This window comes from Tamandua tetradactyla, chromosome 3 (assembly GCF_023851605.1).
Source record: "Tamandua tetradactyla isolate mTamTet1 chromosome 3, mTamTet1.pri, whole genome shotgun sequence".
In the NCBI taxonomy this organism is placed as follows: domain Eukaryota; kingdom Metazoa; phylum Chordata; class Mammalia; order Pilosa; family Myrmecophagidae; genus Tamandua; species Tamandua tetradactyla.
The window spans coordinates 143,323,470-143,445,365 of record NC_135329.1 but is presented as its reverse complement, the minus strand read 5'-3'; the positions used below and the strand labels follow the sequence as shown (position 1 = coordinate 143,445,365).

Here is a 121,896-nt window from a genome sequence, read left to right as displayed (position 1 = left end):
GTGAAGTGATGGACAAGAAAACAGGCTTAGAGAGGTGAAGCCATTTAGCCAAATGCATAGTTACTGAGTTTTAGCACAAACTGACTCTAATTCCAAAGCGCTTAGACCTAGAAATACAAATTTGAGAAGCACCTTGTTTGAAAGGGTGTATCTACCAACCAAACATCAGTTAAGATTTGTTAGTCAATAGCTTTCTCTTGGTTGATATATTTCCTACTAAAGCACAAAATCTTGACATTAGATTAGCCTTTAAGTGCGTCTGTTTCATGATTTCAGTTGTGTTTCTGAAACACTGATATTATTTCAACATTTGTTTTACAGCAGGGAGGATGAAGGTCAGAAGAGACGGACTCACCTAAAAAGAGAAGCAGAAAAATTCAGGGGCCGTCTTTTTTTTGTATCACACCATATCCCTTAACTGATTCTCAGCACAAAACACAACAGTCCTTTTTCTCAACTGATAGAAATACTACTCAAGTAGCTCCTCAATTTTAGGAGGACTGAGCTGAGCCACTGGAAGGTGAAGGGGTTCTTTAAATCCATCTAGCAATCCTTAATATACTTTAAAATTCAGGATTGTATCAAACATTAAATGAGGCTTGTTAGTAAGGGCTTGGTCATTTCATCAAGTTTCTTACTCAATTGGAATTCATTGTATCAGGATTTGACTTGTTTCTGGGATGAATATTTTGGGTACAAGGGAAAAGTAAGGATATGCTATTCCAGATCGAAGTTGGATAAAAGCTATTCCTGCAGGACTAATCTCTATGTCTGATAGCCACATGTCCCTAAAGACCAAAGCTCCACCTGCTACTGATCATCTTTCCACAATGAGCACATGTCATTTCCAAGGGGATTGATGCTAGGGAAGAGGATAAGGGGAAAGCGTAAGGTACAACAGTTTAACAATGTTGTTCTTGAAATTTTATGGAAATGACTAATTCCAGTTCTGCTATTATGTAGCTGTCTAGTCTGGAATCAAGTTGTTTTGTCATTATTTTACCTCCTTTTTTTCTAAGGGTCCAGATATAAGGGTCCATGTTTTATAAGTAACTAATATAACAAAAGAACAGCTGAGTATAGGTTGGAAATTCAGAGTGGACCACTTTTTCCCTCCTTAACATAATTTGTAATTTTACCACAGAATATAATGAGAAAACTTTCCTTGGAAAAGTATCATTGACTAAGGCCAATTAACATTTTCTCCTCAGTTCACTGCTTTGTCTAAACATCTGAGGTTGATGTGATTGATTTCTTAGAATTAAAAAAAAAAATTTGTTGAATACAAGCAACTTGTTAGAAGACAAGCTTTTGTTTCACTGCAGATGACTACATAGAATGGTCCCTCTCCATTCTTGTATTCTTAAAAAAAAACACCTTATTTGTGTAGTACTTTATAATTTACAAAGGTCTTCACATGCACATTATTTCATGTACTCTAGCAGAAAGCAATATTTCCCTTAGTTCACAGATGCCAAAACTGATCCTTTTCCGAGGTTATATTACTGGTAAAAGGGGTGGGGGGAAGGAATCAGGAATAGGATTGGGGTCTTTTGAGCCAAATGTTCTTTCTCCCATATGCCAGTCTGCCCTTAAGTGTAAGAAATTTTGTCCCAAAACATTTCCATTACTTTTTTTTTTTATCTAGTACAAAAATTCACAAAAGGTAAAATTACTTGCCATCAAAGACTTACCAGTGGTAGACTTGATTTTTTGAGTCACAGTGTCAAGTCTCTGCATGTTCAATGCTACGGACGAGTGTTCTACACCCCATACAATCACTGCTCCACAGCTTTCTGGCCAAATCAAGTACATTAAAAGAGAGGCAGGATAATACACTACCAGAGATTTGAATAAGTGACCTCACAAAATGAAATAGACCTTTCCAAAAGCTTACCTGAGTGCAAGCTGTTCCATCCTCTGACTGGGAAGCGGTAATGGAATATTAAGAAGCCAAAACGGAGATTCCTGCTATGAAACTAACAACACAAAATACTGTAATTTTATAAAAGTTTATAAAGATTGCTGATTGGCTATGTTGAAACTATCAGTGGCTAGAAGTTACATACTGAAAACTTAAATACCTGAAATCTATTCAAACTTTAAGAAGTTGGAGAATTGTTAACATGGAAGACATAAAGAGAATCTTAAAATCCAACAGAAGGTCTGAGAACATTGGCCTATTGTGAAGTGCATTACAATGTGATGACTATTCAGTCATCCAGTTCGCATTCTGGTCAGGATTGTTGGATCTTTCTCTAAAATAGACTCCATAAGCTGTTTCTTATATATAAAAATGATTTGAAAAATATAATATTCCCAGTACAAGCAAATTACTACCTTTCTGGGGCAATAAGACTGAAGAAATTGGTTAAAATACTGTTTATTATTTGAATGCTCCACTTCAAAAGATGTACTGAACGTGAATGAATGTTCTTTTACTCTGGCCTTGGTAAAAGTACCTTGTCAATTCCTTGGTAAGACAAGAAGCCCATAGAATCTGTAAACCAGATCTCTAAAATAATTTCCCAGAAATTTTTGATGAGTCAAAAGTAAGGTTTCTCCTAGGGTGGATTTTTCCCAAACCTGTAAAATCCCTAGTTGCCTAGTAATTAATTAGCAAAATATTGGCAGCACACTTAAGAACTCTTTTTTTGCCTCTATGTAGTGTGAATGCAAAAATAAATCTCAAAACATCCCAATGGGAATCCCATCACTAATCCTCAAAAGCCACAAAGCCCATGGCTTTTTAACCTAGACTTATGACCAAAATTCAAGCTCACCACCACCTTGAATGCCATGTCATGTTTGAAACAATTTGGGTTCTCACAGCCCTTGAGCACCTGGAACTATACATGGACCTCCATTATCTGTGACACATACCTAATTATACAACTTTTTATATTCAGGAAATATCACAATGTCAGTGGATTGAAATACTGGGGTTCAGGATGAAAGATGTTTAGAAATGTACTGTGCAATAGAAAGGAAAGAGGAAAAATCATATGCTTCACACCAGATTTTCATTCAAGTCCTTCCTTCATATGGGTTCAAGTGATAGAGATTATAGTCTATCACTACTAGTAAAAAACAGAATGAATCAATATTCTTGTAACATTGAAAGACTTGGACCGATTATCCTAAATGACTTTCTTTTCGTTTGTCCCCCCTAAGTTTCAAATCACCCATTCCTTCAAGATGCAGTTTCAGCATTATTGCAACATTTTATATGAAGATATTTTCTGAACTTTGTACGGAACTGGACCTGTAAACAGGAAGATAGCCTCTACCAATGATGTCTGGTTTAAATGACATGCCACAATCTCCTCAATGGGTTGAGTCCATTATTTTAAAATGATTGCTTCAAAGCTTTTATTGCAGGTTAATTATCGTCTGTAAAATTGAGTATTCTTCATTAACATAAACAAGATTAACAATAGTTTTACCTTTCCATTCCAAAAGAAATCAAACAACAAATACAAAATGAGAACTTAGCTAGAATGCTATGCTTGTTTTGTACTCAAAAAAAAATCTATGATAAATACAGTTACATTTCTGTACCTAGACATTTTTCAAATTTATAAGGTTTTCATCATTTCTAAAAGTAAAAAGAGCTGCAATACACTTTTCCAGTCATCTTAATCTTGTCAGAAGATACTACATCAATACTGACAGTCTCAGTATTTTATCTTTTGCTACTGTAACAATGACATTAAAGGTAATTACCTACATTATATCCATGTGTTCCTAAAGATGTAGACTAAAGGTGAATTGAGTAAAGGACCACATCATATTTTTTGGAGGTGAGGTGGAGAAGTTATTCCCAAAAAGTAAAAACTCCTTGGTGGTAAGTATCTACAAAATACTTATCAATTTTATTCTTTTCTTTCATGATTGAATACAACTTGAGTCCAATAAGCATCTAATTCCACATCTCTTGATTTCCACCTTACTCATAATGATGTTTTAACATATATCTCCTTTTTCCTTTTTTACAAACTGAGGGCAAAATATAATATTACAATGATTACATGAATATATCTATACAAAGACAGCATAATCCCGCTAAAATTGAACTTTTGACTCACAGACATTGCTACCATGAGATAACGTACAATGTTAGCCAGCTGACATAGAGTTTATCTTTGGTATATAATACAAATTATGGGATGTCAATTTATGAAAATTGAATATACGAGAGTGGATAAAACTGCCTTAAGTAATTAGAATTAATAATTTAAGAGCAGGAAAGAAACTCAGAAGTCACCTAATCCAAACTTAATTCTTAGATAAAGAGAATGAGGTACAGATGGAAAAACTCAGCTGGAATCACACTTCTCATGAGTGCCAGAGCTAGAGCTCAACTTGGGTCTAGTATTCCTGGTCAGTTATTCCTTACATTATACAACAGTCAAAATTTAGAGGCTTTGTCATTATTTGTAATTTCTTTCCCATCTAATCTTTGTTAGACTTAACAAAAACAACATTCAAATCCTTATTTCTAAGCTTTCTCCCTAGTTCTTGTTCTACTGAGTAAAAAGCAATGAAACTTTAGAATGATAAAAGGCTGATATCAAGGAAATGGACAATGTTAAGTGGATAAAATAAAACTCTTATTACAGCCCTGTCCTCTAAGTCTGAGGATAATTTCAATACTAATTCTTGATACTTGCCACCTACCTTTCAGACTTGTATATTGTGGTTACAAGGTTCAAATCTCAAGATGTGGAGTTGATTCAATGATACGGTATGGGCTCATTTGACCACTCTTTCTTCGTGGCTACTGCACCCATGAAATCAATTCCTCTCAAAGGATGTTTTTCTCTCAGAGGACTCACACACATAGCCATCGTAATCAGTGAAAATAATAAGCAGTTTTCTATTTATTCTTTAAAATATATCTTAGATGGAAAGAAAATAAGGTGATAAAGCAGAAATTAACCTAGGGGAATTTTTTTTCTCTGAAAAATTATTTAAACAACAGTTTATAATGCATTGGGAGATCTACAGTATATCCTGTATAGTGTATTTAAGGCACAGAGCTTTATAGGATCTGAATGGCTGAGTTTAAGAAGGAAATGAAAAAAAAAAGATTTTTAAAAAGACAGAAAATTTCAAATTGCGAGGAGAAAATCAAAATGAAAATTTGCAAAGTTAAATGCACATTTGTTTTTATTTATAGACAGCTACCACATGAATTATAAAGAAGTAAAGGGATGTTAGGATGGAATCTGTGTAGATGTGTATATGCTATGGCTAAGAATAAACAAGGTTCCTACATATTATGGTTAGTAAGAACATTATCAGTATAACAGGGGTATTATTATTTAAAAATATGTAGAACTTATATAATCTGTGCTTTAGAAATAACTATACAGTGTTGTAAGTTGAAAGTAATTCAAAAGAATAACTAATACTAAAGATACACCTGTATAAGAATTCAGAAAAGGTTGCATTCTGTAAAGTCAGTTAGCTGTATTAAAAATGACAAAAGTTCAAAACAAGATGTATGTTATATAAAAAGAAGCATTATAAGACTTGCTTGCTGCATTAAATCCACAGTTTGATTCATGAAAGTTCCTTTTAATTATCATTTAGACAGAAGGCATGCAAATAGTCTTAGGAACTACTTAGAATCTCCCCCAAATCCACGAGGGCTACACACATCCTATTTCAGGAACTAAGCAGGTATTCGGGTGGCTGCTTCCTCCTCTGCATCAGCTCGGTTTGCATTAATTTCTGCAAGTGTTCGGCCAAACCGTGCCCATTCATCATTGCGGGGAACAGCAATCTGCTGTTAAAAGAAAAACAATGTTTTATGTATAATGAAATAAAAAGATCATCTTACCTACTATTATTCAGCTTATTTTCAAATAGTTTTTCCACTAAAAAGTAATAATTGGTCAAATGGCCTTTCTGTAATCACAGGGACTATAACAATGAATTACATTCAAAACAAACTGTGTTTGTGAAGTATGTTGTGACAGTCTCAGAAATGACTTTATTATCATCAGTACAAGAGTGAATAATGATGATGCTTTGTAAATATAACTCCCCTGCACAATCACATGGATTTTACTGGTGGGGAGGAACTTAAAATATATTCACTTTATTCTTGCAACATTCCCATTATGAAGTAGTTTTTTTCTCTTCTTTTTGTTTCTGACATTTTATTCATCACAACGTCCTTAAGGTTCATTCACCTAGTTCCATGCCTCACAACTTCCTTCTTTCTTGTAGCCACTCAGTAATCCCTTATATGTAAACATACAGTCCTCACTGTACCCTTAGGCCACTTCCATCCACTGTGAATCTTGAACACTGCCATCATAAACATCAGTGTGCCTCCAGGTACATACCTAACAAAGGGGTTGCAAGATCATAAAGCAATCCTACCCCTAGCTTCCTGGGAACCATAACACTGCCCTCCAGAGGAGCTGCATCTCTCAGCTTCCCAACCAACAATGAAGAGGTACATCTTTCTCCACATTTTCTCTAGCATTCGTTTTTCTCTGTTCATTTTTAAACAATTTTACTTTCACATTATACAATCCAACCTAAGTAGACATGCCTTTGCCACCAAAATCTATCTGAACACATTTCCTTTTATGAAGTAGTTTTTGAAGTATGGTTCATAAGAGCTGGTTTCTTTAAAGTATTTATTTTTGTTTGGGTCATAAGATAACTTTTCTTGATACCTCAAACCCTTCATAAGAAGCTTTGCCATTCCTTACTACTTTAGTGTTATACTGGTAGCAAAAGGTCAGAAGAGGTTTGTGACACTTTTGCCTTACTAAAAGCAGCCCACTGACCAAAAACGTTTGATAATTGCCATTATAATCTTGCAGGAGCCTGACACTGCCATATTAGGGCACAAACAAATCCACATAGCAAAAGGATCTGCTTCTAAGCCTGCAGTGTCCAGTAACGGTAACCACTAATTACATGTAACTATTCACATTTAAAATAAATTTAAAAATTCATTTCCTCAGTATACTAGCCATATTTTAAGACCTCAATAGCCATACACAGCTGTCATACCAGGCAGGCAAATACAGATCATATCTATCAGTGCTAAGATGGTTTAATTGGAAAGTGCTGTTCTAAGCAATTCAATCTACCTCCCAGATACAACTGCTAGTAGCCACAGGATGTACAGAAAAAAAAAGTGTCTAATGTGTCAGCCAGAGCTAAAAAGGAGAAAATCAATCCTGGGTATTGTGTACAGCCAGGGAGAGCACTAAAGAGAGCACTACAGCTCACTGCACTGTTGGATGCCATTATAATGGCTTTGCAACAAAACTCAAGATTCAAGATTCATATTTCACAGTCATTAGGTAGCTTTTAACAGTTATTACTTTTAGCTTCTACCATCTAGTCCAAATAAATGTATGAATACTGAAAAATAAAATCTTGTATCAATATCAATTCTGTGAAACCCCAAGTCCAAATACAACCCCAAATTTCTTCTTCTACCTTAAGAATTTATTTCTAGCAACACATGCTTCAAGAAGCAAAGTACCTGTAACACACATTATCTCAAAACTTGTTACACAGGGACACAGGGCATCAGGTTAGAAAATTAATTTTTAGGAGTCACTTCTGAGGTGGAAAGTAAGTTTTATCTTTACAACAATATAGTTCATACAATGTATGAACCGCAAAGATACCTTTACTGCAATGCTGTGAAAGTTAAATAGATGTGTTAAAATTATAGGCAATGAGCCCCATACCTCTCCCACATCATATATAACAATCTGTCCTTCTGAATCACCCACGGCAATCTCTCTTCCAGAATGGGTCCATCTTACACGATTAAGAGCAGGATTACCCTCCACGGAAATGCTGGCAGTTGGCACCTAATGTCATTTAAAATACAGTGCAGTATTAAAAGTTTCATCGAAATTTCCATAAGCATGTAAAACAATAATTCTCCTTTCTTTCAATGTGCCTACATTTATAAAACAGATGAAAATAAACACTTTTCCCAACTTTCTAGGAAGACAGTTCAGCAATACATTATGAATGACATTATAGTCAATCCTTGAAGTGGTTTGGGAAAATAACTTATGTCCAGACATAGGAAGTTCTCACATGACTGGACACATCATTTTGGAAGATTTCCTCTTTAATTAAGGATTCTTTGTTGCTGTTTTGACTTCTATAAGACGTCAAGCTCTTTGAAAACATATAGCTGAAACCCCATTTAGAAAAAAAATTCAAAAGCCCTCATGAACATATTATAGTTCAATTTTAGAGGACAGGAATCACTTTTGTAGTGTGCATCTGTGTCAGCTGAAACCTGTGATTTGAACCATCATTCCTAGATACAGTTCATATTGAAGGTACAATATGGATCTTTTCAGATCTTTTCACCTTGTTCCCATGTGCTGACAGAGGGAGGCAGGATGATGGCACCAGCAAAATGGCACAAGCCTTGTCTAATCTGACCATACCTCTCCTATGCTGAAGAAAAAGATTTACTTGCCACCGCGTACAGAGAGCAAACATTCAATGTTTGATTCAGATTAAATGGCATATTAAACTTCTTAAACTTTTAAGATCTGATTAAAAATAACCCTTCTAATTAAAACCAGTCATTCTCAAATGATTAATCTCCCCAAATGCCAACATTTTTACAAAGAAAAATTATATTTAGATATATGTTTTTGAATGAACTGTTACGGAAAATATCCACATTTAATTTTAACATCAAATCTCTAAGACCAAAACACAAACTAAGAAAAGTTGGTACATTGTTAGGTAGCTAGTAAGTGCATAATCAAATTCAGTCATCTAGCTAGAGTTTAACTATCTTTGTTAACAGTATCTAAATGTTCCTCCCCAGACTACTAAATGAGTAATTAACACTTAAATTTCTCACATTTCGACTAAAGCAAAAAATGTTTATTTGGTACAAAATTACATTTTGAGTAGTGCATTTCTTTATATAATTTATGTGGACAGCTTAGTTGAACACCATAAGTACATGGATCCTTGAGCAGGGCATGAGATTTTGTAGGTTTGTCCAGAGCGATGCCTCGATAAATCCCAGAAGGATTTGAATAGTGAATAAAAAAGTATTTGCTAAGCCCCCTTGGGAGGGATGGTGAAAAGGGGGAAAATTCAACTTCTCCAAGTGGGGAATTCTTGATATTCTCACAAGCAGTGGGGACAACCAAAGCAATAGGCTGAGCCCCCAATCTTGGGGTTTGTTCATATGAAACTTAACCCCACAAAGGATAGGTCAAGCCTACTTAAAACTAGGCCTAAGAGTCACCCCTAAGAGAACCTCTTTTGTTGCTTAGATGTGGCTTCTCTCTCCAGCCAACACAACCAGCAAATTCACTGCCCTCCCCCTGTCTACGTGGGACATGACTCCCAGGGGTGTGGACCTTCCTGGCAACATGGGACAGAAATCCTAGAATGAGCTGAGATACTTAATCAGCATTAAGGGATTGAGAAAACCTTCTCGACCAAAACGGAGAAGAGTGAAATGAGACAAAATAAAATGTCAATGGCTGAGAGATTCCAAACAGAGTCGAAAGGGTATCCTGGAGGTTATTCTTACGCATTAAATAGATATCAACTTGTTAGTCAAGATGTAATGGAGAGGCTGGAGGGAAATGCCTGCAAATGTAGAGCTGTGTTCCAGTAGCCATGTTTCTTGAAGATGATTGTGTAATGATATAGCTTTCACAATGTGACTGTGTGATTGTGAAAACCTTGTATCTAATGCTCCTTTTATCTATCTTATCAAGAGACGAGTAAAACATACGGAATAAAAACAAAGAATGGGGGAACAAATGTTAAAATAAATTGAGATTGAAATGCTAGTGATCAATGAAAGGGAGGGGTAAGGGGTATGGTACGTATGGGTTTTTTTCAGTTGTCTCTTTTTCTGAATTGAAGCAAATGTTCTAAGAAACGATCATGATGATGAATATGCAACTATGTTGTGAATTACTGTGAATTATTGATTATATATGTAGAATGGAATGATCATAAGTTAAGACTGTTTGTGTTTGCTTGTTATATATTTTTTAAATAATTAAAAAATTAATTTAAAAAAAATTCTCATTATTCCAATATATAGAAGCCCTATATTACTTCAAGGGCTTCAAAGAAATTTGAAAAGATGTGAGAAAGAGTGGATGTGGGAGAAGGTACCACGTGAATTTCTGTTCCAGAGCTTATAGATAGAACTACTAATATGATTTCTGTGACCACACAGCAAGGCAGAATTCTAAGAACATTCTAAGCCTCTCTAAACTGGCAAAAATATACATGGATAAAAATAAATGACAGTTAAATTTTATTGCTAATAAGTTATTTTAGTATAGCATTAGAAAGTTTGGAGGTTTCTATATTCATTTTACAGTAACATTCTGTTTTCAATCCTTCATAGAAAAAATGTCACTGAAATACTTTCTTCAAACATGTCAAGCTTAGACTAATGTTTATGGAAGACATACGGTTCCCTCAAGGCTAAGAGGTAACTTAGAAATTCGGAATTAAGGTTAACATACTTCAACAGTCTGAAACTATCTGATTTCTAGCCTGTGAATGGAAAACATCCCAGTTGCCTTATGAATGAGTGTCTTTGCCAGGATGTTAGAGACATGATAGCGCATTTCAGAAGTAAAAGGGAATGTCTTAGTGCTCCTGGCAAAATTATTTCTCCTTTCAGTTGTACACAGCATGTGCTTTATTATTCAGGGTACAAAGCTTATTTGGCTTCTTTGTGATGAAGCTGCAATCACAAAACCCTTTTACATTCCTTGAGATAAAAGGGATTTCACAAATTATTCAATAAATCTCCAATTCTCTATTTTTCAGTGCAATTTCTGTTATTTTTCTGCTCACCTCTGTGTCATTATTGAGATTCCACAAATCCAGTCTCCCCATGCCATCCACACAGGCAAATAGGGCGGGGTGGGTGGGTGACCACATAACATCATAAACATAGTCTGAATTATCTTCAAATGAATACAGAGGCTTGTTATTCTGAAAGGGAAGAGTTGATTCTTAGCATAGTAAAAATATAACATACAGTCAACGGGTATGATAACATTTCATGATATTTAACTCAATCTAGTAAAGTTCCTATAATTTCTTTCACTACCTGGAGTTATGAACTAACACTCAACTACTGAATTGCATTTTCTTTTTAACTTGTAGATGTCATACTGTTTAAAAAGCAATATATTTTAAAAGTATTTGTCAATAAGAGGATTCTGGAAAGATGATGGTAATGACAATGTACTTTTTCAATCTCCTTTACATCTTCCCATAAAAACAGACAAGGCAATGAGGACCACAAAACCACGACCCGCAGACAGCATCTATTATAAAATTAGGAGTCAAGATATTCTCAGAAACCTCCAAATATAAGTGGGTGAAAACAAACTTTTGATGACTACAAGACCTATATGGAATCAACATCTCTGTGAGAAAGTACAGAGGTTCTCACACTCTGAGAATAGAAGAACCTCACAGTTGCCAGCAGACATTCATTAAATGGGGGGGGGGGGGGGGCAGTCTAAGTACACCAGAAGAAACTGGAAATGAATCCTGCAGAATCTCATTTACAAATACATGCAAGCAGAGCAGGCAATGGCAGCACAGTAGCAGAGTTCTCGCCTGCCATGCTGGCGATCCAGGTTCGATTCCCAGTGCCTGCTCATGTTAAAGAAAAACAAATATATGCAAGTAGACTGACATTTGAGATAATTAAGGTCTGATGGTGCAGTAAGGCCCTATACATTTAAAATTAATAAACCAAAACTCTCTTTGAATACAAAACCTTGCTGAAGAAAAACTGCTGGGAGCAGAATCCAAATTGAGGAAGACAGGGACAAGAGGGAAGAAGGAAAGGAAAGTTCAGGTGAAAGTAGTAGAGAGGAAAAGGCACATCTCAGAAACTACTAGATACACACATTCACACAGACATACACATATACATACATATAAAATCATTTTGCAAAAAAGCACAGAAGGGGGAACTCTAACCTAGACAATAAAACTAGAAAAGCTATCTGTGTCCATCCCCTTTCTTCTAAAAGTATAGAAAAACTAATTCCACTAGTTGACAATAAGCAACAGAAAAGGATCTCAGTCAAATCCCATACAGAGTTCTTGTGGCAGACTGTGTTTTCCAAAGACAGATGCACCAAAAAAAAAAAAATATATATATATATACCCCAACCACAAACTATTTTTCTGTTCCATCCTCCTGAACCTGAGCACACCTTTATAACTGCTACAACCAAAATAATTTTGTTGAAGTGATGCTATATCATTTGAGTCTGGGTCATAAAAGGTGAGAAGCTTTCTGCTTGGCTGCTTTCTTTTGGGACACACACTTTTGAGACCTGAGTGCCATGTTAGATGTATGCTTATCCTGAAATGCAGTGCTGGGGAGACTATGTAAAGAGATCACATTGAGATAAAGGGGATGCCTAAAGAGGTCCAGCTGTTCCAGTCCTCCCAACCCTGGGAAAGATACATGAGTGAATGAAATACAGACGATTCCATTCCCTCCCCGACCAATGCTGAATGATACAGAGCGAGTACAGCCCAAACTGTAGCTTTGTGAGCAAAATAAATATTGCTATTGTTTAATCCATTAATTTTGGAGTCATCTGTTATGTGGCCATAGTAACTATATCAGTTCTAAGAAAAAATAAAACAAGGAACAGAATAACATACCTTCTGACCATGAAAAGATTCCAGAAAGACATATCCACAAAATAGATGAAAACTGTAAACTAATATTTCAAACACGACATTAAGGAATTAAGAAAATTATAAAAGAACAGTATAAATTACACAAGAAAAACTCTAAAATGAGGTGATAAGATAAAAGTAAGTTCTAAAAAGAGGCAACAGAATTCATGAAAGACTTAAAAATAAGAGGAAAAAAATAAATTATTAAGATTGAACTAGAAAACATCAAGAGAAAATAAAGAAAATGAATAATGCCTTATGAGAATCAGAAGATGAAAATGAGGAAAACATCTAATTGAAAAAAAAAAGGAAGAAAAACAAAGTTGGAGGATTTACACATCCAAATTTCAAAACTTATTACAAAGCTACAATAATCAATACTGTGTGGTACTGACATAAGGACAGATATGTTGATCAATGGCATAGAAATGAGAGTCCAGAAACAAACCTTTCCACCTATGACCAACTGATCCTCAAGAAAGGTATGAAGACAATTCAATGGGGAAAGAATAGTCTTTTCAACAAATGGTGCCGAGACAACAGGCTATTCATATATAGAAGAATGAAGTTGGGCCAACCCCTTTTCCTCACATTACACAGAAAAATTAATTCAAAATGTACCACAGATCTAGATGTAAGGGCTAAAACTATAAAACTTTAGAAAAAAAAATATGAGTAAATCTTTGTGACTTTAGATTAATCAATGGCTTCTTAAATATGAAACCAATAGCACAAATGACAGAAGAAAAAAACAGATAAGTCGACTATATCAAAATTAAAAACTTTTCTGTTTTAACAATACTATCCAGAAAGTGAAAAGAACCCACACAATGGGATAAGATATTTGCAAATCATATATCTGATAGGTGACTTGTATTTATATAAAAAAAACTCTCACAGCGCAACAATAAAATGACAAATAAATCCAATTTAATTATGTTTTTAGAATTAAAATTTAATGGGCAAAGCATTTGAACAGTTCTCCAAAGAAGATAAACAAATGGCCAATAAGCACATTAATAAATACTCAATCATTAGTCATTAGGGAAATGCAAAGCAATACCACATGAAATATCACTTCACACCACTAGGATGACTGTAATTTTAAAAACCACAATAATAAGTATTGGCAAGGAAGTGACAAATTGGAACACTTATACATTGCTGGTGGGAATGTAAAATGGTGCAGCTGCTTAAAAAGTTTGGAAGTTCCTCAAAATGGTAATTAGAGTTACCATATGATCCAAGGAATTCCACAGCCAGGTTTATATCCAAAAAAAATGAAAACATATGTCCACACAAAAACTTGTACACAAATGTTCACAGCAGCATTATTCTTAACAGTCAAAAGGGAGAAACAATTTAAATGACCATCAAGTGAAAACATAAGGTTATATACCTATACAATGGAATATTATTTGGCCATAAAAAGGAATGAAATGGGCGGGCCACGGTGGCTCAGCAGGCAGAGTTCTCGCCTGCCATGCCAGAGGACCTGGATTCGATTTCTGGTGCCTGCCTGCCCATGTGAAGAAAAAAGAATGAAACACTGAGATGTGTTTCAACACGAATGAACCTTGAAAGAATTTTGCTAAGTGAAAGAAACTAGTGCCATACTATGATTCCATAAAATGTCCAAGGACTGTTGATAACAGGCAAATCCATAGAAAGAAAGAGTTGATTAATGGTTTCTAGGGGCTGGCATGGTAGTAATGGAGACTGAGGAGGGACTGCTAATGAGTATGGGGTTTCTTTTTGAGGTTTCAAAATGTGATGATAGCTGCACAACTGTGAATGTACTAAGAACCACTGAACTGTAACTTAAAAAGGTTGAATTTAATGGTTTATGAATTCTATTAGACTATAATATAATAAAAGCTGTTATTGAAAAAAAAGTGAATGTTTAAAAATAAAATTAGTAAAGATACATATACAATGGCAAGCACTGAAGAAGTTGACCAAACCAATGATAGAGAATAACACAACAGAGCTCTTCTAAAATGAAAGACAGTTTCAAATTATATTTTGATAGGGTAATTTATATATTGAGGCAAATCAGCCCTTTAAAGAAAAAGAAAAAAAAATTTTTGATCCTCCAGGTAAAAAGACCATGTTACACGTAAAATAAGAAAATCACTGTACACAGACTTTTTGACGGCAACACTTTTTTGCCAGAAGACAACAGAGTAATTAACATATTGAAGGAACTCAAAGAAAGAAAATGTAAGTCATGGATTTTATATAAAACCAAGCATAGTGTTGTGAATAAGGGAATAATGTATCCATGAGCACCTTCTGAGGACTCTACTACCCAACGAGCTTCAGATGAACAAAAAGATCAAGAGACGTCAAAAAGATCAAGGGATGGCAGGTAACCACACGACTCTGAGGGTAAGCTTCTCTTTATTGAAGTATTCCAGCTAATAGACAAAGAATTAAAATATCACCATTTTGTAATTCAGACAGAATTACCAATGGATGCTAAAATTACACAAAAAATAGAACCAGTCACAATACACATCCTGATGGACGTAAAGACTGCTATCCAAGAAGCAGCTGAATAAATGTGAGCCTATTCAAGCTTTTAGATCTAAGCATCAATTTACAGAAAACAAAATGGATAGGGGAACATGATAAATGACACTATAGGAATGCAAAATCCAGACTGTTAGAAACACTACAGGGCAACCAACCTGGTTTCTTCTTCAACAATAACAACAACAATAAGAACAAAAGAAAGAAAAGAGAAAGAAGGTAATGCTATTAAGAGAGGGACTTAAAAAGTATGCCAATCTATCATATAAGGATGGGCCCTGTTTGGATTCTGCTTCAAACATATAAACTGTGAAAAAAAAATTTGTTGAACACTATTGACTACTGGATGAAATTAAGGAATCAGTATTTATTCTTTGGCATGTAATTATGATATGGAAGGATAGAGGGAGTACTACTGGGTATAATACAAAAAAGGGAAATAAATATAAAAGTAGGCATTAATGGAAGAAATGAGGGACTAAAAAAGGCATAAGACTTATAAAGTCTAAATATAAATAGCAAATGCAAGAAGAAAGTCCTGCATTATAACTACTGACTTTAAATATAAATGGATTAAACTTTCCAGTCAAAAGTCACATATTGGCAGAATGGACAAAAAATAAACAAAAAATATCAAAATCATATGATGTAGCATCTCTGATCTTAATGAAATTTTCAGATGCTAAAATCAATAATAGGGAGAAATGGAAAATATGTGAAAATTAAACAACATACTCAGCATACTCTTAAACAACTTAAACAATGGGTACATTATTCCCTTAAACAACCAATGAGCTAAAGAGGAAATCAAAAGCAAAATTAGGAAATAACTTGAGGTGAATGCAAATGAAAATACAACATAAAAAAATTTATGGGATACAGCAAAATCAGTGCTGAAAAGGAAATTTATAGATCTAAATGATTACATTAAAAAAGAAGAAGGACTTCAACTCAGAGACCTAAACTCAAAACTGGAAGAACTAGAAAAAAGAAGAGCAAACTAAATGCAAAACATGCTGAAGAGAGGAAATAACAAAGATTGAGTAGAGAGAAATGAAATAAAGAACAAAAAAAACAACATAAAGAATCAACAAAATTAAAAGCAGATTCTTCAATAACATTAATAAAATTGACAAACATTTAACTAGACTTGCAAAGGAGAAAGAGAGATTACACAAATTACTAAAATCAGAAATGAAAAGGGAGAACTTACCACTGATCCCACAGAAATAAAAGGATGATAGAAGAACTGTCTGAACAATTGTAGATAACCTAGATGAAATGGACAAATTCTTAGAAACACCAAACTACCTACACTGACTCAAGAATTAATAAAAAATTTCAACAAGCCAACTACTAGTAAAGAGACTGAATTAGTAATAAAAAAAATCTCCCAGTACAGAAAAGCCCAGGAAAATATGGCTTCACGGGGGAATTTTACTAGACATTCCATGAAGACTTAACTCCAATTCTGCTCAAACTCTCCCAAAAAACTGAAGAGGAGGGAACACTTCCTAATTCATTGCACAAGGCCCAAATCACTCTCAGACCAAAGCCAGACAAAGATGCCACAAGAACTGAAAACTACAGAACAATATTTCTTATGAATATAGATGTAAAAATCCTCAACAAAATATTACCAAACTGAATCCAACAGCCTAGTAATCCCACTCCATGATCAAGTGGGATTTATCCCCAGTATGCAAGGGTGGTTCAAAATTTAAAAATCAATTAATGTAATAAAACATATTACATTTATGGAATTAAGAAGAAAAACACATGAATATCTCAATTGATGCACATAAGGCATTTGACAAAATCTAGCATTACTTCTTCATAAAAACACTTAAGAAAAATAGGAATAGTAGGAAACTTCCTCAACATGATAAAGGGCATATATGAAAAACCCACAACTAAAATCCTACTTAATGGGGAAAGACTGAAAGCTTTCCCTCAAAGATCAGGAACAAGACAAGGATGCGCAGTGTCACCAGTATTATTCAACACTGCACTGGAAGTTCTAGACAGATCAAGAAAAACCAAATAAAAGGGAAAGTAAAGCTTTCCCTATTTGCAGATGGCATGATCCTATATAAGGAAACCCTGAATAATCCACAACAAAGCTCCTAGTCCATCACTCAAAAATCAGTAGTTTCTTTACATAAGCAATTAACAATTGAAAGAAGAAATAAAGAAAAAAATTCTATTTACAATCACAACTAAAAGAATCAAATGTGTAGGAATAAATCTGGCCAAGGATGTAAAAGACTTGTGCACAGAAAACTACAATACAAAACATTGCTAAAATATTTCAAAGACCTAAATAAATGGAAGGACATTCTATGTCCATGGATTGGAAGACTAAATATTGTTAGATGTCAATTCTCCCCAAAATGATTTATAGATTCAACACAATCCCAATCAAAATTCCAACAACATTCTTTGCAGAAACAGAAAATTCAACCATCACATTTATATGGAAGTGCAGGGAGCCCCACATAATCAAAACCATATTGAAAAAAAGAATGACGTTAGAGGATGCACACTCCCAATCTTAAAACTTATTGCAGGGGTGCACGGGTAGTTTAGTGGTAGACTATTCACCTGCCATGTGGGAGATTCAGGTTTGATTCCCTGCCCATGTAACCCATGCCCCCCAAAAAAGTACTACGAAGACACAGTAATCAAAACAGCATGGTATTGGCCCAAGGTCATATGCATAAACCAGTGGAATACAAGTGAAAGCTCAGGAATCAACCCCCACATTTACAACCAGCTGTTTTTTTTTTTCTTGTACCAAACACATTAGCATTTTTCTTTTTTTTTAAGCAAATGACAATGACCCAGTTTACCAGCTTTAATTTTTATAAACCTAAGCTTAACATTACATATTTAAACAATTCTCAAAACTAAGTTACCAGCACTCATGCATGACTAGAAAACATCCATAATTTATATTAAACCAGAACTGTATTACCATTAATGTATTAATATCTTTTGCTACTAAATATCGAAAAAAAAGAAATTATTTTTGTAGAAGATTCATCCTGATAATGTTAACTTCACAGCAGACAAAGTACTTGGCTCACATTTCAAACATAACAGAAAGAGCAAGATCCACGCTGGTGTTACTGTACAATTTTGTCTGAGCACTACTAAAGAATCACAGTTCACCTTGGATTAATTTTAATAAAAAAGCAAAGTGCATACAGAAATTTACAACAATTTTTAAAGACAAAAAGGAAAAAATGGTCTTATTAATGTGGTCCCAACAACAAACTCAAAAGTCTACGACAAATAGGTGCTTCAATGAGCTGCTCATAAATACTTTAGATTAGGTATCTAAATCTGAAAAGCAGAGTTCATTTGAAATCTTCAAAAAAAGGTTCCTGGTAATCCTCAAATGGTGCTTGTTATAGTTTAACATTTCTGTTAGATGCATGCATTGAATTACTTGTTATCCAAGCACAGCGGCTGCTCCTTGCCATTTATTAAGGACTTGAACTGCCATCTTCTTCAACTTCTACTCTTTCTTGACCATTCTCAGTAATCCTCTTTGGAGTGATTTTTCTGCCATTAACTATTTTAATACAAGTTAAACAGATTTGAAGTAGCCCATCCTACAAGCACCAAAGGATGATGAAGAAAATGCAGTAAGACCCCCATGCCCCAGTGAACAAAATGAAGTAAATCCTGTACCAAAAAAAGAAAATCCATCTCCTAAAGATGGAAACCCACTGAAGGCAGAGAAAATAGATCCTCTGCCAGCTTCTGGTTCCACGGAGGCCTCTCCGATTTCCAAACACTCAAATGGGTCTTCAAAGAAGTGAAATGAAAATGGGTCCCTTGCACCAAAAAATTCCCTGAAGACATCATTGGTATTACAGAATGTAAAGTCAAACTCACATGTACTGACAAATGACTTCCACCTCCACCACCACCATTTAATCCTTTGCCGTATTTATCATAGATATCCGTTTTTTAGCATCTGATAACAACTCCAATGCCTCAGTTATTTGTTTGAATTTTCTCTCTGCTGCTTTTTTATTCTCAGGATTTTTATCAGGGCGCCTCTTGAGTGCCAATTTACGATATGCCTTTTTAATATCCTCGGGTGAGGCATGTCTCTGCATGCCTAGAACTTCATAGTAATCCACCATGTTTTAACAGATTGTTGGAAAAAAGTCCCAAGGAGGTTGCCAGCCAGTGGAAGAAAGGAAGAGAGGCTGAGAGGTAATGCTCATGGTCTCCGCTCAGTTCCGACACTGGTGGCAGTGGAGGTGGTGGCAGCAACGACCAACTGATTTTTGACAAGGGGCAAAGACTGCTGAATTGGGAAAGAATAATCTCTTCAACAGAAAGTGCTGGGATAACCAGATCTCAATTGCAAAAAAAACAGGCGGAAGACTCCTACTTCACTCTTCATTAAAAAATCAACTCAAATGTTTCAAAGACCTAAATATAAGAGCCAGAACTATCAAACTCCTAGAAGAAAATGCAGGGAAGCAAATCCAGAACCTTGTGCTAAGCAATGGTTTCTTAGACTTTACTCCCAAAGCACAAACAAGAAAAGAAAAAAACAGATAAATGGGACCTCACTGAGATTGAAAACTTTTTGCATCAAAGGACTTTATCTTGAAAGTAAAACAACAACCTATATAAGGAAGAAAATATTTGGAAACCACATACCCAATGAAGGTTTAATAACCAGAATATATAAAGAAATCCTTCAACTTAACAACAAGAAGACAAACAAATCAATTAAAACATGGTCAAGACTTGAATAGACATCTCTCTATGAAGATATAGAAATAGCCATAAAGCACATGAAAAGATTATCAACATCATTAGTTGTCAGGGAAATGCAAATAAAAACCACAATGAAGTACCACTTCACACACATTAAAATGACAGCTATTTAAAAAAACAGAAAATTGCAAGTGTTGAGGGGATGCGAAGAAAGAGGAATGGTCATTCATTGCTGGTAGTGACGTAAAATGGTGTAGCTGCTGTGGAAGACAGTTTGGCCACTCCTCAGAAAGTTAAGTATAGAACTACCATATGACCTGGCAATCCCTCTATTAGGTATACATTCAAAAGAACTGAAAGCATGGACCCAAGTAGATATTTGCACACTGATGTTCACAATGGCATTATTCACAATTACTAAAAGATAGAAGCAACCCAAGTATCCATCAATCTATGAATGGATAAAGAAAATGTAGTACATACATCCACAATGGAGTATTATTTGGCCATAAAAAATGAATGAAGTCTCAAAATATGTGACAACATGGATGAGGCTTTAAGACATCATGATGAGTGAAATAAGCCAAACACAAGAAGACAAATATTGTATGAGCTCACTGCTAAGAAATAATTTCAATAAGCAAATTCACAGAGTCAGAATTTAAAATAAAAGTTACTGGGGGCTTTCTCCGCCGGCCCGCCGCGCGGCGCCCACGCCCCGCAGCAGCCGACCCGCCCGCCCTCCTTCTCCCCTCTCTTTCTCCGCCGGCCCGCTGCGCGGCGCCCACGCCCCGCAGCAGCCGACCCGCCCGCCCTCCTTCTCCCCTCTCTTCCCCCTCCTGCTCCGGCCGCTCTCCAACCACCACGGTGCCCTCTTCCCCCGCCTTCACCGGCTCCTCCGCCACCAGCCTCGACAGCCTTGCCGCCCTCACCTTTCCTCCTCCAGAACAGCTACTGGGGGAGTGGAGATAATACAGAGCAGCTCCCGGAGCCACGAGGGAGATCAAAGGGACGGCGTACCCCATCCTGGAACGGCTGACTATCTGGGAGAACCAGCTCCGGTGAGATCACCAAGGGGCACGGGCTTTCCTGGGTGGGACGGCAAGCGACCGGAGTCCCTCCCTTCCACCGTCCCAGGCCAGCTGGTAGAATTGGACAGGCGGTCCCCTTAGGCCGCGGCGGCTGGTGCCCCCACCACGCGAGGCCCCCCGGAACAACTGAGATAGTTGGGTCGGAAATCCCCAGACTGCGGAGAACAGTGACCGGGGGATCCCTTCCAAACACGTGACTCCCCCGTCCGGCTGGGAACAGTGCACTCTCCCGGGCTGCGACAGCTGGCGCCCTCCCGCCACGCTTGGTGCCCCGGGCCGACTAGCTAATTCGGCCGGACGCTCTCCCGTGCTGCGGCGGCCGGCGACCCTCCCCGCATTCGGAACCCCAGGCCGGCTGGCATTCTTCCAAGACGCTTCGACTGCCGAACCTCCCCTACGGCGAGAATTTTCCAGAGTTAAAGGACCCACAGCAACTTTCACTGGTGGAACCCGTAGACAAACGTGTGCCACGAGCGCCACCTACTGGGCAGGATAAGAAAAACAGAACCCAGAGATTGCATAGAAAAATCTTTCAACCTGTGGGGTCGAACACCCAGGGAAATTTGACTAAATGCCCAGAGGCCAGCAGAAGATAACGGATCACGCTCAGAAAATTGAACATATGGCCCAGTCAAACGAAGAAACCAATAGTTCAAATGAGATACAGGAGCTGAAACAACTAATGTTGAATATACGAACACAAATGGAAAACCTCTTCAAAAACGAAATCGATAAATTGAGGGAGGACATGAAGAAGACATGGGCTGAACATAAAGGAGAAATAGAAAAACTGAAAAAACAAATCACAGAACTTATGGAAGTGAAAGATAAAGTAGAAAAGATGGAAAAAACAATGGATACCTACAATGACAGATTTAAAGAGACAGAAGATAGAATTAGTGATTTGGAGGATGAAACATCTGAATTCCAAAAAGAAACAGAAACTATCCGGAAAAGAATGGAAAAATTTGAACAAGGTATCAGGGAACTCAAGGACAATGTGAACCGTACAAATATACGTGTAGTGGGTATCCCAGAAGGAGAAGAGAAGGGAAAAGGAGGAGAAAAACTAATGGAAGAAATTATCACTGAAAATTTCCCAACTCTTATGAAAGACCTAAAATTACAGATCCAAGAAGTGCAGCACACCCCAAAGAGATTAGACACAAATAGGCGTTCCCCAAGACACTTACTAGTTAGAATGTCAGAGGTCAAAGAGAAAGAGAGGATCTTGAAAGCAGCGAGAGAAAAACAATCTGTCACATACAAGGGAAACCCAATAAGACTATGTGTAGATTTCTCAGCAGAAACCACGGAAGCTAGAAGACAGTGGGATGATATATTTAAGTTACTAAAAGAGAAAAACTGCCAGCCAAGACTCCTATATCCAGCAAAATTGTCCTTCAAAAATGAGGGAGAAATTAAAACATTCTCAGACAAAAAGTCACTAAGAGAATTTGTGACCAAGAGACCAGCTCTGCAAGAAATACTAAAGGAAGCACTAGAGTCAGATACAAAAAGACAGAAGAGAGAGGCATGGAGAAAAGTGTAGAAAGAAGGAAAGTCAGATATGATATATATAATACAAAAGGCAAAATGGTAGAGGAAAATATTATCCAAACAGTAATAACTCTAAATGTTAATGGACTGAATTCCCCAATTAAAAGACATAGACTGGCAGAATGGATTAAAAAACAGGATCCTTCTATATGCTGTCTACAGGAAACACATCTTAGACCCAAAGATAAACATAGGCTGAAAGTGAAAGGTTGGGAAAAGATATTTCATGCAAATAACAACCAGAAAAGAGCAGGAGTGGCTATACTAATATCCAACAAATTAGACTTCAAATGTAAAACAGTTAAAAGAGACAAAGAAGGACACTATATACTATTAAAAGGAACAATTAAGCAAGAAGACATAACAATCGTAAATATTTACGCACCGAACCAGAATGCCCCAAAATACATGAGGAATACACTGCAAACACTGAAAAGGGAAATAGACACATATACCATAATAGTTGGAGACTTCAATTCACCACTCTCATCAATGGACAGAACATCTAGACAGAGGATCAATAAAGAAATAGAGAACCTGAATATTACTATAAATGAGCTTGACTTAACAGACATTTATAGGACATTACATCCCACAACAGCAGGATACACCTTTTTTTCAAGTGCTCATGGATCATTCTCAAAGATAGACCATATGCTGGGTCACAAAGCAAGTCTTAACAAATTTAAAAAGATTGAAATCATATACAACACTTTCTCGGATCATAAAGGAATGAAGTTGGAAATCAATAATAGGCGGAGTGCCAGAAAATTCATAAATACATGGAGGCTCAACAACACACTCTTAAACAACAAGTGGGTCAAAGAAGAAATTGCAAGAGAAATTAGTAAATACCTAGAGGCAAATGAAAATGAAGACACAACATATCAAAACTTATGGGACGCAGCAAAGGCAGTGCTAAGAGGGAAATTTATTGCCCTAAATGCCTTTATCAGAAAAGAAGAAAAGGCAAAAATGCAGGAATTTACTGTCCACTTGGAAGAACTGGAGAAAGAACAGCAAACTAATCCCAAAGCAAGCAAAAGGAAAGAAATAACAAAGATTAGAGCAGAAATAAATGAAATTGAAAACATGAAAACAATAGAGAAAATCAATAAGACCAGAAGTTGGTTCTATGAGAAAATCAACGAGATTGATGGGCCCTTAGCAAGATTGACAAAAAGAAGAAGAGAGAGGATGCAAATAAATAAGATTAGAAATGAAAGAGGAGACATAACTACTGACCTCACAGAAATAAAGGAGGTAATAACAGGATACTATGAACAACTTTACGCTAATAAATACAACAATTTAGATGAAATGGACAGGTTCCTGGAAAGACATGAACAACCAACTTTGACTCAAGAAGAAACAGACGACCTCAACAAACCAATCACAAGTAAAGAGATTGAATTAGTTATTCAAAAGCTCCCTAAAAAGAAAAGTCCAGGACCAGACGGCTTCACATGTGAATTCTATCAAACATTCCAGAAAGAATTAGTACCTACTCTCCTCAAACTCTTCAACATAATCGAAGTGGAGGGAAAACTACCTAATTCATTCTATGAAGCCAACATCACCCTCATACCAAAACCAGGCAAAGATATTACAAAAAAAGAAAACTACAGACCAATCTCTCTAATGAATACAGATGCAAAAATCCTCAATAAAATTCTAGCAAATCGTATCCAACAACACATTAAAAGAATTATACATCATGACCAAGTAGGATTCATCCCAGGTATGCAAGGATGGTTCAACATAAGAAAATCAATTAATGTAATACACCATATCAACAAATCAAAGCAGAAAAATCACATGATCATCTCAATTGATGCAGAGAAGGCATTTGACAAGATTCAACATCCTTTCCTGCTGAAAACACTTCAAAAGATAGGAATACAAGGGAACTTCCTTAAAATGATAGAGGGAATATATGAAAAACCCACAGCTAATACCATCCTCAATGGGGAAAAATTGAAAACTTTCCCCCTAAGATCAGGAACAAGACAAGGATGTCCACTATCACCACTATTATTCAACATTGTGTTGGAAGTTCTAGCCAGAGCAATTAGGCAAGAAAAAGAAATACAAGGCATCAGAATTGGAAAGGAAGAAGTAAAACTATCACTGTTTGCAGACGATATGATACTATATGTAGAAAACCCAGAAAAATCCACAACAAAACTACTAGAGCTAATAAATGAGTACAGCAAAGTAGCAGGCTACAAGATCAACATTCAAAAATCTGTAGCTTTTCTATACACTAGTAATGAACAAGCTGAGGCGGAAATCAAGCAACGAATCCCATTTACAATCGCAACTAAAAGAATAAAATACCTAGGAATAAATTTAACCAAAGAGACAAAAAACCTATATAAAGAAAACTACAAAAAATTGCTAAAAGAAATCACAGAAGACCTAAATAGATGGAAGGGCATACCGTGTTCATGGATTGGAAGACTAAATATAATTAAGATGTCAATCCTACCTAAACTCATCTACAGATTCAATGCAATACCAATCAAAACCCCAACAACTTATTTTTCAGAATTAGAAAAACCAATAAGCAAATTTATCTGGAAGGGCCGGTTGCCCCGAATTGCTAAAAACATCTTGAGGAAAAAAAACGAAGCTGGAGGTCTAGCGATGCCGGACTTTAAGGCATATTATGAAGCCACAGTGGTCAAAACAGCATGGTATTGGCATAAAGATAGATATATCGACCAATGGAATCGAATAGAGTGCTCAGATATAGACCCTCTCATCTATGGACATTTGATCTTTGATAAGGCAGTCAAGCCAACTCACCTGGGACAGAACAGTCTCTTCAATAAATGGTGCCTAGAGAACTGGATATCCATAAGTAAAAGAATGAAAGAAGACCCGTATCTCACACCTTATACAAAAATTAACTCAAAATGGATCAAAGATCTAAACATTGGGTCTAGGACCATAAAACAGTTAGAGGAAAATGTAGGGAGATATCTTACGAATCTTACAACTGGAGGCGGTTTTATGGACCTTAAACCTAAAGCAAGAGCACTGAAGAAAGAAATAAATAAATGGGAGCTCCTCAAAATTAAACACTTTTGTGCATCAAAGAACTTCATCAAGAAAGTAGAAAGACAGCCTACACAATGGGAGACAATATTTGGAAATGACATATCAGATAAAGGTCTAGTATCCAGAATTTATAAAGAGATTGTTCAATTCAACAAAAAAAAGACAGCCAACCCCATTACAAAATGGGAAAAAGACTTGAACAGACATCTACCAGAAGAAGAAATACGGATGGCCAAGAGGCACATGAAGAGATGCTCAATGTCACTGGCCATTAGAGAAATGCAAATCAAAACCACAATGAGATATCATCTCACACCCACCAGAATGGCCATTATCAACAAAACAGAAAATGACAAGTGCTGGAGAGGATGCGGAGAAAGAGGCACACTTATCCACTGTTGGTGGGAATGTCAAAGGGTGCAACCACTGTGGAAGGCAGTTTGGCGGTTCCTCAAAAAGCTGAATATAGAATTGCCATACGACCCAGCAATACCATTGCTGGGTATCTATTCAAAGGACTTAAGGGCAAAGACACAAACGGACATTTGCACACCAATGTTTATAGCAGCGTTATTTACAATTGCAAAGAGATGGAAACAGCCAAAATCTCCATCAACAGAAGAGTGGCTAAACAAACTGTGGTATATACATACGATGGAATATTATGCAGCTTTAAGACAAGATAAACTTATGAACCATGTAATAACATGGATGGACCTAGAGAATATTATGCTGAGTGAATCCAGCCAAAAACTAAAGGACAAATATTGTATGGTCCCACTGATGTGAACGGACATTCGAGAATAAACTTGAAATATGTCATTGGTAACAGAGTTCAGCAGGAGTTAGAAACAGGGTAAGACAATGGGTAATTGAAACTGAAGGGATACAGACTATGCAACAGGACTAGATACAAAAACTCAAAAATGGACAGCACAATAATACCTAATTGTAAAGTAATCATGTTAAAACACTGAATGAAGCTGCATCTGAGCTATAGGGTTTTTTTGTTTTTGTTTGCTTGTTGGTTTGTTTGTTGTTGTTGTTTTTTACTATTATTACTACTTTTATTTCTTTTCTTTATATTGGCGTTTTATATCTTTTTCTGTTGTGTTGCTAGTTCCTCTAAACCGATGCAAATGTACTGAGAAACGATGATCATGCATCTATGTGATGATGTTAAGAATTGCTGAGTGCATATGTAGAACGGTATGATTTCTAAATGTTGTGTTAATTTCTTTTCTTTTTTTTTTTCTTTCCGTTAATAAAAAAATAAAAAATAAAAAAAATAAAAATAAAAATAAAAGTTACTGGGGGACACGGCTGGGAAAGGAAATGAGAAGTTAAGGCTTAAAATGTACAAGCTTCCTATTTGGAATGATGGAAATGTCTTGGTAATTGATGTGGTAATGGTAGCACAACATTGTGAACATAATTTACAGCACTGAAATATGTATTTGTATGTGGTTAAAAAAGGAAATGTTAGGTTGTACAGATGATAACAATAAAAAGTAAAAAGAAAAAAAAATCCATGGATCTATACTACACAAACAGTGATCCCTAGTTAAAGTACAGACTGTTGTTAATAGTCCACATTATAAAAATGTGCTTTCAATATTAACAAATGTTTCACACCAATGCAAGTGTTGGTACGGTGATGTATTTATGCAGGATTGTTCTGTAAATCCACAGTTTCTCTAACAACAAATAAATAAAAGTACTACCATGGTGGGTCTATGACGTCTGAGGTGATGGTATATTTTGTCAATAATATCCCGTTTTTGAGTAATTTTACGATCTCCGATAAATAACTTAAAAGAAAAGTTGTTCACAATCAAATTCACATGCTCAACACTAAGAGTATGCAATAAGAACATGCATTTTTTAAAAAAGGATTTACCAATAGAAAAATGGGCAAAAGACTTGAACAAAGCATTTCACAAAACGGATAATAAACACATTGGCAGGTGTTTAACTTCATCAATCTCAGAGTAATATAAATTAAAATCACAATGTAATGCAACTACACACCCATCAGAATAGCAGAAATGAAAAAAGGCAGAAAATATAGTGTTGGCAAGGATGTAGAACAAGAGGGAGGAAGGAACTCTCATACATAGCTGGTGGTGTGTAACTTCATGGAAACACTTTGGAAAACTGCTTGGCAGTATCTACTAAAGCTGAATGTACACATATTCTCCCTATCATTTAGGCCAGCCAAAGTGCTTTTGGTGTGAATTTTCAAATTTGATCTTTTGAGGAAGAAACTGTGTTCTCCAAATATATTAGAAGTAATGTCTTGGTTGGTTGAAACTTCACCAATATGTGGAAAATAATCTTTGTTTATTTTTTTTACTAAAAATACTGAGTTCGAACCTAGGGCAATATATAAGATTCCACAAGGTTCCATGAGTAACTTTTCAGAAACCTACAACCTCCAGATGGGTCCCTGGATCAGATAAATCCTGAAACCTAGAGGGCCCAGCCTCTCCAGAACATCAGATAGTTCCATCTCCCTACCCCTATCAGTGACAGACCCTTCCAACATGAAATAGAATGGCCACAGCCCAAACACCCCTAAAGAGAGGGATAGGAAGATCAAAGGTGATTATGGAGTTATATAATCACCTTTGATCTTTCTATCCCTCTATACAGAGAAGATAGGATTTAATAAATGAATATGATTGCTGAAACATTAAATACTCAAGGCTAGATAATTTATAGTTTGAAAAATGGGTTAACCCTCTTCTAAAATACAGATGACTGCAAGAAAAATAGGTGTCTTTAAGTAGGAAAGATTCATGGGGTCAGCTCCTTTCCCATGTTGCATTCTAATTAAACGAAACTACTGAAGGAATTTGATAAAGTAAAAAATCTATCTGGCCATACCATTAAAAATAAATAAATACTGAGTATGAAAAAGTAATAAAAACAATTTGATGAAACAGAACTCTAGGACAGCAATATAAAAATTCCTGACTAAGCAAAGATTAGAGGATGGCTACTGAAGCAGATTACTTTAAACTAAATTAGAGGCCGGGCCAAATTGAGATTATTAGGGATTTTTTTGGAACTTGCACAAAGGGGAAAAAAGGAATTTCATTTTGCTATTGGGGCAGTACAAGATTGTAAAGGACACAAAGATGAATCTAATGATTCATACTCCCAGTTTATGGGGGCTCAATTTCCAATGTCAGAAAGTACTTAAAAAGTAGAGGCACCAGATGTGGTCTCTCTCTCTAAGCTAGCTCAGCAGATGAACTCTCTGCCCTTTCTCCTATGTGGGACATGACTCCTGGGGTATAAATATCCTTGACAACGTGGGACAGAAATCCCGGGATGAGCCAGGACCTAGCATCAAGTGACTGAGAAAGCCTTCTTGACAAAAAGGAGAAGAGAGAAATGAGACAAAATAAAGTTTCAGCGGCTGTGAGATTTCAAACAGAGTTGAGAGGTTATCCTGAAGGTTATTCTTATGCAATAAATAGATATCCCTTTTTAGTTTAGGGTATACTGGAATGGTTGGATGGAAGCACCTGAAACTTTTGAGCTGTGTTCAAGTAGCCTTGATTCTTGAAGACGACTGCATAAAGAGATAACTTTTGCAATATGACTGTGTGATTTTGAAAACCTTGTGTCTGATGCTCCTTTTATCGGAGGTATGGACAGATGAGTGAAAAAATATGGATAAAAAATAAATAAATAATACAGGGGACAAAGGGTAAAATAAATCGGGTAGATGGAAATACTAGTGGTTATTGAGAAGGAAATATAAGGAACATGGGGTGTATGAGTATTTTCTTTTTTTATTTCTTTTTCTAGAGGGTTGCAAATGTTTGAAAAATGATCATGGTGATAAATACACAATTATGTGATGATATTATGAGCCATGGATTGTATACCATGTAGGAAATGTTATGTGTGTGAAAATTTCTCAAAAAAATACCTAAAAAAAAAAAGTAGAGGCAGACAAACAAAACACTTAAAGTCTGTTAAATTCATGCATGTGAAGGCCCTCCTTTAAAGACCTTAAAATAGAATTGGAACAATGTTATTCAAGAGAGATTACTTTGGAAATTGCCTGGTATTCATTATCATTGTGTTGGAGAGGGTCTGTCAAGTTTTTCAGCAGGGCAGAAATAAATACCAGCAACATAAATAACTAGAAAGTATAAATCCAAAACTGAAACAATGACTTGGAGTTCTGATATGGCCAAATATAAAAATATTTACTCAAATGGATGCTGCTTTACTCTTGGCAGAGTAGAACTACTTGCGTGCAGAAAAGTTAGAATGGTAAATCTTCTGATAAAGTTTTAGAGGGTCCCTGGCCATACCTTGTTCTATGCCAGCCAATCCTTTACTAACCTTGGAGGGGTATGTAAGTGTGTAGAGGAGGGGAGAGGCATGTATCAAGGTTGAATGAATGAAAGAGTCTTTTATATGAGGCTCAAAGAAGGAAGTAATACCTAATTTAGTCAGCAGGGAGAGATTTGCCTGCCTTTCACTTATTTTGAAGGCAGCTCTATGTTGAAATACAGCAAACTACAAAAACAACCATCATCAATCAACCAGCTGTGTAGTACCACAAAAGCAAGCATCAGTCTGCTATAACACATAAGTTCTGCTCTAGCTTAGGCAAGGTAAACTCTTAATTTTCCAAACCTGCCAGTTTTATATATGTGGGTATACATATATATATATATATGTTTTTGGGTAAAGTAGAAGCCTCGAATTTAGAGGGAAAGAAAACTGGAAAACTGAAGCTCTGAGATAAAAAAAAAAAAATCTACAAATAGATCTAAGATTCTTTTCAATGACCAAAGAAAGGAGCTGGCTAACAAGGTAACATATATGTAATGCTTCCTGAGACATAAAGGACTACTAACGCAAAACCATGTCCAGAAATCTAGCAACTTCTATGGTTGTCTGTAGCCTACAGAGAAATAGTTGGCTTTGTTCATCTTTCCAATTCTACATCTTGGTTTGGTTTTACTGCCTAGATTATGTATGTCTTTGCTTGTGGTTGTGATAATCCTCTTCTCTTATCTTTCCCCACTGTAAAAATCTCATTAAAAGAACACAAAATTCAAGAATGATCCAAGAAAGAAAAGAGATGACTTATTAAATGCAATGATCCAAGAAAGAAAAGAGATGACTTATTAAATGCATTCAGGCTCTGTCTGATCCGCATTAAAAGGAAAACTGAACATCTGTTAAATGCCTATTATATACTATACACTGTTAAGTACTTTTCTATATAGTTCCTTTAATAGACTTTAGGTAAGTACTGTTCTTATATGCTAAATGCACTAACATTCAATTTTAAAAGATAAGCTCTTAGAGGCAGTTTTCTAACTCAGCATATTAAATTGGAAGGAATCATAAAAAAAAAAGACCACTAAACAGTGAATTCATACTATTACGTTTTCTTAATACTTACTTAATACTATTACATTTTCTCAAAGCAATGGAATAACCAAATAAAGGTTCTAAACTTTTTCTCATGACGAATTATTCAAAAGGTCAACATTTGAAATAAGGCAGATGGAAACAACAAACAAAAAAGAGCTTCAAGTTTAACTTAAATAGAATCTGATATACAGAAAATGACATTACACTGGTGATAATGTGATACCGCAGACAAAATTGACAGCAAAGTTGAGGCACTTTGATTTTAAAATGGGGTTAAATGAAACTACAAGGTCTACAGCAGGAACAATGTTCTCTACTTGGATTTGCACAGAAACTTTCAACTGGCCACGTTCCAGCCAGTCTTCAGTCAAAAGAGGTTTGCAGAGAAACTAAACTAAAATTCTTAAAACCCTTCTCTGCTATATCATATTTATCTACAAAGCTGAATGATCAGGAATACTTTATCACATACATGGGTTTTTCAAATAACTGAAGCTTATTAAAACTGTTTACAATTGATTTACTGTAGAAAACAAAAAATATATGCATCATGCCTATACACAAAGCTTTCTTAACAATTCAAGTTTATTATTACAATATAAACTCATCGTAAAGGATTTTAATGTAAATCAGTTTTTCTCTGTCTTTTTTCCATTTTCCATCAGCTCTGTGAGTCACTGTAGTTCTTAATAAGGCATTACAAACTGTCTATAGAGCAAATACATGGCTTTTCTGCTGGATTGCATGACAGCTATGCATGGTACCATGAGAGATACTCAGGGGCTTTTCTCCTAATTCAGTTTGGAGTAAACAGCTCTGTGCCTATGAAGCCTGAAGTGATGGGAAGACTGGTCTTTGTTTATGTATGGAGTTACCATATTTATCAGCATACTTTTACGAAAACTACAACTTCCTCAGGTTCACTCATGTCTGGTAAAATTTTTTATTGTATTTGCTCTATCAGTAAATAACTCTAAGCTATGTGAAAGATTTTTATTTTTCCTATATAGTATTAGAGCACCACCTTGTGTTAGAAACTTGAGCAAATTAGCAGACATCTATATCTTAGATACCTTAGTCGTCCAAAGTTTTACTGTCCAGTCAAATGATGAAGTGACAAAAAGATGTGAGAAGTCTACTGCTCCAACAGCTGCATGACAATGGATGCCAGTGATTGGTCCTTGATGTCCCTCAAACATCTCACTGATTCCAGCTTTGCTATATCATAAAAGTGAAAATGTTAGGGAACTCTTTTGCCAATAGACCAATATAAAACATTTTATTATGGGTTTAAATATCAGACCTTGACCCAAGTTCATCAAACTTCAATTCTACGCTCCTAACACATTAGAACAACTCGAGTGTTATTCTATCCACACTTGACAAGACTGCTAAAGCAATAAACCATAAACATCATGCTACTGAAAAAGAACTGAAAAGTTCAATATCTGAGGTGGTAGAACAGAAATAAAGCGATGTTACATGTAAGAGAGACAATCTGGGCTACTTCTAAATCAAAAGCTTTAAAGTGAAGGTGATCTGTATGTGAGATGAAATCTGAACACTCAATTTTATGTAAGGAAGCACTCGATAAGGTACAGCCAGACAATTTCAAAACAGATTGAACAGCAGGAGAAATACTAGCCAATTTAAAATGTGTACGTGATATTAATGTACAATTATCAGGAGGATTGAACTAAAACTCAAAGGCCAAATAAATTGAAATGTGAAAATATTCTTACAACTTTATTAAAAGTCAGTAATGGCACATAGCTACTGCATTTGAAATTCCTAAATGTTCCTCTCTATCACTAATTTCTGTGTGCTTGCATACACACAACCCAAAAAAAATCCAGAACACATCACGAATCCAAAATGACCTATTTTTAAAGAGAAGTATTTAATTTTAACTTTATAACTCTGAACTCAAATAATTTGTCACATAAAATGAGTGGCTCTAGGACACATTTCTATTTAAATATGGGGCATTTTGTTTCAATGAATTTATTTAAGGGAGAATTTTAAATAATTGCAAATTCCAGTTTAAGTTTACCTTCCATGACGGCATGCCGTGTACACAGAGCCTTCTTCACTCCCAACAACAAAGTTGTTGACATCTCCAACAGGGAAGGACATAGATGTCACAGCTACTGCTTTTGACTGTTTATGAACCAACTCCATGCTATCCTAAACAAGACAAAATTGAGGAAATTATTTTGTAAACTTGCAACTTTAAATGTTTATTAAAAAAATTTCTAGTTCAGATTGGTTTATAGTTACATTATGCTACTTACCTAAGATGGAGTACATATACACTTAAATAGTAACAATGTTTCCCTCACAATTTCAGAGTTTCCCAAGTTTAACCTACCTGTGGATGAGAAAGCATGTCCAGACTCCATGAACAAATTTTCCCATCAGTTGAGATGCTAATCAGATTGTGAGCATTTTGTGTTCCAACTACATTCACACAATATACAGGGTGCTAATGAGAAAGAGAAAAGCAAATTTTAAATGATTATTTTACAAAAAAATGAAATTTTTACTGTCTAATCGCAGGCATTATTTCATATCAAAACAGCTTCAAATAACTTTGAAGGGATTTTTTTTTTTGGGTGCATGGTCCAGGGAATTGAACCCAGATCTCCTGCATGGAAGGCAGGCATTCTACCACTTGAACTACCTGTGCACTCTTGAAGGTATTTTTAATGTGAACTTTTCTGCTATTCTTTTGATTTACAAAAAATTCAGCCTCGGAAGAGAGCTGAGTTTCTAATAAAACAAATTTCCAAAAATATAAAAAAAGGTTCTCACTCTTGGTTGCTAAATGATGAAAAATGCATACAAAAGAAGCCCACCCTACAACTACTACAATGGACCATCAGTAGTTAATGGTAAAGGACTACAGATGTCTAACAGAAATAATTTTATTTACTTACTGTGTGTGCAGCAGCTGACAGTGGAGTTCTTTGCACTGGAGTTCTTTTATTGCTACGGTTGTCCCAAAGCACAATTTGGCCAGAATATGTACCACCAACAACCAGATTTGGATGAAATTTTGCAAATGTAGCAGACATCACAGCTGACTGTAAATAAGCAAGAGTTTTATACTTAAGGTTCAAATGGAAGAAGCCTGACAAGACATTAAAATAAAGCTATTATCCAAAACATTTCCCTCTTTACTATAAGGGATTAGAAATTATTAAAATAAATTGTTTAAGATTTTCATTTTGTTTCAGAAATATAAAAATATATCTTTGGAATTTTTTTGCTAAAAAGTCAAATGAAATGATGTTTCATATAAATATGTTTAAGCAATTATCAAAGAAAGCAAGAAATTATTTCATTTGATTATAGTATTAAATCAAAACATAACCAGCCTTACATTGGTCTCTGACAGTAATCTGACAGCAGAGTATATGCTAATCTTGATTCACTTAAGTGTTTTTGTAAAATTATACCATTGTTAAAATACTATATAACTTATACAACCAGAAAGGCTTGCAAATTCTAACCTTCCATTAAACCCACTTTAAAAATCGCATCTGTTTTCTACTGCACACATATGTTTCAACTTAAAACTATCTAGTTCCAACTCCTCAGGCCATGTATAAGTAATTCAGTGGGTCAACCATATAACTGTATATTCAGCAAATAAGTTTCTGACAAACTCCCTGTAGAAAAGACATTTTATAAAAGACTTCTTTTATGCAATCACTCACAATAACAGAAAATCACAACTGCAGAGGACTTGAGGTGTGATTAAACATTATAAGAGATGTCAGAAAAGCTACAAAAGGCAGATCATGTTAAACTGAGAACTCTTCAGTTTTCTGTTAACATCTGTTTGCAAATATGGAGTGGTTTAGTAAATGCCAATCCAATGAAATCATTATGTTGACAAGAAAAGAAAAAAGCACTTGTCTAAATTCATTAATGAAATCTTCAACTTGGGAGAGACTGTTCAAACCACCTTACCTGGCAGTGAAATACATACTCTGGGGTTGTCTTTTTATATTTCATATTCCAAACAAGGGCCACACCGTCAGGCTCGTGAGGGGCATCTTCATTGTTATTATAGGAAGCCACAAGTAACTCTGGGTACTGTTCATATGAAAAAGAAATGCTAAGCATAAATAAGAGCTACTGATGTTCCTAGTTACTCAACTGTCTTTATCAAATTATTCTGAAAATGCAAATATCTGATACTTCACCAAGAAAGAGATCTCTAGAGTTATGCTCATTGGAATGCTAGTACATTTTAAATTAGTTCAGCTGGTTATTTAAAATTTTTAATGTGTTTAAAATTTATCCGAAACAACTGAAATTAGTAAAGCTGGGGTATGGATTAAATAAAATCCTGAATTTTAAATAGAAATAATATTTCAATCCTTTCTTCCAAAGTATATAAGACAAAATGAATTTGGTAACATTATAACTACCCTCCATTATATACTGACCTAATTACAAACAATTCCCATTATTAAAAAGTACTTGCAAATTATAATTTAAAAATGAGTTAATAAAAGCTAATTTTGTTATATTTTACCCAATATATATTTTGTTATATTTTACCTGAGATGACCAATCCAAACAACTAACAACACGATGCTTTGACCAACGTTCATCAAAAAATTGTCGATTTAATGATAGTTTAGCTCCCGCTTGAATTTCTCTACAGAAAAAGACCAACCCCCCCAAAAAGATGATGTTATAATTATATCACTCTTAATCTTAAAGTAATTTAACAATGCTGAAGCCATCATTTTAGCAATTAAACACTACCCTTCTTTGTCTTCCAAATCTCTTCCACTGTAGTCAAAGAAGATGTTAATCTGTTCAGAAAGAGCTCTTTCTACAATTCTTGTAGAATGGTCAAAGAAACTTAAAAATTCTTCAGAGTGCAAGATTTGCTGTTTTTCTTCTTCAGTGAGCTCATGAGGGGGAGCTGGAAAACAAATGATTTTTCTCAAGTCTGATTATATGTCAGTTAAATCATGCCATTTCACAATCATAGTTTGGGTTAATGAATGCCACACTTTTTTTTAACCAAATTCACCTTGATTGACAGTATTTTATTTGACTTTAATACATAAATAATAAAATAAATCTCAATAGGAATCAACAAATTTTTTAAGGTTAAGTTTTTTAAGATACCTTTACTATCATTTTCTTCATTTTTCTTTAAAATTTTCTCTTCTTCGGGTTCAATAGGTGGTTTAGGAGCTACAACATCATCTTCTTCCTCTTCATCTGAAAAATAAGACCAATAAAACAAAAATAACTTTTATGAAAATAGCTGATAGATTTACAGATAATATTTCTGAAGGTATCACAACTCGCCAGATAAATGCAAAAGTAAACCACCATTAGACAGAACAAGTACAAATAATATGAATTTTATCAACAGTCTTAAAAAAATTAAGTGAAACCTACTGGTTAAATGTTTACACATACCCATGTGGTACTTTATCAACAGCCATACAAATCCTGTAGCTACACAACTGAAATAAGATAGATAAGCATTTGGGTAGATTTTCTCATGGACATCTCTAAAAGCTTGCACGCATTTATCATTCAGGACAGAATAACATGCAACTCCTGCATAGTTTTATGTAGCATCTGACACATTAATGCTGTTAGAATGAAGAAAATCAAATGTCTAAAAAATAGCCTACAGAGCTGGCTGCTTACTTGTGATCCCAAATCATCAGTGTCTAATGGGTCTTCATATGGCATAAAGATGGCTTACATTAACACTTAGGTTGCTATTTGAGAGGCAAATTTTAAAGATAATAGCTATGAGACCACATTTTCTATTCTGTCATTTTAAATGCAAGTCTCATTATCTACGGTTATAAGATGTAGCAATACGCACTTAAAATTATGTTTCCTAAATTTGGATAATGATATTGATACAATATACAGTGTTTATAACTTACTATATTACTAAATCTCCTCTTATATCCCCAAGCCACGAAGTAACTTAAATCATTTATTTGAAAATGTTATAGAACAGACAACCCTCCTTATCCTGAAGTGAATGTTGAGGAAGAAAATACTTATTTGTATTGCCTCAACAGATGTGTCATTTGTCTACAAGGAAATAGCAGCAGGCGTCTGCAGCAGAGTACATCTCAAGTAATGAGAGCCTATTCAATAAGGGGACTTTACTTGTTCGTTAGTCATTTCCCTGACCCATGTTCAAAATGATCCAAAACACACACATATACAGCATACACAAAAGATTGGTCAAGGATGGGAACCAGCTGCCAAGTCACAGTCCCAGCAGCCAGGCCAGCTGACTAGATAGCAACAACCAGATGGCACTGCTGGGATTGTGTCTTTCTGCTACAAGGTGGCAATGGGATGGCATAACATTCTTCTGCTTGACTGCTTCCAATCCTGTCTCTCCCCAATGTCGAGCCTGTGCAATTACCCTAACTCCAGGAGGCCTACAGACAAGCCTTTACCCTGCAAACAAAATGCAGCTTGTGGGCCACACCAGCTGCCAAACCACACACATAGTGTTAGGTTTAGAGAGCTATGGAAATCTTTCTAAATCTATAGTATAAGCAATGAAAATATAACTGTATCTGTAGGAAAGAAAGCTTTAAATGACACTGTATAATGCCCACAATGATACAACCTCCAACTTAATCAAAATGATAATGACGTATGCCAATCCTACATTACTTGAAATTGAGCGATTTTTACGTTCTGACAAGTTTACAGAACTAGGATAAATGGCACGAATGATTTCAATATATGCTCATACTTTTGAACCAAATGGTGAAGGTTAAAATTTTTCCTTTCAAGGGCCTCAATCAGCCACAAAGGAAAACAGTAATCACTGTCTTTTCAGCCAGCCCAACCGCATTTGTCAGCCCTTTCTCCGTCAATGCAGCCAGAGCAATCAACCTGCCAAACATTCAGAATGGAAAAACAATCTGAAAATACAGGGTATAATGCACCTGCCAGTGAAAATGGCCATTTCAAGAAAAGCTAGTGATCTCAGTGACCCTGCTGAGGAGGCGGTGGTGCAAAGGGGAAAGAACACGTAAAAGAATTCTTAGTGATCGCCACTCTCTTGCACATTGACACTTCCTTACAAAGCATGCCAATTACAGCTTTTGTGCTACTTAAAAAAATGAAAGCTTTTTTGGGCAAAATAATCACACGCAGAAACAGAAAGACAGCACTCTTTTTAGATGAATTCTCATATATAACGAACTACTAATCTGAAAACAGTATAACTGGTAGCAACTCTATACTTTATTATTCAAACATTAGGATGAAATTCTGCCATAAAGTCACCTGCAAGTATAATGTAATAACAAAACTTAATTACATTTAATTTAAAAGCTGACACTGGAATAACATGACATTTACTCAATCAAAAATTCAGTAAGAGAATATACATTTTTTCCCATTTTCTGCTAATAGTATCAGTTATTCTAATCAATTTTATATACTAGTAAGGTTGACTGTACATAAATCCTAAAATCAAAGATAGGGATTTTGAGTCATCATAGACAGGTCATTCTTGAGCACTGTGAATTATAAATTACAGCCTCCTACCCACATCTTATTCCCCTCCCTTAACACTGTTGCATTATATGGCTTCTAAGTACCATTTCCAATGATAGATGTCAAATTCCTGTCATAATGCATATGGTCAGTACTTTAGTGCTAAGTGACCTCATAATCTACATATTTAACAGAAAAGATCTTGTTTAGAGATGCTCTTTTCCTTTTAAAATAAAATGTAGACGAAGCTTGTTCAACAGTGATCTATCTTTGCTACTATATGGCATTTGCCACGCCTATTTATCCACATAAATTATTTTAGTTGTAGCTGAATGATTAACATCAACTATTTAAATGTATGCTCTCAGGATTTCATTTTAGTATGGATGTATATACCTCTCTTTCTACATGAATTAAAAAACAGTTTTAAAACTATGATAGGTACTAAAATCTAAGCTTCATAAAAATGTTTAAGCCAAAGAAAATGTAAGGAAGATAAAAACAAATGATAGTCCTTAAAAACTGCAAAATGTCATATTTTTGTTATAAAATTGGTCTTAAAATAATTATCTACATATCTATACACCAAACGTTTGATGAAAATATGAAATATCAGTAATATCAGATGGGAGAATGTTTCTCTGAAACAAATATACTTCTCAATATGATCTAGGTAATAGTGAATGAAGTACTATCAACATGACCAAAAATAGAGTATTGCAATTCTAAAGATTTCCTAAGCTAGTCCCTATTACCTGATAATCTGCAATTATTTAAAACTGGAAAAGACTGTAACAGAACAGGAAGACTGAAAAATGGGACTGCCATGTCACATCAATTTATTGATGAATATTCATTACAATATGCTAAGTGGTAACTCCATGCTTTCTCTGACAGGGAATCTAAGGTTATAAACGGAGCAGTAAAGACTGCATAAAAGTAGCAGTTACTTTTAAAATGACAAAATCTCTTGTCAATGAATGCTAAAACTAGGTTTAATGAACCATTGAATTTTTACGTTGAGTTAACATCAAAATTGTGATGTATTTTGGTGAGATGGAAAGAAAAGCTGTTCTGTAAATTAAACTGCACCTAGAAATAATACCAAAGAATGAAATTCCAGTTGTCGGAATAATCTGCTACACTGGAGTGTGTTAATCAAGTTAAATCATCTGTGAAATGGGTGGCTTTTGTTAAGCTGAAAGAGTCTGCTGAACAAGTTTTCTCATCTGTATGTCATATTACATTTAAGATACACATAGCTAAAAATAAGCCATAAAAGTACACTTTAAATTGTTTTTAAATATTATGATACAATTAAAAGGTAACAAGCAAGATCTTAGAAAATCCTCACTAACAGACATTGGTATTGGTATTTATGAATCTATCACTTATCATGATTAAGCCAATTCTCAATATGAAATGAAAAGCATATTCCATCCTAGTACATTAATGTTTAGGAAATACACTTGCTGTCTATCAATTCATTACATAGTTACATTAAATCTGGTGTATCCTATTTTAAGATAATTTAATACCTCTGAAAAATTCTTAATTTATAGTCTCATTATTCACGGCATAAAGGAAGCTGCCACTAAGTTCTAAAAATCAGCAAATGTGTCATATAAAAAAATGACTTGATTTACAAAAATTCAATTTATGAAAAAATTCACAAAACATCTTTTATAAAATGAGATTAATAGAGGGAAATGTTTTAATCACTAATTTAAAATATAGGTTAATTTTAATAATTTTCCTTTAATCTTTTCAAAATAATCCTATCTTTTCTGGATCAATGTCATTTTGAATCTCTTCATTTCAATCTGATATAACTTCATCTTCTTATACCTTTCTCTTTAAAATCAAATGCATATTTAAGAGAATCTTACAGTAGGACAAGGCTTCATGAATGTACCATGGAATCCAGTTGCTTGCTTTTTTTTTTTTTTAACCCCTAGAATAAGTCGCAATGTCACTTGGATTTTCCTAATGATTAGAATCTTCAATAAGAGAAAAATATGTAGTTGACTTCTTTATCAAGAAATATCCTGACTACAGAGCTAATGGTAATTTTGAAGACAATTTTTTTTTAAATAAGAGAAATACTTTATACCATTTCTTGATTTTAACACAATTTGTCTCTCTACATAGTCTTTTTTCATATAGTTCAGATTTTATTTTGGCATTATGGCATCATCTAGATAGATCCTTTTATCTGTGATCTCTTACCAAATATTTTATATATATACATCATTTTTTTGCACGGGCAGGCACCAGAAACCAAACCTGGGTCTCTAGCATGGCAGGCGAGAACGCTGCCACTGACCACCGTAGCCTAGTCAAATATTTTACTTTTTGAGGCTATAGTTTTCAGATATGTTCACTAAAATCTTTCAATCAAGGGTAAGAGGAAATGCTTCAATTTTCAATTATATTCATATTGTAACAGATTCTCTGAGGGTTAAAACTAATTTATTAAAGGTGTTATGAATTTATTCCAGAATAAGCAAAAAAAAAAATCAATTTTAGACAACTGTAATATTAACCAGAAAGTCCAAAATTTAGTCTCTTGGGAAGTATGGATTCCAGAAGATTAGGCAATAAAAGATTAAGAGCTATTTATATATAAGCATTTTCTACATAGTGTAAGTTCTAATCAATATCTATCTGAGGAAAAATATCTACCTATTAAACCAATATGAACAATAACTACAAAACCCCACATGGGCAAGAAAGCGTAAATTGCACCTCACTGGAAATCAAGAGCCAGGTTCTAGTTGCAGCCCTGTGACACTGTGACCTTAGGCTCAGTTTCCTCAGTCGTAAACAAGTCAATTAGATTAAACAGATTTTAGGATTTCTTCCTTCTTTAAAAATGCCATATTTCTAAAAACAGCAACAACAAAAAACACACTGAAGAGGTAGATAAGAAAAAAATGATGCCTTTTTCAAAAGAATTGAAAACTTTTAGGAGCTAAGCGAAGAAAGTAACTTTTCCCGGAATATATTTGTAAGTACCATGCTCCTGCCATGAGAAGCTTTTTACCTGCAGAGAGTGAAATTGACTGAGGTCACATGGTCCTAGTCAATTTCATTCACAGTAGGTGCTTTAAGACAGCAGAACATCTCAGTTCAGAAGTAGTACTACAACTTAGAGAATCAACTTGAAAGCAAGAGGATGGCTAGAATGCGGAAAAGAAAAAAGCAACAGAATAAAAACAACTGTTTCTGAAAGAAAATAGGTTGTCATTAAAAAAAAAAGGTAAGAGTTAAGTCTAAGACCAATTTTTATCTCCAACTCACATTACTTCTGCACTGATTACATTCCCCACCCAAATTTAATTTACTGTCTTGTTACCTTGAATTGTGATTTTGGCAATTTTGTCTCACAGTCAGTTTTGGGACTTGTTACATAATTCTTAAATGGGAACCAATTCAGCTAAGTTTGAGAACCACTACATTAAGCAATGGATAAGCACAAGTACAGTTAGGTACAAAGTGCTTTTTTGTGATTACAAAATCTTAATTTCAGTTTTTTTCTCTACCCTCTTTTTTAAACCTCCAAAAATTGTGAAATAAAACTTAATGCAAGAGCGCTAGACATGAAAATAACTTTAATGAAATAGAAGGGAAATGATATCATTTCAAAAAACAGTTCAAAAGATAAGGATGACCCCATGGTATCAGGATACATTTCTCGTTCTCCTTTATTTATATCCTCCACCTTAACTAAAAGAACCACAAAACTGAAGAAAAGATAATCTAGTACCTTCATATATAGCACATACTCAACAACTTCGCAGAATAAATAACTATTTACTAAATTATGAATTAATAAACATGGACTTTCATTAAATTATCATCTAGATCTAGTCAATATAGCAAAATTTAAAAGGTATTGGTACTTATGCACCACCGACTGATGAACCCACTGGCAAATGGGCTCAGTTCACCCATCTTGTCACATTCACACTCTATCAATAAAAATAAGAAAAATTCTATTTAACATTATGAAGGGGCCAAGTCAGTTATTTGTATACTCTAAGAAAATCACTATAAAACAATATTGAACTGATATGGATAAATCAACAAACAAGCCTGTGCCAGTTTGAAACTATTATTTACTCCAGAAAAGCCATGTTTTAATTCGGATCCAATTTTATGAGGGCAGCCGTTTCTTTTAATCCTGATTCAATACTGTAGGGTGGAAATTTTTTATTAGATTATCTCCACAGAGATGTGTGTACCCAACTGTGGGTGTGACCTTTTGTTTAGATGGAGATGTGGGCCCACCCATTCAGGGTAAGTCTTGACTAGTTTACTGGAGTACTTTAAAAGGGGAAATATTTTTAAGAAACCTTATATGCAGCCACAGACATTTCGAAGAGCAGATGTAGGCGCTTGGAGAACAGTTGCTTCAGATCTGACAGACACAGATGTTTGGAAATACTTGGAATGCCAACAGACAGAGCAGATGCCTAGACATGGGTAGAGCCCAACAGTCATCGCCACGTGCCTTCCTGTGAGATGCTAAGCAAACCAGAACCCAGAGTTGTGTCCCAGAGGAGGTAGAAGCCTATATACAGGCAAAGCACAGCAAATGTCACCATGTGCCTTCCCATGAGATACAGGCAAGCCAAAATCCAGAGCTGTGCCTCAAAAGGAACTAAATGGAGGCCTACATACACTTAGAGAGGAAACCACTGGCATCAGAAGTTGGAAGCAATGAATTGGGAACAAGGACCAGCAAACACCCACATACCTTCCCAGATCAGCCTTTCTTGAGCCAAGGAACCGTTCTCTGGATGTCTTAGTTTGGACTTCCTTATGACCTTAAAACTGTAAACTTGTAACTTATTAAATTCTCTTTTTAGAAGCCATTCCACTTCTGGCATATTGCATTCCAGCAGCTTTAGCAAACTAATACCCAGCCAATCATGTTATCCTTTAATGAAGTGCTGTTTTTCAAACTCCAAGTGTAAACCAATAAACGTAGTATGTGTGGTCAGCATTTTAAAAATATGAATCTCTTGCTGCAGGTTACTGTCATAAAAACATGAAAGTCCCTGTTTTAGAGGCAGCATAAGGGGGAAAGCACACACATAGGAATCAGTCAGACTTGGTCATAGCTACTACCTATATGACCCTTGATAAGTTATCTCTTTTGGCTTCAGCTTCTTCTTGGGTAAATGGAACCAATATTGAACTTTCAGAGGGTTTGGGTTAGAGATTTAAGACCTAAACGCCTCACACTATGTCTAACGTGTAATGTAGCAGACATTCTTGGCTGTTTTAATTTTCAGTTATCAATTTAAACATGAAGTTTAGTGAACTGATAGAGACCAATAACTAAAATAATATACTGAAGAGATTTGGACAGGTTCAGTTTTGTTCACAGCATTCAAAGGGATACAGAGGATACAAAATAGCATATTTGTATCTTTACAGTGTATCCGCAAGGAATTTAAGAAGACTATAAAGGAAAATCCATAATCGTTTCAATTTTGGACCTAAGAGCAAATAAAAATAGAATGTATTATAGTTATATTAAAACCAGGAACCGGGACTAATAATATTGTTTTGCCCAATTTTATCAAAAGTTATACTGAAGCATTAACATTTGAAAATTATCTACTTTCTCAGTATTTACTTCCAGAGTAAAAGCATGCAAATAAACACCCCAAGCAGGCAAAATTACTCTCCTGAATAGGTAAAAACAATTCTTTCATGAAATATTAATTGATTACTTACTATACACCAATATTCAGTCATGGCATTACAGCAATGAAGAAGAAACAGTACCTGTGCTCATGGAAAATGTAGACAAAGAAGCTGAAGTATGATGACACTAAAAAACTTACCTTTAATGATTTCAAACTGAAAAGAACACAGTTTATCTTGTACTTCTGTTATCAGACAAATTATGTTTTAATTATCTTTTAATTACTTGCAAAATAAAAATGGGAAAAAGAATTTTTTGAAAAATGGTAGCCCTGTTATCATGCCAGTTTTATATATTCAAAGTAGCCCCAAAATAATAAGTTGCACATTCACATTTTAAACTTTTCATGCATCTAAAAAACAAGCAATTAAAAACACATTTCGATAGAGGGAGGAGGGCTGGGGACATAAATGAAATCAGAAAGAAAGATAGATGTTAAAGATTGAGATGGTATAATCTAGGAATGCCTAGAGTATATAACAATAGCGAAATGTACAATGTACAAAATTTTAAAAATGTGTTTGCATGAGGAAGAATAAAGGAATGTCATTATTGCAGGGTGCTGAAAATAGATGGTAATTAATATTTTAAAATGTTACCTTATGTGTGAGACTAAAGCAAAAAACATTTATTTGTTACAAAATTTATATTTTGACCAGAGCATTTCCTAATATAACTTATATAGATAGTTTGATTGAACATCATAAGTACTTGGAATCTCAGGTAGGACATGAGATTTTGTTGGTTTGTCCAAATCACACTGATGAATCCCAGAGTGATCTGATCAGTGAGTGGAAAAGTATTTGCAAGCCCCCTTTGGGGAATGGTGAGAGCGAGGAGAAATTCAACTTCCCCAAGTCAAATTCTTGATATTCTCACAAGCAGTGTGGACAACCAAAGCTACAGGCTGAGCCCCCAGTCTTGGGGGTTGTTCATATGAAACTTACCCCCACAAAGGATAGGTCAAGCCTACTTAAAATTTAGGCCTAAGAGTCACCCCCAAGAGAGCCTCTTTTGTTGCTCAGATGTGGCCTCTCCCTCCAGCCAACATGACGAGCAGTCTCACCACCCTCCCCCTCTCTGCATGGGACATGACTCTCAGGGGTATGGACCTTCCTGGCAACGTGGGACAGAGATCCTGGAATGAACTGAGACTCAGCATCAAGGGACTGAGAAAAACCCTAGAATGAGCTGAGAATTAACATCAAGGGATTGAGAGAACCTTCTCGACCAAAAGGGGGAAGAGTGAAATGAGACTAAGTGTCAATGGCTGAGAGATTCCAAACAGAGTCAAGAGGTTATCCTGGAGGTTATTCTTATGCATTAAGTAGATATCACCTTGTTGTTCAAGATGTAGCGGAGAGGCTGGAGGGAACTGCCTGAAAATGTAGAGCTGTGTTCCAGTAGCCATGTTTCTTGATGATGATTGAACAATGACATAGCTTTCACAATGTGATTCTGTGAATGTGAAAACCTTGTGTCTGATGCTCCCTTTATTTACCATATCAACAAAAGAGTAGAACATATGGAATAAAAATAAATAATAGGGGGAATAAATGTTAAAATAAATTTAGTTTGAAATGCTAGCGGTAAATGAAAGCGAGGGGTAAGGGGTATGGTATGTATAACTTTTTTTCTCTATTATTGTTTTATTTCTTTTTCTGTTGTCTTTTTATTTCTTTTTCTAAATCGATGCAAATGTTCTAAGAAATGATGAATATGCAACTATGTGATGATATTAAGAATTACTGATTATATATGTAGAATGGAATGATATCTTATTGTTTTGTTCGTTAATTTTTTTTTTTTTTAAACATTTTTTTATTTTATTATTATTTTTTGTTTGTTTGTTTGTTTGTTTTTTTACATGGGCTGGGGCCGGGAATCGAACCGGGGTCCTCCAGCATGGCAGGCAAGCACTCTTGCCCGCTGAACCACCGCGGCCCGCCCCGTTAATTTTTTTAATAAAAAAACAAACACAAAAAAACACACATTTCAAGCTGGATACATAACCTTATGTGTGTGTGTGTGTACATAATTTTTGAAAAACTACATAGAAAACTGACTGGAAACAAAATATTATGGCTATTGCACAGTGATATCACAGAAATTTTCCTCTTTATACCCTTTCTGCATTTTTTGTATACTATTATAATTTTTGTATACTATTATAATTAGAATTTTTTTTCATGAAAGGCTTCACTTAACAGTGAATATAATTATAGGTATATCATAACAGACATTACCCCAAATAGCTTCAGAACACTTTTCACTTTAAACAACCCAAAATGCACTTCAAAAGTATGATATGGTTTAACTAATTATACAATCCTCAAAATTATCAGATGAAGAATAAAAGCCTATTTTTAAAATGAGTCATTTTGCCTTTATTTTGGCTATTTTGCTCACTTTCTAAGTTAGCATATCTAATAATGTAGCTCCCAAAAGACAGACATTATAATGCTTATCAAATTAATATACTAATAACAATATTTTCTGAAAATTATGGAATCCTGCAGTAATTTAGTATTCTCCATACACACCTCCCTCCCTCTCATCCTTCCTAAGTTGCTTATGTCTCAAATGACTTTATTCTTACTTGCTTCTTTTCCAGTAGGATATTTTATACCTGTGAAGATTATCTTACCAATCAATAGAGCAGCGGGAATGAAGAAAAATGCATCCACAGAAATGAACATTTACATGGATAAAAATTTTACCCTGCTTTCCTAAAATTTTTCAAAATGTAATTGTGTGTGTGTATGCGTATGTATATATGTAGATGTGTGTGTATATATATAATGTCAGTTCCTTTTAGGAACAAGTTAAAAGTGAAAGGAAAAGCTTAAGGTATTTATTTTAGTTTCATCCTTAGTGGCCATAGAAAGGAGGGTTGTTAATAGTGCACGTGATGATCTACTATTAAGTCAAAAAAGGCTGTAAATAATTATAATCCTAGTTTGAGGTATGTACAAGTATGAAAATTTAAAGATCTCTTTGGTAGTAGCTAAGGATTTCAAGGACTTCTACTTTTTGCTTATCTGTATTTTCTGGGATTTCTGCAAAAATATTAATTTTGCTCCTCCTTAGTGAAGAAATTTCTAAATATTTAGTATTAAATATTAGTAGCTGAAAATTTTAAAATAAATTTTAGAACATTTGATAAAGAAAATGTTTATACTTCATTTTCTATAATCAAATAGAAATACATTTTCCTGGCTAATTAAACACATTGTTAAAAGGATCATTTATTATAGGTCCATAATACCTTATCTACAATGTCAAGATATCAACAGTTCTAAAAGCTATAACTCAATTTGGTGATAAACCCTGACATGTGTGGAGGTAAAGGTATTTACAATCCTTATTTATTTCACTTAGTGTGACTATTCATATCTTTCACTGCCAAAAATTAATGCTTAAGACCTTGCTGGTATGTTTACATATGGCCTATATTTTACTACTTTTCTAAAATTTGAAGAATTATGAATTCTAATACATATATGGTCCTAAAGGTTTCAGATGAGACAGTAGACTTATATTAAGTCCCTCTTATATGCCATAAATTTATAGCCTGAATGGCTAAAATAATTACTATTACTTTATGCTTGAACCATTAGCTATTTAATAAGAACAAGAAAACCTCCCCCAATTTAAAAATGGTAACTCTTCTGTTTAAGAACCAAAGAACTCCATGCTCAACATAATGTACTCACAACAATTTCCTACACTGCACACAGACTACAGGCTATTGTAAAATCTATGTGGTACAGTCCTTAGATCATAAAAGAGGAAGTTAATAATTAGGTCTAGATTTATTTATTAGTATGGACAACAAAGATAATGTATCTAGATACAGTATGGTCTACAAAAAAATATGATTTCATTTACTATGGATTGCACTCTTTTGAGGACGAATTATGCTCAATGGACAATGATATTAGTGTTCCAAAACTGAACATTCCTAAACTTCTGCTTTGTAAAAGCAGCACATATCAATGACAAAATGAGGACTGAAAGACATATTTATGTCAACAAAGTTAAAAACCAAACATATAATTTATGTTTTAATGCCTAAAAAAAAGTTTAAAACTTTAAAAAAACAAGACATAAATTCAGAAACTCCACAGCATTAGTTTTATAATGTTTCCCTAAGAAAGTACGCCAAAAAAATAAGAGAGAAAAAAACAAAAAAAGAAAAAAGGAAGGAAGAAAGAGAGAAAGAATACACTTACAAAATACTGGGGCACAATGATAATCATATTAAGGAAAGATATTCATTCACCTTCTTTGGGTTGAGCCATAATTGGAGTCTGAGTTTCCTTTGTGTATGTGACGATCTCTCGGGGAGGAAAGTCAACTTGCGTAATTTTAGCCATTCCAAGTTTAATTGGTCCTCGTCTAAATAAGTGAATACAAATGTTTTTAAAATACAGTGATACATTTTAACTGCACCAAACCATATTATTTTGGAACATTAAGAATTGAACATTCATGTACAGCCAACATTTAATATTGTAATTTAAATCCCTGTTTTATTCAAGAAATTTTAGATGAATAATTGGCTTTATTTTGACAAAAGAATTAGAAGGTAGCAAAAACAAAAGCTTTTCCTGAACCATTCAAGGTGTTTATTTTTCACTTTAACAGGCAAATAATTCAGTTTCTTAGCACAAAGGTGTAGGTGACAATAGAGTAAGAGGACTGGAATTTCAAAGTGGACCACTGACTATGGTTGGTTTTGAGAGGTGTTTTTAGGAGGAATATGATTCTGCACTTTCTGGAAGAGTAGGAAATATAGATATCAGATGAAGTTTAGGTCCCTTAAATAATAGCAAACTGCAGCTTTAAGATTTTTAGGTTTCTGTTGAAGATTTTCTTTCCTATTTCATATATTTTGCAAAAATTGAAAGTTATAATTTAGATTTTAAAGTAAAATATTTAAAGCTATTAAATCTCTAATCTCTGCATGGTCAATATTATCTTTGATTCATATGACATGCTAAAGTACTGATCTATTTACCCCAAGACTAAAGCAACATATCTTCTGAACAGCATAAAACTACAAAGTCACTTCTGTTTTAGTTAAAGAGAGGAAATACATTCTTCTTTGACAGAGGACGGTTGTTGCTGAGGAAAACGGACCAAAAGAAAAAAAATCTCTTTCAAAGATCTGAGGGATCTTTTCTATGTTATTATAATAGATGTTTAAATCCTAAAGTATGGTTTCAAACTCCCAAAGAAGTTCTCAATTATGTTGTCTTAAAAAGGATAGCCAATAAAGACACGGCTAGAACTTCTAGAATATTAAGCAGGATATCTGAGATATACACGTCATTGGTAATAAAAGGTTTGCTCTTTATATAAAACAGCCTTTCCAATTTTGTTCAGTAATTAACTTTAAAATCTTATACAAAAAAAGTGTAATAAAATTAGCATACTGTGAAAGTTCATTTTCTCTAAGGTTCTAAATATGGGCCATAAGAAATTTTTCAATGTATTTTCTACTTTAGGAATATGTTAGCCTTCAAGAAGGAAAAAAAGAGTATAATCAATGAATTAAAGGGGAAATTAAGTATATCTGAATTAACCTATTATTCTAAGAATAAAATTTTGAATAAGAAAATTTATATATTGAATTTTAAGATATAAACCATATAAAAAGTAAATCGTTTAGGTAACTGGGGAAAAAAATGATCAAACCTCAAACACCAGAATGAAGTCACTAATTTGGGTACATTTAGAGTCTAAAAGACAAAAATCATAGAATCAAAACAAATGAAATATTCTAAGAATCAGGGGTAGGAGGGTAGGAAGGGAATATCTCACTTATTCAAAAGTCACTTTTACTGAGAATAAGGAAGTAATACAGAGAAAAAGCCTCAGGGCAGCCAATAAAGAGGCCTTCCAGTTAATGTACTAGAACACACATACACCTTTCTTAAACATCCTTATTAAAGGCTTATTTACTATTATATTAGACATAATTCCAATAGGTATAGTCACATGTTAGAGGCTGCAAATCATCAGGGGAAAAGAGCTGAGTCGGGCATAATGGCAGCAGCAAACATTTATAATTTGTATTGGAGTGTAGAATAAATGAACAAAAAAATAACTAAGTGGCAATCTGGAGTCATAGTGTAGAGACCAACAGCTCTACACCTCTCAAAACCTTTGAAATTATCAAGTGAATTTTAATACAGGAAAACATTAATGTTCACATTAAGTAACCCCAAAAATGTCCATGTAGAATATATATTAGAAAAAGCCTGGGGAGTTTGTAATATATCTTAGAAAAACTCACATTAAAAAAAAAATAGAAATAATAAAAGGGATTTGGGCACTTAAATGGGTGGTGGTCTTCAGGTTCCTAGAAAACCACTTATCTTAGGATACTTCTTTTACTAATGATATAGGACAAATGAGGTGTCACAGTAAAATAATTCTTTTCCTAACTAAACACTGCATATTAGAAGCTTAAGCAAAATAATATTAGGACAGTTACACAAAGAATCAAATTAACTACAAAAGAGGGAAGGTAATAAATCTATTCAATACCCCAAATCGGAATCTGAGTGAAGCTGAAGAACTGATGGATCTGTATCCCAATGCAGCGTCCTAAATGGTTGCAGGACAACCATGAAGCATTAGCAAAAAAGGCCATAAGTTAGTCAAGCAAATACATTCTATGAATAACTAAAACTAAAGTACTGTTCACAATTAAAAACCACATGTTCTGGTTAGTAAGAAAAAACAAAACAGGTATCATTCAATGTTCTAGTACATGCAATAAGCATAACATAGTTAAAGAGGCAAACATACAACCCAAAATAGTCTAAAAGACTTAGTATTTTCATTTCCAGATTATGAGAAACTAATATTGCATAAGAATGTATAAGAACAGCTAAAGCAGCCAACATCCCATATAATACATACTTATGCACAATAAACTAGTTTATAAAATAGATAAAAGCTTTAAGGTTCCTAATGAAAAAAAACATTAGTTAAAAAAAAAACTTAGTTAACATATTGTAATCTTGCCTAAAGCATTTAATACGTGCAGGAAATTGTCATATTGGTAAAGGAAATGAATCAGCACATAAGCCTTTTGGTATGAAAACCAAAGGCTATTCCACAGGGATACAAAATGGCTAAAGTTCCTAAAATGTGACCCTTCTATAATTTATGGGTTAAGCATTGCCTTGGGCTTACATGTCATCTGCTTTAGAAAACAACTAAAGATTTTTGTCTCTAGGAAACAATAGATTTTTCCCTGGAATAAAGTTTTATGTTTAAAGGATTTACTCTATCTTATATTCTCTTGGAGAATATTAATCCTAAATATATTATCAGTGTTTAGCCTTGCCTATTGGGTAAACAACTTAAATAGGGTTTTCTCCACTTAAGCCAAATCTAAATCACTAGGTCAAAAGGTACTTTATTACTTTAGAAATCTTGTAGGTTAACAACATAAAAGACAATTATATATAGTACTATATAATGCTTACAGTCCCTGTAAAAAAGTTAAGCAAAGTACATTTAGTGCTACTATTTTTGTTAAACATACTTGTTTCTTGTTTACAGAAGATAAATAACGCACAACTAACACTGTTACAAATTTTAATACAAATTATTTCTCTATTTTACTTGCCTATACAATTAATCAGTAAACAATTAGAGGACTTGAACTAGAGAAATCCCTCATTTTAAAAGTATAAAGAAAGGGCCACGGTGGCTCACAGGCAAGAATGCTCGACTGCCATGCCAGAGGACCCAGGTTCAATTCCTGGTGCCTCCTGCCCATGTAAAAAAAAAAAAGTATAAAGAAAGATCTTGGAAACTATGCAGGAACTGTGTATATGCAAGGAAAGAAGAGGCCATAGTAAAGGTCTACTTTGCACTAAGCAATGACTGCAGCAAACTTAGGCTTCGTTAAACCAGAAAGGATTCTGTGAGATGATCACAAGGAATGTTCTATCCACAGCGTTTACATTATATGAGAGCCCTAACTGTTAGCAATCATATAAGGCTCCTTGTTGAAGATGTCATTTTAGTGTAAAATCAAGTAAGACTGTTACTTCAAAATACAGCCAGTACTGAAAAGCATTGCAGAATAAATGTGATTGCAATTATTAAAGGTATCTGCAGTCACAGAAAGTAAAATTCCAATTTAATCTAAAAGTATGAGAAATATGCTGATCTGATCAAGAATGGATAAAATGAATAGGGGGCATGGACTATCTAAATAATAATCGTCACCTAAATTTGAGAGATGTCAGAAAGGGGCTGAGAAAGTGAATTAATGAAATACAACTTTGTAATTGGCAAGGCTAATGAAATATCATTTCTCAAGATCTTTTTATATTTATTCATCAATTACCACTCATCTCAATGAAATCCTCAGCATTTAGAAATAATGATTCAGACATGTTTAGATATCATATTTGATAAATCTAATTAATCTTTTCCTACTTCCCAAGTGTATTAATCCAAGAATGTCTTAACCAACTAATGGAGTTCAATATACAATTTTGTACATCTCACTCATATTCATGAGTTTTCATGTGATATTTCTTATTCTTTACATTCTTTCACTATCATCAAACTCACTTAATTCAAGTTCATTGTTTCATTCTCAAACTTCAGAGCTCATGTATTTAGAAATGTTATTATATTACTGCTATTATCACCATGAACAATATTAACACTCTCTCTACTATGAAATCTGGAAATGCTTTAATGGAATATATATTTTTCTATTATTAGGTATGTGTGTGTACACAGAAATGCATGTGTGTCTATATATATATATATATATATATAAATAATGAATACACTCAACCCACTTGAAAATTAAGTGTTTCAAAATGTGTCTGTGCTCTCAAAGGAGACAAACCATGTATTATTACGATTTGAAGGATATAAGGTCACTTCATTTAAATAGAGGATTTTTCTTTCCTGTTAAATATAGGAGAAATTTAAATTTTGTATCCATTCTCTAATGAACAAATATCTCCAAAGATATTAAACTACCTGTATTCTTGTTTTATAATTTATCAATAAAAATTACACAATTTTAAATTTTAAACTAAACACAAGCTTGTACACTATCCTGAAGAGTTTTTCATTAAAATAAAAAAGTATCTTTAAATTAATGATGCAATCACTAGAAGTAAGTTCTAGAAAGGCAAGGGCCATGAACATTTTATCTTCTGTGGTAGCCTACCATATCTAACACAAATTTGGCAACTGAATATGTGCTCTGCACACAAATATTTTTCTTAACAATATTTACTTCCTGCCCTACATTACATATTCCAAAAAGCCTCTAATAATCTAGAGAATGCCATGTAATTCAGGAGAAAGAATTTTAATTTATGTTTAATATGTTACATAGTACTTTTGAAAGTAAACCTGCTGACATTACATTAAAAATATCTTTTACTCCTATTCAAAATCAGAAATGAACACAGTATAGTATGTACATAAAAATAATGTACAACATCAAATAAACTTAATGACTATAATAGGTTTTTTTATTCGGGGAAATATTTTTATTATGGTAATGCTGCAAAAGGGGGAAGCCATTCATCTACAATGCATACTATTTTATAAGGTGATAACATTATTTCTAAAATACAAGTTTTGATTTTTTTTTTAAATGAAAGACATATCATTTTCCTCCAATGAAAGTACTGCTTAAATCTGTAACCATGCCTCTGTGTGCAAATGGTTTTGAAAGGCACACTTCAAATTCAAACTGGTCAGTTTTCTGCCCCTTCCAATTGTTAACCAATAACTTGAGGAGTATTTAGGAACTAATCAAATTATTGAGTTTGAAGATTATCCAGCTCCCTTACCTTTTTTTTAAAAATCTTACTCTCTTTTTGGATACTTATTACTTCTTTCTAACTTCAACTTTTATGCTCAGGCACAAAAAAAGGATAAAATTTCTATCAGTTCATTTTATGACTTACTGAAAGGTAAGTTAAGAAGCTTTGCTGAGAAGCATATTTTATATTTACTGGCCCAAAATAAAGAGTCTGAATCAGCTGCAGATTTTGATTATTGTTTCAGCTGTCAAAAGAAAAAAGTATGATGCTACTAAACAAAGATTTACTACTGTTTTTGTGTGTGTGTGTATCAAAGAGTAATAAGTAATAACACTTTTTCCTAATATAAATCTTCAGAGGAAGCTGAAACCTTGCTGAACTTTTGAAAAACAAGTCCAAATATATGTGCTGAATCCTAAAATGAACCTGAAATACAATTTTACAAGGAAGATGCAAATTCAAGAAAACTTGGCAGTAAGCACTCACCATGTTTCCTCTTGGTCACTATTTATACCCAAAACATTCTCATAATAACCAATAACGAGTTTTGCTTAAACAGAAACATTTTAAAATAAAATAATTTATATAAAATCAGTTAACTATTCAGTACTAAGTTAAACAAAGGGGATAGGTAAAATATTATAATTTCTTACAATTTAAAACAGACAATATCCATAACATTTAGATTTCAAAGTGTTAGACGTAATTAACTCAACACAACTATTTAGAGACCCTCTAAAGTATCAATGGTATCTGGGCTAAATGCATTCTATCATTAAAATATTAAAAGAAAATTACCGTACCTAGATCCTACCGCACCATCTCCAGAGTCTTGACTTCCAGCTTCACTTGGTGTGCTCACGGATTTGGAGGATGGAGACATAGGAGGAGGGACTAAATAGTGAAATAGACAGGTATCCTCTGTTACTACACGGAGAGGTTGCTCAGCTTAATGACGTTTTAAAAGTAATTTGACATGAAATAATTAACAAAAAAGAAAAAAATGGCAAACCAAAACAAAAAAGCAAAAACAAAACAAAAACCACACAAAAATACATGAATGAAAATGAACAGTAGAAAGAAGAAGGAAAAGACAAAGTTAACAATGCATGCTGAAGATTCATGCAATATCTCTGGCAAAATGCATTTGGGCTATATATTAAAATTTTTCTAAAAAAGCAAGATTATGGAAGGATGCATCTTTATTTCAGTCATTACCAAATGGAGGTCCTAATTTTAAAAGGAGAGCATTCCTTCTCCCTTTTCTTCTAACTTTTCATAGTTAAGATCAGCAGGTTATAAGTAGTATTTACAACTGCTGCCAAAATTAAAACTCAAATATGCTTAATTAAACCATTAAACTCTGATATTTATTTTTAAATGCTAATTTTTGTCTAACAACACTTTCAAAAATTAATGTTTAAAATGATTCATTCTGTACCCAACCAAAAAAAGGCTAATTTCGGAAATCTGTGGCAAAAGGAATGGCTCCTTTAAAATGACGATTAGTTTCTAGTAAGTTGGGTGAAAATGCAAACAGGCCATAAAACAACATGCCCTCTAGACATGATGCATAACGTAAAATGATGCATGCAACTTAAGGCAAGATTTATGATAACTTCCTTACCCCAGTATTCAGAAAAAACTGAAGTGTACAGACAAAGATACAGACACCCAAAATATTCTTAATCCCTTCTTATAGAAAAATACATAATTTTCATAGTATGTAAGACAAAGCAAATGCTTTTCCCTAAATTATTAACTTTTAACATTATATAAAAACAGTTGAACGTGCATATTTTATACTACTACATTTTTAAAACTTTTTGATTACCATTGTAGGGAGTACAGGGGGATCATCACTGCCATCTTCTGGTTAAATTTTACTATAAATGTCTCTACTCCCAAGTATGTTTTTAAAATAATTTTTCACCATATATATTGTGCTGAGCTGCAAGCTTTTCTTTAAAAGTCTACTCAAAAGAAAATGAGTTTCTCATTTTACAGGAACTAATCTAAATAAGTATGTATTTAATCAAAAGTTTGCATATTTGGAATTGTCACAGTCATTGAATGTTTATATATGTGTAATAGTGCACATTGTAAAGCACTAAAAACAATGGGTTTGTTAATCTAACAAAATGCACAAATATAACATGATGAATGACCTCTTGAACATAGGTACAAAACTGATCATTCCTATTCTTTCAATGGCAAATTCTACTGATAGCCAATAATAGGATTAAAAGAAAAAAAAAAACATAGCCAGAATGTTTGTTTCTTGAGATACAGTGGTTAATTCTTGCTTAAATTTCTAAGGACTACAAAAACACAATAATGTGTTTCTAATTTTGTGATTAAATCTCTCGAAAAAAAAATTTAAGACCAGATAGGTTCATGCAGTTCACATGTGCTAAGAGCTGTATATATAACTCAAAATAATTAAAACTGGCTTGTAGCTGAAGGAAAAGAATATCAACATTCCCTAATTTCTCTTAGGGTTTATTTTCTCATCTTTTTTGCCCATCTCTTACTGTGAGACTTCCCCTAGTGTAAGGCCTGACTGGGATAGGAATAAAAAGTAATATTTAACAGTAGCTTGCCTTGTATAGCATAAATGAGAATAAGTGTTCATTAAATTAAATTACAGTTAATTACCATAATGTTTTCACATTAAGGATTTTTAAAGAAGAAATTCTGTTTTCTTTAAATTGCATACTTAATTTAATATTTAGGTAAATATTCTTTCCAACTATGTGTGTATAGGTGTGTGTGTGTATCAGAAAGATTGGGGGAAGACAGCAGTAATGTTCCTATCAATATAGTTATTTGTGATGAACTAAAAAATTTCTTTCTACTTTAATATGTTTTTTCACTCTTTCTGGCAGCTTCAAGTATGAATGACTCTATTCAACAACTTCAACAGTATGTTACTTAGTTAAGACAGAATTTTTAAAAAATGTAACCTCAAATTCTTTATGGGACTAGATGACTAGTAATTATACATACATTAAAAATATATATTAACCTAGCCAGTTCTGAAATAAAAATTGTGGAAATAAAAAAATAAATGAATCAAGAGGGCAAAGCTGCCAAATAATCACAGCCAAATACAGGCAAAATAAATCACAATGACTTAAAATCTGTAATAGAATAAAATTTCCATCCTAAAACTCTGTACTTTTTTCTGCCAAGAGGACTCAAAAAGAATTCTAGTTATCACCTGGCCTCCAATTTCACTCTGCAATAACAAATAATGCATGCAACAGAAGAAACAAATCTGGAAAAAGAAAGCTACTATCATTGCAAAAGGAGAAATGAGGCAGGCCACAATGGCTCAGAAGGAAAAGTTCTCGCCTGCCACGCCAGAGACCCAGGTTCGATTCCCGGTGCCTGCCCATGCAAAACAAATAAACACAAACCAACCAGGGGACAAAAAAAAAAAAAAGAAAAAGGAGAAATGTTAACAGAAAAAAAAGCAGTGTTATTTGGTGACTACTTCATTTTAACCCATCATCTAGAAAAATTAAATAATACAGTAATTATACAATAAGGCAGTGCCACTATATTCCCAGACTTCAAAAATGACCCTGAAAATAAACCAAAGTGTGTATTAAGAGAGGCAAAAACAAAACAAAACAGAAAACCTGAGCAACTCATAGCTTTTCAAATCTTAGAAAAGACTAAATTCTGGAATTAATTTTTAAGGTTAGCTTAAGAGTTCAATCAATTAGCTCTGAAAACAGCATTGGTCATTAATAAGTAGTATTTGCCAAGTTGTCACATGTGACTTGCATAGATTACCTTTACTCTATAGTTCTGTATACAAAATAGCCCAGAACAAGATTTTAAATGATACAAAATAAAGGAATTAATATCAACACATGTGAGTATGTGAATAACTTAAACTTCCCAGAAATTTGGAGCAAAGATACCTATTTTCTTTTGTGAGAACCAAGGTAGGCATATGCAGTAAACTGAAAAACAAATCTACAGAGAATTCTTCATATAGAGAAAATAGATTAGTGGTCTTTTGGGGTATTGGGGAGGGGGGAATAGAAGTTGTAGGGGGTAATAGCAAAAGGGTATAGGATTTTTTCTTGAAGTAATAAAAATGTTCTAAAACTGTGGCGAATATACTAAAACCATTGAATTGCTCACTTTAAATGGGAAAATTGTATGGTATGCGGATTACATGTCAATAAAGTTATTTTTTTTTAATTAAAAAATAAATATACAATGACATTCACTGCTCATGTAAATAATACTGAGAAACTGTGACATTAATTCCTTAGGAGGAAAAGCCAACAAAGGTGGCCTTTCCTGCCAGCTCAGACCTTGGCCTTCCAAGGATATAAAATTTACACTGCTGTCTTTTGGCTTGTGAAGAAACAACTAGAATATTTTTAAACCACAAAGGACCTAGAGTGCACTTCATATATCACCCCTTGTTCTCAGAGAAGAAAATAGGCATCTTTGCTCTAAACCTCTTAGTACTTTAAGTTCATTCACATACTCATATGTTAATAATAATTCTTTTGTTTTGTATCACTTAAAGAATTAAGTCTGGGTCAAACACAGAAAACTTACACAGAACTCTCAGGGATGAAAGACGGCAAAGAGCCCAATTATTTTTCAAGTAGAAAAAACCCTTTGCCAAGGAAGAAGGATCTAGAAAAAGATGGCCAAGGAAAGTGAATGTAAGCAGTGGAAGTATTGTGAAAACACCGAAATGGAAAAAGTGAGCTTGTGAGATAACTCCAAATTATGAGGTCTCTTCCAGCTCATCAATCTACGGTATTTAAGTACTCAAAACACAGTCAGGGGTGGGCCATGGTGGCTCAGCAGGTAAGAATGCTTGCCTGCCATGCCCGAGGACCCGGGTTTGATTCCCGGTGCCTGCCCATGTGAAAAAAAAAAAAAAAAGAAAGAAAAAAAAAACCAACACAGTCAGCATCACAACTGTCTTCTTGGTGCCCCCTGGTGGATATAAATGCTCCCAGGTCTGGAATAAAAACACTTAACTATGCATTTTTCATGCCTTACTGTTATCGTCCCTTTCAAAGACATTGTTTTAAACCTTAACACTCTGAAATATTAATTTGTCCCTTTCATATGGCTCCTTCTCCTGATAGAGAAGTTTAGTCACTAATCTTCTCTACATGTTTCATTTCCTTTACTGTCTTCAATGTAATTCAGAGCATCAGACATACAAGGAATTACTACCATCTTTGCTTGCTATCCTTGAAATGCTTTTCCTTTTCCTTTCTTCAAACTTTTATTTATCTGTCCGTTGCAGCTAGCCCACCTTTCCACTAAATCTTGATTTTCCTTCAAAATAATTTTCAAACACCTACTCTTATGAAATCATTCTAGGCAAGCCATATCAGATACTAGAATTCATAAATTCATATCCTAGTTCCTTCCCTTTTATACACCTGTCCCAAAATTTGGAGCTACATATTTAACATTTCTTATGTTCCTAACATCTGAATGTGTATGTTAATATTTGAGTTTTTTCCATTAGATGTTTATTTCTTATAGGGAGTGGTGACCAAATCTCATTCTTTCAATATCAAGGTCCCAAAAGAATGAGTGATGTTAAAAAATGTTGGCCAATTAATTTATGGGTCACAGTATTTTTTAAGTTATTTTAATGATCACTTGCAAATTTTCATGTTTAGAAAAATATATAATTTATGATTTTTATTTCAACAGAAGTTTTCAAAATATGCTATTAATCACAGGTATAAATTTTTAGAATTAATAAAGAGAAATGTTTTATAGAGATCTACTACTTTGACAAAATAAGGCATATTAATTACTATCTACCCTACCTATTATCTAGCAGAATAAGTACATAAAATAATTCATAAAAATTAGCCTAACAAAATAATTTAAGTTAAAGAAAAAACTGGTCTTAAACATTTGGAAGAAGAGAAATTAAACTTACATGCAAAAAATGTTATGGCATTGAAGTACTATAAGGAACCAATATTCCCTTTCATGGAACAATTAATTTTAATAAGGCTAACCTTGAAACAATTTATGGAAAGCATTCAATCTAAAAATCAAATTTAGAAATATTCAAAAGTTGCTAGGAGAGGGAGGGGAAAAATAAAGCTATATTTATTCTGCTTAGCAAACTTCTTTGGTTTCTTCCTAATAAAAGAAAATCCAGATAAATTGATTCTTATCATAGTAATCAATGTACTATGCCTACTGACTGATACAAACTCAGGCTTCAGAGCAAGTGCCAATATCTGTTTTTACTTCTTTATAAGATGATTGAAACAACAGTCATACACAAAAAGATTCACTCTATTTTCTTTTACAGTCATTCTTGTGAATGAACTCCACATTTGGTACAGCATATCTTCAAAGTTTTATCTATCATTGACTTTTATAAGACTGGACACTTAAATTTTAGTAAAAAAAATTAAGCCATGTGTTTAATGAAATGTTCAAATTTCGATTTTCACCATGTACCTTTATATTTCTTTAAAGATTCTGTTGTTTTTATAAAGCAGGATAGCTTTTTATTTGGCTTTACCAAACTAAAGATTGTGGAAAGATATAAAACTTAAATTGTAATATATGGTCCTTGTTCTCAAGGAACTCTGGACAAAAGTAGTCAAATGACTTATAACAAATAAGAAGCTAATGGCAAAGTAAGTTAAGATAGGCTATATCAGCTGTATCTTTTTTCTTGACAAGTTATTCTCAACAGAGTAAAAAAAAGGAAAAAAATTCCATTTAGAAAAAAGTAAGATTGATGTTTAAAATAAATCCTCTTGAGTATTCTAACAGTGTGTTTGTTTATATATTCTACAATTTAAAAACACTTAATGAACACTCAAACAATACCCTAGTGAAAAGATAACAAGTATCCATCCTTGGTCATGACGTAAAATGGTTTTTTTTACTGGGGATTAACATAAGAAAAAAGTTTGATAGCCACTGCTTTCATCTGTATCCTGTATTCTTCAGGCTGAATATTAGATAAATACTGGACATAAATACTGGCTTTTTAGGCACATGTTTAAGGATTGTGAAATGCTTAGCCTAATTCTCTATGGTAGCGTGATCTTTATAAAGCTTTTAACCATTCCATAACAATGGCAGATTTGCTAATAAAAGAAGGAAAGTGATTTAGAAATAAAGAATCTCAAAGAAAGGAAAATGAAATCTGGGTCTAACTTGGACATTAGGCTAAAAGCAAACCTTCTTTCCATTTTCCTAGCTATATGAAGAGACTTTTAATTCTATGTTACTCAGCTTGTGCTGCTTTAATAAAAATAATCTTACATGTCCTTAAATTTTTAAAATTTCAATTAAATATCATGAATTAAAATAAATGAAAGCAATGGCACTTAGCTTCTTTTCCAAAGAATACCTGTTTACTGACCACCATCCTATTCTTTTTTTCCAGACTTAAACTTCCATTCTAATCACTGATGACTAAAAACTCTCAAGTGAAACAGTTTAGTTTATAATGGATAAAATGCTATTTGATCAAGAGGAGGATACTATTAGCTGTCAAAAAATCTTTGTTGCAAATCATGATATACAGTGTATTCTGCAATAACTTATTTTGGTAACTATTAATAATTTAGTCTATTAATAAAATGATGGATGATAAAATATGCTGCTCTCCTGACTGTCCCTTTAGTAATTAATCTAGATATACAAAACTTAAAAGATATAAATAGTCTTTAAAATTTTAGCCAATGACATTTATAAAATAAAGCAACTTATTTTCACAAAGTAGCAACTTACCAAATTATCTCCCAATGGTTTAATTTAGCAAAATGATTAAACTCACAGTTTGAGATTTAGAGATATCTTTCTTCCTCTTTCTCCGTCACATGTTGATTCACAGACAATAAATTAGCATTAAGAAAACAAGGGAATGATCTTTGCATGCTCCTTTAAAGTTTAAATTTGTAAATGCAATATGAATATAAAAAATGGAACGCTACAATATTTATTTCAGCTAAAAACTTCTTTCTATTCCAGTATATTAAAATAAGATAAATTCTTTCACAATGTGACTGTGTGATTGTGAAAACCCTGTGTCTGATGTTCCTTTTATCTACCTTGTCAACAGACAAGTAGAACATATGTAATAAAAATAAGTAATGGGGGAACAAATGTTAAAATAAATTTAGTTTGAAATGCTAGTGATCAATGAAAGGAAGGGGTAAGGGGTATGGTATGTATAAATTTTTTTTTTTTTCGTTTTATTTCTTTTTCTGAATAGATGCAAATGTCCCAAGAAATGATCATGATGATGAATATGCAACTATGCGATTGCGCTGGTTTGAAAGGAAGCATGTCCCCTGGAAAATCCATGTTTTAATCAAAATCCCATTTCATAAAGGTGGAATAATCCCTGTTCAATACTGTATGTTTGAAACGGTGATCAGATCATCTCCCTGGATGATGTGATTTAGTCAAGAGTGATTGTTAAACTGGATTGGGTGACAGCATGTTTCCACCCATTTGGGTGGGTCTTGATGGGTTTGCTGGGGTCCTATGGAAGAGTAAGCACTTTGGAGAACGAGATTCAGAGGGAGCAGAACAACATAGCCATGAGAAGCAGAGTCCACCAGCCAGTGACCTTTGGAGATGAAGAAGGAAAATGCCTCCCAGGGAGCTTCATGAAACAGGAAGCCAGGAGAAGCTAGCAGATGACACCGTGTTCACCATGTGCCCTTACGGATGAGAGAGGAACCCTGACTGTGTTCACCATGTGCCTTTCCATATGAGAGAGAAACCCTGACTGTGTTCGCCATGTGCCCTCACACTTGAGAGAGAAACCCTGAATATCATTGGCCTTCTTGAACCAAGGTATCTTTCCCTGGATGACTTTGATTGGACATTTCTATAGACTTGTTTTCATTGGGACATTTTCTCGGCCTTGGAAGTGTAAACTAGCAACTCATTAAATTCCTCTTTTTTAAAAGCCATTTTGTTTCTGGTATATTGCATTCCGGAAGCTAGCAAACTAGAACAGTGATCATATTGTGAATTACTGATTATACATGTAGAACGGAATGATCAAAACAGGAATGTTTGCGTTAGCTTGGTGTTTTTTGGTATTTAAAAAAATAAAATTTAAAAAAATTAAAAAAAAAAAAGAAATTTGTTACTGGCAAGAAACAGTTTATGAGAATTTGTACTTTAACTCAACTTTCCACAGAGTCAACACTCAAAAATCGGATTTCCTTAAGAGAGGCTATAAAACTGTGATAATTTAAGGCTGGTTATAGTCACAAATAGGAGAAACAGCTTCCTTTACTAAAAACTAGGGCAACCTTCCTTTTTCATAGTAATTTTGTTTAGTTTCCCATATATGACATTCTCTTGCTTAAAACCTTCCTATCAAAACTTCATCACCTACAACACCCTATATAATCATTCTCTGCCTACATCTCACACTTGTACCCTTCTCCCCCTACCTCTTGCTCATTATGATATAACTATCTAAATAAGCCAGTGTATTCCTCAAGGACTTAATATTCAGTGTTCCCTCCATTTGGTATGATCTTTTTAACCTTTCCAAGATTGGCTTCTTCTAGTCAGTCATTCTGGTCTCTGCTCTTCACAAAGAGGTCTTCTGGAACACCCTGCTGAATAATGTTCCCTGCAGTGACCCTGTAACATATCACCAGAATTACCTCTCTCCTCTACTTAGAACAAAAGAAAAAGCCCTTGTCTATATTTTCTGTAAACTGGTTTACAGAAGGTGCTCAATAAATATGTGTTGAATTAATGAACTGATGAAACTTTCTTCAGCACTATAACCTAAAGAAATTTTGGAGAGTTGCATTTCAGAGAGCAGAAAATGTCTCAGACTGTTCTGACTTAAAGGAGAGTCAAATTTATGTCATATTCCAATTATCTACATCTAAGCTAGATATGTATCTCATACTAGTTTTATAATCAGATTATGGTCATGAGTAGTATGTTTTCTATCTCAGTCTTCATTAAAAAAAAAAGTTTGTGACTGATAAAAAGAACTCTGATTATATCACTTCATATGTAAAAAATCTTTGTGATCTCTCAACAGTTCTTCCATGATCCGGCCTCTCACTATATTTCCAGTATTCTCTGTCTCTTCCCACTCTGTCAGCTACAACTTGTGTGCTCCAGTCACCAGCTGTTCTCTACCTACACCTTAACCTTTCCATCTTTCATACCTCTGCTCAATTTTCTTATATTTGAATGGTTCTTTTCCTTTCTAATCACTTCTGTACATCAAAATCTGATACAACATGGAGCACCAAAAACCATGTCACATATAACAATTATTAACAAATCAAAGGTAAATTTTTTTTTTTTTTTTTTTTTGGCATGGGCAGGCTCCAGGAATCAAACCTGGGTCTCCGGCACAGCAGGTGAGAATTCTGCCACTGAGCCACTGTTGCCCACTCCAAAGCTAAATGGTTTTGAGGAATGTTCAGGTTAACTGAATTTCAACCTTTTTTTATGCTGTAGTTAATCTATAGTTTCTTTTTACATCTGAATTAACACACTTGCTATATTTGTATAGGAAATGAGTTTTATCATAAGAATTTTAAAAATCCAAGTAGATAAGAAACAAAGCAAAAGTACTAATAATACTTTCTTAAGTTTCCTTTGTCTTTGAGCACAAAGTTTGAAGCCATATATTTTGAAGAGTACTTACACTCAAATTCAGAAGGAAATGTAGTCCACATTCATTTTTAATTTTTGGCCTATGTCTCCTGTCAGGATTATAGTAATATGATCATTCAGAATCTTTAGCAAATGAATAGAATGGCATGTACTTTTACATAAATTAGAATTAAAAACCTTTTTCTATCAAGAGCCCAGGCCAAAAGAGAACTGAACAAAGCCACTAAACGAAAAGGAGAAAAGCCTTTCAGCATAGGAGCTAGAAAGAAGGTGGGAGAAAACATCAAAGATCAAAAACCAATTAAAGGGAGCCTGACCTGATCAAGATGGCATAATGAGAAGCTTCAGATCTCTACTCTCCCACAGAAGTTTTGAACAACCAACAAGAATTGGCAGAAACACCTTTCTCAAAGCTCCAGAAAACAGCTAAAGGACTGCAGTAAAAGGGTGAGCACTGTTACTCAAGAAAAAGTCTACTTAAACATGGTATGATCTTGTGGTCCCCAGTGGTTGCCCCTCTCTACCCATCACCAGCTTGGCCTGGAGCTGGCTCATATTCCCAGTGCAACGATTTCTAGTCCTGGTTCTGGAGGGATTAGACTAACTTGTATGTACATACTGGGACAATGTATGTCTGATTCAACTGTCTGCTGGTAGCCTGAGGGATACACCCTCCCAGAACTTGCCCTCCCTGTAGAAGACAGCTCAGCAGAGTTCTCCTACAGAAGGCTGTGAGAGAGAAGTCAAGGCGTGCTGCCTGAGGTAAAGTATTGCTGGCAGTAGGACATGTAGTACAGCACCCAGATGTGAGGTAACTATTTCCTAGGGAAGAGGAAACATTCAGAGCTGTGTAAGGGATGAATTTCTGGGGCCAAAGTACAGGTTCAGGACAAGCTGCACGCACACAAAGGACCAGGGAGATGCCAAAGTTTTGGCCTGGAGCTATTCTCTAAACTCATTATATGGGATAAGCCCTGAAGGAGAACAGCTGCACAGGTTAATCTGCAAAGACTGGGAAAGGTATTTTCTATTTACTTATTTATTTTTACCTCCTGACATTCAAGGAAAGCACTATTATAACACTAGCCAGCAGGACACAAGCTTAAGGAACAGATGCCTCAGAGTCTAAATTTCAGCATTAACACATTAAAATATCAAAATGTCCAGGTTTCAACATAAAGATTACAAAACATACAAAGAAACAGGGATTGACGGACCAGGCAAAGTAGAAGAGTAAGTATATCAGGAACCAACAGGGAGGTGTATCAGACCTGGGATATTTCATACAAAGACTTTTAAATAAATGGTCCTAAATATGCTCAAAGAGCTAACAGAAAACATGGACAAAGAACTAAAGGATGCCAAGAATATGAAAGATGAACACAAAGAGGATATTAACAGAGAGATGGAAATTACACAAAGAAAAGGAACCAAACAGAGCTGAAGACCACCATAAGTGAAATTTAAAATTCCCTGGAGGGGCTCAACAGCAGATTGGAGGTGGCAGAAGAAAGATTTAGTGAACTTGAAGTTTCAATAAAACGATTGAAATACAGTCTGAGGATTTGAAGGAAGAAAGAATGAAGACAAGTGAACAGAGTCTAAGGAATGTGTGGTACCACTAAATGTACCAGTAAGTGCACTGTGGGACTGAGGAAGGAGAAGAAAAGCAGAAGGGGGCAAAAAGAATATTCAAAGAAACAACACATGAAAACTTTCCAATTTAATGAAGGATGTGAGTATACACAACCAACATGCTCAATAAACTCCAAACAGGATGACCCACACTGTGGCATACTATAACCAAACTGTCAAAAGCCAAATATAAAGAGAGAATTCTGAAAGCCACAAGAGAGAATCAAAATGTAAGTACAATGGAGCATCAGTAAAAATAAATGCTGATTTCTCACTGTAAATCATGGAGGCAAGAAGGTGGGATGCCATTTAAAGTGCTGAAAACACAAAATTAATAAAACTGTTTTTCAAGAATGAGAGAGAAATTAAGATATTCCCAGATAAAAATTCAGGGAGTCTGTCACCACCAGACCAGCTAGCTCTATAAGAGATGCTAAAAAGGGTTCTGCAGGTTGAAAGGAAAGGACAACAGACAATAGACTGAAGACCCATGAAGAAATAAAAGATCTCTGGTAAGGGTAATGATAGGGTAAATATAAATACAAGCATTATTTTATTTTTGGTTTGGAACTCCAATTTTTACTTTCTATAGGATCTAAAAGACAAATATACAAAATGTAATGAGTAATCAGTGACTTGGGACTCAGTGTATAACCACGTCATTTGTGACAAGAATTACATAAAGGTAAGGGGATGGAGGGATATAGGAACACAGTCTGTGTCTACTATTGTTATTAGTATCAAAACAAATGTAAGATGGTAGAGAGGAGGTGGGACAAGACGGCAGTTTAGGAAGTTGTGGAATTTAGGCTGTCCTCTAGGGCAACTAGTAAATTGCCAGAAACTGTCTGAAACAACTGACATCTGTGACCAGACATACATTTTACACCAGTCTGGAAGGGTCAAAATCACAGCACTGTTGGTCCCAAACTGTTGATGCCTCTCCTCCACTGGCAAAGCAGGTGGATTTGGAGTCACTTTCCCATGAGAAAAAAGAGTCTCTATTAGGAGCAAGGCAAGGAGAGCTCAAGTAAGCCCCAATGCAGATTTAATTAACAAATTTAGACTGCTGAATACAAGCTCTGAACACAGATAAACCTGTAGCAAACATGCAAGGAACCCAAAGGTCTCTCCTGGCAGAGAGGAGCTGGGGTTGATGGGGGAAAAAACAATACAAAACAAAGATTTTTAGTGTTGGCCACCTCAGAATACTGGCAAAGGGGCGAGCCCCATGAAAAGTCGAACACAAAACCAGTTTGATTAGCAAACCCAGGAGACTAGGGCCAGACTCTAAAAAGAATTTTTTTTTCTTTTTTCTTTTCTTTCCTTTCCTTTTTAACTTCTTAGCAGCCCATTAAAGAAAGTCCCAGGCTGAATCGTTACCACTAACCCAGGCAAGGGTGGAGTTAAAGGATGTCTGAGAAACAAAGTAATTAGTCAGTTGAAAGAGATAATATCCTAAAGGGTGTACCTTTCCTAAGAAAAGTGGGGAGAACAGGGCCCACCACAAGTGGGGGCTCTCATTAAGACATTTCAGATCCCAGCAGTTGGAAAACAGAATCAGCTTAAGCCTATTTTCTGCCTCAGCTACTGTCTTAACTACCCCTGGCTGGGACAGGGACTGCTGAGAATTAAAGGCACCAAACCACTTTAAGTTGGTGGGTTGCTGCAGGCTGACAGGCACCACCTATGGGGCAGGATAGTAAAGCAAAGCACAGATCAAGAGGTTTCACAGGAAAGACTGGCACCCTCCTGGGTCTCAGCCTCAGGAAATCCTGATACCGATTACATCCTCTTCCTGAGACCTGGGCCTGTCTTTTCTGGGAAAATCTGACTGGGGAGACGCTCCTCAAAAAAACTTCCACACAGGTAGAGCAAGAATCAGAAAAACAAGAGCAGAAAAATTCTGATGAGTTAAACATAAGGTATGCTAGATGTCCAGATTAAGTTGAACTGAATGTCAAAGAACAAAGAACAAATTCAAGCAAAAAGAAAATGATCTCTACAATAAACTAATGAAGGAAACCAGATGCCTAGACATGAGCAAAAAATCATGAGTCATAATAGGAAGCAGGATGATACAGCCCAAAGAAACCAAGCTAACACCTCAAATGAGATACAGGAGTTGAAACAATTAATCAAAGATGCTCAAATACATCTTCAAAATCAAATCAATGAGTTGAAGGAAAATATGGCAAAAGAGATGAAGGACATAAACATATTGGGTGACCATATAGAAAAACTCAAAAGCTTACGGGAATGAAAGGTACAACAGGAGAGATAAAAAACACAATGAAACATACAACAGCAATTTGAAGAGGCAGAAGAAAGGATTAGTGAACTAGAGGACAGGACATCTGAAATCCTAGACACAAAAGGACAGGGAAAAGAATGGAAACATATAAGTGGGGTCTCAGAGAACTAAATGGCAACAAGAGAGCATAAATACAGAGGTGTTATGGGTGTCCCATAAAGAGAAGAGAACGGAAAAGGGGCAGAAAGGATAATGGAGGAAATACTCACTGAAAATTTCCCAACTCTTAAGAAATACAGATCCAAGAAGTGTGGCATACCCTAAATAGAACCGCATAGATCTACACCAAGATATCAACTAATCAGATTGTCAAGAGTCAAAGATAAAGAGAGAATTCTGAAAGGAGCAAAAGAAATGGGATCCATTACACACAAGAGAAACTTGATAAGACTATGTGCGGACTTCTCAGCAGAAAACACAGAGATGAGAAGGCTGTGGTATAATATATTAAAGGGACTCAAACAGAAAAACTGCCAACTAAGAGGCAGTTTGTATCTGGCAAAATTATCCTTCAAAAAAGGAGGGAAAATTTAAAATATTTTCAGATAGGCAATGAGAGTTTGCAAAAAAGAGAGGTGCCTTACAAGAAATATTAAAGGGAGCATTACAGGCAGATAGGAAAATATGAGAGGTTTGGGGAAGAGTGAGAGTATGGTTGAAAGAGTAAGGCTAAAGGCATGTATGACACCAGAAAGAAGGACAGGGGATAAAAACTGGGACTGTACAACTTACCAAAACCTAGAGTGGACAAGGACAGTGATCAAATGCACAATTTTACATGAGGGAAAACAAATGAATGTCACGATTGCCAGCTGTTGAAAATGGGATGGTGTGGTAGTTACATACAGTTGTTAACTTGGCCAGGTGAAGGTGCCTAGATCTATTGCTGTGGACATGAGCCAATGGCATGCGAACCTCATCTGTTGCTGATTATATCTGCAGTCAGCTAGGAGGCCTGCCTGTTGCAATGAATGATGTTTGACTTAACTAGCTGGTGCTTAAATGAGAGACTCAATGTAGCACAGCCCAAGTAGCTCAGCATACCTCATCTCAGCACTTGGAGCTCAGCCCAGGCCTTTGGAGATGCAGAAAGGAATCACCCCAGGTAAAGCTGTTGGAACCCAGAGACCTGGAGAGAAGGCCAGAGATCACCCTGTGCCTTCCCACATAAGAAACAACCTCAGTTGAAAGTTAGCTGCCTTTCCTCTGAAGAACTAATGAAATAAATCCTGTTTTATTGAAAGCCAATCCGTCTCTGGTGTGTTGCATTCCAACAGCTAGCAAACTAGAACAGATTTGGTACAGAGAGCGGGGTGCTGCTGTGGTTTGCAAATACCAGATATGTTAGAACAGCTGTTTGGATGGCTAAGGGGAAGATTTTGGAGGAACTGTGAAGAGAATGATGGAGAAGTCCTGGAGTGTTTGAAGAGACTGTTGGTGTAAACGGAACTGCTGCCAATCTGGACAAAGGGGGACACAAAAGGGACAAATTGGAGTTTGCAGAGTGAAAACCATGGAAGCTCAGGTATGAAGCCAAGAAACCTCAACCAGGAGAGTGGACCCACCCATATACACGGAGAGGGTGAGTTTGCCATGAGCGCAGAGGATGAGTCTCCCATCTCATTGCAGTGGAAGAGTTGTGCCGCCTCAGGCCTTGGAAAAGGTACAGCATGCTCCTTGGGGACTGGGGAGAGCCTGGTTGCCACCACATGGATGGGTTGAGCGTGTGCCCTGGAAATGGCAGAGAGCCCAGGTGTGGCCCCGATGCATGGACAGAGTACAGCTGAGAAAAAGGTGGTCTCCTCAGTGTTTCTCCAGGTTGATATGGAAAGAGGCAGGCAACTGCATAGGCCCTTGGAAAGGGTGGGCCTGACACTTTCTAAAGCTGAAGGATAAATGACTTTCAGACTTTGAAATCCAATGGTGTTTGCCCTGCAGGTTTTCCTTCCAATTTCTCCCTATGGAAATGAAAATCCATATTCTGCAAATGTCCTCCTTTGCATATTGGCACCAGATAACTTGTTTTGAGGTTCATAGGTCCACAGCTAGAAGAGAATTTTTTGCACCTTAAATTGTTTAAGGTGATATGTGCAGTTGCCAAGTTGACAAGGGTGGACATGTAGTAGTTAGAGTCAGTTGTCAACTTGGCCAGATGAAGATGCCTAGTTATATTGCTGTGGACATGAGTCAATGGCATGTGAACCTCATCTGTTGCTGATTACATCTGAAGTTGGCTAGGAGGCCTGCCTGTTGCAATGAATGATATTTTAGTTAATTGGCTGGTGCTTAAATGAGAGAGCTCAACGTAGCACAGCCCAAGAAGCTCAGCATACCTCATCTCAACACCTGCAGCTCAGCCCAGGCCTTTGGAGATGCAGAAGGAAATCACCCTGGGGAAAGTGGCTAGAACCCAGAGGCCTGGAGAGAAGGCCAGCAGAGATTACCTTGTGCCTTCCCACGTAAGAAAGAACCTCAGTTGAAAGTTAGCTGCCTTTTCTCTGAAGAACTAACTAAATAAATCCCCTTTTATTAAAAGCCAATCTGTCTCTGGTGTGTTGCATTCCGGCAGCTAGCAAACTAGAACAGATAGCATATAGAAAAAATATAATCAGTACAAACTAGGGTCTACAGTTAACAGTACAACTGTATTCTCCCATAAATTGTAACAGGCAATAAAACAAAGCTAAATGTCAATAAGTGGGGTATATAAAGGAAGGATATGGAATTCTTGTTATTGTCGCTTTCTCCTTTTATTTTTTTGTTTTTCCTCTTCTTCCTTCTTTGTGAAAGAAATGGAAATGTTCTCATACAGACTGAGGAAGTGAATACATAACTATACATGATTATATCAGGAGCCATTGTTCATTTAGGACAGATTGTGTGATGTGTGAATAAAACTGCTTAAAAAAATAAACAGAAAAATGCAAGTGCTGGAGAAGATGGGGAGAGATGCACCTACTCACTGCTGGTAGGGAATTAGATCAGCACAGCCACTCTGGAGGGCAGTGTGGTGGTTGCAGAGGAGGCTAAGTACAGGGCTGCTATATATACGATCCTGCAACCCCATTATTAGGTATATACTTGGAAGAAATGAAAGCAGGGACACGAATGGTTTTTTGCACACTGGTGTCTGTGGCAGCATTATACATGATTTCCAATGGAAGGAGATGCCCTAAGGGTATATCAACTGATGAATGGAAGGGAAAATGATGTTGTATACATACAATGGAACACTGAGCAGCTGCAAGAAGGAATGAAGCTGTGAGGCATGCAACTAGGTGAATAAACCTTGAGGACATTATGTTGTGTGAAATAAGTCAGAAATGAAAGGACAAATATTGTAAGTTTTCACTAATACTAATGAACTATAATGAGCAAAGTCTGAGAATTGAATTTGAAAGCATGGGTTATCAGGGGATAGAACATAGGCAGAGATTGGGCAATCAATGATTAAGGAGTACAGAATATTCAATAATGTTTACTGTAAAGTGACATCTAGTCCTGGACTTTTAACTGTTACTTCTAAATCCTGAGATGCTGAGCTCTTTGTGTATAATCTGGTAGTTCCCTGGAACTTTGGGTATCTGTGTGACACTTGAGATTCAATACTTGAGAGTTCTGCAGCTCTGAAAGTCAGCATTACTCCATACAGAAACTGTTAAAGGAACTGAAAAAGACATCAGACTTCAATTAGAGGTATGAATGAATCAGACTTCTTTAGGACTAAGGTAAAACAGAATACAGGGTAAAGGATGATACTGACTGTATTTTAAAACTTCAACTTCTTTTTGAGACCAAAGGAAGAGATGTTTATTTTGTTCAAAATTTATATTTTCTGTAGCACACTCTAATTTAACCTGTATTGTCAATTGATTTAAAGAATATTATTACGTGGAACCTAGTATAGGGAATGAAATCTTACTATTCTATACAGGTTAATGTAATACCCTGATACATCCCAGAGTATTTTGAGCAGAAAATTTAAAAAGTATTTGCAAAAATGTTTATTTGGTACAGAATTTATATTTTGACTAGTGCATTTCCTAATATAACTTATGTAAATAGCTTAATTGAACACCATAAGTACATGGAACATTGAGTAGGACATGAGATTTTGTTGGTTTGTCCAGAGTGATGCCCCGATAAATCCCAGAGTGATTTGAACAGTGAATAAAAAAGTATTTGCAAAGTCCCCTTTGGGGAATGGTGAGAAAGGGGGAAAAGTCAACTTTTCCATGTTGAATTCTTGATATTCTCACAAGTAGTGCGGACAACCAAAGCTAAAGGCTGAGCCCCCAATCTTGGGGTTTGTTCATATGAAACTTAACCCCACACAGGATAGGTCAAGCCTACTTAAAATTAGGCCTAAGAGTCAACCCCAAGAGAAACTCTTTTGTTGCTCAGATGCGGCCTCTCTCTCTAGCCAACACAACAAGCAAACTCACCACCCTCCCCCTGTCTACGTGGGACATGACTCCCAGGGGTGTGGGCCTTCCTGGCAACGTGGGACAGAAATCCTGGAATGAGCTGAGACTCAGCATCAAGGGATTGAGAAAACCCCTAGAATGAGCTGAGACTCACCATCAGGGGATTGAGAAAACCTTCTCAACCAAAAGAGGGAAGAGCAAAATGAGATAAAGTGTCAATGGCTGAGAAATTCCAAACATCACAATGTGACGATATTGTGATTTACTGATTATATATGTAGAACAGAATGATCAAAATAGGAATGTTTGTGTTTGCTTGGTGTTTTTTGGTATTTAAAAAAAAGTTTAAAAATTTTTAAAAAAGTAGAAAAGCAAGAGGTTATCCTGGAGGTTATTCTTACGCATTACATAGATATCACCTTGTTAGTCAAGATGCAGTGGAGAGGCTGGAGGGAACTGCCTGAAAATGTAGAGCTGTGTTCCAGTAGCCATGTTTCTTGAAGACGATTGTATGATGATATAGTTTTCACAATGTGACTGTGTGATTGTGAAAACCTTGTTTCTCATGCTCCTTTTATCTACCTTATCAACAGATGAGTAAAACATATGGAATAAAAATTAATAATAGGGGGAACAAATGTTAAAATAAATTTACTTTGAAATGCTAGTGATCAATGAAAGGGAGGGGTAAGGTATGTATAAATTTTTTTTCTGTTTTCATTTTATTTCTTTTTCTGAATAGATGCAAATGTTCCAAGAAATTATTATGATGATGAATATGCAACTATGTGATGATATTGTGATCTAGTGATTATATATGTAGAATGGAATGATCAAAATAGGAATATTTGTGTTTGAGTGGTGTTTTTTGGTATTTAAAAAAAATTTTTTAAAAAAAGTAGAAAAGCATAAAGAGGAATTTGAAAGAATAAATAGAAAAATAGCAGATATCATAGAGAGTAAAGACTCTGCTGACCAAATAAAAAACATACTAGAGGCACATAGAACCAGATTTGAAGAGACAGAAGAAAGAATAAGCAATACAGAGGATAGTACGACTGAGTTCAAAGACTCAAAACAGTAAATGGCAAAAAAGATGGAAAAATCTGAATTGGATCTCAGGGAATTGATAGACAAAACAAAGCACACAAATATAAGAATCACTGGTACCCCAGAAATAGAGAGGAGTAAAGGGCTAGGAAGAGTAGTAAACGATATAATGGGGGAGAACTTCCCAATCCTTATAAACGACATAAATATACAAGTCAAAGAAGCCCAGTGAAATCCAAACAGAACAAATCCAAATAGGTCTTCCCCAGACATATACTAACCACTCTGTCAAATGTTGAAGACAAGTAGAAAACTCTGAAAGCAGCAATAGAAAAACAATCTACTACATTCAAAAGAAACCACATAAGATTGAGTTCAGAGTACACAACTAGCACCATGGAGGTGAGAAGGCAGTGGTATGATATTTTTAAGATCCTAAAAGAGAAAGACTTGCAGCCAAATATTCTGTACCCAGCCATATTGTCCTCCAAAACTGAGGGAGAAATTAAAGTTTTCACAGACAAACAAGTCCTGAAAGAATTTGTCAACAAGAGGACACTATATACTGATTAAAGGGTCAATTCACCCAGAAGATATAACTACCATAAACATTTATGCTCCCAATCAAGGAGCTCCAAATTACATGAGACAGACAATGGCGAAATTGAAGGGAGTGATATTGCTTCAACAATAAACCAGGAGACTTCGATACACCACTCTCCTCTATAGACAGAACAACCAGATATAAGATCAACAAGGAAATAGAGAAGTTAAATAACTTGATAAATTAGACCTAACAGACATATTTTGGTCATTGCACCCCAAAACACAAGGATATACATTCTTCTCTAGTGCTCATGGAACATTCTCCAGGACAGATCATATGCTGGGATACAAAACATATCTTTATAAATTTAAAATCACTGAAATTATCAAAGCACTTTCTCTGATCACAGTGGGATGAAGTGGGATCTCAAGAAAAACCAAAGAATGAGAACATTCACAAATATATGGAGATTAAATAACACACTCTTAAACAACCAGTGGGTCAAAGAAATCGCTGGAGAAATCAGTAGCCATCTGGAGATGAAAGAAAATGAGAATTAACTTATCAGAACTTATGGGATGTGGCAAAGGCTGTGCTGAGAGGGATATTTATTGTCCTAAATGCCTATATTAAAAAACAAGAAAGAGCAAAAATCGAGGACTCAACAGCAAACCTGGAGGAACTTGAGAAAGAACAGCAAACTAACTCCCAAAGCAAATAAGAGAATAGAAATAACAAAAATTAAAGCAGACATAAATAAATGGGAGAACAAAAGAACAACAGAATCAATAAAACCAAAAGTTTTGAGAAAATTAATAAAATTGATGGGCAACTAGCAAGACTGACAAAGAAAAAAAGAAATAGAATGCAAATAAAATCAGAAACGAGAAGGGGTGCATTACCAGAGAACCTGAAGAAATTTTTAAAAAAATCATAAGAGGATATTATGAACAACTATATGCTAACAAACTAGACAACTTAGATGAAATGGACAAATTCCTGGAGACTCACAAACAAGCTACACTGACTCAGGAAGAAACAGAAGATCCCAACAAAACAAATGCAAGTAAAGAGATTCAATCAATCATTAAAAATCTTCCTACAAAGAAAAGCCCAAGGCCAGATGGCTTCACAGGGGAATTTTATCAAACCTTTCAGAAACAACTAACACCAGTCCTGTTCAAACTATTCCAAAAAATTGAGGAAAAAGATCCTATACCTAACTCATTTTATGAAGCTAATATCACTTTTTTAAATTTATGTATATATATATATATTTTTTTTTCTTTTTTTTTTTGCATGGGCAGGCACCAGGAACCGAACCCAGGTCTCCGGCATGACACACAAGAACTCTGCCGGCTGAGCTACTGTGGCCTGCCCTAAAGCTAATATCATTTTAATACCTAAACCAGGTAAAGATGCTATAAGAAAGGAAAATTACAGATCGGTCTCCCTAATGAATGAACACAGATACAAAAATTCCAAATAAAATATTAGCAAATCGAATCCAACAGCACGTTAAAAGAATTATACACAATGACCAAGTGGGGTTTATACCAGTAATGCTAGCATGGTTTGTACTAGTTTGCTAGCTGTGGGAATGCAACACACCAGAGACAGATTGGCTTTTAATAAAAGGGGATTTATTTCATTAGTTATTCAGAGGAAAGGCAGCTAACTTTCAACTAAGGTTCTTTCTTATATGGGTAGACACAGGATGATCTCTACTGGCCTTCTCTCCAGGCCTCTGGGTTCCAAGAGTTTTCCCCAGGGTGATTTCTTTCTGCATCTCCAAAAGTCTGGGCTGAGCTGCAAGTGCTGAGATGAGCTATGCTGTGCTACACTGAGCTCTCTCATTTAATCACCAGTCAATTAAATCAAACATCATCCATTGATGTTTGATCATGCCTCCTAGCTGACTGCAGATGTAATCAGCAACAGATGAGGTTCACATACCATTGGATTATGTCCACAGCAATAGATCTAGGCACCTTCACCTGGCCAAGTTGGCAACTGACTCTAACTACCACATGGTTCAACACAAGAAAATCAATAAATATGATATAGCACATTAACAAATCAAAAGGGAAAAATCACATGATCATCTCGATTGATGTTGAAAAAGCATTCGACAAAATCCAGCATTCTTTTTCTGATAAAAACACTCCAAAAGAGAGAAATCAAAGGTAACTACCTCAATATGATAAATGGAATATATGAAAAACTGATAGCCAGCATCGTACTCAATGGAGAGAGACTAAAAATTTTCCCCCTAAGATCAGGTACAAGACAAGGACGCCCACTGTCACCACTATTATTCAACATTGTGCTAGAAGTTCTAGCTAGAGCAACCAGGCAGGACAAAGAAATAAAAGTCATCCAAATTGGAAAGGAAGAAGTAAAACTCTCATTATTTGCAGATGATATGATACTATACTTGGAAGATCTCGAGACATCTACAGCAAAGTTATTTGAGCTAATAAATTCAGCAAGGTGGCAGGATATAAAATTAATGTGCAAAAATCAGTGACATTTCTACACACAAGCAATGACCTAGCTGAGGAGTCAGTTAAGGAAAAAATTCCATCCAAAGCAGCAACTAAAAGATGAAATACTTAGGAATGAACTTAACTAGGGATGCAAAGGACTTGTACAAAGAAAACTACATAACTTTGCTAAAAGAAATCAAAGGAGATCTAAACAGGTGGAAAGACATTCCCTGCTCCTGGATAGGAAGGCTAAATATAATTTGTTAAGATGTCAATTCTCACCAAATTGATCTACAGAGTCAACACAGTACCAATGAAAATTCCAGCAACTTACTTTGAAGAGTTGGAAAAGCTAAGTACCAAATTCATCTGGTAGGGAAAGAGACCCTGAATAGCTAAAAGCATCCTAAAAAAGAAGAACAATGTGGGAGGATTAACACTCCCTAACATTAAAACCTATAATAAAGCCACAGTGGTCAAAACAGCATGGTAGTGACACAAAGATAAAAGCACTGACCAATGGAATCAAATCAAGAGTGCAGAAACAGATAACCAAATCTATGGGCAACTGATTTTTGACAAGGCCCCCAAATCCTCTGAACTGGGACACAATATTCTTTCCAATAATTGGGCAAGGAAGAACTGGATATCCATAGCCAAAAGAATGAAGGAGGACCCCTATCTTACACCCTACACAAAAATGAACTCAAAGTGGATCAAACACCTAAATAAAAGAACAAGCACCATAAAGCTTCTAGTAGAAAATGTACGGAAACATCTTCAAGACCTAGTAGTAGGAGGTAGCTTCCTAACCTTTACACCCAAAGTACAATCAACAAAAGAAAAAATAGATACATGGGAACTCCTCAAAATCAAATGCTTCTGCACCTCAACAGACTTTGTCAAAAAAAGTGAAGAGGCAGTCAACTCAATGGGAGAAAATATTTGGAAATCACATATCAGACAAAGGTTTGATTTCCTGTATATACAAAGAAATCATACTAAGACAAAAGACAAACATCCCAATTATAAAATGGGCTAAATAAATGAATAGGCATTTTACTGAAGAGTAAATACAGGTGGCTCAAAAACACATAAAGAGATGCTTATTTTCATTCCCTATAAGGGAAATGCAGATCAAGACTACAATGAGATACTACCTCACACCTATAAAAATGGCTGCTATTAAACAAACAGGAAACCATAAATGTTGGAGAGGATATGGAGAAATTGGGACACTTACGCACTGCTGGTGGGAATGTATAACGGTGCAGCCACCATCAAAGACTGTGTGGTGGTTCCTTAGAAAACTAAATATCGAGTTGCCCTATGACCAAGCAATAGCACTACTTGATACATACCCAGAAGAGCTGAAAGCGATGACACAGACAGACATTTGCACACCAATGTTCACAGCAGCATTATTCACAATCACCAAAAGATAGAAACAAACCAAATGCCCATCAACAGATGAGCTGATCAACAAAATGTGGTATATACATACCATATGTCATGGTTAGGGACAGGTGTCAACTTGGCCAAGTTGTGGTACCTGTTCATCTGATTGGGCAAGTGCTGGCCTGTCTGTTGCAATGAGGACATTTCATAGGATTAGGTCATGATCATGTCAGCTACATCCACAGCTGATTCCATTTGTAATCAGCCAAAGGGGAGTGTCTTCTGCAATTAGTGATGCTAAATGCAATCATGGGAAGCCTTTTAAGGAGGACTCAGAGGAGACAGGTTCCATTCCTGCTTTGGCTGGTGAGCCTCTCCTGTGGAGTTCATCCAGGCCATCCATTGGAGTCATCGGCTTCGCAGGCTGCCCTGTGGATTTTGGACTCTGCGTTCCTACGGTCATGTGAGACACTTTCATAAATTTTATATTTGCAAGTGTTCCCTGTTGATTCTGTTTCTCTAGAGAACCCTAACTAATACATCTTGGTACCAGGAGTGGTTCTTAAGGAACAGAATTTTAAAAATGGGTTTTTATGAATGGTTTTCTACTCTGACTGGGCTCAGAGACACTAAGGACTCTGATTCCCGTAATCAGAATGACACTCCCAATCCATGGACTGAGTTGGCAAAGTAGATAGTCAAAATATCATCATTCGATTCTCCTAATGCTTTGCTTGTACGAAGCCAGACCTTGGGGGATAATGTTTTTGACACCTTTACAGAGTTTTGTAGAAATAAGAGTTATAGAGATGTTGGTTGGTTGTTGTTAGATACACTGTCTACATTAAAGGGTGAAAGGGATGGGCTTAAGGCTTCAAACAAGAAGCTTAAGTGCCGTCTGAAAGATGTAGAGGTTTCTATGAGTATCCTGAAGGAAAATTTTATTTCCTGTAGCCATAGACTTGAGATCTCTGAAAATCAGACTCAGAATCTTATTGTTAGAGTAGCAACTTGACAACGTAAACTGAAATCTCAGTCTTGCATGGTGTCTGCCGTTAAAGTGAGGGCATTGATTGGAAACGAGTGGGACCCTGAAAAATGGGATGGTGACATATGGATTGATAATGATGTTGGGGGTGAGGTTGAAACCCTAGACCATGCTGAGCCTTCTTTAGATAACCCTGTAATAGTCTGCCCTGAGGACATAGCCACCCCACCTCCAGCCTGCCTTGAGGAATTGGCCACCCAACCTCCTCCTGAAGGGATTAGCCCTAGAGTTATTAATCCTGTTTCACCAGATGAAACTGCAAATGAAAGCCCTGAAGCAAATGGCTTGGAAGATATTTCTAATTCTTTTCATGACCCACCTCCACCACCCCTCATTTCTTCTACACCTATAACTAGACTAAAGTCCCAACAGGCCCCTAAAGGTGAGGTACAAAGTATCACACATGAGGAGGTACGTTATACTCCAAAAGAACTGTGTGAGTTTTCCAATTTATATAGACAGAAATCAGGGGAATATGTGTGGCAATGGATTTTAAGAGTGTGGGATAATGGTGGGAGGAATATAAGGCTGGATCAGGCTGAATTTATTGATATGGGCCCACTAAGCAGAGATTCTGCATTCAATGTTATAGCTAGAGCAGTTAGAAAAGGTGTTAACAGCTTGTTTGGGTGGTTGGTTGAAACATGGATCAAAAGGTGGCCAACATTACCTGAGGTTGAAATGCCAGAACTGCCCTGGTATAATGTAGATGAGGGGATCCAGAGGCTTAGAGAGATTGGGATGTTAGAGTGGATTTATCATGCAAAGCCTGCTCTTACACCCCAGGAATGTCCAGAGGATGCACCTTTTACCAGAACAGTGAGAAATAAGTTTGTGAGACCAGCACCATCATCCCTCAAGAGCTCTGTGGTTGCACTTCTCTGTAGGTCAGATATTACTGTAGGAACTGCTGTCACTGAGCTGGAATCCTTAAACGCAATGGGGATGACAGGATCCCGAGTTGGCAGAAGCCAGGTGGCAGCACTTAATCACCAAAGACAGGGTAGACGCGGGTATTATAATAGACAACAAACTCAAAGGAGGCATCAAAATTATATGACACGCAGAGATTTGTGGCATTGGCTAGTAAATCATGGGGTGCCTAGAAATACAATAGAAGGGCAGCCTACTAAATTCTTGTTGGAGCTGTATAAACAAAAGAGTTCTAGGTCAAGGGAACAGAAGTCTAACCTGAATTACAAAAACACAGAGTCACGGCCCCTTAATCAATTTTCAGACTTGAAACAGTTTACAGACCCTGAGCCCCTTGAATGAAGAGGAGGCCAGGTCCCTATGGGGGAGAAACCTGTTACACTGCCACAAATTTATACTGTTAACCTTCCTCTAAGTCTTCCCCAAGGAGACCGACGGCCTTTTACCAGGGTAACTGTGCATTGGGGAAAAGGAAATGATCAGATATTTCGGGGATTATTAGACATTGGTTCAGAAGTGACATTAATTCCAGGGGACCCAAAACGTCACTCTGGACCACCAGTCAGAGTGGGGGCTTATGGAGGCCAGGTGATCAATGGAGTTTTAGCTCAGGTCCGTCTCACAGTGGGTCCTGTGGGCCCCGGACCCATCCTGTAGTTATTTCCCCAGTTCCGGAATGTGTAATTGGCATAGACATACTGAGCAACTGGCAGAATCCCCACGTTGGTTCTCTAACTCATGTAGTGAGGGCTATTATGGTGGGAAAAGCCAAGTGGAAGCCACTAGAACTGCCCCTACCAAGCAAAATAGTAAATCAAAAGCAATACCGTATTCCTGGAGGGATTGCAGAGATTACTGCCACTCTTAAGGACTTGAAAGATGCAGGGGTGGTGATTCCCACCACATCCCCGTTCAACTCTCCTATTTGGCCTGTGCAGAAAACAGATGGGTCTTGGAGAATGACAGTGGATTATCATAAACTCAACCAGGTGGTAACTCCAATTGCAGCTGCTGTTCCAGATGTAATATCATTGCTTGAGCAAATCAATATATCCCCTGGTACCTGGTATGCAGCTATTGATCTGGCAAATACTTTTTTTCTCAATAGCTATTAGTAAGGACCACCAGAAACAGTTTGCTTTCAGCTGGCAAGGTCAGCAATATACTTTCACTGTCCTACCTCAGGGGTATATCAACTCTCCAGCCCTATGTCATAATCTTGTTCGCAGAGACCTTGATCGTTTCTCCCTCCCACAAGACATCACACTGGTCCATTATATTGATGATATCATGTTGATTGGACCTAGTGAGCAAGAAGTAGCAACTGCTCTAGATTTACTGGTAAGGCATTTGCGTGTCAGAGGATGGGAGATAAATCCAACAAAAATACAGGGGCCTTCCACCTCAGTAAAATTTCTAGGTGTCCAGTGGTGTGGGGCATGTTGAGATATCCCTTCTAAGGTGAAGGATAAATTGCTGCATCTGGCCCCTCCCACAACCAAAAAAGAGGCACAACGCCTAGTTGGTCTTTTTGGATTTTGGCGACAACATATTCCTCATTTGGGTGTGCTACTCCGGCCCATTTATCGAGTGACCAGAAAAGCTGCTAATTTTGAGTGGGGACCTGAACAAGAGGAGGCTCTGCGACAGATCCAGGCTGCTGTGCAAGCTGCTCTGCCACTTGGGCCATATGATCCAGTAGATCCAATGGTGCTGGAAGTGTCAGTGGCAAATAGAGATGCTGTCTGGAGCCTTTGGCAGGCCCCTATAGGAGAATCACAACGCAGACCCTTAGGATTTTGGAGCAAAGCCTTACCATTTGCTGCAGATAACTACTCTCCTTTTGAGAAACAGCTTTTGGCCTGCTACTGGGCCTTAGTAGAGACTGAACGCTTAACCATGGGCCACCAAGTTACCATGAGACCTGAGTTGCCTATCATGAGTTGGGTGTTGTCTGACCCACCAAGCCATAAAGTTGGGCGTGCACAGCAGCACTCTATTGTAAAGTGGAAATGGTATATCAAGATAGAGCCAGAGCAGGTCCTGAAGGCACAAGTAAGTTACATGAAGAAGTGGCACAAATGCCCATGGTTTCCACTCCTGCTGCCACATTACCTTCTCTTTCCCAGACCAGAGCTATGGCCTCTTGGGGAGTTCCTTACAGTGAATTGACTGAGGAAGAGAAAACTCGGGCCTGGTTTACAGATGGTTCAGCACTATATGCAGGTACCTCCCGAAAGTGGACAGCTGCAGCATTACAACCCCTTTCTGGGGTGTCCTTGAAGGACAGTGGTGAGGAGAAATCCTCCCAGTGGGCAGAACTTTGAGCAGTGCACCTGGTTGTTCATTTTGCTTGGAAGGAAAACTGGCCAGAGGTGCGTTTGTATACTGACTCATGGGCTGTTGCTAATGGTTTGGATGGATGGTCAGGGACTTGGAAAGACCATAATTGGAAAATTGGTGACAAAGAGGTCTGGGGAAGAAGTATGTGGACAGACCTTTCTGAGTGGGCTAAAAACATGAAGATATTTGTGTCCCATGTGAATGCACACCAGAGGGTGACTTCAGCAGAGGAAGATTTTAATAATCAAGTGGATAAGATGACCCATTCTATGGATACCAGTCAGCCTCTTTCCCCAGCAACTCCTGTTATTGCCCAATGGGCTCATGAACAAAGTGGTCATGGTGGTAGGGACGGAGGTTATGCATGGGCTCAGCAACATGGACTTCCACTCACCAAGGCTGACCTGGCTACAGCCACTGCTGAGTGCCCAATCTGCCAGCAGCAGAGACCCACACTCAGCCCCCGATATGGCACCATTCCCCGAGGTGACCAGCCAGCTACATGGTGGCAGGTTGATTACACTGGACCATTCCCTTCATGGAAGGGGCAGCGATTTGTTCTAACTGGAATAGACACATACTCTGGATATGGGTTTGCTTTCCCTGCACGCAATGCTTCTGCCAAAACTACTATCCGTGGGCTTACAGAATGCCTTATCCATCGTCATGGTATTCCACATAGCATTGCTTCGGATCAAGGAACACACTTCACAGCAAATGAAGTGCGGGAATGGGCACATGCTCATGGAATTCTCTGGTCTTACCATGTTCCCCATCATCCAGAAGCAGCTGGATTGATAGAACGGTGGAATGGCCTTTTGAAAACTCAATTACGGTGCCAACTAGGTGGCAAAAACTTGAAAGGCTGGGGTAATGTTCTCCAGGAAGCTGTGTATGCTCTGAATCAACGTCCGCTGTATGGTGCTGTTTCTCCCATAGCCAGGATCCATGGGTCCAGGAACCAAGGGGTGGAAATGGGTGTGGTGCCACTCACTATTACTCCTAGTGATCCACTAGGAAAATTTTTGCTTCCTGTCCCTGCTACCCGAGTTCTGCTGGTCTACAGGTTTCAGTTCCAAAACGGGGTGTGCTTCCTCCAGGAGAAACAACAGTGATACCACTGAACTGGAAGTTAAGATTGCCACCTGGCCACTTTGGGCTACTTATGCCTCTGGATCAACACACCAAGAAGGGGATTACATTATTGTCTGGGGTAACTGACCCTGACTATCAGAAAGAAGTAGGACTGCAACTACATAATGGAGGTAAAGAAGAGTTTTCTTGGAATATAGGAGATCCCCTGGGGCGTCTATTTGTACTACCATGCCCTGTGATTAAAATCAATGGAAAACTGCAACAACACAATCCAGGCAGGACCACTAATAGCTCTGAGACTTCAGGAATGAAGGTTTGGGTCACGCCACCAGGCAAAGAACCACAGCCAGCTGAAGTGCTTGCTGAGGGGAAAGGGAACATGGAATGGGTAGTGGAAGAAGGTATTGATAAATATGAACTTCGACCACATGATCAGTTACAGAAACGAGGACTGTAATGCTGTTTTGTTTGTGTTATACTATTTAAGTTGTAAGATATCAAGTTTAAGAATGAATGTTGCCCAAGGATTTGCACCCTATTCTGGAGAGATTTAATGTGTTTCCAGTTATATGCAGGACAGTTGAGTATTGTCAGGTAAAAGAAAAAATGTGTGCTTATTTGTTTTCATTTGGAAATTAAGTATGGTCTAAGGTGATATATATATATAGGTGCCAAGTTGACAAGGGGTGGACTGTCATGGTTAGGGACAGGTGTCAACTTGGCCAAGTTGTGGTACCTGTTCATCTGATTGGGCCAGTGCTGGCCTGTCTGTTGCAATGAGGACATTTCATAGGATTAGGTCATGATCACGTCAGCTACATCCACAGCTGATTCCATTTGTAATCAGCCAAAGGGGAGTGTCTTCTGCAATTAGTGATGCTAAATGCAATCATGGGAAGCCTTTTAAGGAGGACTCAGAGCAGACAGGTTCCATTCCTGCTTTGGCTGGTGAGCCTCTCCTGTGGAGTTCATCCAGGCCATCCATTGGAGTCATCGGCTTCGCAGGCTGCCCTGTGGATTTGAGACTCTATGTTCCTACGGTCACGTGAGACACTTTCATAAATTTTATATTTGCAAGTGTTCCTGTTGATTCTGTTTCTCTAGAGAACCCTAACTAATACACCATAGAATATTATGCAGCAGTAAGAAGAAATGACGTCCTGAAGCACAAGACAAGAGGAATGAGCCTTGAAGACAATGTTGAGTGAAATAAGTCAGACACAAAAGGATAGATACTTTATGATTCCACTTTTATGACCAGCGTAAAGGTATAATCAGAGGTTTATAATATACAATACAAAGGACTTAGGGACACATAGAAGCTAGAGATGGGTGAACGGTTAACTAATGAGGTTGAACTCTAACGTAAGGGAATAGATAGAAGTGAAGGTGATTCTCTAGTGGGTCTATAAGTAATATTACCATATTGAAGATGAACAAGATTGAAAGGGGTTGTATAGACCTATGTGTCCCACTGATTAACACTAGTAATATGAATTAGTTCTTGCAAGAATTACTTCAAAGATATGATTTGTGTACAAAGAGTGTTTAAGTGCAGGGTACAGGGGGAAAACTGCTATTGCATGTTATGGGTAATGTTCAAAAGGAAAACATCAGCACTACCACAGCAACAGCAGAGGTAAATAATGGGGGGAGGAACAAGAGTCAAGAGGAGGTTTAGATTTCCTATTTGGCGATGGTGTGTTTATTGGTTTTCTTTCTCTTAGGAACAAAGAAATTACCTAAAATTGAGAGTGTTGATGTGGATCTTGGACACCATACATGATGCCTGATGAATGGGGGTGGCTGAAGGATTCACTGACGGAGAAGTAGATTGGTGAACGATGGTGTATACTTATGAATGAAGGTTGGGGTGCTACAAAAAGGAACAAAGTTGTGAGGTATGCAGCAATGTGAATGAACATGCAGGACATTTGGTGAGGCAAAATAAGCCAGAAACAGAACAACAATGGTATGGACTCCTTTAGAAAATGCTTATAAAAAAACAGGGGCCTAGATTGTAAGCTTTTATAGCAAACACATTAAGTCTGGAGTGGTGATTATTATTTCTGGATTTCAAGAGGCTGTTACATATATATAAAACCTTACCATCAGGGAATTCCCTGATACTGTGCCAAACTTTAGGGGAACCCAAATCAATAGGTCATGCCTGTGATCCTGAGGCTTACTCTTGAGAAGCTTAGACTACCTATAGGTTTGCCTTAGAGTTACTTCTGGAGGACTCTTTTGTTGCTCAGATGTGGCCACACTCTCTCTAAGCCCAACTCTGCAAGTGAGATCATTGCCCTCATCCCTACGTAGGACATGACATCCAGGGGTGAAAGTCTCCCTGGCAAGGTGGGAAATGACTTCCAGGGATGAATCTGGCCCTGGCACTATGGGATCAAAAATTCCATCCTGACCAAAAGGCGGAAAAGAAGTGTAACTAATAAAGTATCAGTGGCAGAGGGAGTACACAGTCGAGAGGCTACACTGGAGGTTGCTCTTATGCAAGCTTCAGTTAGAACTTGCTACTATCATAACCGGCCAAGCCCTAACCAGGACCATTCCAGCCAATTCTAAAGAACACCTAAGGCAATATATAAGATTCCACAAGAGTTCCAGGCAGTAGAGTAACTTTCCAGAAACCTACAACCTCCAGATGGGTCCCTGGTCCAGACAAATCCTGAAACACAGAGGGCCCAGCCTTTCCAGAACATCAGATAGCTCCATCTCCCTACCCCATATTAGTGACAGACTCTTCCAACATGAAAAAGTTAGAATGACCATAGCCCAAACACCCCAAAAGAGAGGGATGGAAAGATCAAAGGTGATGGTGGAGTTATACAGTAAAGACAGGATTTAACAAATGAATATGAATGCTGAATCATTAAATTGATATCTCTTTTAATCTCGAGTATTTTAGAGCAGCTAGAAGTAAAAACCTAAAATTGTGGAATTGCAACCAATGTCAAACTCTGAAATATGTTATACAACTAATTGTGGTGCTGTGCCAGGCTGGAGATTCGGGTTCAATTCTCAGTACCTACTCATGGAGGCAAAAAAAAAGTCAACGGATTGCTTGAAATCTAACAGACTGGATTGTCTTATTTGCAAGACATACCCTTAGTTGACTGTAGATGTCATTAGCCACAAATGCCATCAACTGACTAATGATTTAACAAACCAGACTTCTGGTTTTAAACCAGTCACAAGATATTCTTGCAGTAACGGTTTGGCCAGTGCTTTCCTGACCAGACAACTGGGCACCATCACCTGGCCAAGCTGACACCTGAACATAACCATCACAGACTGACTTCAAAATGTTTAGAATCAAATCACATGATCATCTCAATTGATGCAGAGAAGGCATTTGACAAGATTCAACATCCTTTCCTGCTGAAAACACTTCAAAAGATAGGAATACAAGGGAACTTCCTTAAAATGATAGAGGGAATATATGAAAAACCCACAGCTAATATCATCCTCAATGGGGAAAAATTGAAAACTTTCCCCCTAAGATCAGGAACAAGACAAGGATGTCCACTATCACCACTATTATTCAACATTGTGTTGGAAGTTCTAGCCAGAGCAATTAGGCAAGAAAAAGAAATACAAGGCATCAAAATTGGAAAGGAAGAAGTACAACTATCACTGTTTGCAGACAATATGATACTATATGTAGAAAACCCAGAAAAATCCACAACAAAATTACTAGAGCTAATAAATGAGTACAGCAAAGTAGCAGGCTACAAGATCAACATTCAAAAATCTGTAGCTTTTCTATACACTAGTAATGAACAAGCTGAGGCGGAAATCAAGAAACGAATCCCATTTACAATCGCAACTAAAAGAATAAAATACCTAGGAATAAATTTAACCAAAGAGACAAAAAACCTATATAAAGAAAACTACAAAAAACTGTTAAAAGAAATCACAGGGCGGGCCGCGGTGGCTCAGCGGGCAAAGTGCTTGCCTGCTATGCCGGAGGACCTCGGTTCGATTCCCGGCCCCAGCCCATGTAACAAAAACGGAGAAACAGAATACAATAAAACAAGAAAATGTTTAAAAATGTTTCCCTTTCTTCCTTCCTTCCTTCCTTCTATCCTTCCTTCCTTCTCTCTGTCTTTCCTTTAAAAAAAAAAAAAAAAAAAAAAAAAAAGAAATCACAGAAGACCTAAATAGATGGAAGGGCATACCGTGTTCATGGATTGGAAGACTAAATATAGTTAAGATGTCAATCCTACCTAAATTGATTTACAGATTCAATGCAATACCAATCAAAATCCCAACAACTTATTTTTCAGAAATAGAAAAACCTATAAGCAAATTTATCTGGAAGGGGAGGGTTCCCCGAACTGCTAAAAACATCTTGAGGAAAAAAAACGAAGCTGGAGGTCTCGCGCTGCCTGACTTTAAGGCATATTATGAAGCCACAGTGGTCAAAACAGCATGGTATTGGCATAAAGATAGATATATCGACCAATGGAATCGAATAGAGTGCTCAGATATAGACCCTCTCATCTATGGACATTTGATCTTTGATAAGGCAGTCAAGCCAACTCACTTGGGACAGAGCAGTCTCTTCAATAAATGGTGCCTAGAGAACTGGATATCCATATGTAAAAGAATGAAAGAAGACCCGCATCTCACACCCTATACAAAAGTTAACTCAAAATGGATCAAAGATCTAAACATTAGGTCTAAGACCATAAAACAGATAGAGGAAAATGTTGGGAGATATCTTATGGATCTTACAACTGGAGGTGGTTTTATGGACCTTAAACCTAAAGCAAGAACACTGAAGAAGGAAATAAATAAATAAATGGGAGCTCCTCAAAATTAAACACTTTTGTGCATCAGAGAACTTCATCAAGAAAGTAGAAAGACAGCCTACACAATGGGAGACAATATTTGGAAACGACATATCAGATAAAGGTCTAGTATCCAGAATTTATAAAGAGATTATTCAACTCAACAAAAAAAAGACAGCCAACCCAATTACAAAATGGGAAAAAGACTTAAACAGACACCTACCAGAAGAAGAAATACGGATGGCCAAGAGGCACATGAAGAGATGCTCAATGTCCCTGGCCATTAGAGAAATGCAAATCAAAACCACAATGAGATATCATCTCACACCCACCAGAATGGCCATTATCAACAAAACAGAAAATGACAAGTGCTGGAGAGGATGCGGAGAAAGAGGCACACTTATCCACTGTTGGTGGGAATGTCAAATGGTGCAACCACTGGGGAAGGCAGTTTGGCGGTTCCTCAAAAAACTGAATATAGAATTGCCATAGACCCAGCAACACCATTGCTAGGTATCTACTCAAAGGACTTAAGGGCAAAGACACAAACGGACATTTGCACACCAATGTTTATAGCAGCGTTATTTACAATTGCAAAGAGATGGAAGCAGCCAAAATCTCCATCAACAGAAGAGTGGCTAAACAAACTGTGGTATATACATATGATGGAATATTATGCAGCTTTAAGACAAGATAAACTTATGAACCATGTAATAACATGGATGGACCTAGAGAATATTATGCTGAGTGAGTCCAGCCAAAAACTAAAGGACAAATACTGTATGGTCCCACTGATGTGAACGGACATTCGAGAATAAACTTGAAATATGTCATTGGTAACAGAGTTCAGTAGGAGTTAGAAACAGGGTAAGACAATGGTTAATTGAAGCTGAAGGGATACAGACTGTGCAACAGGACTAGATACAAAAACTCAAAAATGGACAGCACAATAATACCTAATTGTAAAGTAATCATGTTAAAATACTGAATGAAGCTGCATCTGAGCTATAGGGTTTTTTTTGTTTTTGTTTGCTTGTTGGTTTGTTTGTTGTTGTTGTTTTTTACTATTACTACTACTTTTATTTCTTTTCTTTATATTAACATTTTATATCTTTTTCTGTTGTGTTGCTAGTTCCTCTAAACCGATGCAAATGTACTAAGAAACAATGATCATGCATCTATGTGATGATGTTAAGAATTACTGAGTGCATATGTAGAATGGTATGATTTCTAAATGTTGTGTTAATTTCTTTTTTTTTTCTTTCCGTTAATAAAAAAAATAAAAATAAAAATAAAAAAAATAAAATGTTTAGAATCAAGTAAGTAAGATAAAACATATACAGAATTAACTGTAATCAAAGGAAGACTGCGATAAGTACCATGGCCCAAGTATAAAATGCTATGGAAGTTCAGAGGAGAGTGGGCCTTAAATCTTATTGGTAAATGGAGAAGGTATCCAGACAGAGTGAATGGCAAATTGCCCAGCAACTCAATTATTCTATGTGTTCTACAAATTATTATTATTTTTTTAAAAAGAATTATTCAAAAAAAAAATGTAACTATCAGGGAGTGACCTAGCTGTCAATCGTACCCTATCTATCCTGGCATCACTAAGAGCTTGACAACAAGAGACATGTGTCATACAATATTATAGGATATGAGGTACCTTTCTATGAAGTTCAAAGCATCATTTTGTATAGTAAGCAACATTTTGGTGGTAAACAATCTAATTTTGTTGAGGGTGAGAAAAATATTTGAGAACCTAGGGCTATTCTAGGAGAGAATTTTCTACATGAGATATTACGATATAATAAAAAGCCATAGTAATTAGAAAAGCAGGTTAAAATCAATAAACAGACCAGAAATGTCCAAGAAATACAGGAACTTATTGTATGACAATGTTAGCATCAGAAATCAGTGGGAGAGAGGAGGGAGATACAGATTTAATAAATGGTACTGAGAAAATGTGCTAACCAAATGGAAAAAAAAAAAAAAGGTGGCTCCCTCACTCACACTATAATAAAAATATGCCCCAAATATTAAAATGTGAAGGATAAAACTATAAAACTAATAGGAAAAATGTAGAATATGTTTGGGTCAAGGTAAAAAAAAAAGGCTTCTTTTAAAAAAAAAGACTAAAAAGCAAAATAAAAAGATTGTAATTGGTGAATTTGATCACATCAAAATGAAGGATTCTGTTCAATGAAGGATATTACAGAGTTAATAGGTAACAGATTGGAGGAAGGTTGTTTCTGTTTTAAATATTTTTATTGTTGTTTTTGTTTAATGCATATATACATTTTATGAAATAGGACCATACTGTTTTATAACTAATTGTATAAAGGGCATCTTTTGGTCATTTATGTTTTTTTCTAGAAACTTTTAATGGTTCACAGAATTTCATCATAGATGTGTACCACAATTTATGTATTCATCATCCTGTCATGTGACAATAAGGTTTTTTCCCAATTTTTTATAATATAAACAACCATATGATAAACATTCTGGTGTATCCTAGATCATTTCTTTAGGATTCACTTCCAAATATAAAATTATTAGAGCAAATATTTTTTAAATGTTTCTAAATCGCCTCCAGAAAGACTGTACTAATACATATTCTCTCCAGAAAGGTCATGAGTGAAATTATTTCTCTCATCTTTATCAATACAGAGCATTACATTTAAACAAAAAAATTTTCTGCTACTTTGATAGGCAAAAAAAAGTATATCATTTTTCTGCTACTTTGATAGGCAAAAAAAAAGTATATCATTTTATTTTGCTTTTTTATTGTTAGTGAAAAGGAAATTTTTTCATTTGTATTTCTTTCTTTTTAAAATTTATCTTGGGAGAATGTATTTTTTAAGACTAAGACAAACAAAAAGTCGTCCCTAAAATATGCAAGGACTTTTCATCAGCAAAATAATTCCAGTAATAACTGGGCAAAAGATAAGAATATGCAATTCATAAATGAAAATATGAATGGTTAATAGGTATATGAAGAGATAGTCAATACACTGTAATCAGATAAATGCATATTAAAACATCCTGACATACCACTTTACAGCCATCAAGTTGGAAAAAATTAGAAAGTTGGGTAATATCAAGTGATGATGTGGATATGGTGAAACTCAATTTTCTCCTGCACTGGTAGCTTAAGGGTAAACTTTTGTAGCCATTCTTTAGAGTGGTATGTAGAAACTAAGAAATATAAGCAAGTCTATAGACTATACCATGGCAATTCAATTCTTGGGCAAATACCCCAGAGAAACTACTCCACAGTTCTAAAGGGGAAAGAATATATTCTTGACAGTGTTACTTGTGATAAAGTGAAGAGTTAAAAGCAATCTAAATGCCTATTACTACGGGGCCGGATAAGTAGAATATGGCATATGATAGAATATTATGCATCAAAAAAATAAGCATATTCATATGTAGCAACATGGATAGATCTTAAAAACACTGCTTGAAAAAAGGAATAAACAGAATGACATAACACAATGCCATTTATGTATATAAAATGTCTATCACTTATGAGAAACCTTAAAAAATGTAAACACATGGAGGATAAACCAAAAGGACATACATTAAAAACACAAGGGTGGGTACTGATAGAGGGGAAGGGGAATGGAATCGGTGATGAGGAATGAGGGAAAAAATTAAACACACACACATACAACTAGAGAATGGTCTTTCAAGAATCAGTGATGGTGGTGTGACATGAACTGAAATATAAGAGCAAGTGAATTCATTGAAACTGAAGTTCTAAAAAGAAGAGAAAAGAAAAAAAAAGTTCTATAGTAGAAAAACAAAAATCAGTGGCACCGGAAAAAAGTTAAAAAAAAAAAAAAGAGATCTCTTAAAGGCTATACAACTAAGAAGCAACTCAGTTTAGTTAACTGGTGTTTGTTTGTTTTTTTTTAATGTAAGTATAGTGTTCTGGTTCATTTTCTTTTTTTTTTGGCATGGGGAGGCTCCGGAAATTGAACCTGGGTCTTTGGCACAGGAGGCGACAATTTTGCCACTGAGTCACCATGGCATTGTCCCTGGTTCATTTACTTTTTAAATGACAATATGCAACATAAAATTAAGAAAGACATAAAATTAATATACTTCATTTCTATGCTGTGTGAATATATTTCAATAAAATTGCATTATAAAAAATTAATATACTTCTGTCTTCAGATTCTATCAATAAGGAAAAGAATTGGGAGAAACAATGAGACCATGAGAATTACCAGTTTTTTCATCTTGAAACCTTTTAGGTTTGTTGCAGTTTAACAACAGACATAGCAATTACGAACTTGGTGTATTTGTCCCCCAGAGAGATGAAATTAGTCCAAAAACTAATCCTGAAATTTTAGGCCCTAAAGGACAAAGGCAGTGGCAAACTAAAATGCCATTTAACAGTACCCAGCACGGAACTATTTTAAGTAAGCATCTAATGCTTTCTGATATGTAACTTGGTTGCCTGAGCAGCTCTACGATTTCTTCAGCTTTTTGATCCAGTACCATTATCAAAATGAGTAACTCACAAAAAGAATAAGATTAAATCAGATCATTGCCAAAATAAACTACTAATATTACCTCCCTTATCAGCATTGAGAGCAGTAGACTATAAGTTTCTATTTCCACACCTATACCTTTGAATATTGGTATACTTTTAGATTTTCATTATATCTCTCTTTAACCTACAGAAATGAATGTAGAATTAAGTTAGGGATCACAGTTATCTTTGAGCTTAACACAGTATGGTACAAAAACTTGCTCAACAAATGTTTGTTGAAATAAACTAGTTAAAAGTCAGTTGGAAGTTCAGTAGATGTTAATCTTGGCTCTTTTGAACAACAACTCACTATGTGTTAGCACATCTGAAAAGAGACAATTTCAAATAAATAAGATTAATGATTTTCAGAGACACAAATAAAGCAAATGTCCAAAATACAACAACTCAGCTCACTTATCTCAGCTATGTGTGAGCCAAACAGAATATATATTTATCTCATAAATACATACATATATATATATATATATATATATATTCAGATCCTTACCAATTGGAGATTCTGGAGTTAGCCCCATACTTTGAAGCAATGCTTCAGCTTCTCTTCTCTTTTTTTCAAGGTCTGATTCTTCTTGCACAGGAGCAACTGCTTCCTTCTTCTGATCAGTCTAAATTTTTAAGTTAAGAACAAATTTACACATGATACAAAACATTTTTGTTTGCAAATAGATGTATTTTAAATAATGTGTTAACAGTTATCCTTTCGGGGGATGAACTTAGTTTGGAATACAGATTAAGTCCCTATTTATAGTTAGTAAATGATAAAAAAATTGATAAAAGATAAACTGAAAAAGTATAGACAACTTCCAATCATCTACAGTATGGAATTGCTTTATGCGGTTCAGGAATTATGGAAATCTTCCCACAGTAGCACAAAAGCTCAGATATAAATATCACAACAATATGAGAACAATAAGGTGCAATCCTTTAAAATGCAGCAAATTTTAAGTAAACGGACCACTTGATTTGCTGAAAAAGTGTGAGTACCCCAAGCTTCTATATGAAGCCACTGTATTTATGTAACTTTATGTAGAGGATGTTTGTTCAAATTAATCTCAAGAAATGTTTTTATGTTTATTTTTCAAAATACAGGTCTTATATTTATGATAAGACACAGGGTTAGATTTGATAAAATAATTCACTTTTGCATAGCACAAAATATTTTTTATCAAATTTTTGCCAGCTTTTATTTAAGCCACTTATAGTTTTAACACAATTTTCTAGTTAAACAAGATAAATTTCAATATTCTCAGATCATCCAAAACATCTCAATAAGTTTGAGCCTTGAGGCTTAAAGACAATCAAGTAAAATTTAAGCCTTCAAAGGCAAGGGGTCTATATATAAACCTCAAATGCTTATTTTAACTAGAAAACTATTATTCATTCCAATTGTCTAAGATGAATTTGTTGGTCCTAATATTCCATGATACCATTTTAACTCAAAAATTCATTAAAAGAGCCAAACTTGTTATGTTAACAAGCTGACCCTTTGCCTGAATATAATAATATATTAAGAGACTCAATGTTGTAAAGCACAATTGAATTATTTCTAGGAATGTTTTGTAAACTTAAGATTTCAATCAGATTGGAGATATCCCTTAGAGACAGACCCATTCATGCCAAGGTCATCCTTAAAAAAACAAAAATCAAATTTACTCTCAGAACTGAAGAGTTTAAACCTACAGATATTATTTCGGAAGTGCCCTAACATTCTGAATCCTGCTTCTATCAGTTCACTTTTAACCAAATGGCTAAATTAAAGCTCCAACCTTCTTACAATAACATATCATAGAAAAGTTTAGAATAAACAAGAAAAATTCTTCTATTGTAGTCTTTTAAGGCATCATAGCAATGCTGCACATAAATAGTACCTTCAGTTTTTTTCTGCTACTTTTTCTCTTTCCCTAAGAAATTTCCATAAGTCTTAGCTGTTGTTTAGGCTATCACATAGAAAAATTTGGTACTAAAATCACAGAACAAACTAACTTACAATGGCCATTTAAAACTTACCTCTGGTAAAAATACATAAATCTATCTAAAGAGTTTCCACAGGGAAAATGAACATTTCAATGCAAGAGCAAGTAAAATTGATCACTCAGGTTCAATATATACTTGCTGTAAATGATGAAATATGGATACTAAAAATCAGAAGACAGAAGCAACTGATCCACCTTTATGGTACTATCAACCCTACTAATGAGTAAAAATATTTCAATGACTAACTCATGGACAACGGAGATAAGCACAAATCCCTTAATCAATTAAATCATCTGTTATACATATTTTTGTTTGCCATTAATACTGTTTATTCTAGTTCAGAGTAGTAAAATATCCAGATAAGTTCAATGTCCAAACTAAGTTATAATTTATATGCTACATTTTATGAAGTATGAAAATGCAGATGCCTCTTAATACGCATATTCCTAGTAGACTAAACATGTAAATTGAACTTTCATAAACCAGGTCCTAGATATATATCAATTTAAGTGAAATCATTTAGTTAAAAAAAAAAAAGATCTTTTAACTTACCAGTTTTGTCATTCCCATATATCTGGTTTACTTAAAAAGTAATATTCACCTATAATGCTATATTTGCAGTCACAGCTACTGGATTTTTAACTATTCTGACATTATTATGTAAAGGTATAAGTACTTAAGTGAAATCCAACTATTCAATATTATGTTTATTTTAAAAGTCAAACATACTTCCTTTTTTTTCCTTTCTTCTTCTTTTCTCTTCTTTTCCTCTCTGATTTGGGCCAACCGCTGCTTCTTACGTTCCAACTCAGCCTTTAACTCACTTTTGTCCGACATGTTTGTAACTTTAAGAAACATATAATCATGTACAATAATCATTACTCTGTTACAGCTTCACACTTTTAAAAAGTAATGCTCAAAAAGGGAACTGACTTAAGGGGCAATATATTTCAATGCCTGTAAAAAATTATAAATAAATAAAGTATATAAGAAATACTACCCAGAGTAGAGCACAATAGCACACAGGAAACTCTTTTAATGTTCACATGCCCAAATTTAACACAATTCTTTAATATTTTTGATAATGATATATTAGGGCACTAGAGATAAAGGCCAAAACTGGCTCTTAAAACATAGAGTCAGCTGGAATTAAGAAACCATTAAGCCATATGACACAGATCAAAACTACTGCCAGAGTTCTGCATTCATTCCTAGAAATTTTAATAAGAACACAATGAAATAAAAATTAAAATTCCTATAAATTCTAAAAGTGACAGGTAAGAAGTAATATTAAAGACAATAAAACCACAAAAGTTACCAACATAAGTGTCAGGTAAGATGACTTTTTCTTTCTCCACAATAAAAATTTATCTACCTCTTGCGGTACTTTTATTTATTTATTTATTTTTTCTCTACCAATGTATTTTTTTTATTAGAGAAGTTGTAGGTTTTCAAAAACTCATGCCTAAAATGCAGAGTTCCCATATATTACCATTAACAACTTCTATTAGTGTGCAACTTTTAAAATTTATTTTATTTTATTATCCATTATTATTTTTTGCATGAGCAGGCATTGGGAAATGAACCCAGGTCTCCAGCATGATAGATAAGAACTGTACCTGCTGAGCCATCTTTACGGCACTTTTAGTACAATTATTTGTGAACATACTTGAACTGTCTCTTATTAAACTGTAATCTACTTGAAAGCAGAAACTATGTTTTAGTCTTTTTTCTCTCTTTTTTTTTCCTTCACAGCATCCAACACAGTGCCTTGAACACTAAAAGTAATTGATACAGGCTAAATGAATAAGGGGTATAATAGATGGAATTAAAACAGAGCTTCAAATAATGAACAAACAAAAATATATTATGCCAAACAGTACTGAGCAGAATAATTTATTTTTTTATATTTTCTTTTTTGTTTAAACCATTAATTTCCACTTTGGAAGAGGTGGTTCCCAGGGTCCAGCCCAGATCTTCTTTTCCACAATATTTATTTAAATAAATATTTTTTATTTTCTTCCATCTCTTTCTCAATTAAAAGGAAGAACAAAACAAATATATAAGCACTACTGTATTCTTAGTTTTAGAAAGAAATGATGAATCAGGATTTTTTTAAATTAAAAAGTAGCCTATACAGGCCCGGCATTACATTGGGAGCCAAAAGTTATATTCTCCTTACTATTGATTTATTATATAAATCTCTCAATCTCTCTCAACAACTCTTTCGGTAAAACTGAAGTAGTTATGTTTTTACCAAGAAAATTGGAAGAATAACCTCTGGAAAACTGTATTTAAGGGGACTCTCATTAAAAACGCTATTAAATTTGAATAAAGGCAAATCAGTGAAGGGGGGAATCCACCTATTAATAAATAGAGGAAACTTCAGTTGCAATACTAAATAAAGACTGATGTGCCAATTGAAAATTTTCAAGTACACACAAAAAATGCGAAAAGTTGGCCATGGCAGACCACTTACATATACAAATTCGACCACGATTTATTTAAACGAACTAAAAACAAAAAGAAAAAAACACAAGAGAACATATTTATACTCCTCCTTTCTACATTCCTAAACAGTTCCAAGTTAACAGCTACTGGGGAGAACTTTCATACATCACTTTACATCCTCAGAATATTATTTTTTTTGCTGGCTGTCAACTGTAAAAAAGATATGCCAATACTAACTGATAATAGTTAAAGTTTAAATATTTTTAGTCAAATCTCAACAACAAAGTTTGACCAGCTGACCCATCCAGCTCATCCTCAGAGAGACCGGAGCAACCATGACTGACATGTCATCACCTTCTTAAAGTTCCAGGAAAGAGAAAGTGTCTGGAGTTTTGTACTACCACCTCCGCCTTCCATTTCTTGCATACAAGTGAGAGAAAACGCTGTCAAAGTAGGTCATAATGTCCTTTATTTTTAAATGGGGCAAGGAGATGAAGGGTCACCGTCAAGAGGGTGAGGCTAAGGAGTCCAACGAAGGGAGCTAGAGAGCTTCCGACAAGCCTCGAGGCTCCCAGGACCAGGGAACTGAGGGTGTGGGCTCCCCTCCCCGGGCCGCCTAGGCACCCGGCTCTCCCCGCCTCCTCTTTTCCCAGCCGGGCCAGAAGGCGCTGTCAGAAGGAACAAGCAAGCTGCCCTGGGTCCCGACGTGAGACACAGCAGACAAGAGGGCCTTGAGCGAAAACAGTTAACCCACCTGTCAAGCAGCAGGATGGAGAAGAGTCCGCCAGCCAACAACTTCCCAGGAACGACCCTCACCTTCACCCGCAAAGCCACCAGTCACCGCCACCAGCTCCGCGGCTTCCCGAAGCACACAAAGAGGGATGGGTGGCGGCTGCTACGGCGAGAGCTTAGGGACAAATGGCTTCACCAGAATGGAGTCGTTTCCAGAAAGAATGGGTGGGGTCCTACTGCGTAGAACTGTAGCCCTTCTGAGACTTACCGTCTGTGAAACAAAAGCCGACGGATGAGAGAACGGAGCCGGGCCTCGCAGGGATCCAAGACGATCCCGTTTTACCGAAAGCTGGAAGATTACGTCTAATATCCTCCAGCTGGGTAACCAACCACCGACCTCAAGCACAGCTCTACTCGAGTCGGGAGAACTACAAGCCCCACACCTGCGCGAGGCGAGCAATGCATTCTGGGAGTCGTGGTCTCTGCTAGTTGCAAAGTATTTTGGGACATGTAGTGCGTACTAGCTTTCGCGGTTTCCCACTCCAGGCCTTTGTCCAAGATTTCAAAGGGAAACTTTCAGCTGTTTAATAGATTCCCGTCCGATGGTCAGTGTTCACAATATTGTGTATGTTATGTTAATCCCGTTACCCCAAATTGGCAGAATTTTAGGAAGGGTTAATTTCCTGGGGTGAACCTGCGTGTACCGCACATTTGGTGAAGAGCATTTGGTGTATACACCAGTTTTTTAGGGAAAAAGTGCCTTGTGAGGTTTCAAGGGACAGCTTAGACAAAATATGCTAATAAAAATAACAATAATTTTCTGGTATTTTTTAGCACTTCGGTAGCATTTTGGTTTTCTTTCAAAGAATTTTTGGAAAGCAACCATTTTATAATGTTAGAATCCAAATACAGCAAGAAATACCTTCCCATTTGTTAGATTTTGAAATCTTGGAGAAAGGCCTGGAGTGGGAAACCGCGAAAGCTAGTATGCACTACATGTCCCAAAGAATGTAAAAGTTGTTGATTTGAATTCATCAAAAATTTATGGGTTGATGAACTTTTTTTTTTAAGTTCATTTAAATAAAGAATTATTTGACAATAATTAAGGCTAACATCAAAGCACCATCTTTCCTATGTTCTAGAAAGCTGACTGGAAGTACATTGCCCATGTCTGGGATCAATCCTTAGGATTCCAATTCTAAATCCTTGGGCCTGTGCCCAGACTTTTCATTACTTGCTCTGCCTATATATAAAATAAATATGACCTCAGAAATAAATTTCAGAGAAAGAAAAACCCTTCAAATTCTAAGACTTTTCCCTCCATATGCTAAAATTTCAAAGAACTTTATAAATGTAATACTTTATCTTCTTGCTTCTCACACTGGGATCCTGAATTATCTAATTAATAATAAATACTTACTGGAAAAGTGTTTTATAAACCACATAAACTAAAACATTAGCAGAGATGATGGAGAAAAATAGATGGATTGGAGAAATGTTAAGATTGCCTAAGACTTTTATAGCAATAAAGCAGACTAGGTGCCCATCTTCCCATTGAAAAAAAAACAAAAAATGCTATATAAAACCCCTTCTTATTTCAGTGAGCTAGCAAGAAAGTAAGAATACCTGGGACAAAAGAAGTTGGGCATGTAAAGTAATTTGCCTAACCTGGTGAGCTTTCACAGCCCTGTAGAGGTCACCATGCAAGAAACAAAGTTCATGGCCTATCCTGACTGGAATATTAAAGGAAACCTGCCAATACATCCTTGATGTAAGAAATTCACCAAATCCCCTGGAAAAATTGCCCCCAAATATTGGCATTGAATGAAATGCAAAAGTGGAGGCAAATGTCTTCTGAGAATTTGCATTCACGAGTGAGCCCTCATATGGTTTTGTAGTGTAAAATTTTAGTACTTAGGTGATTAAAAAAAAACAGAGATGGAAAATTTGGTTTAAACTGTTTTAGACTTGTCATGACCTCAAGTGCCTGGGAAAAGCAAGCAAGTTTCATTTCTGGAGGAACTAATCCTTAAAACAGGCTTTGAAGAATTCCCCATAGAAAAATTTCAAGAAATATGAGCTCAAAATTACAAAACACACAAGAAAATAAAGCACCCAAAGTAAGAACTAACCAAAACAACATATGGCAAAATAAGCCCTCGATGACTTCAGCTAGTTGAATGCAAAGGGAGCAAATATGGAGCAGGCAGTATCTGAAAGCAATATTTTCTGCAACTGATGAAAATTACCAATCTGTAGACTCAGGAGTCCCAATTAGTTGCAGGCACGTTGAATGCAAAGAGATCCAGACCTAGATATTAGATAATGAAACTGGAAATCATCAAAGAAAAAGAGGTCTTAAAAACAACTAGCAAGGAAAGACAGATCACCTCTAAAGGGGCGATATTTGCACTGACAGCTTACTTAACAGTAAACGAGAAGCCAAAAGAGCATGAAATTTTATCTTCAGTGTGTTAGGAGAAGTATTTAATTGCCTACTTAGAATTCTATACCCTGTGAAAACATCTTTCAAAAGTAAATGTCAGGGCGGGCCATGGGGGCTCAGCAGGCAGAGTTCTCCTCTGCCACGCTGCAGACCCCAGTTTGTTTCCTGGTGCCTGCCCATGCGAAAAAAAAAAAAGAAAGAAAGAAAAAGTGTTAGTTGCAAAGTCCCTTCAGGGATGGGAGAAAAAAATATGAACTGTTAAACTTTACCACTGGAGAAACCCCTGATACTGTGTCAAACATTAGGGACACCCAAATCAATAAGTCAAACCCTTAATCTTGAAGCTTACTCTTGTGAATCTTATGTATGTAGCATAGAAGTTTAGCCTACCTATAGGTATGCCTAAAAGTCAACTCAGAGGACCTCTTTTGTTGCTTAGATTGTCCTCACTCTCTCTAAGCCCGACTCTGCAGGTGAAGTCATTGCCCTTCCCCCTATTTGGGACATGACATCCAGGGATGAAAGTCTCCCTGATGGCATAGGAGAAGACTCCCAGGGATGAGTCTGGCCCTGGCATCATGCAATCAATAATGCCATCCTGACCAAAAGGGGGAAAAGAAGTGTAATTAATAAGGTATTGGTGGCTGGGAGAGTTCAAATAGAGTCGAGAGGCTACTTTGGTGGTCACTCTTATGAAATCTTCAGTTAAACATTGCTACTGTCATAAGTTGCCAAAACCCAACCAAAACCATTCCTGCCAATCCTGAAGAATACCTAGGGCATTATATAAGATTCTACAAAGGTTCCATATACTAGGGTAACCTTCCAGAAACCTACAACTTCCAGATTGGTTCCTGGACCAGATAAGTCCTGAAATGCAGAGGGGCCAGCCTTTCCAGAACATTAACTAGTTCCATTCCCCTATCCCATATTATCAACAGCCCCTTCCCAGATGAAAAAGTTAGAATGGGCATAGCTCAAATACCCCTAAAGAGTGAGAGAAAGATCGAAGGTGATCATGGAGTTATACAGAGAAGGTTGGGTTTAAAAAATGAGTATGAGTGCTGAATCAGTATTATTGATATTTCTTTTAATTTCCAGTACCTCAGAGCAGCTAGAAATAAAAACCTAAAATTGTGGAATTGTAACCCATACCAAACTGTTCTACGACTAATTGTGTTGTACTTTGAAATGTATTGCTTTTTCGTATATATGTTATTCTCATACAAAAAAAAACAGAGAGAGAGAGAAGGAAGAGTATAGTAGAGAAGATGGGATTTAACAAATGAGCATGACTACTGGATCGATATATTGATATTTCTTTTGGTCCCCAGTGTCTTGGAGCAGCTAGAAGAAAAAATGAAAAATCGTGGAACTATAACCAATACCAAACATTAAACTCTATTGTATAGCTACTGTTAAAATATACATAGAAATTTATTGCTTTTTGTATATGTTATATTTTACAATAAAAAAAGTTTAAAAAAATGAGTATGACTACTGATTCGTTATATTGATACCTCTTTTTAGTCTCTAGAGTCTTAGAGCAGTTAGAAGGAAATATCTGAAATTGCGGAACTGTAGCCCATACCATACTTTGAACTTTGTTCTATAACTACTTGTTAAACTGTACTTTGAAATATATCACTTTTTTGTATCAGTTATATTTCACAATGAAAACTGTTAAAAAAGAAAGAAAGAAAAAGTAAGTGATAAAGATGGAAGTAAGGAATGAGGGAGTTATTACTTAATGAGTACAGAGTTTGTGTTTGAGGTGATGAAAGAGTTGAGATAATGGATATTGGTGAAGGTAGCACAATATTGTGGAAATAATTAAGCTACTTAATTGTACACTTTAACTTGTTTAAAATGGGAAATTTTGAGTTATATATATGACTACAATAAAAAATGTTTTAAAAAGTAGAAGTGCCAAAACACAGAACATCCTGGAAATAACCCAATTGTCCATTAATGGGTGAATGGATAAAATTGTCAGATATGAACAACAGAGAGGAATTAATTACTCATATAGGCAACAACATGAATGAACCTCAAATATATCATGTAAGTGAAAAGAAGCAAGACATTAATGAATATATACTTTGTGACTGCAGAAGTAAAGAGGCAAAAAAGCAGATAAGTGATTGTCTGAGGCTGGGGATGGAGGGAGAGGACTGACTTCAAAAGAGTTAAGGGAGCTTTCTGGGGTGATAAAAATGTTCTATATTTTGAGTGTGGTCATGGTTATATAATCCTGCACGTTTTTCAAAACTCATTTAACTATACACTTAAAATGAATGAATAATTCAACAGATCGTTAAAATAAAGGCAAAATATAAACAATTTTAGACAAAATTGAAAGAATTTACCACCAACAAACATGCAATAAAGGAAATTCAAAAGAATTTAGGCAGAGGAAAAATGATCCTAGATAGAAGATCTGATATACAAGAAGGAAAGGTAAACAAAGACTGTTGTAAATATGTGGAAGAATATGAACACTAGCCATATGAAACAATAATAATAATAATGTCTTTTGGGGATGCAATGACAATAAATAAATTATAATAGTGCCATTAAAGCCTGAATGAGGGCATTTGAGCTAAAATATTCTATGTATATGTTTTGCTGTTGGGGAAGAGGGTAAAAATTAATTTAGACTTTGACAAATGAAGTTTGTATGTTAAAATGTTCAGGGTAATCACTAAAAGCTTGCAGAACTTCCAAACTGGTGGAGGGGAAATTGAAATGAGAAAAGTCTTCAAATTTATACAAAAATAGATAAGAAAGGAAAGAGAAATTTTATGTAAAAAAGTAGGGCAACCAGAAAACCCACAATAAATAATACAGGTAAAGGCAAATATGTCAAAAATTAAAAATATATATAAATGCTTCAGTTAAGACATTGTCAAATTGGATTTAAAAAAATCTATATCACAAGAGGCCATTCTAAAATGTAAGAATAAAGAAATATTGAGTGTTAAAAGGATATAAAAAGATGCACCATGCAAATATTTACCAAAAGAAAGCTTGTGGATTAATATCAGGGAAAAATATAGCATTTCCAGATATAGAGGGGGTCATTACAAACAAATTCATTTCAACAAGCATTTATAACATTTCTAAACTTGTAGGTCCTAATTAAATATTCACAGATAAAGAAAGAAAAAGGAAAAAAAACTGGCAGAACTGCAAGGCGAAATAAATGAACACAACCAACCATAGTGAGAAATAATGACACACCTTTATCAGTAAATGACTGGTTAAGTACACAAAGAATCTGAAAGAAAATACATGAGGAGAATGACACAAGATTAATAAGCATCTCCTAAAACTCCTCCCACAAATCTAAGAATACACTTTCTTCTTCTTTACTTTTTCTTTTTTAAATTTAATTGAATTAAAAATTTCTATTAGAGAGATTAAGTCCACAGAAAAATCATGCATAAATTAGAGTCCCCACATTACACCATTATTAACTACACCATTATTAACACTTTGCTTTAATGTGGCAAAGTTGCTGCAATTGATGAAAGAACATTTTTATTATTATACTATTAACTATAGCCCATGTTTTATTCCAGGGTTCACTGGAAAAAATGGATACATATTTTAAAATTTTTATTCTAGTAACATATATGCAATCCCAAATTTCCCCTTTAGGCCCCATTCAAATATATATATTTCACTCTGTTTATCATACTCATAATGTTGAGGAACCATCACCACCATCCACTGCCAAAACTTTTTCATGACCCAAATAGCACCAACTCCCCATTCCTAATCCCCACCCTGGCCCCCAATAACCTACATTCTAGTTTCTGACTCTATGAATTTGCTTAATCTAATGATTTCATATCAGTGGGATCAAACAATATTTGTCCTTTTATATCTGGCTCATTTCAGCCTACAGAGTGAACAGAATCTTCAACATTCATGTTGTTGGATGTATCCGAGTCCCATTCCTTTTAAGGTTGAATAATATTACATTGTGTATATATACCATATTTTGTATGTCCATTCATCAGTTGGGTTATATTTGGATTGCTTCCATCCTTTAGCAATTGTAAATGATACTGCTATAGACATTAGTGGGCAAATATCTGTTGAAGTTCCTGATTCCACTTCTTTTGGTATATAGTTAGAAGTGGGATCATTGCGACACATGGTCATTCTATATTTAACTTCATGAAGAAGCACCAAATTGTCTTCCACAATGCCTGCACCATTTTACATTCCCACAACAATGAATGAGTTTTCCTATTTCTCCATATCTTCCCCAACACTTGTAATTTTCTGTTTTTTTTTTCAATAGCAGTCATTCTATTGAGTGAGAATGCACTTTCTTTTCAAACATAACCAGAACATTATAAAAAAAACTGACCACATATTGGGGCTTAAAGAAAAATCACAACAACTTTCAAAGATAAGTATCTTACAGAGTGTATTCTCTTACCACAGGGCAATTAAGTTGGAAAACAATAACAAAAATGAACTAAAAAAATGTTCACCAGAAAATACCCCAACATGTATGGAAAATAAGAAACATACTTTTAAATACCTCAAGGGTAAAGAGAGAACTCATACTGAAAATTATTGCTTGTTATTTGCTGCAAGTAAATCACTCAGTTGGTGGCTTAAAACAACAACCATTTGTTTTGCTTAAAAATCTGTAAGTAGGAATTTGAGCAAGGCTCAGCTGGGCAGTTCTTATGTTCCACATGGTGTCTGCTGGAGTGATTTAACTGGGGCTAGGAGATCCAAGACGGCCTCATTCACATATCTAGGGGTTTAGGTGCTGCTGTTGTCTGTGCACCTTGGTCTTCCTCCATGTGGTCTCTAATCATTCAATAGTCTAGCCTGAGCTTCTTTACATGGTGGCTGCCTTCTGAGAGGATGAGAGAATGTAATACCAATGGGGAAAATGGTGACTTTATGGTAGGAAATCCGGCAGACACCAACTTGATTTGGAAATCGAGGTTAATATTGCCAGCTTTGAGATGAGTTGACATCTTGTGCGCTCTGATATTATACACTGGAGGAACACAGCATCATTTCCGTAGTATTCATGCCAAGAATGCATGACCTGAGTCTGGTTATGAGGAAGCATTAGATGGATCTAGGTTGAGGGTCATTGGACAAAATAGACTTGTATTCTGAAACTGTCAAGGTCATGAAAGATAGGATAAGACTGAGGAACTGTTTCAGATCAAAGGAGACTGAATAGACATGACAAACAAATGCAAAGCATAATGACGATTAACTCCACAATCTTAAAGGAAAACGAGATATTGTTAGAACAGGTGGCAAATCTGAATGGAGTTTGTAGATTGGATGGCTGTGTTGCATCAGTGGTGATTTCCTGGTTGAGAAGTTTTGTGTACTGGTAATGTAGGAATAATTTTGGGGAGTTACCCACTGGAGTATTTAAGGGTGCTGAGGTATGTCAGAAAAAGACTATCTTTCTATTCTCTCTCTCTCTCTCTCTCCCTCCCTCTCTCTCTCTGTCTCCCTCTCTCTCTCTCTGTCTCTCTCCTATATCTACCTAGCTAGACTAAAAGAGAGGGTGATGGAGAAAATATGGTAAAATCTTCATTGGAAAATCTGGGTGAAGGGGATGCAGGAATTCTCTGTATTGTTTTGAAAACTTTGTATATTCAAAGCTGCTATTAAAAAGGCCAGAGTACCTCCTCCTTTCAGGCAGGTAGCTGAAAGTGGTAAAGGGAACATGTACATATTGTTTGACTTTCTATCTACTTAATAGGGAATAAAGGTCATGTGAAACCCTTTGAGTAAAATACTCTGTCTCTTTGGGTTCTGAAATTTCTCTCTCAGCATGATTACAGAATCACTGGCTGATTAAAGTTCTCTATGTGCTGATGACTTGTGACATTCAATATTATTGAAAATTGAAAAAACTAAAGTACAGAACAATTTGCATTGAATGATTCCATTTGTGTAAAAAAAGAGCTATATACATGTGTATACTATTTTTGCAAAGATACACAAGAAGTGAGTAATAATGGATATCTCTGGAGAAGAGGGTTAGATGTCTTGGTATCTAGGCTAAAAGGAAGACTTTCCTGTGGCCTCTTGGAATTTTTAAATAAGATGTATATATGTAAATAAAAAGAAAAAAACATATTTTTATTTTGTTTCATTTTAAACATTTGTTTTTCAAATTGTTGCATTTTTATCATATTCTACCTCAAATCGTAACCCAAAGCGTTTCTGAAATGAATCCTGCAGAGGGGGCATATTGGATCTGTAGACCAGATCCTTTGTAATTAGCAGCACTCCACCTTTTTCCCCACTTGCAGTCTGTGACCTGTTGCAGGTGTTTGAAAATGTGTGTATGGAGATTCAGTAGGAGCAAGCAGCGTTATCAGGGAGTAGGAAAGGGCCCTCCCCAAGGATGTCAGCTCCTATTACTTAGGGTGTAGTTTCTCAGACTTTAGCTACATCAGTATCACTCAGAGGCCTTATTACAACACAAGTCCCATCCACAAAGTATCAGATTTACTAAGTATGGGGTGGGGCCTGAGAAGTTGTATTTCTGACAATTTCCCAGTTTATGCTGCTGCTGCTGGTGGGAAACCCCACTTTGAGGACCACCGCTGTGGGACAACAGTTCTCAAATTAGATGTACAACAGAATCACCTGGACAGCTGACAAAGAACACCATGGCCCAATGGAGGACTTTTCAAAACCCTCTTGTTGAATTAGCATAGGGCCTGGCCTTAGCAGGTTTATCAAAGTCCACAGGTGATTCTGTTCCGACCACAATTTAAGAACCACTGTCATGAGGCATTGCTTAGGAGGGTACCTGGGACCTCTGGAAGGTCCCGGGCCTTGGACAAACTCATCTGCTCACAGGAGGTCATACGGCAGCCTATAATGACATTCAATTCACGGTGGATCATCAGCTACTTCACACGAATAATTTTTGGCTAGTTTTTATTCCTCTTTCACATTTTCAATTCATATTTGTTTTTGAGTTTTTTTTACATATTTTGAATGTTTCATATTTTAGCTAAAAAAAGGAAAATCTTATTTGTGTTTTAAACGGATTGCTTATTTTTAAAATTGGTTTGTGACATGCTCTTCTCCCTTCCTCCCCAGAGATCCTGGCACCTGGCTCTTCCCTGAGCCCAGTGGGAGGCAGGGATGGTGTTCCAAAGAGAACCAGAGCCAGGCCACCTCGGGAGTCAGGCCCAAGGAGAATGTGATGTTTTTGGAGCCCAGAAAAGTGGCTTGGCCTTGGACCCTTGACTCTCTCTCCACCAATTCCCTTTATCCTCTCCCCATCCCCTAACATCAGTTTCAGTAACTCTTTCGGCAATACTGCAAGCCCTCTGTTAACTTCTTTTTTTAAAGCCATTATTATCATGTGTTTGTTTGAAACTGTTATGTACCCCCCAAAAAGCCATGTTCTTCTAATTTAATCTTGAGGGGGCAGACTTATTATTGGGTGTGACCTTTTGATTAGGTTGTTTCCATGGAGATGTGAACCTGGCCCATTTAATGTGGGTCTTAATTTGCTTACTAGAATCCTTAAAGAGGAGATATTTTGGAGAAAGCAGAGATGCTTGGAAAGCCAACATAGAGAGTAGAGAGATGAAACCAAGTGACAGACATTTGGAGATGCTTGGAGACAGACAGAAGCTCAGAGAGGAGGCCACTGGAACCAGGAGCTGAAAGCAATGAAACCCAGGAGCAAAGGACTAGTAGATATTGCCATATGCCTTCCCATGTAACAAAGAAACCCTGGACATGATTGACCTTTCTTGAATGAGGATATCCTCTAGTTGATGCCTTAATTTGGATATTTTCATGGCTTTTGAACTGTATATTTGTTACCTAATAAATTCTCTTTGAAAAAGCCAATCCATTTCTTGTATATTGCATTCCAGCAGCTTTAGCAAACTGAGACAGATTTTGGTAGCAGAGAAGTGGGGTGCTGTGGTTTGTAAATATCAGATGTCTTGGAGCAGCTTTTTAGATGGATAAGGGGAAGATTCTGGAAGAATTCTGAGAAGCATAAAAAGAAAGGACTAGGACAGGACAGCCAAGATGGTGGCTTAGCGAGGTGTGGGATTTAGTTCATCCTACGGAGCAGCTAATAAATAGCCAGGAACAGTACAGAATGACTGCTGGAGCCACATCACACAGTGACCAGACACACAGCGTACCCCAGTCTGGACAAGCTGGACCAGCTGCGAGCCTCCCCAGAACTGTGAGTTGCCCAAGCCATGGTGGACAGCACCTCTCCCCCATATGCTGCTTCCCAGAGGGGAAAGGAAAGGGACTTTAACAGCAGCAGGGGCTGAGCACAACCAAACTCCAATTGTGGAATTAATTCACAAATTCTGACTACTAAAAATAGGCCCCCAGCTCAGCTGAACTGAGTAAAAGTGAAGGTCGCTGGTTTTTGCCCTGGTGCAGAGGGGGCAGGGCTGACAGAAAAAGAAAAAAAAAAAAGGAGTTTTTTTTTAATTTGAAAAGATCTGGGCTCTGAAGAAAAAGGAGGGGGCACATAGGACCTCAAGATACACAGAGCAACGTACCAATTTAAGCGCTTGATTGGCAAACCCAAGGAATGGGGGTCCTGGTCTGAAAAGGATTTTTCTTTTTCTTTGTGTTTTTACAGCTTGACTAGTCTTTAGATACAGCTGCAAGGCTTCTCAGGCTCCAACTACCCCAGGCATAGGCAGAATTGAGCTTGTTTGAGTGTTTGTCTGGAGCCTGTGCCTTCTCCAGGACAGGGGTGGGACCCAGCTCAGGTGGGATCCTTACCTTAAGGAATTCAGACCCCAGAGTCTGGAAAAGTGAAGCAATTAAAGCCAGCCTACAACCTCTCCTCTATCTCAACCACATCCCCAGCAGGGAGAGTCTGCTGAAGTTAAAGGCACCGCATCCACCTTATGCTGGTGGGGCCCACAGGCAGAAAAGCGCCACATACTGGGCAGGATAGGAAAAATGCAGAGTCCAGAGACATCAGAGGAAAGTCTTTCAACCTGCTGGGTCTCACCCTCAGGGAAAACTGACGCAGGTGATTTTTTCCTTCTGAGAGGAGCGCAGTTTGGTCTGGGATAATCTGGCTGGGGTCTATAATACCTAAGTAGACCCTCCTAAGGGGTGGGGGGGTGGAAAGGCACCATACAGGCAGGACAAGAAACAAAAAAACAAGAAATGAAAAATTCTGATCTATTAAACAAAACCTAAGTTAGAGGACTAGTAAACTGAACTGAATGTCAAAGAACAGATAGACAACAAAATCATCCAGCAAGAAAATCCTAGGTAAAGAAAAAAGTGAAAATCTCCAAAATAAACTAATTAAGGTAATTAAAGGCCTAGATGCCAGCAAAAAATAATGAATCATACTAGGAAAATTAAATAAATGGCCCAGTCAAGGGAACAAACCAACAATTCAAATAAGATACAGGAGTTGAAACAATTAATTCAGAATGTTTGAACAGACGTGGAAAACCTCATCAAAAATCAAATCAATGGTTCTGTGTACCCTGAATACTATTTAAATGCAAATCTTGATTTGTATTTAAAAAGTATTTGCTTTTGGTTTTTGCAGACAGCTGGATGGATACTCTGCATCTAAGACTTAGAACATTAAAATAAATTTCTGTAAAAACAATCAAATCAATGAATTGGAGGATATAAAGAAGGCAAGGAATGAACAAAAAGAAGAAATCAAAAGTCAGATAAAAACAAATCACAGAACTTATTGGAATGAAAGGCACAGTAGAAGAAATGAAAAAACAATGGAAAACTACAATGTCAGATTTCAAGAGGCAGAAGATAGGATTAGTGAACTGGAGGCTGGGACATCTGAAATCTGATAAGCAAAAGAAAATATAGGGAAAAGAATGGAAAAATATGAGCAGAGACTCAGGGAATTGAATGACAACATGAAGTGCACAAATATACATGTTGTGGGTGTCCTAGAAGGAGAAGAGAAGGGAAAAGGAGGAGAAAAACCAGAGGAAATGGAGGAAATTATCACTGAAAATTTCCCAACTCATATGAAAGACTTAAAATTACAGATCCAAGAAGTACAGTGTACCCCAAACAGAACAGATCCAAATAGACATACTCCAAGACACTAACTAATCAGAATGTCAGACATCAAAGAGAAAGAAAGAATCTTGAAAGCAGCAAGAGAAAAACAATCCATCACATACAAGGGAAGCCCAATAAGTCTATGAATAGATTTCTCAGCAGAAACCATGGAGCTGAGAAGACAGTGGGATGATATATTTAAGATACTAAAAGAGAAAAACTGCCAACCAAGAATTCTATATCCAGCAAAATTGTTCTTTAAAAATGAAGGGGAAATTAAAACATTTTCAGACAAAAAAATCACTGAGAGAATTTGTGACCAAGAGACCAGCTCTGCAAGAAATACTAAAGGGAGCACTAGGGACAGATAAGAAAAGATAGAAGGGAGAGATGTGGAGAAGAGTGTAGAAATGAAGACTATCTGTAAAGGTAAAAAGAAGGAAAATGAGAATTGACATATAAAATCCAAAAGGCAAAATGGTAGAAGAAAGTACTGCCCATAGAGTAATAACACTAAATGTTAATGGAGCAAACTCCCCAATCAAAAGACATAGACTGGCAGAATGGATTAAAAAACAGGACCTGTCTATATGCTATCTACAGGAAACACATCTTAGACCCAAGGATAAACATAGGTTGAAAGTGAAAGATTGGGAAAAGATATTCCATGCAAATAATAATCAGAGAGAGCAGGAGTAGCTATACTAATATCCAAAAAAATTAACAAATCAAATGTAAAACAGTTAAAAGAGCAAAGAAGGCCACTATGTATTAATAAAAGGAACAATTCAACAAGACAACATTAGAATCATAAATATTAATGCACTGAGCCAGAATGCTCCAAAATACATGAGGAAAACATTGAAAAGAGAAATAGACACATCTACCATAATAATTGGGGACTTCAATTTCCCACTCTTATCAATGAACAGAACATCTACACAGAGGATCAATAAAGAAACAGAATTTGAATAATACAATAAATGAGCTAGACTTAACAGACATTTATAGAACATTACACCCCACAACAGCAGGGTACACCTTTTTCTCAAGTGCTCATGGATCATTCTCAAGGATAGACCATATGCTGGGTCACAAAGCAAGTCTTGATAAACTTTAAAAGATTGAAATCATACAAAACACTTTCTCAGATCATAAAGGAATGAAGTTGGAAATCAATAATAGGCAGAGTGCCAGAAAATTCACAAATATATGGAGGCTCAACAATGCACTCCTAAACAAGGAAGTGGGTCAAGGAAGAATTACAAGAGAAATCAGTAAATATCTCGAGGCAAATGAAAATGAAAATACAACATATCAAAATTTACGAGATGCAGCAAAGGCAGTGCCAAGAGGAAAATTTATTGCCCTAAATGGCTATATCAAAAAAGAAGAAAGCGCAAAATTCAAAGAATTAACTGTCCACTTGGAAGAACTAGGGAAAGAACATCAAATAACCCCAAAGCCAGCAAAAGGAAAGAAATAATGAAGATTAGGGCAGAAATAAATGAAATTGAGAACAAGAAAATAATCAAGAAAATCAACAAAATCAGAAATTGGTTCTATGAGAAAATCAATAAGACTGATGGGCCCTTAGCGAGGTTGACAAAAAGAAGAAGAGAGAGGATGTAAATAAATAATCAGAAATGGAAGAGGAGACATAACCACTGACCCCACAGAAATAAAGGAAGTAATGACTGGATACTATGAACAACTTTATGCTAATAAATACAACAATATAGATGAAATGGACAACTTCCTAGAAAGGCATGAACAACCAACATTGACTCAAGAAGAAATAGATGACCTCAAGAAAACAATCACGAGTAAAGAAATTGAATCAGTCAGTAAGAAGCTCCCCAAAAATAAAAGTCCAGGACCAGATGGCTTCACATGTGAATTCTACCAAACATTTAAGAAAGAATTAGTACTAATCCTGCTCAAACTCTTCAAAAAAATTGAAGAGGAGTGAAAGCTACTTAACTTATTCTATGAGGCCAACATCACCCTCATACCAAAGCCAGACAAAGATATTACAAGAAAAGAAAACTATAGACCAATCTCTCTAATGAAAATCCAAAAATCCTCAAAATTCTTGCAAATCAAATCCAGCAGCACATTAAAAGAATTATACACCATGACCAAATAGGATTCATCCCAGGTTTGCAAGGATGGTTCAACACGAGAAAATTGATTAATGTAATACACCAGATCAACAAATCAAAGCAGAAAAACCACACGATCATCTTGATTGATGCAGAAAAAACATTTGACAAAATTCAACATCCTTTCTTATTGAAAACACTTTAAAGGATAGGAATAGAAGGGAACTTCCTCAACATGATAAAGGGAATACATGAAAAACCCACAGCTAACATCATCCTCAACAGGGAAAAACTGAAAACTTTCCCCTAAGATCAGGAACAAGACAAGGACGTCCACTATCACCATTATTATTCAACATTGTGTTGGAAGTTCTAGCCAGAGCAATTAGACAAGAAAAAGAAATACAAGGCATCAAAATTTGAAAGGAAGAAGTAAAACTCTCACTGTTTGCAGATGATATGACACTATATGTTGAAAACCCCCAGAAACCCACAGGAAAACTACTAGAGCTAATAAATGAGTACAGCAAAGTGGCAGGTTACAAGATCAACACTCAAAAATCTGTGGTGTTTCTATACACTAGTAATGAACAATCTGAGGGGGAAATCAAGAAAAAAATTCCATTTACAATTGCAACCAAAAGGATAAAATATTTAGGAAATAAATTTAACTAAAGATACAAAAGACCTATACAAAGGAAACTACAAGAAATTGTCAAAAGAAATCACAGAAGACCTAAATAAATGGAAGGGCATGCCGTGTTCATGGATTGGAAGACTAAATATAGTTAAGATGTCAATTCTACGTAAATTGATTTACAGACTCAATGCTATAGCAATTAAAATCCCAGAAACTAATTTTTCAGAAATAGAAAAACCAATAACCAAATTTATCTGGAAGGGCAAGGTGCCCCAAATAGCTAAAAATATCCTGAGAAAGAAAAATGAAGTCGGAGGTCTCATGCTACCTGACTTTAAGGCACATTATGAAGCTACAGTGGTCAAAACAGCATGGTACTGGCATAAAGATAAATATACTGACCAAAGGAATCAAATAGAGTGTTTAGATATATACCCCTCTTCTATGGATCTTTGATAAGGCAGTCAAGCCAACTCACCTGGGACAGTTGAACACCATAGTACTTGGAACCTTGAGTAGGGCATGAGATTTTGCAGGTTTGTCCAAAGTGATACCCTGATAAATCCCAGAGTGATTTGAACAGTGAATAAAAAAGTATTTGCAAAGTCCTCCTGGGGTAATGGTAAGAAAGGGGGAAAATTCAACTTCCCCAAGTGGAGAATTCTTGATATTCTCACTAGCAGTAGGGACAACCAAAGCAATAGGTTGAGCCCCCAATCTTGGGGTTTGTTCATATGAAACTTAACCCTGCAAAGGATAGGCTAAGCCTACTTAAAATTAGGCCTAGGAGTTACCCCCAACAGAACCTCTTCTGTTGCTCAGACGTGGCCTCTGTCTCTCAGTCAACATGACAAACTCACTGCCCTCCCCCTCTCTATGTGGGTCATGACTTCCAGGGGTGTGGACCTTCCTGGCAATGTCGGACAGAAATCCTAGAATGAGCTGGAACTCAGCATCGAGGGATTGAGAAAACCTTCTTGACCAAAAGGGGGATGAGAGAAATGAGAAAATAAAGCGTCAATGGCTGAGAGATTCCAAATAGAGTTGCGAGGTTATCCTGGAGGTTATTCTTACACATTAAAGAGATATCACCTGTTTAGTTAAGGTGTATGGAGAGGCTGGAGGGAACTGCTTGAAAATGTAGAGCTGTGTTCCAGTAACCATGTTTCTTGAAGATGATTGTATAATGATATAGCTTTCGCAGTGTTACTGTGTGATTGTGAAAACCTTGTGTCTTATGCTCCTCTTATGTACCTTATTGACAGATGAGTAAAACATACGAATTAAAAATAAATAAATAATAAGGGAAACAAATGTTAAAATAAATTTAGTTGATTGAAATGCTAGTGGTCAATGAAAGGTAGGGGTAAGGGGTATGGTATGTATGAATTTTTTTGTTTTCATTTCTTTTTCTGAATTGATGCAAATGTTCTAAGAAATGATCATGATGATGAATATACAAAAAGAAATATAGAAAGAAAGAAAGGCCTAGAATACTCTGAAGAGACTATTGATAGAAACATGGGTACTTAAGTTTCTTTCAATCAGGTCTTAAACAGAAATGATGAATGTTTCACTGCAAAATGGAAGAGAGGTGATCCTTGTTTTAATGTGGCAGATAATTTGGCAAAGTTCAGTCCTGATACTGGATGGAAGAGAGAATTTGAAAGTGATATGCTGGGATATCTAGCTGAGGAAATTTCCAAACTAAATGTGGAAAATGCAGCCTGGCTTCTTCTGACAGCTTATAGTAAAATGCAACAGGAAAGGGACAAGCTGAGAACCGAACTCTTGTATGCAAAGAAAACAGAAACTGATCATTTGGAAAATTCTGAACTTTTGGGAAATGAAACCCCAGAGAATATTGTTCCATGTGAGGATTTAACCAAACTAGGAACCAGTCAGCCATTTCAGAAAAAGCCAGATTTGGAGATGGAGTCATCCAGAAAGGATTTGTGAAAAATCCTATTGTCTGATAGTTTTGATCCCTGTATGTTGCATGCCAAGTCAACAAATATTTTGTGAGATCTGAATAAATGGAACCACTGTCAGTCTGGACTAAAAGGGACAGAAAAGGGATAGATTGAAGGAAAATTTACTTCAAAAGCAGAATCATGGAAGCTAAGACCTGGAGCCAGGAAGTCTTTGTCCAGGAGAGCTCATCAACCTATGCATGTAGAGAGGGTGATTTGCCCTGGAAGCATGGATGGATCTTCTACTTTTTTACTTGGGAAGAATGTTGCCCTTCAGACCTCAGAAAGGATGGCACATATTTCCCAGGGATTTGGAAGAGCCTGGCCACCACTCCACTGTTCTGAAGTGGTTGAACATATGTCCTGGATATGGCAGAGAGTCCAGGTATCACCCAGATGTCTGAAGAGGGTGGGTCTGAGGGCAAGATGGTATCCCCAGTGCTTGGATATGTTAAAACCCTCAGCTCGGTGTTTGGAGGTAGAAGGGCCACTGTGTAAACCCTTGGAAATGGTAGAACTGAAACTTTCTTAAGCCTGAAGGAGAAAATGTAATTTGATAAATGATTAGCAGAACTTAAAATCTAATGGAGTTTGCCCTGCTGTTTTTTTGGAACTGTCCAGATACAATGACCTCTGTTTTTCTTTCAATATTTTGCCCTATGAAATTGGAAATGTTTCTCTTAAGACGGTCTCTCCTTTGGAAACAGATAATTTGTTCTAAGTATCACAGGTCCACAGCCAGAGGAGAATTTTGCCTTAGAATGGACCAGGATTACAACTGTCTTTGACAAGATTTCGTACTGTTTTTGACTTGGTATTGTGTTTGTATTGTACTGAAATGGCTTTTGTGGTATTGTGATGGAATGAATGTTTTGTGTATGGAAAGAACACGTCTTTTTGGAGTCCAGAGGGTAGAATGGTGCTGGTTTGAAACTGCTATGTACCCCCCAAAAGAGCCATGTTCTTCTAATCCAATCTTGTGGGGGCAGACTTATTGTTGGGTGTGACCATTTGATTAGGTTGTTTCCATGGAGATGTGACCTCTTCCGATTCAAGGTGGGTCTTAATTTGCTTATTGGAATCCTTTAAGAGGGAGACATTTGGGAGAAAACACAGATGTTTGGAGAGCCAACACAGAGAGAAGAGAGATAAAAACAAGTGACAGACATTTGGAGATGCTTGGAGACAGACAGAAGCTCAGAGAAGAAGCCACTAGAACCAAGAGCTGAAAGCAATGAAACAGGGAGCAAAGGGCCAGCAGACCTTACCATGTGCTTTCCCATGTGACAGAGAAACCCCAGATGTAATTAGCCTTTCTTGAGAAGGTATCCTCTTGTTGATACCTTAATTTGAACATTTTCATGGACTTAGAACTGTAAATTTGTAACCTAACAAATAACCTTCAAAAAAGTCAATCCATGTCTGGCATATTACGTTCTGGCAGCTTTTGCAAACTGAAACGCAGAACTAATTAGAAAGACTGTATGAGAAAATGTTAGTGTTCCAATTATTACTTAATTCAAACCACCATAACATTCCTACTTCTTAAAGTGGTGGTGCTTAGGAGGAGCCATGGTAAGCATTAGTGTGGAAAGGCTTTGGCTTTGGTTTTGTCTTTTGCATTTTAATACTTCTTCTGAGAATGGTTGGTAGGAGAGGGTATAAGTAGATACAATTGTGTTAATTAAACAAATTCATACCTTCCATTATACTCTAATCCAATACAACACTTCATGGAAAATTTTATAAAAGTGACATTGAGGTCACTGCATGATTTAATTTATATGAAATTCAAACACAGTCAAAACTAATGAGACAAGTCAGAGTAATAGTTATTGGGGTAAAAGGGTATTGTCTGAAGAGGACTTGGGGGAGGTTTCTGGGGTGCTGGTAACATTCGATATCTTGCTCTGGATGGTGGTTACACAGGTTGATATATGTATAAAAAATTCACTGAACTCTACCCTTAAGATGGGTCTACTTTACTGTATACATGTTATATTCAGTAAATAAGTTCAGAAAAAAGCATATCGTGATGGTTAATTTCATGTGTTGACTTGGCTAGATTACGGTTTCCAATTTGGTCGAAAACATACTGTTCTGATTGTTACTGTGAGGTTATTTCATCGATGGATTTGCATCTATAATCAATTGATAATCAATCTATAAATTATAATCAGCTGATTACATCTACAATCAACAAAAGAGTTTGCCCTCAGTGATGAGATGAGTCTCCTTATTCAATCAGTTGGAGGTCTTCAAGTCAAAACTAAAGATTTCAGAAGTCAGAAAGAAGTATTTCTGCCTCTACTCCAGTCAGCCAACTTCTCCTAGGGAATTCAACTTCACCTTCTTCAGAGTATCCAACTTGTGACCTACCCTATGGAATTTGGCCTTGCTGATCCCCTCAGCTGCATTAGGCAATTCCAATAATAAATCTCTTTATACGGATATTCTGTTGGTTCTGTTTCTCTGGAAAATATACATATTAAACTGCGGCAGTTAAGCAAATATATAAACCACCAAAAAGATGTAACACACCTAAATCAGAGGATGAAGGAAGTTGAAAGGGTTAGAAATGCATTGTTACCTACTAATTCCAGACATTCCAAAATATTCAAGGGACTCCAGCAAGTCTTTCTATAGTTAGCTATAATATATATATAACTGTTTACTGACAGCCTTTTAATAGGTACCCTTATTATACAAAGTTTGTACTTAAATTATGTTGTTGTAAAAAAGAAAGTTGTAGCTTCATTACTGATGCATGAAGCTTTTTGATAATTATACTTTTAGAATACTTTAGTAGGTATCATTTGGATTGTTGCAATTTTGCTAAAATGAAATGTACCAAAATTTAAGACCCACCTTCCTCTGACCCATCTTACAAGGCAAAGAGCATGTTTCCTGGACCTTTCCATAAAAATTGTATCCATATTATTTTGTCCATGTGTTATTCAGAGATTGTCTGAGATCTCACTTCAGATATCTAAGTTCATAACATTTCTACCACCCTGCCTCTTGGACCTTGATATTGCTCACCTTTTGTATGACAACTCCTTCCAAGTTATTTGTATTTTTTTACATATCAATAAGTATATTGGTCTTATAAGACATAGAATCCTTGTCATCTAGGCAGATTACTCAGATGGTTAAAAACCTTTTATAGTTTCTCACTATGAGCAAACAAATAATCCAAGAAAATATTATCAATTTAACAAGAGTGAAAACTAAATTCTGGTTTTGCATGAAGATAATCTGATAAGAAAACTATTAAAAATCTTATAAAACTATAAAATCTTAGCCAACTTTAGCCACAACTAAGTGAATAAAATTCACTTCTAACACAACTTCTACAACTTTCTATATCCATCCATTTCGTCCCACACATTCCTGTGTCTCATTCGGCAACAATCAATTACTTTACTTTAGGGGAAAAAGTACTCTCTTTCTCCTTAACAAAAACACTTCCTATGTACTTTACATGTTTACATTATCAGAAAAGATCTTAAAATTAATCTTCAAGCCAACATCATACAAAACACAATTTTCTTTTTTGTGGAAAAAGCGTATATACAAAAAAGCAATAAATTTCAAAGCACATCAAAACAATTAGTTGTAGAACAGATCTCAGAGTTTGGTATGGGTTACAATTCCACAATTCTGCCATTTGTGTTTTGAATGTTTTCTCAAATATATTCGTTTCACCTTCAGGAGGTATATTTCCCCCCATCTTTTATAAACATCGGCATGACTAAATATTCTTCCAACTTTGGGAACTATCAACTTTCCCATTTCCTCTCATGCCTAAAGGAAGCTCTTTATGATACTATCTTGACTCAGAAGAGTGTTTATGAACTGAGCGGCAAGTCTCTCCTCATAATTGAACAGCATTACTTTTCTATTTTCCTTATTATTGTTCTAGTCTGTATTTTTCCCTTTGGAGTGTTTGCTACATTGTTAACTTAATATAGGTTTTTTTTCTCATTATTTCCTCTACTTGTCTTGATGCACATATTTTCTCTTTTGGTGTCAAAATAAGGTGATGGGGAATTATGAGTCTCTTCTGAGTCGAGGATACTTTTGTAATCTGGTAACCTTTGGCATGAAGCACATATCCTAGTGAATGATGGAGCACTTAAGAGTGATTCACCACTGAGCATTATAGAAAATAGCCTGGCGGGTTCAAAAATTCAAGGCAAGTTCCTTCTACTCAGTGTGGTGTATATACTGTACTCTCACTTTTCTATCCCCTATTATGTGGTTAAGAGAGAGGAGATAATGACAGCTTCTTAAAGTTACCTATAATGCACTCAAAACTCTGTTAGATGTAATGGTTTTAAAAGGTAGAATGAAAACACAGCTAGAAGATCAACACAAAAGGAATCATTTTCTGATAGAGTGAGACTTGTGCTTGTCTTGATACATACACATGCAACTCCTATTAACTGTAATGGGAATTATGAGTGTCCCATTAAGGAAGTATTTACCACACCAAATGTCGTAGGAGTTACTCTCTCTACCCACCCCTCTCCAGAATTTGTTGTATTGATTTAGTTTCTTGAGGTAGAATTAACTCTGGTGTCATATTTTTAAAGTTACTCCTGGTTTTTCAGTGGCACTTAAGCAAATATACAAACTACCCTCAAGGTGTTGCACATATCTAAATCTTTCTAATGTGGGGTATAAAAGACCGATTAATTGGCAGGTGAAATATAGTGAAACAATAACAACAGCAGCAAACCCTATGTAAAGCCTAAATCAGACCCGGCCTGATTACTCTTCAGGTTAGAAGCATTGACCTGTAATATTCCTTTTTGAACAAATATTTACTCAACATTTGACCGTATTGACTTTAGGCAAATTTCAGCATGGTTAAGATTTTCTACATTAACATGGAAATGAGCTTCTAATTATACAGAGCTGTTGATTATCAACATGTAAAGATTTGCATAATGGAAAAAGAACTGTGGTTTGCTCAGCGATCTTTCTGCTATACATAAATTTAGAAATTTGATCACTAGCAGATGCTTAACTTTAAAATGTTGTCTTTCTGTATGTATGAATATATATACTTGTGCATATATTTATATACACATACATAGATACATACTGAGGAATATTTACTCAAGTATAGCACTCTCTTCTGAGCTCTCAAGCCATATATCCAACTTTCCACTGGATATCTCCTTGAAGTCCTTCAGGTACCTCAAACTCAGGATGTCCAAACTCGAACTTGTCATCTTTCCCAGTGAGCCTACTCATCCCGGTCCTGATCTCACTGAGTAAACCATCATTCTTTCCATTATCTAAGCCACAAATCTACAAAATCATCCGATTTTGGATTTCATATCCTGTACATTTATCACCGTTAATTCCATCCCCCAAGTGTTTTCTGGAGGCAACTGAAAGACATCAATGCAGGTAGGCAGGGTGCCGCAAGCCTGAATCTAGCATAAGGCCTACACAGATGATCATCAAGAGAGAAGTGTGGCAGCAAGAAGTAAGAATGCAGCCATAGGGACTGGTGGTGTGGAGATTTAACCAACGGAGCCTGAGGCTCAAAGAACTAATATATTAGGTGGAAAATCGAGTGGTGATGAGAGGAAGTCAGGGATGGAGAATAAGATGGGGATATGTTCTTGGAACTGAGACCGCAGGAAAAGGCTTGGTTACACACAGCCTAAAGAAAGGCTACATGTGAGACATGAGGTCAGAACTGGGTCAGGAGGGAGGGTGACTTGACGCAGAGCACAAAGCTATGGATCCTGTGGTCTTATATTTCCCTGGCCTTAGGGCCACATGAACCTCAGAGGCTAGAACAGAAATGCAGGAGCAGGAGGGAGTTAGGTGATCTTGACTGCCAGCTTCTAGGACTTTAGGGGCACAGAGGTCTTCACAGCATCCTCGGGTGTCATCAGTACATCTGCCTTAGCCACCATCATATTA

The 121,896-nt window shown here is 36.0% G+C and overlaps 1 protein-coding gene, 1 long non-coding RNA gene and 1 pseudogene across 7 annotated transcripts; 1 reads left to right on the top strand and 2 right to left on the bottom strand.

Annotated features, from left to right (window-relative positions):
• Window positions 1–5,154: 5,154 nt before the first annotated feature.
• Window positions 5,155–99,150, bottom strand: DYNC1I2 (dynein cytoplasmic 1 intermediate chain 2). Of its 6 annotated transcripts, none has more exons than XM_077154131.1 (17): window positions 98,975–99,150; window positions 96,253–96,368; window positions 94,037–94,154; window positions 55,034–55,124; window positions 50,956–51,015; window positions 48,683–48,798; window positions 36,303–36,398; window positions 35,931–36,093; window positions 35,721–35,820; window positions 35,124–35,249; window positions 34,085–34,231; window positions 33,517–33,630; window positions 33,199–33,332; window positions 32,219–32,363; window positions 10,867–11,007; window positions 7,734–7,859; window positions 5,155–5,794 (listed from the first exon to the last, which is right to left on the bottom strand). In XM_077154131.1, exons 2-17 carry the CDS (start codon window positions 96,358–96,360, stop codon window positions 5,681–5,683), a joined length of 1,899 nt encoding a protein of 632 aa, XP_077010246.1. In that variant the 5' UTR covers window positions 96,361–96,368; window positions 98,975–99,150; the 3' UTR covers window positions 5,155–5,680. The 6 variants fall into 6 exon arrangements, with proteins under 6 accessions (XP_077010246.1, XP_077010248.1, XP_077010245.1 ...); XM_077154133.1 differs by lacking the exon at window positions 98,975–99,150 and adding an exon at window positions 98,729–98,931 and having other exon boundaries at window positions 5,155–5,791; XM_077154130.1 differs by lacking the exon at window positions 98,975–99,150 and adding an exon at window positions 98,729–98,927.
• LOC143677755 (uncharacterized) lies at window positions 6,006–12,620 on the top strand. The gene is made up of 3 exons (XR_013172848.1): window positions 6,006–6,472; window positions 10,409–10,495; window positions 11,303–12,620. It is a non-coding gene; the product is annotated as an uncharacterized LOC143677755 (long non-coding RNA).
• LOC143676377 (dnaJ homolog subfamily B member 6 pseudogene) lies at window positions 17,560–20,614 on the bottom strand (annotated as a pseudogene).
• Window positions 99,151–121,896: the final 22,746 nt, after the last annotated feature.

Excerpts from the sequence above, each read along its gene's own strand:
- DYNC1I2 (XM_077154131.1), bottom strand. The coding sequence starts at position 96,360 with ATGTCGGACAAAAGTGAGTTAAAGGCTGAGTTGGAACGTAAGAAGCAG. Across the intron at positions 35,821-35,930 it reads GATTTGGAAGACAAAGAAGG|AGAAATTCAAGCGGGAGCTA; the intron begins GTAGTGTTTAAT and ends CTTTTTCTGTAG. Across the intron at positions 7,860-10,866 it reads ATCTCAATAATGACACAGAG|GTGCCAACTGCCAGCATTTC; the intron begins GTGAGCAGAAAA and ends AAATGACATTAG.